The sequence below is a fragment of the Lygodium microphyllum genome, chromosome 14, assembly GCF_053477565.2.
Source record: "Lygodium microphyllum isolate KBCC chromosome 14, Lygodium_microphyllum_v1.1.10, whole genome shotgun sequence".
In the NCBI taxonomy this organism is placed as follows: domain Eukaryota; kingdom Viridiplantae; phylum Streptophyta; class Polypodiopsida; order Schizaeales; family Lygodiaceae; genus Lygodium; species Lygodium microphyllum.
In genome coordinates this window covers 14,770,935-14,915,113 of record NC_141148.1, presented here as the reverse complement: position 1 = coordinate 14,915,113, position 144,179 = coordinate 14,770,935, and the positions used below count along the sequence as shown (strand labels likewise).

Sequence of the window (144,179 nt, the reverse complement as noted above, 5' to 3'; positions counted from 1 at the left end):
TCTTTTTTGACAAGTGTTTGAGGATTCCTTGAAGTTCAAGTTTGTTTGCTAGGACTTGACAAGTGATTGATGTTGATTGGCCCATGGAACTTCCAGCCAATCATGCACACAAGTACTGTGTGTAGCTAGCTTAGAAGTGATGGCACTCTTAGAGTTGCTCACGAAATTTGTAGCCTGCTTGTACTTATCCTCTTCCTCCGAGAATGGGAGGTCAATGGTTGCCAACATGTGCTTCCACTCTTGCTCGTCCTTAGGGCAAGGGATGTACCTTGTTAAAACCCCACAATCGCTTCTTGCTTTTGAGTTTTCCTTCACCAAGTTAGAGATAGCCTCTAAATCCACGGGTGAGGTCTTCCAAGTATCCATTTCTACTCGGACTGCTTCAGATCTATTGCCCAAGAATATTAGACCATTACCCCAATCCTCTATCACTGTGGCATTTCTCATCCATGGTCTTCCCAATAGGATATCATAATCCCCTCCCTTCATGACCATGAAGTTTACGAAGATTTGGATTCTTGCTATCTTTAGTGGCCAATCCTTTAGGACTCCAAAGGGTCTAACCTTCATTCCGTTCGCAAGGGTGGCATTATACCTTGCACTTTCCAGTAGTGGATTTCCTCAGGTTTGCAAGATTTCATGACTAAGCACACTAAAACCTACTTCCATGTCCACTATCCCCTTTCATGAGGAGTCTCCTAAGGTAGCGACATGTAAGATTACATGCATCTCAGTGCCCTTCCAAAAGTCGTTTATTTGTGGGGACTTAGACATGTGATTCAGTGTTAGGATGGGTATGGGTGCCACAGAATCGTGGTTTGGAAAGTCTTGTGGCTTATGGTCATCATTGTGTTCTACCCATCGTTTTAGAGTGTGGGGTTTTGTTTAAGAAGTTTCCCTAATGACACTGTCATCACAGGAGTCGTCAGTGTTGCTAGCAAGCATCCATCCTTCTTTCACTCCTCGATTTTGCAGATTCCTTGTGAGCATTCTTAAACTATTTGTGTATTCCTGGTCCTCTCACTCTGCCCATGCAGTTGCTCACATGGTGGTGTTCTCTCTCCTGCCCTCAAGTATAAAGGTGAGGCTAGTGGACTCATGGTTGAGAATTCCTCATCCTCAACTATAGGCTCGATATCTTGAAAGTGTGCATGGGCTTCTTTTATGCACTCCTTGACCTTATCTGCAACTTACAACTGTTGTTGGTTGGGGTCAGGATACTCTCCAACCTTAGTGTTTCCCTTTTCTCTCGTCTTAAGAGTAGATGTTTTTGCTTCAGCATCCACAACAACTTGCTTACCTCTGGTCAATGTGGTCTCACTCTCAGTTTTGAGCATTATTTTTGCCTCAACTATTTTCTTTTTTCATCGTTGATTCTTCTTCCCTGTAGAGGATGCATCTAAGTCGATGGACATCGGTGGCATGCTTCTTGACACAAAAGAGCCCAAGTGGCACAAATGGTACAATTGCTGAGCTAGTGCAGGGCTTTTGCCTCAGGCAATCTGTGAATATATGAGTGACTCTACATTTGGGGCACCTCAATTTAGCCTTCTCTCTATTTTCTTATTTCTTTTCAGGGCAATGAGACGAGATATGCCCTGGATGAGCACACATCAACATGCTATGGGTCCCTAGTTCTAAGTTCCTCCTAGGCCTCTTCCTCTTCCTCTACCGAAGACCATAATTGGTATAGGTCTATAGTCCATCAATATTGGATTGCCTTATTCATCGAAAGAAACATAAGGATTCAAATCAGAGTCTTCCTCTAGGGATTCTTCCACCAAGTGCACTGGGGCTTCACTCAGTGGATGGGTAATGATGGGTATAGGATCCCTGTAGATTTTATATCTATCCTTGGTGGGGCTAGCTTTGAGTCATTGGATGTAGGGGGTGCTAAAGAAGATCCCCTTTCCAAATAGGGTTGTCTACATCCTGGATAGTAAGGTTGCATATAAGGTTGTTGTACGACAACCAACAACACATGGCGTCATGCCTAAATCTTCCACAATTGCCATAAGGCCTTGCTTAGGATCGAGATATTCAGATGGTAGTTGATTTTCTCCACAGTGCACACACCACACATGGGGTCACATAGGTCTTTCCATTGACTCTTGCAATTTAGCCACCTCCACTTTTAGATATGTTATAGCTTGGGTCTACTAAATATTCTTCCCTTTCTCATGTTCACTAGTGAGATTGATCATTCACTAGTTGATGTAACTCTCTTAGTGTTCCTAATTTCATTGCTAACTTTTTGTGCCGTTCGAGAGCTTCTCTCCCTAACCAAATCATCTACTTGTATAGCTTCCTCAAAGACTCTCACAAGCACATCCCTCTACATGTTCAAGTTTCTTGCCATGGCCTTATATAGCTCTTTGTTGCGGATCCCGTTAATGAACATTAGTTGAGACTACTCTCTCATTGGGTCGCTCGATTGCAAGTATCCTCTTATAGAGACTCCTCACATGGGTAACATAGTCTCGTATGTCCTCCTTATCCTTTTGTTATCTAAAATTCATTAGCTTAATGATCAAGTTATCCTAGTATCTGGCCTCCAAGCATCTCTTGATGAAGAGATTCTTTAGTTGGGTGAACTCACTATGCTCAGTGTTGTCCAAGCTAGTGAACCAAGTCCCACCCCTTGTCTCCTAGGCACAAGTCAAATTCTTGGGCTTGTTGAGTGGGATCTATGAGACTGTTTGCCTCACACACTTGCTCAAACTGCTCGACAAAGCTATAGGGGTCATTCCTTGCCCGGTATTTATCAAGTTGCTTCACAACTATGGGTATTGTCATCTGGCTTCTGGCGTTAGGGATAACTCCCAAGCACCTGGCTAGCAATGATGCCACCAAGGCTACCCCACTCTGCTCAATGCTAGTAGTATCTAGCAACCTCTTGGTGAGTAGCTCGCTCAGTGTGAGATCAGCTTCCAGAACTCTCTCCCTATCAGCATTACCTCTTGTTCTATTTCTAACTAATATGGCTAGGATCCTATGAACCTCGTTGACTTTCCTCTCATGGCATAGCCTCTGAGCCCTTTGCTCTTGACTATAATTTGCCATGCATTGCAATGCCATTCTTGCCAGTCTCCTCTCTTCCTCAAGGTCAACTATGTTTGTCATCGATCTTTCGTGGTGCGCTATCCTTGTTTGTTGTTCGTATTGGGCGACAAGTCATCACAGTGCTCAGCCATACTGAAGTCAAGGTCCAAGTCTAGGTTGTTCTCATTTGTGCCAATACTTGCCATGATAGTTGCCTCTTGATCCACTAGAGCATCTATGAAGTCAACTAAGTCAGCTAAGAATGTATTCCTAATCTTGGCAAGCCTTCTCTTTGTTTGGCGATGTGTAGTTCAGTCCCCTCTGTGTCTTTGACCTTGGTTTTTCTAGTTTTATTTTCATTCTTGGATTGTAATCCTATTGGTGAGTTCATTTTTAGGTTAGTTTCTCTTAGTGTGTTCCTTGTTCATCCATTTGTTCATAATTGTGCAACACTTATGCTCTAGCAATAATGCATCATGATGTGCACTATGAAAAATCAGGCTTTCTAGTTTCCATATATGCTTAGATTCCTACTCTATCAAGTGTGACTTTTAATGAAGTCAACTGCCTCGATTTGTCCTACTCTTGACTCAGTTAGAAGAAGGGGTTTGACTAGTCCTGACCAGTTGAGTGTGAGTCTTTTAGGGGCTACTACAGGTGGTCTTTTTTTCGGCGTCTATCTCTAAGAGCCAACTTGGGTCTCTACTCACTTTAGTCATGGCCAAAGGTTAAGTCTTTTGGTTCCCTATGGACAGCTAGGTCAAGGTTCATTCCTTTTCCTAGGTGCAACCACTTCTAAGGGCTCATTTATAGGTTTGGGTTCTTGAAAAGATTACTAGTCAATTGGAGCAGAGCCCTTGAAAGGTTGAAAAACTTAGTCAGACAGGGGGTTCTAGCTATCTAGTCTGAGTCCTAGAATCAGGCGCCCGAGCAACCAGGTTCAAACTCAGACGAGGGGTTCACGTGCGAGTGTCCGAGGGGTGGCCATCCGAGGTCGAGTTCTAGCAATTAGCCGTTCGATCAAGGCCCACAAACTCGACTGTTCGAGGTCGAGTCATTTTGTTCTAGTGGTTGTCCCCAAATCCGAGTTGTTTGAGTGGACACCTAGTGACTCGAACACCCGGGCCTGCTCAAGACTCGGCCAGCTAAGGCCTCCGGTTGCACCATCTTAGCGGTGCACGTAAAATGTTGAATGGCACAAAAATGATTCTATTGTGTTCAATGCATGCTAGTTAATGCTACAACAACTTTAGAATAACACAATAGATTGCAACAAGGGTCCTAAGTGTACCTGGTAAGGTCAAATGCGTCAAACCACGAATTGTAGGCAATGTAGCCTGCAACCTGCAACTCTCTATCTCTCTCTCTCAAACTCTCTGAATGCAAATGAGCTCACTATCTCTCTTTTGCCCCCTTTCATGGTTTCCCCTTCTCCCCTTACCTCTATTTTAATCCTTGGATATGCAAAAATATTCTTTCTTTCTTTCCATATTTCCCTTGGTTATCTAGAAAGTTATCTTTTTCCTCTTTTTCCTTATTTCTCCAACTATAGTACCTCAAATCTGATACAAAACACACAACTCCTATTCTAACCAATGCACAGAAAGCTTCTTCTACTTAAACTAATTCGCAAAAGAGATCAAATGGCCTTCAACTCCCTTACTTCCTACCTAAAACCAAGCACCATTTGGAGTTGAATTCCTACTTCCTTTCCCAATTTGAAGCACTCAAGCTTGAATCCGTTGGTCCATGCAATGGAATCAAAATGTGGGAGCTCTCACCACTCTACTACCAAGACCCACGAACTGCTTATTGCTTCAAGCATTTCAAGCCAAATGCTTTGGCTAGCTCTCACATAGCCATATGTGCTCTCAACCCTATGAGTGTAGTGAGCTTACCTTGATGCCTAATTGAATAGCCTCCTCCCTCAAGCACTCGATAGCTCCACAATCCGAGATGCAAGCTCAAGCAGCTCAATCCTCTACCTCCAAGCTCCATCCTCCATAGCCACGCATACACGAGAAACAAGAGAAGAGAAGAGAAGAAGAGAGGAGAAGATGGAGAGCTTCTCCACCACGGTCCCTCACCCTCACACTCTCACACTCCCTCTCTCAAACAAAAGCACAAGCACAAGAACAAGCAAGGAGAAGAGAAGAAGAGAGTCAATTTAGCCACACACCAAGAATGAGCTTCTCTATTCACTTTCCAACTTTTATACATGCCCTCATCCCTTTGGGCACCCATCCCCTTTTATTACATGATTAGTCGTTTTAGCAAAGTTCTTCTTTCATGTCTTTCTTCTTCTCACTATTCTTTTCCCCATGCCCTTCTACATTTACAATTTGCATAGGAGGGAGCATGGCGCTCTTTTTCAAAATGAATTACATTGCACCCTTTTGCGCTTTCTTTGCTAGAATATTCAGTGTACTCATTGTCATACAGTTCCTACATTTGTTCTAAGCTTGCCTTCTTTTCAGCCATTCTCGCCTGGGGCCATCTTCCATTTTCAACTTGAGCTTCCTTTGTCTTCCTTTTTGGGATATATGGGCTGCAACATCAAGCTTTGCCATTATACCTTTGCAATCTATCTCTTGCCATTAGCAATGTTATTCTTATCTATAAAAGGTTATAGACAACATTCTTGTTGGGTTTAGCCTACGACAAATGACTAGGGCCTACCACCATTACTTTCCCCTCCTTGCCCACATACTACCTTAGAGTTCTTACCGAATAAAACCTTGTGCCACTGACTCTTGATGCTTTGAAATGCTACCCTCAATTGTCTTGGAAATGGGCATGCTAATAAATGCTCCTTTTGATGTCTATCCATAGACTTAAGATCTATATCATTTTGATTTTGTTGTATGCTTTAGGCTTTACTTGCCCATATCAAAATGTTTCTGAGGTAGTGATGTCAAGATTTTTAAATTTAGAGACTTATGTGATGGACCTTTTTGTAATAAAGTATGGAACATTTTTGTGGTTGGTAATGAGATCAAAGTAAGTCAATGATGGTAAATTTGCAACATAAAAGTATCCAAATATAACCTCTAAGATGAAGGAGTTATTGCTTGATTAGTCATCACAATGGAGTACCATTTTTTTGGTTGAGATGATATTAAAGCAAGATTGCTAATGATAAACTTGTGAAGTTAAAGTATCAGTAGATCACCTCTCATGAAAAGTAGTAGTTACTTGATTAGCAAGAGTAGTGCAAACTTTCTATGTTTAATCTACTAATAGGGTAAGTATCCAAGACTCCACTAACAAGGTCCCTCCTAAAAGGAGATTGATAAATGCAAGTAGAAGACAACTTGTTCTCCAAATTTTTGACTTTCTTTAGTTAGCCAATAAAACTACATCATGTTAGCTCTATTGATTGGCCCATTATCATGACCATTTTGTCCATTGAGATGTTAAGCTTAACATATATGGATATTGATGACGAATTGCCTAGCTAGATGGATCTACATGTCTACACTTAGCACGTTTGTGGTCATCATGACCCTCACATGGTCACTAAGTCATTTTTTATTACATTTAGTTAGTTACATCTACTTATAGATGCCATAGTTATAGCATTAGATGGTTACTATAGTCATTTATGCATTGACTAACTTAGTACATACTTACCTTTATGGTATATCAATTTGCACTTATTGTACATTGTAGTGTGCGAGAAATGAGAAGAGAAAAACAACAAGATAATATTTTGGCCTCAATCTCTGTCCTTGTGTGTTGGAGTAAGACGTGTTCCTTCTATATGTGGTTTATCGATGGCAAGTCTAATGCAAAATGCAAAAAAAATGTAATATATCAAAAGTTGAAATTCACACATGAACCCCCTTTTAAGTAATAGGGATAATGAGGTAGTTTTTTTTTTTTTGAGGATAATGCAAATTTTTGTATTATTCCCCTCCCCAACCGACTATTGTGCTGGAAGGGGAGGGGAATAGAAAGGAGTCGAAAGCTCCTCGATGGGAGCTTGCTGGAGGAAGTGCCATGCAGGGCGACATGAGGGGAGGGAGGAATTCCTTCCCTCTCCCTATAAAAACCCCCTCCAACCAAGGGGGAGGGGAGAGGGAAGAAAGGAGGACGACGCTGCCAGAGATCGACGAGGAGGAGCTGAAGTGAGGAGGAAGAGGCAGACGAAGAGGAAAATCACTGAGGGAGCCGCCGCCTATAGCCGTTGATTTGCAGCGCTGCTAGCCTCGCCAATGAGGCGTCGAAACCCCCCCTGCCACATGAAGCATATAAGCTTCTTAATAGAAGCTTCTTAAGGGGGGGCTAATTAAGCCCCCTTTCACCCCCCTTGTATTCCCTTTTAACACTCCCCCCCCCCCCCCCCCCCCCCCCGGGGTTTTTAAATCCTCCTAAGCCCTTTTCATCCCCCTTGTGTTCCCTTCGCCCCATTGGGTTGCCCTTCATCCCCCCCCCCCCCCCCCCGGGTTTTAAAACCCCCAAGGCCTTTTCACCCCGTGTCCACACACCCCTCCCCCGTGTCCAAAAATCCCTTCAAGTTCCCCCTTCCTATACCTTTCACTCCCGTGTCCAAAGATCTCCCAAGGCCCCCTTCATATGCCTCTGGAAACACACACACAACCCCTGTGTTTTAAGGCCCTCATCCCATGGGTGTTGGAACCCCGTAATTTAAACCTTAATTCCCCCGTATTTAACCCTTAAGCCCCTTTCCTTTGGGCTTGTTACTTTTCCCCCCTCTGTGTAAAACCCTATAGGGCCTTTTCCTTGGGCCTTGTAAGCCTTTCCCTCCCAAAAGAATTAAGGCCTTAAAGGTCTTATTACCCCCTCCTCGTGGTTAAAACCTTAACGGTTACTTGCCTTTCCAAAATACCCTTGGAACTTGGTTTCTCCCCTGCTCGAAAAAGTGAATAAGAGTATTGATGACTAAGAATAGGATTAGCAATTCACCTCATCTTCTCTCCATCATCAATAGAATCCCCCTTTACCATTTACAACTCACCCATCTTCTCTCCACACTATTGCACACTAGAATCTCTATGAGGGCATGAGATTGGGATCTCCACAAATACCAAAGCATGATCTCTAGCTTGATGGTTGCATATATACTACTACTACTCATGGAATAAACCTTAAAATAGTTATTATGCTCAAATATATGCTTGTTAGAGCATAAATTCGTTCCTAAGACAATTCTAAGGAACAAAGAGGGTTAATGATAAAAGAGTGTCCTTCCTTGCAAGTGATTTTATATTATATTTATTAATTAAAATTGATAGTTGAATATGAGTTTGCTAAGAGATCTTGTGGTGATGTTGTTTTAGTTTTGCGAAGCGTATATGTGAATGATGCTGTTTTAGTTTTCTGTATTTGTCTTTTTAAGAAGAGATTGATTTTTATGGAATATCCAAAGTTATTTTTGGGATTACGTTATGAAAAATGAATGTTTTTCATAGTGATAGGTTGATTGCCTTCGTTGTATGTTTGCATGGTGGGGAGGCTAGGACAAGCCCCATGTATGAGAGCTCTCTTTGCAAGAAGAACATTATGCTAGGAGGCACAAGTATGCTAGGGCTCTCTAGCCATATATCCCTTAGGTTTGTTGAGGATCGGCCTAACCCCTATGAGCCTAGGATGAGCTTATTGTAAGGTCTTATTTATTTTTCTCTCTTTCTCTCGCTCTCTCATTTCCTCTTCCTCCCTCACCCTGACTCTCTCTTTCCCTATTAGGTTTAATGATTTTTCTCTCTTTTTCTCTCTCATATTTTTTTCTCTCTCCTCTCCATCTCTCATTTCCCTTTCTCTCTTTCTCTCCCTCTCTCATTTCCTCTCCCTCTCTCACCCTCACCCTCTCTTTCTCTATTAGGTTTAATGATTTTTTTTCTCTTTTTCTCTCTCCTCTTCCTCTCTCATTTTTTCTCTCTCCTCTCTCTCTCTCATTTCCCTTTCTCTCTTTCTCTCCCTCTCTCATTTCCTCTCCCTCCCTCACCCTAACCCTCTCTTTCTCTCTTTCCCCATTAGGTTTAATGATTTTTCTCTTTTTCTCTCTCCTCTCCCTCTCTCATTTCCTCTCCCTCCCTCACCCTGACCCTCTCTTTTTCTCTTTCCCTATTAGGTTTAATTATTTTTCTCTATTTTTCTCTCTCCTCTCCCTTTCTCGTTTCCATTTCTCTCTTTCTCTCCCTCTCTCATTTCCTCTCCCTCCCTCACCTTGACCATCTCTTTCTCTATTAGATTTAATGCTTTTTTTTTCTCTTTTTCTCTCTCCTCTCCCTCTCTCATTTCCCTTTCTCTCTTTCTCTCCCTCTCTCATTTCCTCTCCCTCCGTCACCCTGACCCTCTCTTTCTCTCTTTTCCCATTAGGTTTAATGATTTTTCTCTCTTTTTCTCTCTCCTCTCTCTCTCTCTCATTTCCTTTTCTCTCTTCCTCTCCCTCTCTCATTTCCTCTCCCTCCCTTGCCCTGACCCTCACCCTCACCCTCTCTTTCTCTCTTTTCCTATTATGTTTAACATCTTCTCTCTTTTTCTCTCTCCTCTCATTCTCTCATTTTTTCTCTCTCCTCTCCCTCTCTCATTTCCTTTTGCTCTCTTCCTCTCCTTCTCTCATTTCTTCTCCCTCCCTCTCCCTCCCCTTCTCTTTCTCTCTCCCTCCCTCTTCCTTTCCCATTTCCTCCTCCTCTCCCTCTCCCTCTCTTTCTCTCTCTCCCTCCCTCTCCCTCTCTCATTTCCTCCCCCTCCCTCTCCCTCTCTTTAATTTCCTCCCTCTCCCTCTCCCTCTCCCTCTCTCTCATTTCCTCTCTCTCAATATACACAAATTATACAAAAATAAATAAAAAAGAGAGAGAATACACTCTCCCTCCCTCTCATTCTCTCATTTCATCCCCCTCCCTCTTCCATTTTCTCCCTCTCCCTCTCCCTCTCTTTCTCTCTCTCTCCCTCCCTCCCCCTCCCTCTCCCTCTCCCATTTCCTCCCTCTCCCTCTCCCTCTCTTTCTCTCTCATTTCCTCTCCCTCTCTCAATATATATACACAAATTATATTTAAAAAAGTAAAAGAGAGAGAGAATGCACTCTCCCTCCCTCTCCCTCTCTCATTTCCTCCCCCTCCCTCTCCCTCTCCCTCTCTTTCTCTTTCTCTCCGTCCCTCTCCCTCTCTCATTTCCTCCCCTTCCCTCTCCCTTTCTTTCTTTTTCTCTCCCTCCCTCTCCCTCTCCCTCTCTTTCTCTCTCATTTCTTCTCCCTCTCTCAATATACACAAATTAAACCCTAAACAAGTAAGAGAGAGAGAGAGAATGGACTCACCGTAAAGATTTGCAGGAGGGTTTGGCAGCTCCTCTTCGCGACGGCGGCTCCTCCTCTCCTTCACGAGTGGCGGCGACGGCGGCGGCGGCAAGTCTTCTTCCTCTCCCTCGCTCACCCTCTATGCAAAACGGTCACTCTCTCTCTCTCACTCTCCCTCTTGAAATGTTTCACGAATGCGCGAAATGAAACGCGCTGGGGGTTTTGGCCCGCTTTCTTTTCTCTGTGGGGCATCACTATTTGCGACGCAAATAGCGACGCCGCTATTCCTACGTTTCCTTGTAGTGATGCTAGCTAATTAACACCAATCATGCCTAAAAAATCAATTATATACTAATTAACACCTGTACATACTGAACAATTACCTATACATTGCCATGCTAGTCAAACACACATGCATGATAATTAATAGTTAGATATGTGTACACTAGTATGTTAGTAAACGACCACATATATGCTAGTTAACAGTCAATTGTATGTTAGTTAACAGTCAATTGTATACTAGTTAACATTTGATTGTATGCTAGTTATCAATTACATGTATGCTAGTTAATGTCAACTCTATGCTAGTATACAATCACCTATATTCTAGCATGCTTGTCAACACTCACTTGTATATTAATTACTAGTCATGCATACTAGAATGTTAGTGAATTTCAAATGAAAGACCAAAACTATATGGTACTTAGCTTGGAAAATATGTTAATTAGTAGTCACATGTATCTTAGTTGACAATCAACTCTATGCTAGTTGATTATTATCTTTGGGTTAGCATGGTGTTCAACACTCACTTACATGCTACATAATAGACTATGTATATTAGAATGCTACTTTATAGAAATATGCAAGTTCATACAATCTCTACTTGCATGGGAACAAGCTTTAATAAAAAGGCTTAATAAGCTAAGGCCAAACAAATAATACATTTGGGATGATATCAGGTCATAGGAAATCACGTATGATGTGATGCCATATTCATGTGCAAGTCATTGCATTATGCATATGAATGAAAAGTGAAAAGTATCCCTACAATTATGGAGATAGTAGTGTAGAAATTTTAGGACTTGTCTTTTCAAGTGTCAATTTTATATAGTGCATTTCTCTCAATCTATAGACCGACTTGCCAAGCTTCAAAATGTGAAATATACATCTCATTATGGACTAGCACCAAAGGGCTCATAAATTTTTACTTTGTGCACAAAGTTATTAGTTGCCTAACATAGCCACTTGTCAAGACTGCACAACTATAGGACAACAACCATCTACTTGCAAGAATCAAGGAATTGCACCTCAAATCAAAGCTGGCATAAACAATCAATTGCATGCTAATAAATACTTATATCCTAGTTAACAATCACTTGTATGTTAGCATGCTAGTGAAGACTTACATGTATGCTAGTAAATAGACTCATGTATGCTACCATGCTGGGGACCAACCACTTGAATGCTATTTAGTAGTTGATGTATACGTATACTACTAGTGATATCTTGTATAATAGTTTATAATTGACTATGTGCTAGATAGCAATTAACTCTATGCTACTTATCTATTAGCATACTTTTCAATATGCACCTATGTGCTTGTTAAAAATCACATTTATGCTACAAGCACTCTATATGCTAGTTAGTAGTCATCTAGATACTAGCTAATGCATGTATACTAGTCAACACTAATATAAATGCTAAGTAGCACTTATATCCTAGCCAATTAACACATCTATGCTAGTTTATGGTAACCTACATGTTGGTTGATTAACACATGAATTCTAGGCAACATTAACCCATATGTTGGCTAGTTAATACTTATATGCTACTTAACACTAACCTATATGCTAGTTAACATTCACATATATGATCGCTAGTTCACACATGTATTCTAGTCACAACACTAACTTGTATGCTCACTAATAATCACATTTATGCAAGCATGCTAGTTAACATGAAAGATGTATGCTCACTAACATAAAAATTGTATATGTGGTAATCATCTATATGTTAGTAACATAAAACTGTATCCCAGTTAAGCAATCATACTATATGCTTGTCAAGACTACATGAATGCTAAGTAGCACTTATTAGCTAGCCAATTAACAATTGTATACAAGTCTATGCTAACCTACATGCTAACTACACCTAAATTCTAGTCACAACATTAACATATATGCTAGCTAGTTAACATTGATATGATGGTTATCACTAACCTATATGCTAGCTAGATCATATGTGTATGTTAGTCAGCACTAATGTGTATGTTAGTCAACACTAATTTATGTGCAAGCTAGTTAATACATGTAATATTTCCAAAATTTCAAAAAATTCAACAACAAAATATACTTAATTCAACTTTATTTATCATCCATTTTTCTAAAAAATATTAAAATAAGTTGACTAATGCATTTTATATAAAAATACATTTTAAATAAATTAATTAGGATTTTCCTTGATTAAATTACATTATTTTAGATTTTACAAGATTTATTTTAGAATTCTCATAAATGTAAAATTATTTATCAAAATATTTTATTAATTTGCAAGATTTTCTAATTACAATTATTTTTTGAAACTATTTTTACTTTTTAATAAATTTTATAATAATTATTGAGAGTAAATCCATTTTTAAACACTTTTTTATTTTTTGTAACCATATTTCTCTCAAAATATTTTACATTGAAAACACACACATAGAAGGAAAAAAAACTTTTAAAAAACTAAGGTTAATAACTTTGGAAATGGGGGTTAAATGGGAGGAAAGTGCATGACATACACACATATATATACAAAAAAAGAAGAAAAAACCAAGGTTAATAAACTTGGGAAAGGAGGTTAAACGGGATGAAAGAGAGCCATCTCTCTCTCTCTCTCTCTCTCTCTCTCTCTCTCTCTCTCTCTCTCTCTCTCTCTCTCTCTCTCTCTCTCTCTCTCTCTCTCTCTCTCTCTCTCTCTCTCTCTCTCTCTCTCTCTCTCTAAAAAACTCATGAAAAACAAAAGAATAAGTTAATGAAATTTCGATAAATATTTTTTTGGTAAAAATAAAAGAAATCCCTTTTGTAATAAATCGAAAATATTTCCCACTTGCCTAAACCTTTAGAGGAAGAATGATCCCCCCCTCCCCACCCCACCCTTGCCCCTCACCCTAAAACTATAAAAAGGAGGATTCCTCTTCTCACTTTCACGTGTTAACGCTTGTGAGTGAGGGAGGGGGCGATAATCACAAGTTAGAGTTGAGAAAACTCTACAAAGGAGCTAGAGATTGTTTGTGCTTGTCCCTCTCCTCCCTACATCAAGATTCTTTCTTTTTTAATCATTGTTAACCACAATGGCCCCTTGTGGATGCATTGACATAGCACAATCCTTGAGCAACCATGATGTGAAAATTTCAATCGTTAATACGATTAATGTATGATATTTTATTATTTATTGTTAATAAATAATTTTTTAAAAAACTTCTAAACTCCTTTAAAAATTATGTTAAAATTAAAAATACTCTTATTTTGTATTTAAAAACTAGATTTGTATTAACTAAAATCATAAAAGCTCCTTTAAAATTAATAAAATAACCCTCATTTTATTTTTTAATATTATTATATCTTTTAAAATTAAAAGCATAATAAAAATAATTTTTATCTTTTATAATAAAACTAAAATAAAATTGATTGATATTAAAATTTAAATTAATTTAAAATATTAAATCTTAAATTTTTAATTTAAAAAAATTAGTTGAAAACTAATGAAATTATTATAAAATTATTTAAAATATTTATTTGATATTTAAATAATTATTAATTTGTGAGTTTAATTTCTTTTCATAGTTATTAGAACACGTGTTTTTCTTAGAAATGGTTATTTTTATTATATTATTTAGTTGCTCACTTAATTTGGGATAAATACTCAAATGGTTGAAAATTATTATTTTATTCGTAACTAAAAATTAAGTCAATTTTGATATTTTCTTAAGATGTGTTTATACACACGCGCAAACTAAAATACATTCATATTTGGTTCATTTTTCATGAATTTTTTTTTTAAAAGAAACAAGATGTGTATAAAAAAGTTAAAATATACTCATTAGAGCGTGTTCACATGCAATAAAATACTTTATTTATTTTCATAAGCATAAGATAAAAATAAGACATGTTCACATGTCGAAGAAATAAATTACGTGTGAATGCATTCGATAAACTTCGTGATTGTGAAATCATGAGAACTTTTTTTTAAAAAAAACTATTTTGAAAAGATTCATTGGAAAAAAAAACTAGCAATGAAATGTGATTGGATTTAAGCATGATAGAATTATATTAATTATGTCCCTGGCTTGAGCAATCAAACGAGAATGATGCATGATGCCATCCCTAGGACCACCACTAGGTTTGTTTTAGTCTTATGTATAGAAAGATTCACCCTTATAGTGGGAAGAACCAATGGGGCTTTGGTTCTAGTTTGTAACCTCTATCCTAGACCTTAGATAGCATTGGAAACCTATATGAGCCTAGTGTGGTTTAGCATTGGAAGAAGGCCTGTTGATGAATAGGGCATGGGTGGTAACCAAGTTTTGGATTGGTTCACTTTTGAAGTGATTGTAAATATGAGAATAAAAGTCAAGCATAATTATTTTCAAATGGATTGTTTAGTGTTTGTAAATTAAGCTGTGTCAATGAACCAAGTGCAATTACTAATTAAGGAGATGCTTTTTATGTGTTATAAGATCAAGATAACATGCTTTCATTAGAACACTAAATTACACCTTGATATGATAAGAAGTAGGCAGATGACTTCCCGGCAAAATTTTCCTACAATTGGGTGGATTTGGTTAGCTAGGTGGCTTTTCCCAAGCTTAGAATAAGGATTGATAAGCAAGTTCCTCCTATGAGTTAGTCCTAAAACCGATAAGCACCATTTTAGGGGGCTGACGTGAGACTATGCCTTATGGGCAAAGGGGTTGATGCTTAGCTTTCCTCATTTCTCACTCTTGTTGAACCAAGTGTGGTGCTTGCCTATCTCGATCTTGGGTGATTTGTGAAATGCATTTATTTTGAGTTAAATGTTACATTATTGCTAAAGATCGTAGTTGCATCTTCAAGCACCTACAGGTTGATCCTCATGGGATGAGGTAGGATACTTCGCATGTGAGGTAGACCTAGGGAATGACTAGTCATCTAAGTCTGCATGCTCAAGGCATGGATAGTGGTGACTAGGATTGGTCCTTAGATTAGTACTAAAAACTACCCTCCTTATGATAAATTAGGGTTGGGCACTTAGACATGGTATCAGAGTGTTAAATTTTAATTACGCTTCATCACTATATTAAAGTTGTAAATAAATATATAAAGTTATTCAGCATTGTGATCAATGAACTAAAAGTGGAATTTATTCTTTAGGGACTTTTTGACCAACTTATGGGTCATAAGATATTTCAAGCTTTATACACTACAACTTGTGGATCTAGCAATTTCTAGGTTTAGATATGATGTTGTCTTGATTACTCTCAAAACCATCCTTGGATCTGATTGGCAATAAATCCAAGAGGAAAGTTGAGAATTGCATAATGGGTTCTCGTGGATGCCGAAAGAATCATGCACATTGAAAAGAATATTTTAAGAGCTTGAATTCTTGAAGAACTCAACTTGGTCAAAACTTTTTGGTTCTTTGAAACCAAATACTCAAAAGCTCATATTCTTGTAAATAAGCAATTGATCAATCAGAATAAGTATCCATACTTATTTTCTCTTGGCCATAAATTCCTTCATCCCTAATCTAAAAATATCAAGTCACCTCAATTGTTTTCTCTTGGCCATGAATGTACATAAAAATCCTCTTGAGAAATATGTAGTCAAGCCTAGTAACACCACTCTCAATTTACCAATAGAATATAAGTTTAGGCCGACCAATATCTTATAAATAAAAGGAATGAATAACTTGTGAAATCTATAACTTATACCTTTATAAGAGAATAATCTTAAGTAATTCATTCATAAGCATCATAAGTAACTAAAAGTCATAAGGAAAAAAGAAGTTAGGTCACTCTCTTACAGTTGTTATTTTGTGCAGGAGAACTTCCATATGATATTGTCCTTAGTATATCATGTTGGCTTGCAATGTAACCTACCCTTGAGAGATCACGTGTTTTATTTGATGGACTAGATTTTTACACCTCCATGATACAAGTTTTTTCATATGTGATAGTGGACGTAGTATATGGGTTGGTACCCAATGTCTACCAACTATTAGATGTGCATTGACCACATCGACAACCTTGAGTATGAGTTATGGAGGATTCGTTTGGCTGAGAGACCCAACTTTTTACTTTCTACCCACAGGTTCTCTAGGGCCTGTTGAGTTTCATGAGGGCGAGGTGATGACCTGAGCCTAGTGTGTATATCATAGGGTTATCCAGGTCATACGATCCAACCTTTTTGTATTTACACATAGATCGTGTTCTTTTGGTTATCATGTGGAGGGATTCGTTAGGGGAGATGGACTCTAGTTTGAGCCTTGTAAAAAATTCCACCTCAACATAAAGAGAGATAATTCAACATAATTGAATATAAAAACCTAAACATTTTAAACTCTTATTTTTTTGAAATATAAAAATTAGTAAGTATCCTTTAAGTTGTCAATTAGCTAATTTTAAACTCTTATTTTTTTTTATAAAAATTAGTAAGTATCCTTTAAGCTGTCAATTAGCTAATTTTAAACTCTTATTTTTTTTGAAATATAAAAATTAGTAAGTATCCTTTAAGTTGTCAATTAGCTTTAATTAAAAGTCTAGATGTCAAAACTTAGAATTAAGTGTCAAATCCTTAGAATTCGACAGCTCATATCTAGTTGATTGGGATTAATGGCGTAGGTTTTTTAATCAAAAAAAGAGCCAAAAGACTATGTGAAGCCTTGAGTTGTGCCTATCAAATTATGTTTTGAAACATTTCATATTCACACTCTCATTTTTCAAAAGCAACTTCACAAGCAACACAAATACGGATGGCTAAGACTGAAACATCACAATTAGAGATAGCTAGTGTGGAGTCAAGAGGGATAGCTGCAGTTGAATCAACATTAGAAATGGAGATGGCTAGGGTGGAATCAATAAGGATGCTATGACCAAATTAGCATTATAGATGGAGATAGCTGGGGTGGAATCAATATTAAATAGACAAGGCGGTGCTACACTCATCATAAAAGAGATATAGGAGAGATGTATATCACCTTCACTTTGAGCTTGAGCGTGACTATGATCCACTATCTAAGAAAAATAAACCCTATCTAATATCTTCTACATCCAAAGAACTGTGTAGGTCACAAGAAAACATAAATACAAATCTATGGACTAATGCAAACTTGTATCCAAAAGATCCTTTGATTAATTCTACACCTTTGTTCAAGGATATTACATCTTTCATGAGCTTTACTAGAGGTGGTTATAATGGCCTCTTAGGATACACACAACATTTGGATGCCATTAGCAACGCGCATAAGTTAGAGAGACATTTGTTAGAGAAGGAAAATATGTCAGGCTAACATTAGAGCAATGTAAGTATAAGCTATAGCAAATTAAAGAGACTGTTTTGGAGTTGGAGAAACAAGCAGATCAATTGAGGCTTAAAGAAACAGTATTAAGAGTTTGCAAACCATGTAGCAAACTTCAAAATATCCAAGATTACGAAGTGGTGGCATTAAGAAAAGAAAAGAATGCACAAAGTAAAGTAAGTAAGTTTCTTGTAACATCTTTTTCTAGTTCATAAAGTTTTTGCGAATTATTTTATGATAACTCAACATTTAAACTTTAAATGTAGAGATATCCTGTAGCATAATAAAAAAATAATTCAAGCATGGAGGCATCACTTGCACACCTTAAAATGCTTTTCAATAATAAATCTATCAAAGCAATTCTAAAGGAACCAAAGTATCAAAAGATAACAAAAGAAGAGATTGAGGCATCCTTGAAAGGAAACCAAGTTAGGTCAAGTGAAATGAATGCCTTGTTGGATGAGGCAAGTATATCCAACAAGGGATACATAGCTATTTACAGAATCCTTCAATTGAAGATAAAGGAATCCAAACTGTGCGGATCAATATTGCCAAACCCAACATCAGCCACATCAAAAGAATGTGAAATCGAGTGAAGGATGAAGTTTTAAAAGACTTAGAAGTTTCATTCTATATTGAGGATATATATTATGGAGCAAAAAGGGAGGCAATGGTTTATAACAAATACAACAATATGTTTTATAGTTTTGAGGCCTTACAATCATACTATGTTCAATTATTTAACATGACTCCAGATGAATGTGATGGTAATCTCAAATTTTTACTCAAGCTTGATGAGTGTCATATTGTGTGAAGGACACAAATATGGAACAAATTACCATCACCCTGATTAATAGGGCACTTGATCCAATACTTTCAAGGAAAAATCCAAAATCTTTTAGTGTCCAATTTGAGAATAATATATTCTCTCTAGGATCCTTTGAGATAAGCAATATACTGATATTGGAATCTTACTTATGCTAATGGTATGGTTGTGTCACATGCTTGTAATTATATGTGTATTCTAGGTTATATTTGAGAAATTCAAAACCTTGCATTGGATTTTCCATAAGACAAGTATATCCCAAATTATTAGTAAATCAAGGAATGGTGGGAGAATCTTAGACATGGAAGGATTCGGAAGATTCAATGTAGAGTGGTACCTATCTAGTGATTTGAAGACCTTGAAGTGCATGTATAATGTTTCAGAAGGATCCAATTCAAAGACACCATGCATATATTGCATGTGTGCTTCAAAGAAACTTGATAAAATTAATTGAAAAAGGCACCTCAAATATCCAAATTTCGGAGTAATTTTGGATATTCCCTTGTCTAGAGTCCATATTTGTACAATGCATGGCTTGTGCAAAATTGTTGAGAAATTAGTTTTCTTATATATATGTTTTGCATGGAGAATGCGATATAGGTCTATGCAAGTCAAGGTAATTGCAGAGCTTGAGAAGGCATCAGCAGACATTGGTCGGTATGGTGGAAACATGAAGATTGAAAACGATGAGAAAAGATCTAAAGATGATCAAGACATGCCAAAGAAATTTTCCATTGGAGGTATGAAAAGAAGAAGATTTTTAATTGCACCATCCTATAATCCTTGTCAAGCAACACCGTTCGCTTACATAATTCAATTTAATAGGTGGAAGTGTATCCTTAATGTGGTTATTGATAATGTTGATAGTGGTGAAACATGATCACATAATGTGAACATTTGGAAGTCTTTAAATACGATCTTTAAGTTTTCTGATATGTAGATATAGAACTCACATGACTATTAGGCCTTTGAAACATCATTAGAGTCTAAAAATTAAATGGTTAATGCATGGACAAATCAACACATTGCTCACTACATGGTACATTGTCTTCATAATGCTTGATAAAGTATAATCACTTAATTGAGAGTGCACTAGCTATTTCAACCATACAAGACATGGTGGCGGAGTGGGAAAAAGCCAATAGTTTGGAAGAATTACACCAATGGACATATAGAAAGCTTATCCATCAAGTAAACAAAAAAGAAGCACAGAGAACATATGAAATCAACAAAGCAATGAAATATTTGGAAAGACAAAGAAAGGAATCACAAGAGAATTTTAATGTAGCAATGAAACATACTATGTGGATACAAAGTGGGCAAAGACAAGAAAAGGCTTGGATGCCCATAAACAATAGTTCTTCATAATCCCATACATAATGGAATAAATACTTGAGGCATTGTGGAGTAATACTACCACAAAGGAACACTTATCAATCTTTGTAACGATCTTTTACATAATAGAATACATCTCATGTTTTTGAAAAAATGATGTTTCTTGATAAAGTAACAATAAAATGTTCAATTTCACTCTACTACCCATGGAATCTTTGAAGATGGCCCAACTCCATCATATAATTGTTGCTCTAATTCTTTGAAAGCTTGCTCATCAATTTGTAGAATTTATCTACATCTAAGTAAGCACTTTTTTCATATTCTATAAGCATATTTGGATTCTTGATACCGTTTGTCAAGCCAAATATTGCATACGTTAAGTTCATGTTTGGAAGCTTGATTGGCTAATCTACAAGGACTTGGGAGTCGAGTCCTTTTTTGATCTACCAAAGTGAGATACGGTCAATTCTTCATGTGTTGCTTCAAACTCTTCCTCTAAAGGAAGTGTCTCTACTGTAGAGTAGTGTTCTATCTTCTTGATATTTGAATCCACAAGCAAATACTTATCCTAGTCTAGAACAATAAAGTTAGAATCTGCTTCAAGATTCTATGCAATAATAGCTAGGTAGTAGTCCTCCCTGATGTTAAAAAGGGCTTGGATATTAGATAGGAGAACATACTACATGTTTCCAATAAGGGAGTTGGACAATAGAGCCGTAGGAATGTCGTTGTCCTCCTCAACCTCTTCTTTCTTCTTAAATTGAACCAACCTCATTGTTCTCCCTTCTCAAAGCTTTAATTCGAGTATAGGGGATGTACATCACAATGCGAGGGGGGGTCCAAAATCTTGATGACCCCCTCTCATGTTGTCCCTACCCCCCCCCCCCCCCCCCTCGAGGGGGTGTACCACATAACATGAGGGGGAGATCCAAAATCTCATGTTTGGGTTTGCGAGATGCACAACATAATGCAAGGGGAGGCAGGTCTAAAATCTCAATAATCCCCCCTCCCGTTGTTTGGGCTTCACCACCTATCCCCTTCTAGAGTGGGTTTGGCCTTTTTAATCCAATTTTTTCAGTTTTTTGCCCTTTTCAGCATATGGATTTATAACACTATACTTCTACTTTCTTGTATAGATGACTAGGACAAAGCAAACTACTATAATAATATTGTCGTAGGACCCTCACATTGCATGCCAGGGATGTAGCTCTAGGGAGAGTGTGCAGCAGCAACGAGTGGCCAATGGCTCTAGGAAGAGCATGCCAACCCTGCAAGCCAAAGCAACTCGATGAAAAATATATCATCAACATGGGTCCCTCTTAAGGAACTAAAGAGAATCATGTACATCCTTGAGGAGCCTAGATGAAGTTGCGAAAGACTTTATGGTGGAGTTCTTTCAAGATTTCTACATTCTTGCAACTCTTATACATAGAGTTAAAGTAATCCCAAGGGACTTCATATCCCCTCACCTATTAATATTTAGATACGACAAATTGATGAGCATGGATAGCATTTCCAATAGAATAATGAAGGGAATTTTGGAAATCCCTCCCCTCAAAAGGAGTAGGAAGGTGAAGGTGACCGAGGTCGCAAGAGAACCCTCACACTCCCACAGGATGAGGCTAAATGCTCACAAGAAGGTGATCAATCAAGATGGAAGGGAGATGCATGAGATAGAGGCAAAAGATACCAATGCTAGCAATGTTATCAATTAAATTCATGAGAGACACATTAGTTTGCACAAGCAAAATCATGAGGTGCTCGATATGCCTCTCTTTTTGCATCCTATTGTCTCGAAGGCTGCACCAATAGCAAGACTTAAGTGCCATCCCATGTTCAAAGAGGAGGACATTTTGGTGCTTGTTTTACAAACCTCAATAATGAGGTCAACGATCATGTAATGAATGCCGTCCTAAGGTATATTTGTTAAATCATAATACTTGAAATTTTTTTTCATAATTTTCTTAGTACAAATTGCTTGAAACTTATTGTTTATTTAATTGTGAAGCTTAATTCTTGTAAATCTACCATTCAACCAACAAGACAAGGTATTCATCCTAGACTTCTTACTACATGTTGTCTTGATTCAGGAGAGGATGTTGCTTGTGGATGTATTCCCTAGTACTAAGGTTACAACTTAAATCTTATGTACTACCTTATGATAACATCTCATGAAAGGTAAGGAACTATTTGGTATCTTTTTCTTTTTTTCTTTTTTTGGTAATTTTGTTATCCTCCTTGCCTTGTTGATCTCATTGGATCTTAAAAATGTTATTCTCCTTGCCTTGTTGATCTCATTGGAGCTTAACAATATTCGATATCATAACAAATAGATGCTTTCTAGTCAACTTGACTTATGGATATCATGATAACATGAATAAGTAAGTTTCTTAAGCCCATGAGAGGGAGGGGGGAAGAAAGGGAGAGAAGTATTAACATTCTCTTCCTTCATCAAAAAAGATATGTTGAGAAACTCATTAAAGATTTCGAGGGCATCACCCAAGACAATGATATGTTGGAGAATATACGTATAGTCAATTGTAGAGTGTCAGAGCAAAGTAACGGCTATAGATATGGATGGAATGTTTGTTATAATGCCAAATTGCTCTTAGAGCATATGCTTGACATCCAAACAAGCAATGTAAGTCTAATTTTTCTTAAGTTAGTTTAGTAGTGTTAATGACTTGACAGTTAGCCTCATTTTGTACAATTTAATGGCAAATTAAATAGATGATGACCTTCTTCTATTTAGAGCAGAGATGGTTGATAATCTAATTAACTGTACAACCATACAAATGTCTTGGTACCATTTGTGTATGCACATCCACCACCTCACCCACCTCCTTGAGAAGTAAGAAGGACTAAATCACATCTAGATACCATATGTTTGAATTATGTAAAGCTAAGACTTGATGAGGCAAGGAATAATAGTAATAGTTTTGAGAGTTCAAACATAGAAAGAATGTAAAGACTATAAATACACTACGAATTTATATACACATCAAAAGTTGTTTTATTGTATATAAATGCAGCCTTGTAATCAGATGTTATCATTGATAATAGAATTCAAATTGTTTTTGTATTAAACTTTGTTTGTGTTAGAACTATTGCATATTCTTATTAGATAGGTTGTGGCAAGGAGGAAAACTTATTTTATGATCATGGCCCCACATAAAGTATATCTTTATTTGCTTTGGGGTACCTACACATAAGGTTCACCATGATTAGCATTACTAGCAAAAAATGCATGTATCTTAGACAATGCCAATTTTGGATTATATATTCTATTTACTTTGTAACCATTGCACTTGAATGAATAAGCAATAGGGATACCTATGTCCTTATTTGCTAGGTCCATTCGCACTTGATATAAGGAGATGTTTTCCCTTACACGTAGCATAGTTAAGAGCTCATCCTCTAACCAAACCTCTAACATCATCATAGGATTATCAATGTCATTATATAAGTCTTGATCAATCGTTATAAGCTTTCCATCCACATAATGCCATCTCATATAATAGAAAGTTTTAAAAAAATTGTGATGCAATCATATATTTACAGACAATCGATTTTTGTTGCACTTTAGACATAATCCCACAAATTTCTTTTATATCCCGACTTTGACCTAAGAAGCCCATGCATTTCTCTGATTTATATATAAATGTTAATTATGTTTTTTGAACATCCTCATCATCATAAAAGAGGTCCACAAAACATGTAATGGTATGAATTCTATCATCTTCATCTATCAACCCACAACATGAGGTCACATATATCTTTGAATATATGTATAAATCTTTAACCTCAAAGATTCACATGATTCTAGATCTGAAATTGGCCACTCTATGCTATCTAGAGCTAGGAGTAAAAAAGGCCTAAGAGATCCATTTCCTATCGTGCTTGATGGTCCATTGTAAAATTTATCATTTAAAAAAACGCATTCCTTATCCAATGACCTATTTGAGGTCTTTTTATACAAATACTTGCCAAAAGAGCCATAAAATGATGCATCAAAGATTCCAACTATGCTTTCAATAGGTTACCAATCTACAAGGTTTAATGGTATATATATGCAAAAATAAACAAGCTTCAAAAAATTCCTAAAACATAAAATCGAGTTTGAAGCCTATTGAAATATTCTAGTAAACTTACAATTTGGTTGATGGCATGGCATGTCAATGGGCCAATGCTGCAAGCACAATTTCTAGTGTATATATGCATGTTGTATAAGCATCTCCTTGATTGTTTTTTCATGGTTCTTCAAGCTTGAAATCCTTACCTCACCTCTTGTAAGTATCAATGAATTCATTTCCACATTTTCTTCTCTTTTTTGTCTGTAACATAACCCAAGAACCAACAACGATGTCGATAGGAATCCACCTATTGTTGTCAAGGTTGAAATTATTGTATATTATGATTACTCTGATAGAATACGAGGGATGTTTAGGACATGAAGCTTCCATTAGAATAGAAGATGAGAGAGAAGAGGATGTCGAGTAAAAAGAGATAATAGCAAATCATGTGCAAAAGTGAAGGGAGGGCATACAGTTTCTTGAAATTTTTTGAATTTTTTGAAAAAAAGAGAGGAATACTATAATGGAAGGAATATGTTTAGGTGTGTTATTCAAAAATTTCAAAAAACGACTAGGAGACTCCAAGTTTAAATACATTTGATAATAAATATCTCCACTTATTAGCATCTTTAATTGTACCAATACCTATTGTAGTTTGTGTCTTTGCAAATTTTTTATCCCAAAATATATTTTAAAAATTATTTTAAAAATATTTAAGTATGAGATAAAAGAATTCAAAATTGAAAATTTTCTATTTTACTATAACGATAGCTCTTACCCTATTTGTTGAGAGGCTTTCTTCTCTAAAACTAAATGGCCTAAACTTGAGGCCAAATCTCCCCTAATACCTCGCTCTCCCCATTGATTATCTAGCCTTAAATATTCATAATGAGCTACCTAAATTTGAAACTATCTTTGTTCAATAGTACCATGATTGATTTGTACATCATACAACTTTTAAGTCAAACAAAGAATTATATATAAATAAATAAGTAAAATATATATATTTATTTTATTTTAATTTATTTTATCATTTATATTATATATATAATTATAATTATAATAAATTAATTTTCTTATCACCTATATAGATTCAAGGTGAATCTTGGCATGACTTCTTAATCTTTTACATAATGTATCAATCCATTACGCATTCATTGGATTATGCTTGGTGAGAAGATTTAATGAAAATCTTGGAAAGATTGTGTTATCCTCCTAGATACTCAAGAAAGGCGATGGACTTATCATGGCAACTATTGCTTTATTGATGCTAAAATATTAGCCTATCTTGAGACAAAACTTAAAAGAGTTCAATGGATGAAAGAACTCAAACTTGTCATGATAGTTCTGTTTCAAGAGCCACATGTAAAAACCATTATAACTGTGACTAATAAAAGTATTCATCAAAACTGGTATATCTATAATCAAGGTACTAATGTCTTACCTCCATATAGAAGAGCTCATCTAGGTAGACTAAAACAGAATGACAATATTGTCAAGGAATTTCCCGAACACCAAGCCAATTGACTTTTTATAGTCCATGAAAACCCACATGTATACAAAGAGATACATGTGTCCAAGTTTCATTACCAGAAGTGTTTTTCAATGTATGAAAAAGTTATCTTCAAAAAGCTACATATTGTATATATTGATGAAATAAAACTTGAGCTTTGGATTGTGTGGAAAATCTTATCATGAATGGTCTTGTTTAAGCTTATCGTACATCTTTCAAGTACCCCACCATAAATTTCTTAACTGATCAACATGAAAAGAAATTTCTATTAAAGCCAATTAAACCACCCCAATCTAGCGATGGATGCATAAAGATAGAAACAAATGTTGAGACATGGATTAAATAGATGGAAGACTATTTTTTTCTGGCTCAATCAAGCATAGCCAATCAAGCTATGATTCCCTAGTTATATCTTTTAGAGCAACCCCCGATTATGGTAGAAACAGTGCTGTCTTGACAAGGCTATCGCTAAGACATCCCAAACTTGGGAACGAATCAAGGTAGTTGTCCAAGGGAGATACATGTCTCTAGCCTATCAAATCCATTGAATGGATAAGTTTTAACATGGCCTAATGGTGGAAGGGTATTATTCTTATTATATTTCCCTTTTGAAGTATGCTCCCAAGATTACTATAATACAATCAGTAGCATGCTTTTGTCAAGGCTTAAATCCACACCCCTCAATGGGCAATTGAAGGCCATGAAACCTTCTGGCCTTCAAGATGAGTTGCTACAGACTCAACCTTTGATGGAATCTCTCCCGAGAAGAAAATTTTGGCTAGCCCTTTCTAAACAAATTGTGGATTTGCCTATCTAGAGAGAGCAAAGATCAATCTTCATATGGAAAATAGAAATTGGAATCGTCTCAACCTTGTCAATAATAGTGCTAAGTGTCAAACCAATAACAACAACAAAAACCAATCTAGGAGCCCAACCTTGTTGCTTTAGATGCAACCAATTAGGCCACTTCAGGGCTCAATGTACCATTTGTACAAATAATGTGAATCCTCCTTGAAACCCTCCAACAAGATGAAACTTTAACAATCGAGGGCAAGGACAAGGAGCAGGATGAGGAATAGGTGGCCTTGCTTGTTTTAGTGCTAGACAAGAAGAGGAAAATGATCTTGCTCTCTACAAAGAATTGAAGGGAGGAACTATCCATGTGGCTATCAATAATTAAAAGGCCGAATGCCAATTTCTCATCCTGCAAGTGCCTCTTGAGCACCAAGGTAAACCTTTTGAAATTCTTATTGATTGTCTACGCTTAGAAAATAAATACACTAGTGCAAATTTTAGGATTCTATCCTTGGGAGCTTATCATTATCTCTTAGGTATGGACTAGCTAGATCCTAATCAAGCAAGTATCCATTGTGGACTAGAGACAATCACCTTTAACAATATTAGTGAAACTTTAGTTTAAGCTTAGCAAAAGGAAGTCGATTGATAAAGGGTCTAAGGAAGGAACTACCCATTTATTTAATCAAATTAAATGAGACAGATCTACCTACAAACACCTTGAAGAACCATCATGGCTTAGTGAGTATACAGACATGTCTTTTAAAGATTTAATTGAGCTACCTCCTATCGAGATGCAGATCATGAAATCAAATTAACTCTAGTAGCCAAACTAGTAAAAAAAAAAGGCCTTACAAAATGTCCATCCCCAAGGCCTTTGAATTTAAGGAACAGCTCAACCAACTCCTAGAACAAGGATTTATGGGATCTAGCTTTCTTTTGCACTTTTCTAAGTGAAAAAGGATGGAACTTTAAGGCTTTTCATTAATTATCATGGGTTAAATCAGGTAACTATTAAAAATAAATATTTGATCCCATGGATCAATGAGTTACTTGATAGACTTTAAGGAGAAAAGTTATTCTCAAGCATTAATCTGAGATTATTGTACTACCAAATTCATATTAAGGATGAGGATATTCCAAAAATTGATTTTAATATAAGGTATAGCCATTTTGAGTTTTCAGTAATGTCATTTGGATTGACTAATGCATTGGCTACTTTCAACAAATTAGTCTAGGATGTTTCCAAACTATACCTTGAAAACTTTGTCACTGGATTCTTTGATGACATCTTGGCCTATTCCAAAGAAAAGAAAGATTATCCAAACCATCTCAAATTCATTCTTGATACCTAGGTGGCAAACAAGCTCTATGCAAAGCAGACTCCCCAAACTATTTGAGAAATCCGAGAATTCCTAGGACTCACAGGATGGTATCACATTTTTACCAATGACTATGCCCTTATTGCCACTCCCTTAGCTGAACTTCTTAAAAATTAGAAAAAGATAATATGGACTTCTATAGAGCAGAAGAGCTTTGATAAGCTGAAGGAATTCCTTACTATTGCTCCAACACTAAAGCTCCTCTACTTCTCTCAAGAATTCAAAGTCGTCTCACTGATGCTAGCATTATTACCGTGGGATGTGTGCTTTTCCAAGAACGCTAACCAATTGCCTACTCTTCTCAAAAGCTCAAATCCTATGAGAAGAATTACACTACACATGATCTAGAGCTTTTGGTAGTCATTCATGCTCTTAACCTATGGTGCCATTATCTACCTTGTTGAAGATTAATCGTCATCATTGATCACAAAGCCTATAATGGATCTTTACTCACTAGAACTCAATATGAGGCAAAGAAGGTGGATAGAAGTCTTACAAGAGTTTAACTTCGAGATTTGATATTGTCTTGATGGCAAGGAAATTGTGGTAGTCAATGCTCTCAATCGTAAGGCCTTCCTAAACTCTCTAATTATGAAAGACCCTACAAGGCAAGAGAGTCTTGCAAGCCTCATCTCAATGCATAGTAACCCTTTCTTCTGAAGGCAATGGCTACCAAAGGTCCTAAAGATCCAACTTGCTTACAAATGAAGAGGATTATCTCATTAGAAAAAAAAAACTAAAGAAGAAGGCCAAATTCAAGGATTACGTCCTCCAAGATGGGCTACTCTACTATCAACAAAGGCTTTATTTATTGAAAAGCTTGGAACTAAAAAAGAGGATTTTGTGGCAAGCTCATGACAACCCAATAGCTGTGGACATCTGGGGCATGCTAAAACCTTGAAGGAAGAGCTACTATTGGCCTGGATTGAAAGTAGACATCCTTAGATATGTAAGCTGTGAAAGGGTCAAGGCCAAGATAATTAAACTTCTTGGCAAACTGCATCCTCTTAATATTCCTCAAATGAAATGGGAGAAATCAACATGGATCTTATAGTTGGCTTACCTAGTATTTAGGGAGTTTATGATACCATCCTAGTGATAGTAGGTATGTTGTCACTTTAGTTGCTTAGGTCCTATTTCACTATATTTGAAATAACATGTGCATATGATACCAAAATTGCATGGGACTTTAATGACATTATAAGATAGTGGAGTAAAATATTTGAAACAAGTTTCAAGTGAAATTTCATTTTCTACAAAAATTGGATTTTCAAAAGTGCAAGAAAATATGAATAAATAAGAACTTATTGTATGCCATATTGCAAGAACATAAGGGCTATAAAATGTGAATCACATATATAAATGGACATGTAGACGCATTAGGTTTGTTTATAGCAAGATTCTACATCTAAGGCATTATATGTAAACTACTTGCATGTAAACAAAAGGAATTTTTCTAATATACAAGATAGTCTATGTCTTCACAATCCTTTAGCTATCTCAATGATTTATTGTGATGATTTTTCAACTCCCTAGGGAACAATGCAAAAACTCACTTTACTTTGCATATAACTCATTTCCTATGAGATTTTCATCACATACTATATAGAATTGGGTAGATCTCATGTTCACATAAAGGATCCAATAGACAAAACAAGCCCTCTTTTCTTGTATTTTTGGTGCACTAACTTCTACCTCTTGTAATGTTTTAAGAATCAAAACCACCTAGAGATGGAAAGAGATAAAGATAGAGAGGAAGGGAGAGGTAAAAAGTGATAGAGAGGGAGGGAGGGAGACATGGATATAGGGAGAGAGAGAAAGAGGGAGGGATAGATATTGAGAGAGGAGGGAGAATGAAGTAGAGAGAAGAGGAAAGAGCTAAAAACACACACACACACAGAGGGGGGGGGTTAGAAAGAGGGATAGGGAAAGGGATATAGATAATTTGCTTTTGAGGTTGAGATGAAATCAAAAGCTAAAGGCTCTTTGGAAAGGGAAAGGCTTTGATATACTATTTTTATGGATAAGAGACAATACTAGTGAGGATCATTCACTTGTACAAGCCCTCCCAAACCCCTCTACCATATATTTTGTGAAAGTATACTCCATAATTGGTTCTCACATTTTGAGTAATATAATAGGAATGATTGGAATCCATCAATGGATGACAGTCTAGGAAATATTACTAATGATTCCTTTCAAGTTCCAAGAAAGACTAAACTATTGCCCCAGTCTTCAATGAGACGTGCATTGTGCATCCAAGGTAGACTAAGGAATAGGTCATAATCTACGTCGTTCATGACTATGAAATTTACTTTGAATTATACTCTTGCAATTTTGACTGGCAAATCCCTTAAGACTCCCAAGGGTCTCACTTTGAATCCATCAGTCCCATGGTCAAATTAAAATGCATGGGTTCAATTGGTGGATTTTTCCAATCTTGGAGTACAAGGAAATATTCCGTCTACATGGGCTCATGAAAAGGATCATCAGTGATCGTGATGCTCTCTTTACCTCTAAATTCTAGACTAAACCCTTTCAAGGTATCAAAACTTGGTTATGTTTCAATACAATAGACCATCCACAAAACAATAGAAAAAATAAAAGAATAAGTCAAGTCTTGGAGAATATTTTGAGAGCGTATTGTAGCAAAGAGCCAAAGAAGTAGATTGAATACCTACTATTAGTAAAATATGCCTATAATGCTTCTTTCCAAACAAAGCATTAGGATGACCCCATTCCAAGCATTATATGGGCAAGAGTGCTTATCTCCTCTTAACTTCTCTCATCCAACCATAAAAGTGAAAGCCTCTAAGAGGATGTTAGATGACATGCAAGAGCAAGCCAAGACAATCCAATGCGACATAAAAGCAACACAAGATTGACACAAGGTCTACATTGATCCAAAAAGAACTGAACAAACCTTTAAAGAAGGCGATATGATTTTCCTAAGGATTTGATCGAAGAAAAGTTCTCTATCTCTTAGGGAATTCAAAAAGCCAAGTCATACAAACTCACCTTACCTCCTCATTTTAAGATCCACAAAGTAATCCAGATTAGCATACAAATCCTATGTTTCCAATCCAAAAGGGAAATCAAGGAAAAACCCTTAAGAAATCATACGTTATGGGAATATCTAATCTAATGGAAAGGCTTCTGAAAAGAAAATGCAACTTGGATTGAGGAATCCATCCTCCAAAATTAACATCTCGAGTTTCTCTCAAGATGAGGACATCTCCACTTCTCTAAGGATAAGAGGATTTAATACACCCAAATTTCTAAAAACTCGGAAGCAAAAATATACTTAAATCAATCTTATTTGTTTTTTTAATAGATTACAAAAATTTGATTCATGCTTTTTCAAACAAAAATAAAATTTTAAACAGATTAATTATGATTTTTCTTGATTAAAATAAATTATTTTAATTTTTATATTTATTTATAATTTTTATAAATCTACAACTAATTTTTTAAATTATTTTATTAACTAGAAAGTATTTTCTTAAATAGATTATTTCGAATTATTTCTAAATTTTAATAAATTTCATAATAACCTTTTAAACTTTTTCATAACCATATTTCTCTCAAAATAATCTCGATATATCTTTGATTTTTTAATAAATTCTCAAATTTTATTTTTAAATTTTTAACATTGAAAAATGACTATGAAAAAAAATAAAATGACTATGAACAAAAATGAAAAAAAAGAAGGCAAATAACATTAAGAAAGAGATTTAAAGGGGAGGAAAGAGGGTTGTCTGGCAAACCGATCTCACCCACGGAATGATGAGCCTCTCCTCTCCCAAAAAAAAAAAACATAAAAATAAAAATAAGTGAAATAATTAGTAATTAATTAATTAATTTTTTCTTTTCCTTATTAAAAATAAAAGAAATCCATTTTGTAATAAAATAGAAATAGTCTCATTTTGCTTAAACCTCATTAAAACATGAAATCCCTACCCCCGTTCCCGTAAAATATACAATGGCGGAACCCTCTCCTCATTTTCAAGACACAACCTTAGGAAAGGGGGCCGCCTCATAGCCACTCCCATCCATGCAAATGATGAGATGTCCCCATGCCCCCCTCCCCCCCAAGAACAAGAAAAAAAATCATAAAAATAAAAAAATAAGTAAAACAATTTGTAATAAATTAAAGAATTTGTTCTTATTAGAAACGAAAAATCCCTTTTATAATAAAATAGAAATAGTCCCCTCTTGCATAAACCTCATAAAAAGAAAAAACCCCGGCAAGAGAGAGGGAGATAACCATAATGTCGAAATTTGGATCATTAATGCAATCGATAAATAATATTTTATTCTCTCTTGCAAATAGCCAAAATAATACCTATATTTTTTTAAAAGCTATATTTAAGTTAATAGTACTCTTATTTTGCATTGAAAATTAGATTTATTAGCTTTAATAATTAAAAATTCTTTAAAATTAATAAATAATCCTTATATCATTTCTTAGTATTTTTATCTTTTTACAGTTAAAAGTATAGCTAAAATAATATCAAAATTTTAAGAAAAATATGATAAAATTAAAATAAATAATCAGCTAGATTATAAATTAAATTAATGAGAAATATTAATTTTATGTAATTTTAATTAAAATTAGTTAAATAATATTTAAAATATTATAAAGTATTTTTAAATATCTTATTTACTATATGAAATAATTATTAATTCATAATTTTAATTTATTCTCATAATTTAAAATATTAAATATCTTAAAATACATGTTTTCTTAGAAAATATTATTTATGTTATATTATTTTGTTGCTCACTTAAATTAGGACAAAAAGTTAGATTATTAAAATTTACTATTTCCTTCGTAATGAAAAATTAAGTTAGTTTTTGATATTTTCTTAAGGTGCATTTGCATGCATGAAAACTAAAGTGTGTTCATATTTGGTTTATTTTCATGAATGAAAAAAAAAAAGGAAATAAGGTGTGCTCATATGTAAGGAAATTACAGATATACTCTCATTAGAGTACATTCACATGCAATGAAATACTCAATTCATTTCAATGAGTGAAAGATAGGAAATAAGGTGCATTACATGTATGGAGAATAAATTGCGCACAGATGCACATAATCAACTTCGTGATTATGAAATCATGTATTTAAAAAATTAATGTCTTGAAATTGTTTTTGAAAAGATTGATTAGTAAAAAAATTAGCAATTGATTGTGATTATCATTAAGCGTAATGGAATTATACTAACTACATCTGTGGCTTGGGTAGCTGGATAGGAATGAGAAGTGATGTTATCCCTAGGGTCGTCTCCGTTACCCTCCACTCGAAGTATCTATACAATGCCTACTAATGTGGCTAACCACTGCTAGCTATGTTTTGATCTTCTGTATAGAAAGGTTCACCCTTATGGCAGGCCAGAACCAACGAGGCTCTAGTTTGAGTTTGTAATCTCTATCCCAGACCTAAGATAGAGTTAGAAACCTATACAAGATTAATGTGATTTAGCATTGAAAGGCCAGGGATAAAGATGGCAAGGTTGATAACCCAATTTTGGGTTGGTTCACTTTTGAAGCAACTGTATATATGAGAATAAAAATCAAGAATAGTTGTTTTCAAATGGATTGTTTAGTGTTCATAAATTAAGGGCGTGTCAATGAACCAAGTGCAATCACTAATTAAGAAAACTATTTTTATGTGTCATAACAACATGGTAGCATGTCTTGTTTAGAACACTAAAATACGCCTCAATACAACGGGAAGTGGGTGGATGATTTCCCAATGGAATCACCCTACGGTTGGGTGGACCCGATTAGCCACGTGGCTTTCCCAAGTTTGAAAACTTGTAGAACTCTTTCCACCTTATTAAAGGGCATTACTTTAGTTGAGTTCACCATCATGGTCAATGCACTATCCTTTGAGGGCAACTCTTCCTTATTTTGGATTGTTTCACAATGGCCAATGTATTGCACACATTGGCCACACTAGTATTGCTTGCATTTCTTGCTTGTCTTTAGCCAAATGGATGTTGAATCACATTGGACGTATTGCAATCACATCGTATACTCCAAGGGCTTACAACACTTTGGTGAGATTGTACCCTTACAAGTTCACTTTAAACTCAGATCACAAGTAGAATTGTTCTCTCCAATCAATCACATTGCATATTGGGATCACATTGTGGGTAACACACGGTCACATCTGCAAGTGGTGTGAAGAAGAGTTAATATGCAAGTGTACAGTGATCACATTGCAAAGACATAATGAAGGGTTGTTCCCTTTTCATTGAAAGCTATCCTACTTCTTCTTCTCTTAAACCTCACCTTTGATGACATCAAAGCTTAAGGACTTCCTTATTACAAGTTTCACTTAAGGGTGTTTCCATAATTTTTTCTTGCTTGAGCCTTCTTAAAGTTTTCAAATAGTGGAAAATTAAAAGAAATGGTGCAAATACCTTGTTTGCTCAAATTAGTATGTTTTCTTTCTTTCCTTTTTCAAACTAGACGTGTTGGATTTTGATGCCGATTAACAATTTTTTGACGCTCATTCCTACCAAAACAATTGTAATACATAAAGTGACATTTCAGCAAAATCCATATAATAGTAAGCTTGATCATTTATGAATATAAGTGGTTCTCGTAGTTAAGGAGCAACTCTATGGTAAAATATTTAGATCAAATATATGTTTTGTCAATGTATACACATATATTTAACTATTTTTATGTGTGTAGTCGGCTTGTTTCAAACATGGAAGTTTTGTCTATCTAGTCGAGACATGCCACTGTTGCTCATACGAGTGAATGGTAGTGCATGGAGATATATATTTTAACTCTTTAAAAGAAACCAATAAAACAATTTTATGAATAATTTTTCTATGTGTAAAGCAAAGTATTCTTCCACTAGTCAATTTCTTCTTTTAAGGGGTGTGAAACTAGTAGAAATCGTGGTGGGTTCCCAAAACCACCTATTTACTTTCAAATGAAAAGTACACACATGGGATGACATCGCTTCTCTTTTTTCTCAATTTGAGCCTAGCCTTATTGTCTTCTTGATAATCTAAATATTGGCCAAGACATTCTTCACATGCCTTGTTTTGTACAATGCTAGTCATGCTTGTTGAGCCTTATTCGAGGGCATCCTACCCCTTCATGTTCTTTAGGAGCAATGGAATGATAGGAAACCATAAACCCTAATATGTTTGGCCTCTACATTGGCATAGTTCTACTTTGTATGCCCAATTACAACATATTGAAATAGAACCCTATATAGCATGCAAGGGTAGAGTTGATCGTTATAACTGGCAGCTTATGCACAATTTATGATTACTAGACACTATGAATCTTGTGGAGGCTTGGTTTTCCATGCATTGTTCAATATTATGTGTGAATTTGATGCTAGATTGAGTTAATTGCTAAGGCTTGAACATGATCGAGAGGAAGCATAGGTAAACACTTGGGTGGATATGCAATTTGTAGTTGTTTAGGAGGGTATCATAAAGTGGAGAATGCATCAAGGGATGTTTATTCCATAGAGTTGGGCTTGAGATGTCCTCTTATATCATTATTTGTGTTGGAAGGGCAACATAATTAATCTTATGGGCGATCTTTTGAAATTGCTGAGGAGTTGGTGAGCATGCTTTGTTGAATTGGGTAATTTGTATAGTTCTCATATTGTACAAGCCCTTCTATATGTATAAACCTATCTAATAGGTCTTAGGCCTCAAGAGGAAGGTTCTTGATGCATAAAGAAGCTCACCTCTCTAGGTCTTTCATTGCAATCTCTTGTATGCAATAAAGACTGAACTCTTAGGCTAGTGTCATTGGTTCCTACCCAACTTTTGTGGGAGAAATAAAATTTCTACATGGAGTCATCCAATGCAAAAGTTTTAATGCAATGTGTTCAAATGCGACCTAATACTCAGATATTACATGTTTGTGATTTTGATGTTAGCATAATTGCAAACGTTTGACTACAAAGGGTTTAGTTTGCCACTTGGTCTAGGGAAAGTGGGTTGGTATAAAGTTCATTAAAAATTTTTATCTAAAGAAAGTAGGTGAATATACAATTTATTACCATAGAGTAGATTTTCCTCAATTTGTCTTTCTCTTACACTAGATTGTGGGATTTGCATTTCGTCTTCCTCCAAGCTTTTGTCTTAAACTACATTGTTTGATTTGCAATTTGGCTTCCTCCAATAAATTATTTTGTGGAGAACATTAGAGTCAAGAGGCATTGGGTATCTAGGGACTCAAAGCAACAAGTTGCAACTACTACGTAGCTTAAAGTATTGTTGACTCAACTAGTTCTCAAACCTAGAAAATATTCAGATTGATTATAGCGACTTCTTTGATTCTTGTTTTAACCATTGATGTGACTCACACTTGATTACCAATTTCACCTTTGTAAATGTCTACTTAAGCCATCACTGCATTCACTCGCTTGAGGCCCAAGTCAAGATAGTTTGTTTACCTTTGCCTTAGATATCCTTGGTGATTTTAATAATTTTGATGACACCTCCACAAATGAGAGAAGATTGGTGCTAATAATCTAAACACAATCTCTTTCTTGGGAATCATTAGTTGATTTCACATTTCTCCTCTAAGTGTGTAAGGTGGCCATTAGTGACCTCATCTACACTTCTCATTTTTAACTCTTCCTAAAATTCTATTCAAGAAATATGCATGTCCCCTTGAGAGGTGTAGTGAGTCCTCGTTTGTTTTGTTTTCTAATTGTTTTGCTTGAGGCTTGGGGGCTAGTCTATTTGGGTGCACTAGTAGATATTTTTGTCCATATCACATGGTTGACTAATCTAATGTGCCATGACAATATTTTTTCCAACTAGTTGCATTACAAAAGGTGATGAATTCAAAGGTGTCATGAATATTGTCTCCTTCAATTTGCATACAACTTTGGTAGACTTCCTTTCAAGTACCTAGATGGATGGGTTTCTTTCATTAAACAAATGAAATCATTTTGGTGACCCATGTAGGATAGATCCATTGTTGTTTGGCTCACCATTATTGAGTTTGGTGTTGGTTTTTATAGTTATATTATTTGGATTTCAAGTGTAGGTAGAATTGTGATAAGCCTTGGGTGGCCTAACCAATACTTGATAGTGACATTTTATCAAGGTAGATGCCCATTATTGTGAACTCTTTATTTGGCTCAAGTGATGGTAGAAATTTCATGAACAAAGTTGTGATTGATAGGTCCTAGTTATTCATGTCAATTTACGTGTTCATGTGATTGATTTGGTATTTTAAGAAGACTTTTCATAAGTGCCCCAAGATCATAAGTTGGCAACAACCCTTATCAAGCAGTTCGGTATGGGAATCAAAAAGTGGATTGGCTTTCATTTAGGTGATTCCACAAACAAATATACTTTAAATCTTTCATGGATTAAGATCAGGGCATTTGTGCTAGTCTCACAATGTCCCAAGATCAAGACTTGCACATAGGTTGGTGGGATTACTAACCCATCTTTGCTCTCTAAATCTAGAAGGATGGTCACAATAGCTCTTATTTACACTACTTATGGAGGATTTGTAGAGTGTTTTGGCTCCTCTACCATGGACAATTTGCATAGCACGTGATCAATCTAATTTCAGGTAAAGTGGATATGGCCCATGACACTATTAAAAATTATTTTGTAGCACACAAGTTGTGCTTCTAATACAAGCAAGAGGCTTCTATTTTTTTTGTACAAACTGAACCTCATTTCTTGATTGATCTTGACCATATCCTTGATGATGGTGCACTCGAGGCTTTCAAATGTTGCTAGTTAGCTAGAATGGTATGACAATGTAAGCAAATACACCCTTTGTTGCAATAACTATCTTATGCTAGTCTCATTGGTGGACTTGCCTTAAAAATCTATTTAAGAAGTTATAAACCTCTACTTCTCAAGAACACACTCTATGTACAAAAGAGGACAGTTATCTCTCTTCATTTCAACATTGACTCTCTTGTAGTTTGCACTTTTTTTTTTCCATTCTTTTTTAGCACTACAATGGTTGGGAACATATGTTCAATTTCATTGTCCCTTAAGTTTTGTTTTTTCCTTTACTTTTTAATTGTGCCATGTGTCCCAAATTCATAAGTATAGCCAATATTGCTTGATTGGCTTGGCATCCATTTCTATCAAGATAGAATGAACCACAAGATCATGAGGGATTCCATGCATATACAAATATTTCCGTGCAAATACATCCTAGAACTTCATTAAAAGACTCATTCATTCAACTTTCTCTTCTAGTTTCATGTCTACTAGTCCACATGGGCCTAAGTTTGTCTTCTTTTGAAGTCAAGTTGATTTCTTTGACCTTTACAGCTTTGCCATGAGTTTTTGGGTTGAATGAAAAGGGACAAAAAAGTAGAGTAGCATCATCAAGAGATTCCCTAGTATTAGATGCTAGCTAGCATTACTTGCAACTTGGTCCTACGTTTGCTTTCTTATTTTCTCTTTACCCAATTGATGTTATAGTGAGGTCAATCTTGAGAAAGGGAAAATGTAGCCATTTGGTGATGCATCCTCTTTTACATGTAATTTCCTCAATGCCCTTTAAACACATTTCATTGATGATCCTTGTCATTGCAGCAACATTTTGTTTTTTCTATTGTTACTATGTATCTCATAAAAAATGAAGTCAACTATGCTCTAGGCCATAATCATTGCCCCATTAATTTGACCAATGATGGAAGGTTCTTCTTGGAGCTCTCATATATCATACAATGAAGACAGTCAAGAACTTTGCTTAGCCCTTCCTTTTTTGCTAAGTTTGATTAATTTCTGATCCATTAGATGAGGTGTTCTATAACCTCTCTAAGGGGAATAATCCCATCTATTGTCTTCTCATTAGTGTGGGGAGGGACATTGTTTGTCTAAGAACATTTGAAACAAGCTTAAAACTTGGTTGTTATTACTTGATGTACCATTCATCCAAAGGGACCCATGTTGAAATCCCTTTATTTGAGAAGATTGATTATTGGGATGCAAGTTCATCATGGAAGGTCAAGCTTCCTTTGAGATGCTCCATGCTTGAAGTTGCCCAATTTAGGATCTAAGTCATATTTCAACTCAGAAATTTTCACGTCTAGGACTTATTTATCCTTGTTAAGTTGTATCAAATATTTTTGCCACCTAATTTTCCATGAAATTAGTTGATAAAATGATGAATCTCAAATTTATCATAAGGTCACTAGGTCAATGTTACTTAAGGTAGGATCTAAGCTATGCAATTTGGCATGTAAACTATCATGTCTTGGACCTACTCATCCTTATTAGGCTATATAGTGGGCTCATTCCACTTAGTTTCCATGAAGAAGTACAAAAGAAATTTTTGTGGCTAGTTGAGAGGTGGAGAGACATATCCTGTGTAGTCACAATCTTCCCATGGTCTCCTCTCATCTTCCCAAGGGAGAGATCTAGTATTGCTAAGAGTGGTATCTACTTATAATCTTCTTATTGATTGGAAACACTATATGCTCAATTTCTTAAATAAGTGTTCAAGCAATATATTATAGGACATCAACATCAAAATGTGAATATGGGGTTTACGCTAAAATTGCATTGCAAGCCATCATGCGCAAGATGAAGCCTTCAAATTGTTCAAGTTTATGACCTTATTCTTGTTATTGATATAGGTTTTTTTGAACTCATAATTATGCAAGAGATAGAGTGGTATCACATATAGTCATCTAAAGTCACATCACATGACTATTTCATCCCCTTAAGGACCATACAGATGTTAGATCAACCCTAGGGTTTTGACCTTAATTGACCATTCTCATAACACTTCTATGAGTTAAATCAACCCTAGGGTTCCAACCATTCTCATAACACTTCTATGAGTGTTAGATTCAAGAAGTCTCCCATGACTTTTATGGTGAATGTACAGCCAATCTTATAATGCTCCCATGAGTTGAACTCAAGAGTTGTTGATCAATTTAAGAAAAAAATGTGATTTCTCTAAAGATGGATTTCTTGACATCTTCAACATCTATCAGTCATGGAATTTTCACTTGCCCTAACTTCTATGATACTAACACTTATTTTCACTTTTCTTTCTTACACTCTATATGTCTTGTATCCCCACCATGATGCATTAAGTGGTACTATTCTACCTCATAATGGTCAACTTATCCATTTAATTTTTGAGTGACTCCTTGGGACCTCTACAATATTTCACTATATCTCATACCATTTATCAATATCTTAAAGCTTGGCACAGCTAGCAATTGTGTTTATAAAACACACCCTAATGGATGCCTTCAAGAATGGAAATGTTTGTGGATACTACTATACACAAGTTATAATTCTAAAAACTTCCTTTTACTCTAAATACATAGACATTTGGTTTCCCTTGCCATTCATTGTCAGGGGTATCAATAACTTAGTTTCTTAGCTCAATTTGCATATATCCTCAATTTTTTGTGGCATAAGGGTAGGATCAATGTCTCTTTTAGCTTTTTTTTAGTATGTTCTTAATATGATTGTATAGACTATTTTTCACTTCTAGTTTAGTCCACTATGTTCTTAAACTCGTTCTTTAGACTACAGAAGACCCAAAAATGTCAATAAAAACTTAAGAAGAAACTAATCATATATAGAAATGGAGGCTTGCATGCATGTGAGTACTCGAATTTATGGAAGGTTCAAATATGACTTTAGATTCCAAAACTTGAGAAGGAATTTAGTGGATCTACATCTCATACAGATGACATGCTTGTAATGTAGCTTCTACCAAAATTGGAAGAGAATTTATGAAAGAGACAATAATGATATTGAAAAAAGCAATGATAGAATGTTGTAAAGAAAGTCAAAAATGAAATAGAATGAAATAAAGATTGACAAAAGCAATGATTGAATATCACATTGGCGCTACATGTTTTAAAAGAGTACTAAATGAAAGAGTAAGAAAATGAGATTGGGAAAAGTAATACTAGAATGCTAGAAAAATAGTCAACGCTTTGGTTATATTTCTTTTAAATTATTTAGTATCATAGAAAGAGTGATGCATGACAAGGGACAATTGTGATAAATGAATACATTCACAGTGCATTTATCAAAGAGACTTTGGGCATAAATGTCTATAGTCAAGAAGAATCAATAATCCATCATGCTTAGTGGGAGCTAGTTATGCACTTATATGTTTGTCGATGATACAAAAACAATATCATTGTGAAGGAAGATAAGGGAAGCAATGCTCCATGCAACATGCGGGTGATAAACCTCTAGTGTTGCTAGAACATGGACCTTAAATGCCAATGGGATCATAGCCCAATTGATCTAAGTGTGGGTTGAGTATTGTGGGTGCATGAGTTCAAGCCCTAGGTTGCACTTCCCCAGTGGCACCAACTTATATGTGTCCAATATGGACCTTAGACACAATTTAAGATAAAGCTGGCTAGAATTAAGGTCTTCAAAAAAAAATTTGAAAATCATTTTGCTAGCATGATGCAATTCTGGAATACATTTGAAACACTATGCTCGAATCAAAATCGACAATTCAATTTTTCAAGAGCTATCAAACTAGGATACCCTCTTGTTGGACTTTTATTAGTGTCCACACGTCCTTTGTTTAATGTTCATCGGTGCACTTGTATTATGAGTAAAAAATCAAAGATTTATCATTGTTTCTTGGAAGATGTTGTGCACTCAAATGGTTATTGATGATAAAAGCATTGGTGAAGGAAGATGCACAAGTGGTGCTAAACACCTTGATGGATATCAACCATGCAACATTGAATAATAAACCTCAACTATTAATGAAACATGAACTTTAGATAAAATGAATGCAAATTTGGATGCAATTAAATTATAAAGGTTTTGGGGGGGGGGGGGGGGGGTGTAATATTTTGGAAATGGTTTTATTAGCATGATTGCATCCTTATTCGGCAATGTAGCAATAGATTTGAAAGGGTGGTCATACTGGGTGTCCTTCTCCACTCATGTGCGATGTTAACATGTCTGTTAGTAATGGTCATTATGAACACTTAAGAAGAATCAAAGATCTATCATTTCTTAGTGGAAGCTTGATGTGCACTCTCATCTTCATTAATGAAAAACATCATTGGTTATGAGCAAAAGAATGTAGAGGCCTTTCTTAATGTGAATCAAGTATTTGTTAGAATTTCCTATCGAGGCATATGCTATTATAATGGTGCAATGACAAGGTGGAGCCCACCCTAGAAAAATTTCCCACGAGTTAGATTAAGTGGCCCACTTCAAGGCTTCTATGTGTTGACCCTCATGCATATGTACTATTATTCGTAGAAGCTTTTGTGCATCTTCACATGGCAATATCAAGAGAAAATAGCATAAGCTTTTGTGCATCTTCACGTGGTGATATCAAGAGGAAATGACTTATTGGGATATTGGCTCATGTCATGAAGCACATGTACAGTGCCTTTAGAGGTGCCACCCTAGATGTCTACAATAATAAGGGTTAGTGTGCATGGCCTAATTTTTGGATTGGTAGCCTCGCATTCTAAATTTGGAAGGTGTGCCCCCTTATTGTTCACTTGATTTTAATCTCAATTGTTATGCTAGTTGTTTGGCTTCAAACTAAAAATGGTGGCAATTGTGGGACATTGGTAATAAGATCAATCACCATGGGGGAGATCATGATGATGATGGTGATGATGGAGGGTTTTTCACAGGGGAGCTTGCTTTATCAAAGACATGAAGCTTCCTATGATGCATCTTCTACATGGCTTCTAGTCATGCTATCAAAAATTCTGACAATTTTACTCTTTTGCATGTCTTTGACAAGAAAATTATGGAGGCAATCATACAAGAGTGGTTCAAAACAATCTTTCATTTTTCTACTTACTTGCAGCAAGTTGTACAACTAGTATGTTGCATTAAGCAAGATAAATTTTCATCATAGGAGCTTGGCCTAACTACAATTTTTAATTACAAGGATGGTGTCATGCAAGGATTCATAAGCTCTGCATAAATGGTACATTTTATTATGCATTTTGGGAGACTAGCATTTGTGTAGTTACTCCCAAGATCAAGTCATCCTGTCTCTATAGTATTCATTGGATGGTAATTGCTAGTGCCTTCTATCATGGGGTAGCAATTTCTATTGATTTGGTTGAGCAATTTTATATTTTCAAATTAGCTTTTTCCTTGTTAGAAACTTGACAATATGATTCGCTAATCAACAATAACATGCAACTACAAATTCCAATCCAAGGCACAAGTTAGGGAATGAGTATTCTTTCGATACTAATTACAAGCTCAAGCTCTCTCTCTCTCTCTCTCTCTCTCTCTCTCTCTCTCTCTCTCTCTCTCTCTCTCTCTCTCTCTCTCTCTCTCTCTCTCTCTCTCTCTCTCTCTCAACACAAGTTTGGTCAGAGCTACATCTTAGAATAAGAGAGAGATGAAGAGGGCATGGTAGACTCTTGAGATACATCTATTTCTATCATCTATGTGAGATTACAATTATGAAAAATGATTAGATATGAATAAGAAAGCATTGGAAAAGTGGAATCATTGGTATATTTGGAATGATTTTGCAATGTGTGCCATAAGGATGTGAAATTTTGATGCTTTGCTTAGCATTTGATTAAAAGTTAATCAAATATGTAAATGTGACTTGCACATCTGAAGTGTAGGTTAGTTATCTCACGATGTAGGACATGGGACCCGTGATATCAATTAATATCAAAGGAAAAAGTTGTAACGAGTTATATTGGATAGATAGTACTAAGAGGTACCTAGTGTCATAGTTTAGCCTATACCATTTAATTAGCCCTAAGTATTAGTGGGACACTATAGAATAATTAATTAATTCTAGTTTTGGATAATGAGTACTCATGATCACTTATGTGATAAATTAGCCTAGTCAATTTTAATTATTTGTTCATCGAATCATTTTTTAGATGTTAAAATTTATTAAATTAATTTTTAGAATTAATATTATAAATTTTAATTTAATAAAATTAGATAATACTAAAAATTATTTTTAGAGGGCTAATACTTGTTGGCAAAATTTGCCCATGCAAGTGGGAAAAACGTTTTTAAAAGAGGCTAAGAGAGGGAGAGAAAGGGTCATTCTATAGTGCACTAGCTAGGAGAGGATGTGTGACAAGGTCGCCTACTATTGAAAACCATTTGCAGCCATCTTATGGGAGGCTTATAGACCAAGCAATCACAGCCCAGTAATCATAGCCCAAGGCCCTATGGATGCTGGTGACACCATCTAGCTCTAGCTAACAAAAGTTTTGGGAGGCCTTAGTGGTCCAGGATGAGAGCTTCCATGGTTGTCTAAACAAGGTAGCAAAGCTTATGTTCTCAAGTTTCATGCAAATACGAATTTTCTCTCTCCTCAATATTCTCTCTCTTCCTCCAGCCCATTCCCATTCTTCCTTATCAATTTCCAGCAAAATCTGACATTGGAGGAAGAGATATTGACTAATCTCTACTGTAAATCCTAATTTACATTAAAGTTTGAAAATCACGGCAAGAAGTGTGCTCAAAATTAAGTCCTAGAGACTTGATTTTCAATCACTAAAATTGAGCTAATTTTAGGAGATTCTGAGCTAATTTCAGGAGATTCAAGTTATCATTCAGCCAACAAACCTTTGGGGTTGAATTTGTTTACCCAAGAAGTTTAGTTGAAGGCCAACCAAGCAAAACAAGGGGCAAATTGTTTTAAAGGCCTGCTAGTCATCCTTGACAGTAAGAGACAATAAGAGAGCAAAGGAGATTCAAGGAATCTCAGTGTATTCCATGCAAATTGCAATGAAAGATAGAGAAATCTGGTTTAGAGAAAATTAGTGTCATTGCCTTATTTAGATAACTATGAAAGCTATCATAGACTACCAAGATGTCCCAAAATTGCTATCACCTAGAGCTAGATGCTATCACTTGTATCCATAGGGCTTGGACAATAATCGCTTGGTCCAAAAGATTTCCCTGATGCCAGTAGATGGTCTCCAATAGCAAGTAACCTAATAAACAACCTCTCTCCACCCAATGCACTACAAAAAGACCCTCGCTCCCTCCATCTCCAAAAAAATGATTTTTCCACTTGCATGGACAGGTTTTGCCAAGTGATAACCTTTCAAAAATCATTTCTAGCATTGTCCAGATTTATTTAATTTTTAGAATATTCATGTTAACCATTAATTTAACAATTATTTGTAGCTCAAAAAATAATTTGACTCACCAACAATGAAGTTGACTAGGCCAAGTTATCGCCATGTGATGTGAGCACTCATTATCCTGAAACAAACATTAATTACATAATTAATGTCAATTCTCTAATGTCACTATTGACACAAGGCTAATTAAACAGTCTAGGTCAAAATCTAACACCAAGTACCACCTACTACCTGTCCACTATAACTTATTAAAACTTTTGCCTTTACTACGAATTGACATCTTGGGATCCCATGTCCCACATTGTGAAATAACTTATCTACAATTGACATGTGTAAGTCACATTTGTGTATTTGATTAAATTTTAATGAAATGTTAAAGCATAGTATTAAAGTTTCATGTCCTCGTAATGTGTGTGAATAAAAAGTTTCAATGAGCTGTAATGTGGTGACTTAACTTCTTTTTCAAGCTACTAGATCGAATTAAAAGAGCATACATGGATTGAGGAGTCAAGTACTTCATATATTTGGTCCTTCATATGTGTTATACATCATAAATAATATAGAGAAATCACATGGAGGCATTTGAGCATTATGTACACCTGCAATCCATCACAAAGTGAGCTATGTACTAAAGAACAACATGCTTCAATTTGTTATCATTGTAGATATATCCCTCAAATATGCCTGATTTTCTTGAGAGTATTGTCAAGCTTACAACAATCTTAAGCTTTAAAGTTCATGACTCTATTGAATTGTATGATGACATATCATATGAGATGCATCGCTTACTTGGATAAGTTGTCAAAGAAGAGCACACATCTTCCATTTTTAAGTCAATCTATGTTTATTATGATCACGTATAACAATGTACTCTCTCATGATGGGCCTTGCAAGTTTTGGCATGAAATTGCATGTAAACGTATGTCAATGAGCTTTTGTTGCCATTACATGACATTTTTAAGTTTGCTAAATTACTAGAGAATCATGAGGCTTGAAAATTTTGGCATGAACCTACATGGACTTATATCTAATGAGATTTTTGTTACCATTGAATGTATTTTTGAGATACCTAATTTCCATAAGGCTCGCATGCGCGCACACACACGCACTCTCTCTCTCTCTCTCTCAAAGCAACCAATATAGCTATGAATGTTTTAGTATGATTTTTTCATCTTCTGGGGCCACCATTCCAAACACACTTTCAACCCAAACAAAAGGGGGAAAAAAGGCAATGGTCTTGTGCATGATAGTGCACCCTTGTCTATATATCTTCTAAAATTAGTAATGGAGAGACTAAGGTTCTACCTTTGACCTCAGATGATAGTGCACCCTTTTTTATATAACATCTTCTAAAATTAATCATGGAGATACTACCGTTCTACCATTGACAACAAATGGGTAAGGAAAAATAGCCAAAATTTTCTTTACCAAGACTAATAAAGTACTACAAACTGTAAGATACACGAGTGATTCAAAATTTACAATACGAGTGTTTCAAAATGTGTGGGAAATTCCTTTTACATAAAGGACCCCATGACTTTTTATTGAAAATAGAATACTACAAGTTACAAAAAGAGGATTAATTCATAGGCAACTTTCAAACAAAGAATTACTATAATCAAATACACATTCAATCAATGGCAATGCATTTCATCACATTGTTCCATTTACTGAGCCATTATACAACATAACCAAAAGGAAATTGAGACATCATGATTGAATGGAAACAACATACAACCCATGAGAGTGAATTGATTAATAACAAGAAACATGTTGGAGTTGGGATTTTGGAATATTGCAAACCAATAAAAGACTATCAAAATGATTGTATATATTTGGTTTTTCTATAGAGAAGCTAGGGTGTCTATCATGTGTTCAATCGTTTCAAGAACCCATATGTAACAAGGCTCTAGAACATCTCTTGGACAATGGATTTTAAAAGCAAGGCTACATGATAAAATAATCTAGAGCCAAGATTAGATTTCATTGCTGCACATGACCATGCTTCAAACATTTTAGCAATATAGAGTGAGCACAACTAAGAACAATTTTACATGAGCTAAGAACAATATTGAGACATTTGACTCAGTAAAAAATGCTAGCTGATTGTTTATTTAAGCAAAAAGTCGTGAAGTTGAGTATTATTTGAGGTTTTCTATGCTACATTTTAAGAGCATGTATTTGTGAAAAATGAAACAAGTCAGTTACCAACTTTTGGCATGGAAAATAGAACCCTTGACAAAGATATTATTTTATCATTCTTAGATATTTGGATTCATAACCATGAGGAAGGAACCATGCATCATTAAATTGCATTGGATTAATTACTGAAAAAAGAGCAACATTTGGGACATCATCCAATTTTAAATTGGATAAGCCCCTAATGCAAGACATAAGATGAGGCGGCATCTACAACGGCTCTTCCAACTTTGCAGACATCTACATCCATTTCCTCAAAAACCATGGTTCTGCAATGCAAACTACATTCAATGCAGTATGAGAAGATTCAGCAGAGATAAACAAATCAAAGGCTCCCTTGAGTAGCATGTGGAGAGACACCCACATCCAGAATGGTATAGTAACATTAAAATTATAATGAAAACATTAACATTAAAATTAATGGTAGCATTCATATAAACATTAAATATTAGAATGACATGAATATTTAATACTATGCCAATATTAAAATTAATGATAGCATTAACATCAAATGTTAGTTTAGTGTCAATGAAAATTCTCTAATGCTCAATTGGGCCACAAAGTTTTCAGTTTTTAATGATGGTCTGCCATAGCCCTTGAGTGGCAGCCCCCCAGACAACAACCAAAAACTCTTCTGCGCTGCTATTGTGCAACAAAATTGAACCCAACAAGATTTCACACAGTAGGGATAAATAAGCCTCAGAGAACAACTTTCAGCAGTCATGCCATTCTCAAGAAAACAAACCCCCACTTTTATTTCCAGATATACATGGCAAATCTGATTCCTCCACAAAAAGTAACTATGTTAGATGAATTACAATCCAAAACTGGCTCTGAATGATCATAAGGAGTTGTGTTGAGACCAGCACAGACTTGCCTTACAGTTATCTTATTTAAGTAGCTTTCCTTTCAGCCTTTCACGCTAGATAAGTAGCATTAGCTTTCAAGACTGTTTAGAAAGCTCCCAAGGTTCGTAGCGTGTCCAGTCCCTTTGTTGAGGATTCAAAGCATGCCCTTTTGAATGATAGACATGCTCTGTCCCATGTCCAGACAAATTTGGTTTATGGTCAAGCCCGTACCTGACAGGCTTGAGCTCTTCTAGCTGAACGCAAGAAAACAAATTGAGCATCATAATAATGAAACAAACGCAAACTAAAAATAAATGTCATACAAGACTAGGAAAACTAACTTTTACATGGTCTCATGGACAGGTATGTCTTGGCATCACTGTATGCCATAACTAGAGAATTGGCCAGACATGCTTGTTGAAAAAATTGACTTCATGCTCATTTTAGAGACTACTTTTTATCTTTCGCCCTTCTTGTGACCCTACAGACCTTTGAGACACAGGAACTAAAAAGCTCTCAAATAAACACACATACAGACCCACACACAAAAAAAGTGTGTGGAGCTCTCCAGAATTAGTTGTGTACTACGTTTGAAATTCGATGTTGCAAACAGTAACAAAGTACATCAGGATGCAAATCGTGCTCTAGATGAGATTGAGAAAGTCTCGACATGACTACCATGCTTTGCCTCAGCTACATTGAGAAAATACCTCCATGTTTCACTCTGCATGTTCATTTAATCTCCCTCCCTCCATGCAAGAAGACATCATCCTGAACCAATATCATTGCAGGGCTGGTTGCATGACAGGAAACCTCATCATGTGACCTGATTGCATGGCAGGAGGAAAATGCAAGGTTTTTGGGCTGCAGTCGCTGCAGTCTATGCACATGGCAATTCATATAGCGCAGGTTGACATCCTCAACTCACCAAAAGTCAACACAATATTCCACAGGCAATTGACTTTTCTACAATTTGCAAATCTGAAATTTCTACAATTACTTGAATTTTCATTGTTGGTTGGTACTTGCTTCGTACCTTGGTCATTTGTTGACAGTTGGGCTCACATTTGTTGAGCTTCGAGTCACCTTTGAGCGTAAATCATGGCTAGCAACAGTGATAGCAGTAATCTTTTGCACATTAAGAAGCTTAAGGGTGCATACAACTTTGCTATATGGCAAAAGCAATGCTATAATGTCTCGGTGCAAAAGAAACAAGTGAAGCCTATAAAGACAAAAGGGGTAAAACCAACAACCATGGATCTAGATGAGTGGGAAGAGTTATATGAACTTGCATGCTCTACCATAGAGCTTTACTGTCAAACACTTTGCTTTTCAACATCGAGAAATTGAAATCTACCTATCAAATGTGGCAAAAACTTGAGGAGTTATAGCCTTAGAAAAGTGCAGCCAACAAGGTTTATTGGTTGAAAATTTTGATGGACCTTCATATGAAGGAAGGTACATCCATGTCTGTACATTTGAATAAGTTAAACTCTATTTTCAGCCAGCTGATTACTTTGGAATGTCACATTGATGAGGAGTTCAAGGAAAAAAATTTGCTATGCACTTTGCATGAAAGTTGGGACGCTTTTAGGACAACAATGAGTAATTCTAATGCTATGCTATTATATTTAAATGTGGAGAGCTCTTTACTTATGGAAAGCTCAATAGACAAAATATTACAACAAACAAGTCTTCCAATGCACTGCATACTAGAGGCACATCCCAGCAAAAGGGCGACTCTAACAATGAAGCACATAACAAGTCTCGTGGTAAAAATGTGGAGTACCATCATTGTGGCAAGAAAGGGCACTTCAAGCGGGATTGCTTTAAGTGGAAGAAAGAAAAGGGCAAAGGCAAAAACGATGATAATAACAAAGATGAGAAAAAAAACAGCCAGCATGCAAAGAAGAGCGGTGTGAAGATAGAGGAAGTCAATGTAGTTAGTCACGAGAGTGATAGTGATAGTGATATACTCTTTGCTTCTTCTTTCACTGCACAGTCATTGATTGTAAATTCTAATGATGACATGCACACCTGGATTCTTGATTTAGCTACCTCATTCCATGTAACACCACACCGTGAGTGGCTCTCTAACTAGAGTGGTGGTAGACATGGTATTGTCCATTTGGGGGACAAATATGCATGTGACATTGCAAGGATTGATAGTGCACAGTTAGCGTTTCAACATGGTTCAATGTTCACTTTGCATAATGTGAGGCATGTACCCTAGCTTAAGAAGAGCTTAATAAGCACAGGGCAACTAGATGATGAAGGCTATCATACCACTTTTGGAGATAGCAAATGGAAGATATATAAGGACTCTAGAATTATTGCTAAAGACTTTAAAAGTGATACTCTATATCCATTACATGTATCTAGTGTGTATGATCATGTTGTCGCCATAACCGAGCAATCAAGTGTGTCTTTATGACATAGCTGGTTAGGGCACATGAGTCAAATTGGAATGAAAGTGCTTTCTCGTTTGGGTCATTTGTCATATTTGAGGTATGCTGATTTTGACCCTTGTAACCATATTTTTTGCAAGAATACTCAAACATCACATATATAAAGTCTCTTTCACTAAAATCTTCACCCTTAGAGTTAGTACATTCAAAAGTATATGAGATGCCAGGGTTGTCTCCAAGAGCAAGAAATATTTTCTCACTTTTGTTGATAATGCCACACACAAAGTATGGGTTTATCCGATCTGTCATAAAAACGAGGCTTTTGATAAGATTAATAAATTCTTGGCACTTGCTGAAAATGTGACCAACAAGACATTTAAGTATCTTCGCTCTGACAATGGTGGGGAATATATGTGAAAAGCCTTTCAAGCCTTTTGTGACAGTAAAGGGATAAAGAGGGAGCTCAATGCCACTTATAATCTGCCCCAAAACAGTGTTGTAGAGTGTATGAATAGGACTATTTAGGAGAAGGTCCGCGTACCATACTGTCTCATGCTGCGTTACCCCATGGATTTTGGCCAGAGGTTTTTATGACAGTTGTACACTTGGAGAACAATTGGTCACCCAATAGGTCTTTGGAAGGGAGAGTCTCTCAAGAAGTGTGGTCAGGCAAGCCACCTTCGTATACACACTTGAGTGTATTTGGCTATGAGGCATTTGTGCACATACGCAAAGAACAATGCAACAAATTGGAGCCAAAGTCCTGTAAATGCATATTCCTAGGATATGGTGACAAGGGAGAAACAGGGTATAAGTTATGGGATCTTGAAAAAATGAAAATTGTACATAGTAATAATGTAATCTTTGGGGAAGATCGCATGCAAGCAAGACAGCATGTTGAACCTTTTGAACAGCAAATTATTAATGCAGATTTGCAGGCTGAACAGCCAGCAAACATTGACCATTGGTTCTGCATGTCCACCAGAAATACCAAACAGCCAAATAGGTTTATTCTTAGTGCAAATTATGCTGCTGATTATGTCATGTTGACAAATTGTAGTAAACCGTCATGCGTCAAGGAAGTAATGGACAGAGAGGACAGCAAGAAATGGCTTAAATCTATGCTACCAAAGATGGAATCTCTAAAGAAAAATGGTACTTGGGATTTAATGTATTTGCCTAAGGGGCAGAAAATCCTACCATGCAAATGGATTTACAAGATGAAGGTCACCTCTGGTTCCTTGCCAAAGTACAAAGCAAGGCCAGTTTGCCAAAGGATACAAGTAGAAACATGGGATTGACTTTAATGAGATCTTTTCTCCTGTAGTTAAAATGACTACTTTACAAACCATATTGGGCTTGGTTGTAGTGAGGATATGAAACTCATACAAATGGATATAAAGATTGCTTTCTTACATGGTGATCTACACGAAGACACACACATGCAACAACCAGAAGACTATGGCTAAGAGGCAAGAAAAAATGATATGTAAGCTCAACAAAAGCTTGTATGGGTTGAAACAGGCACCACGTGAATATATTCATGCAATTTCAAAAACTTAAGAGAAGTCATGTGAATCGCAACTTGTATATCAAGAAGGCGGCAGATACAACCTTATTATACTAATTTTGTATGTGGATGACATGTTGATTGGTGATACGGATGTTCATGCATTAGACAGATTGAAGCAAAACCTACATAGCAGCTTTGATATGAAGGATCTTGGTGAAGAAAATCATATTATTGGCATATGTATACTCAGGGACACATCGAAAGGTCTTCTTTATCTATCATAGCAAGAGTATGTATCCAAGATTTTGAAACGTTTCAATATGAAGAAGGAGAAAGCAATTGGTATACCATTGCCTCCATATGTAAAACTCACTGCAGAGGGCAGCCCTACATCTGATGATGAAAAGGCTGAAATGGCCAAGATCCCGTATGCTTCAGTTGTGGGTAGCTTGATGTATGCCATGGTTGCTATACATCCTGATATAGCATTTGCGGTAGGAGTGGTTAGAAAGTGCATGGCACATCCTGGTAGAAAGCATTGGAAAGCAGTGAAAGGTATCATGAGATATAGGGCACTTGCATCTTCTTTGGAAAGCAGAAAGGCATCTGTCATTGGCTTTCCGGATGCAAACTATGCTAGTCATTCTGACTGTAGGAAGTCTACTTAAAGGTACGTATTCACCTTCACAGGGGAGCAATTTCCTAGATCTCCGAGCTACAAAATTGTGTTGCATTGTCAACTACAGAGGCAGAGTATGTGGCTGCCACTGAGGCATGCAAGGAGGCTTTATGGCTTTCACGTTTGGTGGAAGAGCTTGGGATTACTGAGACTCCTGTCCTCCACTATGACGTTAGAGTGCTATCATGCTAATGCGGAATCCCGTCTTTCATGCAAAGATGAAGCACATACACATGAAGTATCACTTTATCAAGGATGTACTTGACAGCAAAAGCATTGAGCTTATCAAGGTACACACTTGATAATCCTACAGATCTTCTCACGAAGGGACTTCCAATAGAGCGGTTTACTCATTGCCAACAAATGATGGGAGTCGAATAGTATATGTATTTCAGCTTTTTTCAGCTTTGTACATACTTACACTTAGCTTATTCTTTTCTCAACCTTTAGGCACGCTGCCTTTAGGTGGGAGGCTATTGGGAATAAAGGGCCAACATGCCTTTTATGCGTGCTTGGATGTGAACACACCCTTAGCACTTGTACTTTAGAACTTTACATATAACTATCACAAGAACCTAAAAAGAGGTATACTCTTTGTACCCACACATCGTGCATCTCACTCTCTATTGCTACTACTCATTCCCCTCTCTCTCTCTCCGCCATTGCCATTGCCATTGTTGAACATCGAATCTTCACTGTGTGTAGGCCACCACAGATCCTTTGCAATTCTTGCCTACACACCAAAGTGGGATGTGGACTCATGGTATGGAACACTTTTCCTTGAGGTCAAAAGATAGGCCAACATAGATAGAGGCTACCTCGCTCATGGGAGAGCCCATCATTGGCTCTATGGCTAGGAGGTGAGATGACTGTTAGTCCTTATGTTTGCTTTTTGTGCTTGTATGACTTGTGTGTCATATCATGTGGAAAGAGCTCCTGACACCATGATAGTCTAGCCCAATAGGCTCACTCTACTCTTGAATAGGGTGGTATGGGATTCTACTAGGACGACAAGTAGGCATGGAGAGCACATGCAAACCAGTGGTGAAAAGCTATGGTTGAGTTTTCCAATTTTAAATTTTTTTATTTTGATTGGTTCTTAGGTGTGGAGGTTGATGTTGGCAAGACTCACCTAGAGCTTGGAACCCCAACCACAAGTTGCCATGGGGGTTGTCCTCAAGAGCTACAACTCTTGGGGCCGGTATTGCTCTAAGTGACTTCGTGGCTAGCTGGGAGATAGTGGTGGAATATGTTTGGTTGTGGTTGCAGGACATAAAAGTCGGAGTAGAGAGGAATCGGCTTGGTCTGGACATAAATTCAAGGAGCCAATGCTCAATAGGGTGCCTTAAGGTAACTAACTTTAGAGCATCACCCAAGGGCAAGTTCAGCAATGAAGATGGCTGGTATCAGCCTCAAGGGCAGCTCAGATTTGCTAGCTAGGGCATTTATTGTGCAAGCCCCTAGGGCAGTTTGTGACTTGCCACTTGAGTATAGGCACCTTTAGAGCGGTTTGAGCACTAGCCCCTAGGCTGCTTTTGCAAAAAGCCCCTGAGAAGATTACATAGCAAGGGTAGTTATCAACACGGGCAGCTGAGTATAAGCAGTGGGTTAGGGCAGCCTTTAGGGTGGTTTAGACAGCAAGAGAGAAGGTGGACCCAATAAGGCCTGGTATGTAATGGAGGGAGAGAGAGATGGTAAACTCCACCCTGACTCCCTCCCTCCTCCCCTCTCTCTTTGTAAAGGTTGCTGAAATTAAAGAATAATCAGATGTACAAGCCCCCCCCCCTCTCTCTCTCTCTCTCTCTCTCTCTCTCTCTCTCTCTCTCTCATGTTTCCTTGTGCCCCGAGGACACCAAAATGCGATCCTTGCCTAAAAAATGAGTGAAACGCATTTTGTCAAAAGGAGACATCCACTGAAGCATCTCTCAAAAGGGAGCATCTTGTGAAGTATCTTTCACAAGGAGACCAACCTCGTCGTCGAAGATGGACAGATGGGGACATTTTAATGATCTCATCAAACAACTCTTTTTCCACTTACCCACATGGGCCACACGGGTCGTCCTACAGCTCCTGGCCCATCTTGCCTACAACTCGTGCTCCTACTCGACACCCATCCAGTAGTATCTTCAAGCACTTCTAGCCAAGAAGGTCCGCCATTGTGGTCAAGGGAGATGGTCCAACTCATGGTCTTAGTGGCAAGAAGTCAATGCTCTGCGTACTTGGGGCGGCCAAGGTCTGTTCTTCATGATGCAAGCAGGCAGCCCCAGTTGGCGATATACCCCCCCCCCCCCCCACCCCCCGGCTTCTTGCCCCCATCTCCCCAGACCGCCTTGAGAGGCTTGTGTACATGATGTATTGGTGACTTAGCATCAGCTCCAACTAGTCTATTGAGCATGAGCACTCTCTTGTAATCAGTTTTTTGAGTAATATAATCAGCCACATTTTACTTGCAAAAAAGGAAAAAAAAAAAGTCAATGCTCACTGTCCTCCATCAAGAGGAGGTAGATCTCTCTTTGTTCTTCTTACTAAGAAAAGCAGGGTGTTTTTCCACTGCAAGATAAAAAGGAAACAGTTGTGAGTGCAATCTTAGAGACCTACTATTAAGCAATCATTATCATTAAGTGTATTAACATATAATTGAAGGCATTTAATATGCATGGTAGGACAAATGCCCCAACTTTCCCTATAAATATGAGTCACTTATTATAGTTCTAATATTTCTATCACACATCTTCCATTCCTCTTCTTCACTAGGCTGCAAGAGCCCTTTTCCTTACACACACAATCTCTATTTTAGAGCAAATGAAACGTCCCCCTAGGATCCAGCATGCACACAAGACACAACGCAAGTCAAACTCATCATAAAAGGGACTAGACATCAAACTCACCTCCCAATCGTAAAGCCAAAGGGGCTCACCCCCAGGCCTAGGAGCTAGCAACACTCCAAGTCACGACCGCATCCCAAGGGTTGGTGTCCCATACCAACAGCCCACACAATCCCAATGTATGGCCAAAGTTCAATGTATATCAAGGTGTCCAGCGCTCAGTGCATCGTGATACTCATACTCATCAGGTACGAAAGGTATGATATGGTATGGTACGATAAAATACGGTACTAAATGGTACCTTATGATTTTATAAAGATACGGTACAATATTAGTATGAAAAAAAATTAACATGATTTTTTTTAAACCATAAATCATTAAATAAATTGTAAATGCTAAAGTCTAAATTGTAAAGTATAAACTTTAAAGTTTAAAACAACAAATTTTAATCTTACGATTAAGTATTTACCTACTTTGAACTACCCATGCTCATTATATCCCTCATCATGTGTAAGTTAGTGCGGCAATAGACTAGCCACTCTAATTGACGTATGCTAAGCCGATTGTGAATATTCGCATGAACGAGAGAATAAGCACTTCAATTTCTCTCACATGCACCCGAAGAGTAATCCTGAGCAAGGACTCTCATGGCTAAGGATTGAAGGATCTCCAATGCGTATCCAAAATTTGGCCACCAAAATAAAGGCTTCACAAGTGACTCTCTCCTCCAACAAGTAGGAAAAGCAAAAGCCACATGCCCTCTCTGATCCGCATAGCATCCTAGCTCCTCCAACACTGCATTGTGGTCATCCACATGGACCACACAAGTCAAATAAGCAAGTTGGTCCAAAAGGAGCTCTCTATCATCCATGACCATTGGTAACTTGTAGGCCGGATGTATCAATGCGGCAAAACCATGAATGGGCTTATGCATCCATGCCCATCTCCTCTCTGCTATCTCTAAAACATGTGTACACGTTGTCTCTGTGATCACCGTGCAAGCATATGCCTCCACCAATACTGCTCTAAAAAAATAAACGAGAAGGCCCATGGTGGACCTCTCGCAATCACTCATACATAACACCCTATAAAAGGGAGTCTCAACAAGGACGACATGGACTTTCTGCCAAAACTGCTCATTAAGGCACAAGCGCTACATGGCTTTGGCCTCCTCTATCTCATGCTCATCCCATTCATTCCATAGAGTGGATACCATTGTCCGCCGGTACAAGGCGGACCGCACCTCATAAAAGCGCTTCAGCAATAATGACATACAAGCAAACTGAATTGATGAAGGCTTCTTCAACTCGAGTGTGCTATGCTCACGATACATTGTATACACCTTTACCTTTACCGTGAAGAAGGTGACAATTATGTAGCTTTGCAAAACCACCCTCTTCACCCACTTGAGCTTCCCTATGTCCTCCATGAGCAGTCCAAATAATGACTTGCATATGAAAATCCACATAATCGTGGAAAACTTGGCCTCAAGTAAATGGCCCATGCACCGACAATTCGATGCATTGTTAATAACAACTTGAACCACATTTAAGGGGGGCATCTACGATCATAAATTACAAGTAACAATACTTGGAGGTTAGAGAGAGAAAGAGAGAGTTGAGTCTTTCAAGTTTCAACTTTCAAGATTCAAGAATGAAGAGAGAGGGTTTTAGGGAAAGAGAGAATCGCTATAGATATTAGAGAAAATAGAGAGATAGATGGTTATACATAAATTATAATGAAAGAAAGTGAAACAAATTTAAAAGGCAAAGTATACCTCAACGATAGCTTGCCAAATGTGGCGGTAGATAAATGTGCCCGTCGTTTTCCTTTCCCTCTTGCCGGTATCTCAACCCACAAAAAGTGCATGCCAAGTGGATATGAGACGAGTATGTTGATGATCCTCCATTTCTTACGATCACTTCATCCATCGATGTGAATGGAGCAACCATATTTTATCCATGCGGCCCAAATAGGATCAAGGGCTCTATCAATCATCTCCTTCTCTTCATCAATCTTTTTTGTCCTCATGTCATTGTATGTGACATCAATTCATCCTTCACACGAACCCACATTGGCAATGGCTTTTACCATCTTCATCCATTGCTCTTGCTTTAGGACATTGAATGTAAGATTGCACTCAATCATTGTGCATGCAATTTTAATGTCCGTGAGTCATTCCTTTTCTCTAAGAAAGGCAACCAATCCACGCACATGACCGAAAGCTTGAGAGAGAGGATTGTCTCTCTGATGCCGCATGAGCCTCCACTCTTTGTCTTTTACTGGAGCAAGATGCAGATGTGGAGCCCCCACCACCAATGGTAAAGGCCTCTCCCGTATCAATTGAAGATATGCCCACATTTGATTCTTCCTCTTTAGTAGGCATAGGATTTGGTGCCAATACACCAGTTCCTCCTTCTCTTGTGGATCTCCCTTTCATCTTGGCAAGAATCTCATCCACGATGTTTTGAGGGATTTCCTTGCATGGAGCAACTTCCCCCTCCATCTTGGAAAGATGTTGGAGAAGCCGGGTTGCACCATTTGTATAGCACTTTGTACAATACTTGCACGTCCAATGGTGGGAGTTGGACTTCTTTGTGTCCCTCTCCACATGAATCATGTGCAAATTGAAGGCCTCATGCTTCTCACTAGTCATGGTGCCAATAACTGATGGAGAGGCCTAGGGGAGAGTAAGAGAGAGAGAGAGAGAGAGGGGGAGAGGAAGATGCTTGAGTCTTGACTCTTGAAACTTAAAAGAGAGGGAGAGTGAAAGGGTCGAGGCAAAGTCAAAAGAGCAAGAGTGAGAGAGGGGATGGGAGAGGCTTGAGCCTTGAGCCTCAATAGGGTGCGGAAAAGAGGAGAGAGTGAGAGGCTAGAGCTTCACGAATCACAAATCAATTCAAGATCCAAGAGAGATAGATGAGAATGACAAATGCTTGGTGAATTGGTGTGGAAGCATGGAGGAGAGGAGAACCTTCTATAGATAAGAGAAGGGTCAAACATTCAAAGAGGGGTCAACAATCGAACAAGGCTGCCAATTGAATGGAATCCAAAGGGGACTGGGAGAGAAGTGCATAGCTTGAAAAGGGGTAGGACTGAGGTATACAAGGCTTCTCACCCTCCCAAAAGTGCCACGTAGGAAAACACACACAGAGGAACGCGCAAGAACGCAAGGAGACGTAGCAAACACGGTGGCTAGGAAAGGCTTGTTTTTTTGTACAAAATCGTACGGATATGTATTGTACCATACGGTACAAATCGTATGGTACGGACAGTACCGTACAATGTACAAGTGTAACTATGGTGATACTCATATAAAATTTTCTTGTAGATATCCTGATCATCACATACACATACTTTGCCTTGTTTAGAAAGTAATCCATTGCGAATGAAATATTTTTCTACCTTCTTGTGACAAATTTCGAAGTCAAAATCTTACAGAAACTCTATGCTTCTTACCTTGCGGCCACAAAGATTGGGCTGATCACACAAGTATTTCAACGAGTAGTAGTCCATCCAAATAATAAATCGAGTCTCATACAAATAATGATGCTATACTTTAAGCACATGGATAACCGCCAACAAATACTTCTCTTGGGTAGTATAATGCATCAACGAGCTTAGGACTCTCAAAAGCGATAGATCAAGCATCCTAATAAAGGATATTACCTAAAGCATAATCGCTCGCATCTATATAGACCTTAAAAGGTTTATTCGAATCCATAAATTGCAATATTAATGCAATGGTAACAAGTCCTTTCAATGTTTAGAAACATTGATCAAGCTCACTACTCCAAACAATCAATGGATTAATGTGTTGTTTCTTGATTCAGACACCCTTAAACAAATGTATCAAGGATTCAATAATATGAGCATAGCCCTTAATGAAGTTCTGAAACAAACCATAAAACCTGAAACAGATTTTACTTGCCTTACAATCCCCGAAATAGGCCAATCAAGCACTATTCGTATCTTTTCAAGATCAATTCGAATGCTATCAATCAAGATGTCATGACCAAGGTATAACAACTCCATGCAAAAGAATTTGCACTTGGATAGTTTAGCACACAATTACTCTCGTATTAAAATATATAAGCCGCCTCCAACGACTTACTATAAATAAGAATGTTGTCAAGGAAAACAAATATCCATTTTCCAAGATATAAACAAAATAAGTTGTTCATCATCTATTGGAAAGTTGCGTAAGTAAGGGTCAATCCAAAAGATAGAACCAAAAAATGATAATGTCCATACCGTGTTCGAAACCCAGATTTCGAGACATTCTCTGATACTATCCATATCTAATGGTATCCGGATCTTAGATCAATTTTGGTAAAATAGCACACACTAGAAAGTCGATCAATAAGGTCATTCATCCTGGGCAACGAATATTTCTTGTTGATGGTCACCTTATTGAGCCGCACATCACAAAGTCGATCAATAAGGTCATTCATCTTGGGCAACGAATATTTATTATTGATGGTCACCTTATTGAGCCCTTTATAATCGACACTGAAGTGCATTGTATCATCCTTCTTTTTGGCGAGAAGGTAAAGTACATCCTATGGGGATTTACTTGGCTCAGTATAACCCTTAGCCAAGTAGTCTTGAAGTTGCCTGACAATCTCATTCTTCTCTTTCGAGCTAAACCTATAAGGTTGCCAAGAGACAAGATAGCTACCGGGCAAAGTTTCAATCCTATGGTCTAAGGCTCCACAAGGCAGCGAAAGTCTATCAAGTAACTCGAACGGAAAGACATCAGTATACTCATGTAATATCAAATCCAAATACTCATTTATATTTGAATTTTTATTAAGATTATTATTAAAAGAAATTAAATCACATTGATAATCAGTTGGTTGAACTTTTTCAACAAAACAAATATAAGTAGTAAAGAGCTTGATGCATAGGGGAGATGCAATGGTCAGCGATGGCAATAGCCGAGAGAGAGAGAAAAATATGAGCAGCAGCAGAGAGTAGAGAGTGAGAGTATGTGGGTACAAAATAGAGTGCACCTCTTTTAGGTTTTTGAGATAGATATATATAAAGTACAAGTACTAAGGGTGCATTCACACTCATGCACATATAAAAGGCACAATGGCTCTTTATTCCCAGCAACCTCCCATCTACATGCCCTAAGGATGAGGAAAAGAATCAACTAAGTCAAAGTATGTACAAAGCTAAAATACATATACTATCCAACTCCATCATTGGTCAACAATGAGCAAACGACTCTATTGGAAGACCCTTTGTGAGAAGATTTGCAGGATTATCATCTATATGTACCTTGACAAGTTCAATGCTTTAGTTGTCAAGTACATCCCTGATAAAGTAATACTTCACCTGTATGTGCTTCCTCTTTCCTTCCTCATCCCAGTAGGAGCACATGATGTTTGGTGGGACCCAGCTTTCCACAAGAGGAAGAGGTTGTTGGACTTCCCTTGGGAATACAGGTGAGTGGGCAGAGCTCTTTTGGAGTGGCTAGACTGGTTCTATATGGGAGAGTGGGGGTGCTCTCGCAGAGACCACGTAGGGCAATTGACTGGCACCACTTTCTCTAATCAATGCCTAGTTCTCCTAACTCTTGATGCTCCCGCTTCAGCCCATGACAAGCAATCCTGTCGAATCCCAAACTCGATCTACAAGAGCAAGGAGATGAGGCAGATTGAGCAGCTCTGGACTAGGGAGTGGGCCAGGGTGGATTGGATCGTAGAGAAGGTTGCAGAGGCCTTAGCTGAGTCGAGCAGGATCTGCCAAGAGGCAGCCCTACAAGCCAAGCAGCAAAGTTGGGAGGAGGAGAGAGCACTCCAACGAGACCTAGCAGCTACTCAGAGACTAATGCACCAGGGAACCCCACTCTCTACATGCAAGTGTGTGCACGGGCAGCCCTCGCCAGCCTTGAGGACAGGCGCTTTGAGTTATTCTTCCATGCCTCAGCAACCTTTTGGACGCGGAAGGGAGACAATGTGCAAGGAGCTTTTTCAAGTGCATCAGCCTCGCATCTCAAGAGATCAAATTCGCAGCCTTCATGATTAGTATGGGAGAATTTGCTCTAGCCCAGATGAGGTGATGGAGATTGCCACGGACTTCGACAAACAACTTTTTCAGCAAGAGGCAATCTTAGCCAGAGTACAACGATGTAGACAGCAGGTCTAGAATTGCATTCCGTCCCTTGTCACAGAGGAGATGGGACGCTCCCTCCTAGACCCCTTCACAGAGAAGGAGCTAGCTAAGGCCTTCAATGCACAGGATGGGCAGAAATACCCAAGAGAGGATGGTTTTTCTAAGGCCTTCTTCACTAGCTATTGGGAGGTGGTGAAGGACCCCCTACTATTGGCCTTTCAAGAGATTTTCAACTCAGGACGGATGCCAAGGAGTTTATCGGTAAGTCTTGTCAGTCTCCTCCCCAAGGGGAGAGATCAGTTGGAGTTGTCCCAGTGGAGACCGATCACCTTGTTCTCAATGGCCTATAAGGCCCTGAGCAAGATGATCGAGAGTCAACTCCGCCCCATGCTTCCAAACACCATTCATGACACCTAGACAGGTTTTGTCAAGGATAGGAGCATCCTAGACAATGTCTTCACTTTTCCCAAGGTGACCAAGTGGGCTCAACACAGTGGTCAGTGATTGGCAGTACTCCTGGATTCCGAGAAGGCATATGACAGGGTTGACTGGGACTTCTTAGAGGGCACCATGGCGAGACTGAGCTTCCCCCAAGCATGGATCTGTGGGGTTTCGGCACTTTACGAATCGGCCACTAGCAAGATTCTCATTGGTGGCAAGAGGGGGGAGAAATTTCAGCTAGAGAGATCTATCCGGCAAGGTTGCTCTCTTGCCCCATATCTGTTCCTACTCTTTGCGAAGGCGATATCCCACTTCCTCCACTCACGAGTCAGCGGGCTATGTGGCCTTCGACTTCCAATGAGGGAGGAGACTGAGCTGTTGGACTAAGAGTATGCAAATGATACCGCTCTTTATGTAGAGGATGATTAGCTGATGTTGGAGAGAGTGAGACTAGCTCTGGAGGTATTTTGCACTGCAGCTGGAGCGAAAATCAATTGGCAAAAGTCCGTTGGTTTTCTTACAAATCCGAACTCTAGCACCGAGTGGGGTGTCCACTTGGGGTTCAGATGGGTGAGACCCTCTAATATCTAGGGTTCCAGATGGGACTCGACATCACTCCTACCCAGGAATTTCTTCCAATTCTTGACTCTATTAGGTGGAAATTGACCTATTGGAGCACTGTCCGCCTTTCTTTAGCGGGCCGAGCCCTAATGGTCAACCAGGTCCTCCTAGCAATAGCTTAGTACATCGCCTCTTGTTGGTGTTTCTCCTCGTCTTGTGAGGTTCAGCTTCGCCGCCTAGTGCAGAATTTTCTCTAGGTTGGCTCAGACTGTTCCATGGATTTCTTGGCCAAGGTGGTGTGGGCGAACCATCATCCGGCATCAGTCTGAGGGAGGGCTTGGGATCATCAACCCAGAGTTCCAAGCCTGGCTCTTTTGGACAAGCTAGTGGTTTGTGGTTTCACACCAGGTGGGCAAACCTAGAAGGTCCTTTTCAAGGAGGGTCTCCAAGAGTATAGACCGAGGCTTGGCGGTGGTTGGAAACCATCCTTGAGATGGATCTTCACGAATGCCCAAATCATACCAAGATCTCCCTTCCTCTACAGCTTACTTCGAGTGTAGCAAGGCCTTCGCAAGGCCCTAGTCCAGAGGCCCCCAAGATGTCAGGTGGTCTGAAACCCCCAAGTCAAAGATCGGAATGGGATACAGATAGGTGACCACTCCCACATCCAGTGGGCTGGCTAGGAGACTGGCCCTGCTCATACTATCACGACGTGGCAAGGTGTATAGAATGGCGGATCAAGAGGTGTTGCAACGAGCATTAGGATGTCAGGAGGAGCCGAGGTGAGGAGGAGGGAGATTGACTCAACGATCCCTCATGAGCGGTTAGACCCCCCGATCCAAGGGCCGGTGGAGCCTAGGAAGGTGTGGGCTGCTAGATTCTCACCGGCAGGTATCCCCTTACATGTGGCAGGTAGAGTGGGCGGTGTCCCCTACGGGACTTTTTTCACCGTGCAGAATGGGGAGCGTCTGGTTCTTGGCAGAGAGCAGCAGGATAATAAGATTGTTGTCCTTTCCTAGAGGAGGATTCGTGTGGTCGCCCACTGCGGTCGCCAAGAAGCCTCTGAGGTTCTTGAAGTACATAGCCAGGATTGGTAGACATGTACCAATGTAGGAGGACATGGATTGGACGCCTTTGCGTAACAGATACTAGGCGAAGCATAGCATCACAAATGCCTTCCATCGAACCTTCTAGTGTCGCCTGTGGAACAGCTAGAGGCCAAGGAGGGTATCGTATTTCATTTGGCTTTTGGCACATGAGAGTCTACCTATTGGGAGTTGGTTGGGCCAGATGCAGCAGGATGGAGGTTGTAAGCACTGCCCACAGCAGCTCTTGGAAGCTCCAAAGCACTGTCTTTGGTCTTGCAAGGTGGCACAGCTCGTGTGGAGAGGAGCGTGCCATATTCTCCGTCATATGGCACCCAGCCTTGGCTGTATCTCATGGGGGGCTTTTTGCTGGCAGGTAGTCAGCCAAGGCCGTCTTTGTATGAGGCTGAGATGCAAGACACGATCTTTCTCAGCAAGGTTGGGTCTTGCGCAATGGTCAGCTTGGAGGCTCTACCCAGCCGCCAAGTATTGGAACCCACAACAAAGCGCTCAAAGATATGAAAGATCATAGGGAGTCTTACACGATGGCACATTTGGAAGGCACGTTGTCAGGTGGTTTTTGGTAGGGAGTACCTTTCAATATATGCGACTTTGACAGAGCTGTGGACCTACATAATCCACTCCCTCCGCGACCGTTGGGACTAGGTGCAAGGCAAGTCTCGTACTCGTCAGGAGCTTCGTTTTCACTTTCTACTCACTCGGGGCGACCATGACCTGTTCCTCACGATGCAAGTGAGCAGCCCCAGATGGCGATCCCCCCCCCCCCCCCCCCCCCCTCTCCATGGCTTCTTGCCCCCATCTCCCCCAAACCACCTTGAGAGGCTTGTATACATGGTGGACTTCTGATTTGCATCACCTCCACATAGTCTGTTGAGCACGCACACTTCGTTGTAATAGCCTTCTGAGTAATATAATTAGCCACATTTTACTTGCAAAATGTGCTTCCTCTTTGCATAAAAGATAGGGTTCCGTACTAGCATGACAGCACTCTGACTATCACAATGGAGGACAAGGGTCTCGGTAACACCAAGCTCTCCCACCACATGTGAAAGCCATAAAGCTTCCTTGCATGCCTCAATGGCAGCCACGTACTCTTCCTCTATAATAGAAATGCAACGCACTTCTATAGCCTCAAAATCCAAGAAACTGCTCCCCTTGTGAAGGTGAATACATACCCAAAAGTAGCCTTTCTACAGTCAATAAGACCAGCATAGTCTGCATCCATAAAGCCAATGATAGATACATTCTACTTTCCAAAGCAGATGCACAAATCCATTATGCCCTTAAGACATCTCATGATACCTTTCACTGCTTTCCAATGCTTTCTACTAGGATATACCATGTACCTACTAACCACTCCCACCGCAAATGCTATGTCAAGTCGTGTAGCAACCATGGTATACATCAAGCTACCCACAGCTGAAGCATACGAAATCTTAGTCATTTCAACCTTTTCATCATTAGATGTAGGACTGTCCTCTGCACTGAGTTTCACATATGCAGGCAATGGTATGCCAATTGCTTTTTCTCCCTCCATATTAAAATGCTACAAATTCTTGGATACATATTCCTATTGTGATAGATAAAGAAACCTTTCAATCTATCCTGGAGTGTACGCATGCCAAGAATGTGATTTGCCTCACCAAGATCCTTCATGTCAAAACTGCTATGTAAGTTCTGCTTCAATGTGTCCAAAGCATGAACATCTCTACCACTAATCAACATATCATCCATATACAAAACCAACATTATGAGGCTACCAACTGCTATCTTCTTGGTATATAAGCAATGATCCACTTGACTCCTTTTGAATCCTTGAGATTGCATGAATGTATCAAACTTATGATATCATTCATATAGTGTCTGTTTCATCTCATTCAAGCTCTTGTTGAGTTTGCATACCATTTTCTCCTACCCCTTGGCCACAAAACCTTTTGGCTATTGCATATATATCTCCTCATGCAAATCACCATGTAAGAAAGTAACCTTTTCATCCATCTGTATGAGTTCCATATCCTCACATGCAACCAAGCCCAATATGGTTCGCAAAGTAGTCATCTTGACTACAGGAGAAAACATCTCGTCAAAAACAATCCCATGTTCCTACTTGTACCCCTTTGCAACAAGTCATGCTTTCTACTTTAGCGAGGAACCAAAAGTGACCTTCATTTTGTAAACCCATTTGCATAGCACGACTTTCTGCCCCTTTGGCAAATGCACCAAATCCCAAGTACCATTCTTCTTTAGAGATTCCATCTTTGACAACATAGCTTTTCTTGCTGTCCTCTTTGTTCATTGCTTTCTTGAAGCAAGTCGGTTCACCACAATCTATCAATATGACATAATCAGCAACATAATTTGCATCAGGAATGAACCTATCTGGCTATTTGTATTTCTGGTTGAACTACAGACCCAATGATCAGTGTTTGTTGGCCGTTCAGCCTACAAATCTGCACTAACAGCTTGTTGTTCAAATGGTTCAACATGCTGTCCTACCTGTTCCGGCTGTTCTAATGGCACATTTTCTTACAAAAGCTATGGCATATCAAGGGCCACTTCTTGCTAATCAATTTCAGCATTATTCCCCGCATTTATGGGGTCATTTACAGCAGGTATTTGTTGCTGTACAGCAGGCACTCTTTACTGTCCTACAAGTATTTCTTCTCGCAACACGACCCTTCTAACTTCCTCAGTCTTTTTGGGTTGTTTATGCATGTGATCTTCCCAGAAGATAATGTCATTGTTACATACAATTTTCCTTTTCTCGAGATCCCATAACCTATACGCCATTTCACCCTCATCACCATATCCTAGGAAAATGCATTTATAGAACTTCGGCTCCAATTTACTACAATGTTCATTGCGTATGTGCACAAATACCTCGCAGCCAAACACTCTCAAGTGTGCATACAAAGGTGGCTTGCCCAAACACACTTCTTGAGGGACTCTCCCCCCCAAAGACCTTTTGGGTGACCGATTGTTCTGAAGTCTATAGCTGTCATGACAACCTCTAGCCAAAATCCATGGGGTAACGCAGCATGCGACAACATGGTACGGACCTCCTCCTAAATAGTCCTATTCATACACTCTACAACACCGTTTTGGGGTAGGGCAGATTATAAGTGGCAGTGCGTTCCCTCTTTATCTCTTTGTTGTCACAAAAGGCTTGAAAGGCTTTTCACATATATTGCCCACCATTGTTAGAGCGAAGACACTTTAATGTCTTACTGGTCATATTTTCAACAAAGTGCCAAGAATTTTTTAAACTTATCTAATGCCTCATCTTTACAATGGATTGGATAGACCCATATTTTGTGTGTGGCATCATCAACAAATGTAATAAAATATTTCTTTCTCCCTAGAGACAACTCTGGCATCTCAGATACATCTGAATGTACCAACTCTAAGAGTGAAGATTTTAGCGAAAGAGACTTTTTATATGATGTTGAGCATGCTTACCAAATATGCAATGATCAAAATCAGCATACCTCAAACACGGCAAATAACCCAAACAAGAAAGCATTTTCATTCTAGTTTGACTCATGTGCCCCAACCGGCTATCCCACAAAGATAGCTTGGTTGCTCAATTATGGCGACAACATAGTCACGCACACTAGATACATGTAATGGATATAGAGTGTCACTCCTAAAGCTAGTAGCAACAATCTTAAATCTCCTACATATCTTCCATTCGCCATCCCTAAAAGTGGTGTGATAGCCTTCATCATCTAGCTACCCTATCCTTATCAAGCTCTTCTTGAGCTAGGGTATATGCCTCACATTATACAAGGTGAACATTGAATCAAGCTAAAAGGTCAACTACACATTGTCAATCCCTACAATGTCACGTGCATAGTTGTTCCCCCAAGTAGACAACACTATGTCTACCATCACTGTAGTTAGAAAGCTACTCAAGGTCTAGTGTCACATGGAATGAAGCATCTGAATCAAGAAGCCAAGAGTGCATGTCATCATCAAAATCTGCAATCAATGACTATGTGCTAAAGGAAGAAGCAAAGAGTACATCACTAACACTGTCACTCTCATGACTCATTACATGGATTTCCTCTATGTTAACACTTTTCTTTGCATGTTGGCTCTCCTTTTTTTCATCGCTATCATTAGTGCTTTTGCCCTTGCCCTTCTCTTTCTTTCACTTAAAGCAATCTCACTTGAAGTGCCCTTTCTTGCCACAATGATGGCACTCTACATTTTTTCCACAAGACTTACTGAGTGCTTTGTTTTCAAAATTACCCTTCTGCAGAGATTTGCCTCTAGAATGCAGTGCATCGAAAAACTTGCATATGGAATTGTTTTGTCTATTTAGCTCCTCCATAAGTAAAGAGCTCTCCACATCTAAATATAACAACATGGCATTGGAGTTACTCATTGTTGTTTCTAAAGGTGTCCAAGCTTTCAAGCAACATGCATAGCAAAAATGTTGCCTTGAACTCCTCATCAATGTTGAACTCCAAAGCAATCAGCTCGCTGAAAATAGAGTTAAACTCATTCAAATGTACGAAGGTCCATCAATTTTTTCAACCAATAAACCTTGCTTGCTACACTTTTTTAAGCAAGTCCTCAAGTCTTTGCCACATATCATAAGCAGATTTAATTTCTCAATCTTAAATAGCAAAGTGTCTGACACAAAAAGCTCTATAGTAGAGTGTGCAAGCTCATCTAGCTCATCCCACTCATCTTGATCCACGGATGTTCGTTTTATACATTTTGCCTTTACGGGCTTTACATGTTTCTTCTGCACCAAGACATTATAGCACTGCTTCTGCCATATAGCAAAGTTGTGTGCATCCTCAATCTTCTTAATGTGCAAAAGATTGTTGCTACCACTGTTGCCAACCATGATTCACAGCCTAAAAAATGACTCAAAAGTCAACAAATGTAAGCCCAACTGTCTAACAAGTGACCAAGGTACAAAAAAAGTACCAACCAGCAATGAAAAACCAAGTAATTGCAGAAATTTCAGATCTGCAAATCAATTTTCAGATTCACAAAATATGTGCTACAGCACACCACAAGTAATTGCATCTTGCCATGGGCTAATACATCAAATTGCATGAGAAAGCCCCAAAATTTAGCTGCAATTTTCGCTCCAAATTCATCATGGACACAAATTTGACTCACACGGTCAAAAGCCCCAAAATTTCTCTGCTCAAACTACTCAGATTGCATCAAGCATAACTCCTAAGTAGATTCCACAATCCAATTTTACTAAAATTTCGCAAAAGCCCCAAATTTTTCCACGGTCCAATGTGCTCAATTTGCATAAAAATTGTACTACAAATGCATGTCAAAAACGAATTTGACACAAATTTTGCAAATTTTGCGAAAGCCCCAAATTGCGCAGGGTCCAATGTGTCAAAATTTCACGAAATTATACTTGTCACAATGCAATTTCCACAAATATATGAAAAGCCCCAATTTCTGAGACCCGAAAGTGTGCAAATTTTACTCAGTCAAGAATCTCCGGAGTCCAAGTATACGTCACACGTCCCAACTTTTAGGAGTAAATGCATGCGCAATCTCTAAGATTTGTCAATCTATGCTTACACGCACGTGACAACCCGAAAATTTGCTAAAGGGCGAACTTTTGAAATAAACGTGATTTTTTGTCAAGAAAAAAAAACATGGACCTGTCTACGGCTGCTGCACGGGACCAATGCTTGACCTGCATTGACTTGCGCCGACCTAGGAACTGCCGCCGAAACTATTGCATGACTATCGGTCATCTCCACATGACCTGCACTAAACCTGCATCTAACTGCAAACACTGACCTACAACTGATTGTGACCTGCAACTTGCCTGTGACCTACGCCTAGTCTACGTGACCTGCAAACCGATCAGAACTAAAGTCAACATGTTTCTCTCTTTATGTGGGATGAGCTGCTACAGCTCAAGCGAACGTTGGGAAGTGCGCTCTGATACTAGTTTAAAGAGCCCGATGTGCAATGGAGATGCCATGGTCAACGATGGCAATGGCAAAGAGAGAGAGAGAAACGTTAGCAACAGTAGAAAGTAGAGACTACAAAGTGAGAGATGCACGATGTGTGGGTACAAAATAGAGTGTACCTCTTTTAGGTTTTAGAGATAGATATATGTAAAGTGCAAGTACTAAGGGTGCATTCACACCGTATACATATAAAAGGCATGGTGGCCCTTTATTCCCACCAAGTAGTAGCAGTTGGATCAGAAAAACATTGAGTAAACTCCATTGCTGAAATCATATATGCATTATTTTTTGTGATCTCGAATGATAAAAAGCCCTCACACAGAAATGACCATCAAGCTCCAAAGAGAATACATGATTTTTATAAACAATATACAAGGAGAAGTATTTTTCAAAGAACCGTGGCATGCCTAGAATGACATTGATATGATCGAGGCTCATAAGTCAAAAATCCATGATCTACTAGTACCCTTAGATTGAAGAATCCAAGTTTAGCATCATTCGATTCCAGTAATCCATTGAAGGGCCCTCCACATATTGAACATGATAAACTCATTTAGCAAGTGTCATGTGGAGTTGCAGTCTTTGCATCAAGCGAGAAGAAATAAAATTATGAGTAGAACCATTCTCAAATAAAACTATAGTGTCTTGGCCATTTATATGCCTTGTGACCTTTAAAAGATCAAGCAAGCCAAAAACAGTTTTATTAATAGAACTACTGTTGCTATTGCTAGCATTAGCAAAACACTCTTCAAATAAAATTTCAAGAGAAATACTTGGAGCCTCAAAAGCATGTATCGAAATCCTGAGAGTAGACTTAGTCTTTTTGTTATTGGGACACTCACAATCACCGCAAAAATGACCCGTTTGATAGCAAGCGAAACAACGATCCTTCAAGCAATCCTTGTCGTTGCAAGTGATCTTATGCTTGCCATCTTTTTTCTTATGTAACTTCGAAGTAGGTTGACAAGTTGCCGCCGGGATAGATGACTTCTTCGACTTAAAGATTAAGGCAGCTCCATGGAAAACCCTAGTCAATTGGCTGCCCCTACTTGCAGCCAAAGTATTATGAAAGTTCTTTGCATATCTATAGACGTTCTCGAGTGAGTAAAGAGGATTGCAAAGCAACTCATTTTGGTAGTCCGACAGCAATGCAAAACGATAACGCATGTAGAGCAGTGGTTAAGGATGGTCCAAGGCCTTTGTTTTATGCAATAAATCTTTGAATTTCTGAGAGTATCTATCCACGCTCTTCTTTCCCATATCAAGCTCAAATAATTTTTGAAAATTTTCAATCCAATCATCGGTCACAAAACGTTTTCAAAAAACGGATTGAAATTTTGCCCCAAGTCACCGGCTTAGGGCATAAGCCCGTCCACCAAGCATACGCCTTCCCTTGTAACACGATTTGTATCTACCCAATGCGTTGGACGTCATCTAATTGATACAAATTAAAATACACCGTCCACTTGACCAACCATGAATCGATGTTCACCTCATCACATTCCTTCTTTTCTCCTTTAAAGGGATCACATTGGAATTAAAGACACAACGTCCTCATGGACTCGGGCATAAATAGAAAATGGGAAGTGCGCACTTCGACTAATTGCCACTGCATTTCCTTCACTTGAGCTTACAGAATCTCCACAATGGACAAATCTCCTTGAAACTTGAAAGAAGAAGAAGCTTCGCGATGCTGCCTATACATGTGTTTGAGTTCGGGGGAAACTAGACGAGCATCCTCCATGTGCTAAGGTTCAATGGAAACAGGTGCATCAAAGAGAAACATTCCAAGAAAAATCATAGTATCAATAAGAGAAAGGAGTAGAGAGAAGGTAAGAAGTTTTGGAAAAATAAGAGACGTTGAAGCTTGGAGACCAAAGAGCACGAGAGAGGAGAGCAAATCGTAACAAAGACAGTCTGCAAAACTCGAAAAATTGTTTTGTATTTAATGCAAAACACTCTCTTTTTTTTTGTGGTTGGGGTAGGGGGGACAATAAGTTGGGGGGCACCTTATGGGGTTAGCTTCGATCTTAAAGAAGATGCCTTAAAGTCATTTGACTTTCAATCGATGCTTGACTTTAAAAAAAGATCGAAGAGAATATGAAGTCAAAAAAAAGACATACCACTTAATGAGAAGAACGCATCCATGATACAGAAGGACACGCCAATAGCTAAGAGCCTCACGGCTACCACGCAAGCCCATCACTCAAGCAAATCGTCCCCTCCCACTACCACGCAATCCTTTTTCAAAAGCACCCACGGTCCACATGTCAATGGAAAGTCTGACAAGTAATGAACAGTTCGTCAATTTGATGGACATCTTGTCCACCATCATCTGCTTCATCTTATTCATCCCCCTCCCTCGAGCTTCCACGTGCCTCCGCTTGCCTCTAATTCACCTTCTCTGACACGGAGCAAAGACAAGGAGCCACCAACCAACGCACACTCAACAAATTCTACCAAATACCAGCTACCCTCCCCACCACCGAGCCCCCACCAGCCCAACCGGCCTCCCGACCCCGGGGGACCACCTTAGAAATAGCCACAGCAAGAGGCAAAGCCCGGCGCCCACACCCCGCCGGCCCCATCCCCGCAGAAGACACATGTCGAAGATACAAGGGATACTACGCCGCCATCGGAGGGCTCTGCCCTGCGCTTTAGTCTCTCCATGTTAGACCGACCCAGGGGACATCCTAGGATGAACACTCCAGGAGCAGTTCCACACCGCACTGGGAGTACCTCTAGATTGTATCTAGTCTAGGTATCATTTTGTACCTACTCAATTTAGTTCAACGTAGCATAAATGTTAGCTTCACTAGGACTTTTGAAATCTCCCAAACATTTTGTATGCAACATTTTGGTCTCATAGGCCAACTTGGCTTGTTGTAGACGTTAATATAACTTTCTTTCTTCTTTCTTTCTCTCTCCACACACACACAACCTCTACAAACATTGATAGTAAATTTTACTACAAGCATAAAGATATTGGTGGTACACAATTTTATTATAATACTAGCGTAAACATTAAATGTTAATTCCGAATTGGCATTTACTATTACATTAATATTAAAAGTAATGCTAGTATTAGCATTAAATAAATTTTGCTGGTAAAGAAAATTTTATGCTTATCCAAGCTACAAGGTTTCAGCATCTAGCATTGGTCTGCCATAGCCCTAGAGTCGCAACTCCCCGAACTTTGATGATCAACTATCAAAAAAATCCTTATGAAAGCATAGCCCCAACACAAAACCCAAGCACGAGTACAAAACAAGAAATATACCTTGTTTTCGTACCCACCACCCACAACACGTCTCCCATACACACCCCTCCCGCCAACAGTGTCCCATACCACCCTTAACGAGATAAAGATGCACCTATCAAGCATGAACCATCATTTTCGTACCCACCACCCACAACACATGCCCATCATGCACACCCCTTGCACTAGCAGTGTCTCATGCCACCCTTAACAAGATAAAGGCATACCTATCAGGTGTATACCATCACGGTTCCACAAACAAACGCGATTTTGTGCACGTCATTGGATCTCATGTCCAATTGCAGGCTAACACTCTAATACCAATGAAACGTCCCCCTAGGATCCAACATACACACGAGACATGACCCAAGCCAAACTCATCATAAAAGGAATTGGACATCAAACTCACCTCCCAGCATAGAGCCAAATGGCCTAATCTCCAATCCTCATAGCTAGCAGTACTCTGTGTTACGATCACATTCCAAGGGTTCGCGTCCCATACAACCAGCCCACGCTATCCTGGTGTATGGATGGGTTAGTAAATGGGCCAAGAGTCTAAGAGTGGCGATCACACAATGAATGTGCATAATTGGGCCTTGAGTCCTATTAAAAGGACTCAACTACCCTAACGCCGAAGTGCCCTAGTGCATTCGCACTAGGTAACTTCATAACCACCATGACAAATGCTACTAGAGCGTCCATCCGAATGTCCACGAGCATAGTAGCAGACCTAGCTACCCATCTATCATACCTCTTGCTACATGCTAGCAACCATCTTTCCCTTGTTGGAAACCTGATTATAAAGTCGTACAAACCTTTGTACCAACACACTTAAATTCTTCAATAACATAGATTTTACATGTAGCATTAGAAGAGATTTGACAGCATACATGATACTGCCAAACACTAAAATCACAACACATGAGTTTCAAAAACTTTTCAAGATCAAGTTTTAGAAATCAATATAAAAGAGTACACTATGCCATGAATGATGATGCCAACAATATAGACTCGTACTACGTAATATAGACTCAAAAAAAAAAGTTTCCTTCACCATGGTTGTAGCTTGCTAGAAATAGAGAGGAATAGCAGCAAAAGGGGGGAAAACCAGCTCTAATGATTGTCGGCAGTGAAGGACAAATAGAAAGAGGGATAACTTGCTAGAAAGAACGAAAAATAGCTGCAAATCTGAGGGAAAACAGCTACAAATAGTGTGGACAGGCAAGGAAAAAGATTATGAAACTGAAGAATGAGGGATTTAGGGTTTAGGGGCTACACACAACAGTAGATCTACAATAGGAGAAGCAAATAGCACCTAAAGAGAGTGAGCAGCAAGGGGCTGAGAAGAATAGGTACAAACTACACATGCACCTTGTGAAGTGAAAAAGAGGCCCGAATTGGAGTAGACCCTACGTATCCCAAAACTGTTGGCTTGAAACATTTCTGTCCATTTCATGTTTCCACTTCGGACCTCCGGAATGATGTTTCAAGCAACTATGGGTGGCATCTTCTTGCTTCATTGTAACCAGTTTGGAGTCCTCCTATAGCTGTGTTTCCTATGGACATGCCCCTTCCAATAGTGCACAACCTCCAACCCCCAAATGGAGAGGTGTTATCTCTACCGTTGCTGAGATCTACGTTTATGCTGCTGATCACTCTACATTGCTTCCATCTTCATCAAACCAGCTCGCCTACATCACCGACATCTCCGAAGGATTGTGTTTTGCTCCTTCTATTGCTAACCTTCATCACTAGTCTCTTCTCCAAAATCTTTGACTAAGCATGATAATTATCCAAAAAATTACAGCCATGAGCACTTACAAGAACTGGAGACAAATTGAGGATTGAAGATAGGCAAACAAAACCTCCCCCCGAGCCCCATGCCGAGGAAGGAATGTATTTCTACTCAACCTAAGTCCCTAGGGAAAAGCTCAATTACAATCAACCTAAGAGTGAGTAGTATTTCTCACTCTCACAAGTTAAAAGATCTTGTAATGCATCACTTACTATGCAAAAAAAACAACAGATTTTGTTACAAAATAAAAGTAGAAAGACGGGAAATCGGCATTTATTCATTATTGATCAGTAATACATTGGTATGGGTTGCTTCTTATTCTTGAAATTAAAAAAGAGCTCGAAAAAGAGATGTCACAATGAATTTGGAGATATTCGATAATGATGAGTAGAGAATGAGGATGGAGATGGATGGAGCCAACTTTAGGGTACCTTCAACTATTGTACAAGAGCTTACAACCAAGAAAACTAATGTAGAATGAGGAGAAACGAGCTCTCATTATAGAAAGAAGGGAGAGTTAGTGTGACAAAAGAAAAGGATAGATGTGACAAGTGGTGGAAAGCTTGGAAGCTTGTGTGACAAGTGCCCTAACACTTGTCTCTTCTCTATGGCCTTCCATTTTGGACTAAGGATTGTCAAGAATAGAAGCAAAAAGTTTTAGAAAGCATTGCCAAAACACAAAACTTTCTATTTTCAAAATTGTATCCCCACTTTTTAGGACTATCATTATTATGCCAATCCAAGGCTCCTAAAATTTAGGAACCCTCCCAATATGGATATCATGCGAAAGATCTTTTTTAGCACATTAACAGAACCGTGCTAAAATCCTCATACGAGTTTTCTATGCAAAAATATGCAAATTTGAAGCTTGCAACCTACACATATACATCGTAGAAATATTTCGTGATCATACCATCTTGTTGATTGTAACTATCTATTTTGGCACATCTAGTCCACACTTCAAGGCATTAATCATTTCTCTGTGCGAGCCTAACCCTAATATGCTTGAGTTCCAATCACAAGTGCCCAATCGGGTCATATAGGTAAAAGTGTGTACTATCTTTTTTCTAGCCCACTGCATGTGCCCACCATAACCTGTGACCACTCATCAATGGCCAGCTCTAATGTACTTTATATATCTCATTAGAGGTAAGAAAACAAGTTCAAATGATTAAATGTGAACATTAATAGAAAAAATACAAACTTTGTATATATAGTGTTGTGATATATATCTTAACAAGTGTTGTTGCCTAATCAACGAGGACAATGCAATCATCTTCAAGCTCTAATCAATGATACCCATTCAACTTTGATCATCACAATATCAGTCCTAAAGATACGGCCACCCCAAGGCTCTCTCTCACTCCACTATATTAGCATTCAACATGATGCATTGAGCATTATTCATTACTTCATTCTTCTTTTGTGTTTTTGAGTTCTTTGCCATAGCATTTGTCATATATACCATGTTTCTCCCTACAAACCCCACCATTTCTCGAATTGGTATTTGAGCAAAGCTGCATAGAGGGCTAAACATCCTTGTTAGTGAAGACAAATAAAAGTTGCGAATACCGGCAACACTCAAATTCTAGATTCTTCCTCATTCCACTTCATCATTTGGGAGATACCATGATCTTATTCTTCCTCCCATCCTTCCTTTAAAGATTTGACAATTTGTGCCAAGGCTTCTCCAAAGGCACAAACACATGCAAGTGCACCTATCATGACAAGAATGGTCACTCCACCAAAGACTGTTGTCATCAATCTTTGCTTCCTACACCACCGAAGTATATGCATCCACCCCTAGCCTTCCTTGTGTTATCTCCCCATTATGGGCAACAAAGATGGTTGTGCATCAGTATGCACAAGGCAATAAGACACAAATGATATGCACTAAGCCCTTACAAGCAAAAGGAGGCTCTAAGACTTTTAAGAGATAATAAGTTCCCCTTCTTGGAGACTACCATGATGAGCTACAAAGGCTTCTTCCACGTAGCTTCTACGATCTTGGACTCCCCAATCCACTCCACCAATAGATGGAGGCTATTGGCTACCATCTTTTCAGCAAACCAATCCACCAAGAGACAAAAGTTGTTTGACTCCTATATTGGCCTAAAATACCACAACAACATAAGAATAACAATCTATACAGAAACCTACCCTAAATACTCATAATTCAGCAATAAATTTCCTCACTTAGAAAATGATAGAAAATAGCAAAGAATCTTGAAGAAAATGGTACAAAAATTCGAGTGACATTGTAAACAATAGAGGGAAAACAATGTCCTAAAAATATTGTAGTCTACATTCTTCCTAAATGAGGAAATGATAGAAAAAGGTATTCAATTTTTACGAAAATGGTATAGGATTTCAAGTCGCATCATAGACAACCAATAATAGTCATCGTCCTGAATATTACTATCACATATTTCCTGAATGAAGAAACCATAGTAAATGACATCAAATTTTCGAGAGACTGAGATAGACATTTATTGATGACCTCAACAACCCCAATAGGGTACCATCTTGAAGGATTTCGATTACATATCAAAGATAGATACAAAAAGATGCATACAAGGAGTTACCACCAAGACAATCACCCTTCACGTGATATTTAAGAATCGATTCATACATAGAAAACAAGGCATCTACATGCATACTAAAGTTAAGAGTGTAATTCGAGGCTCAACACTTACCCCACAGCCCAATGGATGCTTGCATGGTAGCCATGACGTGATAGAAAACAAGGCATCTACATGCATACTAAAGTTAAGAGTGTAATTCGAGGCTCAACACCTGCCCCACAGCCCAATGGATGCTTGCATGGTAGCCATGACGTGAACCCACATATCCCTTCATCCAAATTGAAATATAATGCAACCAATTCAAAGCAATATGCCATGGCTAGAAACCCATTAAATATAATGACATCCATAGAGCATCATAGAGAATGAAGATATAGAACCATGACTGAACAAGTAGATCACCACTCCACTGACAAGTAGTAGTTACATCAATCAAGAAAATTTTCAATGACGCTCCAACATCTGCATCATAAGAGATGAATGGCAATGTACCACACAACTTGAATCTCGAACAAGAAATTGCATTACTAAAGAAATATGCAAGATAATCCACCAAAACCTACAAAAGAAAACAATACATAACTACATCTGCATCTACATCATAATCTTCCATAACTTCATTTTGAATCATGTCATCTACAAAGCATTGCTTGGTATTGATCCAAACTGATAGAACATGTATTTGCTGACTTTCCAACCTATTTTTAGATTCTTGAAACTTTTCATCTTCAAGTTGTTGCTGTAATCATTGTTTTTGAGATTGTTGCAAAACTTTCTACTTTATATCCTGCATTTTAAAATACTGCAACACTTTCCATTACTATTGTACGAGCTCGACTTGTAGTTTCAAGAATTCACATTGCAAAATATCAGGTTTCTACATTCCATCTTATAAATTTGATACTACCACTAGACTTAAGCACTCCTATATTATTAAAATTTGATGGAGCCCTAAAAATTCATCCAAGAAGCTGTACATCTCATATCCCACAATATCATTGAAAAGAAAATTCATGAATAGGATTGAAAAAATGTCAGAAATTATTGCTACATTTAATTTTCGTTTTTGTATGATCAATTTGGCATCCTTCTTCAAGTTGGTTTAATGCTAAAATACCGTGGGATCAAAGCCTTTCATGTCAATATAATTCCATGCAAAATATGTCTTGAAATTCCTTACACAACTTTATGAGATCTTTCCTAAAATGCTCCTCAATATAAATTCCTTCCACTACGTGGATCCTTGAACTGGGCACTACTTGGAACCTTGAACTGGGGTACTAGGTCCCTATCCATGCTCCGTCATTTGGTTGGTAAGCAGAGTCTTCCAAGGAACGTGTTCCTAAAGGAAGTAGCAAAAGCGAGATGAGTGATTGAAGAGGACATCACATATAAGCTAGTTGTACAATGTTCCACCTTTGAGCCTAATTAGGCACCCGAGTCAAAAAACAAAAATATATGCTTACTTTGATGGGTTTAGCCTCTCCTTCCTCATTCAAATTAACCTCCTGTACTTCGCCACCCACTCTTTCAAAGCTTCTCATAGTGTGTTCACATCTTTGCTTAGTTTGAATAATAGCCTTCTGTCCTTCTTCATCATGCACATTTGAGCTGTCCATACACCGAGCTTCCTCAGTTTCCTAATTTTGATATTTCCCTTGCTATTTTGATTCAAGATTATTAGTTCCAAAATTCTGAAATAATTTATCTAGTTCATTCCATGAACTTTCCTAAACTCCAAATTGTTCGACTTGCACAAGGATCTTCAAGATGCTATCCTGACCAGTTTTGATCTACAAATTTAATAGTTTGTTGTTCAGGAACCTTATTTTCAGCCATAGTGGACTGCTCTTGGTACCCTTTAATAATGATGTCCACCTCTATTTCAAACACTAATACTATGGATAATTTTTTCTAAAGAAACAACTCCTCCTCATCAGCCTCTACTTCATCCACCAAACTAATTGTTTGTGCATACACATCCTCAAAAAATAACATCTTGACTTGGAACATGAGAAAATACTAATTGAGTATGCAAATCAGCAATTTCATTATCCTTCTCAAAAACAACTTCCTCAAGAGCATTAATAACCTCAAAACAATGTAAAACTTGGAATTTCATTACATTCTTGGCATGAGAAACCTCTTGTTGAAGCAAAGCTTTCTCTTTTTAAAGTCAATTGATAACAAATAAAGCTTCAACTGCTGCAATTTCTAATGCATTCCTTTCCTTTTCCAACTCTGGAGAAAGCTATTGCACCATCGCATTTGAAGATCAATTCATGGAGCATATCCCTTGTAAATATTCATCAAAACCACACAAATGGAATGATTTCTGTAAATCAACCTGAAAGTTTACAGCAGCATAAACTTGCTGAATTTTTTCATGCTGAACCGTATAATGACCTGAAATAATATTCAGCATGCTGAAAATGATGAATTTGGCACTACAGGTAATGGCATTTCAAGTAGTTGCAAAGCCTCTTCATTGAAATCTAGCTTCCTTGCTGATTATCCTTCTCAAAACCAATTAGAGAACCAAGAAAATCATCCATAATAGCAACTTCATTGAGAAAACCATTATCCTCATTATTTTCATCCATGACAACATCATCTTCTTGAACATATAACTGATCTTCTTGATCACCAAACTGATCCATTTCCTTAATGATAACTTCATTACTTCTTTCATCTTCAGTAAAACTGATTGAAGATTGATTATGACAATTTACAAGAAACCAAAATATGAAAAATACCTTTAAGTTGTTGATGCAAGGTATATGATGCTCCACTCTCCCATTGGTAAGCTCCTTTGTTGGGTTTGGGGCACTCAAGGATCCTTGGCTACTTTAGCTCTTGTCCTCTCTTACTCCCTCAACCTCAATCTTTGGCAAAACAATTGGTAAAGGATCACAATCATCATTATCACTTGAACTTGAGTCCAAATCTAAAACCAAAACATCTTCATATTTCTCCTTAATCTTCTCAACTGCTCTAAGCAATCTCTGAACATGCTTCAAACTTGAACAAGACTTAACTCTGGCCTTCATGGTCATCATGCCATTCATACGCATTATCAAGTACATTCTCAAAAGAACTCAGTGTTTTCCATGCTCTATCCATCCTTGAGCCTAAACCCTCCTTGCAAAAAAAAGCTTCTTGTGGATACCATTGAACCGCATACATAAATCAACCATACAAAAATACTTGCAAGCTTCTCTTCAACCACTGCCCTGAGTCTTCAGGTTGTAGGTCTTTCTCACAGCTTCATGCCTTCAAGAGCCCATCAATGATGAAGTACAAAGTTTTCAATCTATGATATTCAGGTTATTCCTGCAATTTCTCTAGTTCAAGTTACCTAAAAAACTCTTTTGCAAGTATTGCCTAAAAACTCCTATATTTACCAAATTTCTCTATCTGATCAGGTTGCACATTATTCCTATCATTTTTGCATGTCCTTAGACATTTCAGCACTTCAAGTTATTCCTAAAACTGTAGCTATTTAGGCTATTCTTGAAATTTTTGCATTTCAAGATACTTCTAAAAATCCTTTATTCTTTTCCCCAAAGCAAAGTGGACAACCCTCTGCTTCATCTTCTCCCTTTTCTTCTTCCTTTTTTGTAATCTTATCTTCTACATCTTCATATTCTTCATCATTAGCCTAAGGACTATTTCCTGTCAATCTATCCCCATCATTCCATTCTCTTGGAATTGCTCTTGATCTCCTCCTTCATTGGTGGGAATCCTTTTTGTTAGTCATCCTCTTCTTTTCCACAACATCTTGAATATCTTAATTGAAGAAAACTCCCAAAACTGCTTGAATTGTAGAAATCTGTCTACATGCATGTCTGCCTTGAAATACCCTAAATGTTTATCTACCTTGAAATGGCCTCAATGTCTATCCACCTTCAAACAACCCAAATGGGGCATTTTAATGTAGAGATGACCTAACAACCTCCACTTGTAGAACTGCACGAAAATGGCTGAAGATTCAAAAATAACTGAAATTCAAGAAACATCATAAAGCTTTGTTATGAAAAAAGAAACCATATCTCCTATGCCTTCATGGAAAAGAAGACCTTTCTCTCATCAGCAATTACATAACTACCATGAGTCTCTTGCAAGTTTCCTTCTTCTAGGCTTGATACCTAAATCATGAGTGTAATGTAACATGAACCAAGCAAGATCACCAAAGTGTATTAGCCTATCTTTCATGGAAAAGAAGACCTTTCTCTCATCAGCAATTACATAACTACCATGAGTCTCTTGCAAGTTTCCTTCTTCTAGGCTTGATACCTAAATCATGAGTGTAATGTAACATGAACCAAGCAAGATCACCAAAGTGTATTAGCCTATCTACCACAGCAACATAAGAATAATAGCCAATGCAAAAATATGCCCCAAATACTGATAATTCAGCAATAAATTTCCTAACTCAGAAAATGATAGAAAACAGCAAACAATCTTCAAGAAAATGGTACAAAAATTTAGGTTACATTGTAGATAATATAAAGAAAACGATGTTCTAAAAATATTGCAGTCTACATTTTTCCTAAATGAGAAAACGATGGAAAACAACATTCAATTTTCAAGAAACTGGTATAGGATTCTAGGTCACATCATAGAGACTCAAGAACAGTCAATACTGTCCTGGATATTATTGATCACATATTTCCTAAATGAAGAAACCATAGTAAACGACATCAAATTTTTAAGAGATAGAGATAGACATTTAGGTTGTAACACCAACAACCCCAATAGAGCACCCTAAAGGATTTTGATTACATATCAAAGATAAATCCGAAAAGATGCATACAAGGAGTTATAACCAAGACAATCACCCTTCACATGACATTCAAGGGCTATTTCATACATAGTAAATAAGGCATCTATATGCATACTAAGGTTAAGAGTGTAATTCGAGCCTCAACAACTCCTTCAACTTTACAGGCTGTTCCATTGCAAGACCATGGCTCTTTACCACCACCTTCAACTCTACAATCCACTCCACTAAGAGATAGCCTGTCATCCACTAGTAGCTCTACAAGGGCCCCACATTCCCACTCCTTTGTATGACTCCATAAGCATCAACTCCAATGAGGACATCAAGGAGATCATCTGTGATAACTCTCTCACACTTTTGGGCTCTCTTTCATCACACTCAAATACCTTCTTTGGCACTTTTGGAGCTCATTTGTTAGTCATCTGACACATCAAAGGTCATTATTGATGAGTTTTTAGATTCCCTATCTTCTTCAATGGGGAGTCTTCCTACACTGCAAGCTGCCCATTTGTCACAGATCTTGTCATCAGAAAGTTGTGTTTGTTATTGCCAAACATTCTCAAAAGCTGCCAACTACATTTCAAGATCCATCCAAGCATGATACTCTTTAGCTCATACTCTCTACCCCCATCCTTGAGACACAAGAGTTCAAGGTTTAGTATTCACCTTGTATAGTGTGCTTACTACATTAATCGTTGTATTTATCATTCTTCAGATTTATTCATCTTCTATGTTCATTATCTCTAAGTTACCCTAACCCTGACTATGCTTCTTTATGAGTCTGTGCATTTGTCGTACGATTGCGTTTATATTTTGTAGTCAAGCATTTCTTTATAGTGTACAGCATCTTCATTGAGCATTCATTAGATTTTGTTTATCATTAGTTGTACATTTGCATTTCTCTTTGTTTGCTCTAGCATTTCATTGCATTGTATAGTGGCGCTTTGAGGTAATAATTCATGAGTCATGAACTCACTTCTTCAGCCTTAACTTCTACACCTATAAGTCAAAAATGAAAGGCAGATGCTGAAAATTTGGGATTTTGGGAGGAGAATAACCATACAAAAGCTATGATTTAGCCAGTTATGCATTTGCTTAGGTCTATTGATGATATGTGGTCATGCATTGGAAAGATTTATGAGGTTATGCAATGCATGATTTAGCGATTGGAGGAGCTAGAGCCTAATACAAACAGATTGGAAGCTCTTAATTACCTATGCATTGAGAGATGAAATGCCTACTACTCCCCCAATTATATTTGTTTTAGATCCACAGTAGCAAGGAAGCATTTAAGTAAATGAAAAAGAGGTGCCATTTTGTTGAGGTGTATCTTGGAAACATTGGTTCTTAATCCAAGTTTTAACCTCGTTATAGATTGCATGTGAGAGACAATACAACTAGGTTTGCTCTTGATGTGCCCTTGCTGATAAAATTTTTTCCTGTGCATAACCTTGGAGATAAGGTTCAAAGCTAGGATTGGTTCCTAGTTCAGCTAAGCCTTAACAGTTCCTGGAACCCAAGTTTGCAGGGCAGGTTCAAACTTGTTGCCAGTCCTTGACATCTTAAACTGTAATTTAATTTCATACTCTCTTCCAAATCATTCTGCTGGCAGCAGCATAGCAAGATGATAAAGATTGGTACCTGTTCAGGCAAATGATCTGTCATATAGTGCAGCCACCCATGCCAGTCAGATGGTACAGTTGATGCATTGTAATTCTTTTTGTCAGCATAATCTACCCATCTATGTCTACCTACAAAAGCAACATAGGTAACCTCGACATAAGTCTACTCTAAATGGCAGTTCTACTTTTGGAAGGACCCAAGAAAAGCCTACATGTAGAGCATTACCAAATTGTGCAGTCAACTTTTCATAGTACTTGTTACCAAATTGGTCGACTCCTACCAGTCTTGATCCTTGGCTATGCAGCTTAGCCTCCCTGTCAGCAAAACTCATTAACAATCAACATTCTTCTTCAAAAGATTTATCATTCAGGCCCAGCTAAATGTAACTATCAACAGGGTGCAATCTACTCACATCAAGTTTCCGTCTCGAAGAATGTCCCTGCATAGCATAGATGGAATTAGCCCACTGAATGAGTAACTTGGTATAGTGGAAATTAAACTTTACACGGGTGAATGACCAGCAGATAATCATGTTTTGAACTTTTCAGCATGTGTAGAAGGTCAGTATGCAGATGGCCAGCTTTCAGGCCACTTAATTGAAGTTTTTTGGCAATTTAACAGATGAGCCTCTAGTTTATATACACGCGCACACACACACACAATCCATGAATTCAACATATTGCCTTCTCTCTCTCTCTCTCTCTCTCTCTCTCTCTCTCTCTCTCTCTCTCTTATTTCATGAAGATAATTAAGTAGTAAATATTTACATCAGACCATCAGGTCAGCAAAGAAAAAACAGACACAAATGAAAGTCTACCAAGACTCTGACACAGAAATATCACACAGAAAGGACAGCTAGTGTGGAGCAAACAATATCCAGCTAGGGAGCAGCAATGTCAAGAAGAACTAGATCAGCTGACACCATAGAGGAGATTTGCCATAACACTAAACCACGAACATGGGCCACATGACCATGGATGCCCGATACTGAATCAAAAATAAAGGCATTCCGAGTACGCCAAATATGCCACAGGGTTATCCATCTAAGGAAATGGAAGAGGCAGGAATAATCTGAATGCAAAGTAGACATAGTGTCAAAAGATGACGTACCAGTGAGACGCGAATGTGATACAAGGGAACAAGGGTGCCATAGCACAAGGAAGATGATGAAGAACCACAATGTCCTCTTGAAGGGGTGCGAGGGCAGTGGAGAAGCTGGAGAGAAGAGGTGACGGACTGAATGAATCAACCGTGAAGAATGAGTGACAAAGGCAACCTATAAATAGGCAAGAGACTATCTAGGGTGGTGCCTGAAGGGAGGGTGTAGCTATCTAGGGTGGCACCACACTGTGGGCGCCCAGTCCCTTTTTGGGGTTGTCCACTGTGAAACACAAAAACTCAAACACAAATAGAAGAAGGGAGAGAAGAACACAACTCTGAAGTGAATGAATACCGCAAATGAATGTAAGTGTGTACAGATACTCAAGGGCAGAGCAGTGTGTCAGAGAGTGAAGTCCACCGAAGATGGATCCAAAGTCTATGACAACCAGTCGAACTGTGAAGAGAGAGCAATCTGCAAAATGCTGACACCAGAGGTTGTTGGAGACAAAGATGACAGCTGCAGAAGGGTGTGGTGATGTCAGGCTGCTCCTGATGAGTGCAAACGCAAGCAAGAAGATGCCGCCAAATGGAGGAGGAGCAGCTACACTGTCGCCAGGCTAATGGAGACCCAAACATAGGCAACTAGAGGGTGTGGAGACTGACGCCTGGCTTATGAAGATCAAACGCAAGCACCAGCTGATGGTGGAGAGGCTGGTGATAGCAACTGGAGGCCAAACGCAGCCTGGAAGGAGATGCCAAACAGTGGACGATAGCTGGAAGAAGGTGCCACGGCACTGCAAGGCTAGAGGGGCTACCACGTGTGAGTTGACTAATGGCTGCAATCTGCAAAAACGAGATGAACTCAATGGAGAGTAGCATTACTACTAATAGAATGTTTGGGTCCTCCAAGTAGGGTTGTGTCTATGGCACACAGACATTGTCATAAGAATATGTATTTTTTGAAACCTCACTTAACATGTGGATTAATTTTTAATCACATGATTAAGTAAATGATGCACATGTGAGGTGCAACTGGGGTTAAAGTAAATTTACGAGCTCGGGACCCGAAGAAATCATGGGATGTCAAAGGTAAAAGTTACTATAAGTTATGCCGCACAGATACTTGGTGGTATCTGATGCCACTTGTTGGCCTAGGTCATCCATTTGACCATAAGTGTCAATTGGTGACACTAGAGAAGTGGCGTATAATGGTACCTAACGCCAATCTGATGGTCAAAGATGGCGCAGAGACACTCAAGAATGGAAGTTGCCTAGCCAATTTAATTATTGGCCAGCCAGATTGTTTTTTAGGGCACCAAAATAATTATTAGATTAATTTTCAGTATTTAAAGACTGAAAATTAATATTTAATTATGAAAAATGCTGAAAAATCATTTGGGAAGATTGCCACTTGTGAAAAATGCCCACGCAAGACTGAAAAACGTCTTTAGAGGCTCAAGAGAGGCATTTCTATAAATTCAGCTTGCAAGAGAGAGAGAGGAGAGGCTGTTGGCCTGATTTGCAGCCATTGGAGGACCTTCTCAGGTAGCCAGGGGCAAAAGAAGACCAATCAACAACAAGAGAGCATCTACAGGCTGTTGAGGCAGGGCAGCAACAATAAATGACTGATTTTCTTCAGTTCTTTGCATCTACATGCTGTTGTGGCAGGGCAGCAGTTGCACTTGACTGATTTTCAGTCATTCTTCGCGACAAAACTCTAAATTTTCTCTCTCTACATCTTTCCCTCTCATCTCCCAGCCATGTCAGCTATTTCTCTACTGTAAACCCTAATTTACAACAGAAATTATGGTTTAACAGTAGCCTTGGGAAGCGTGCCAGAAATTGAAAGCTCCAAGACTTAGATTCAACAAAACTAAAGGTGAATTTCAGCTGAATTCAGGTGGAGGACTAGCCAACCATTGAATTTGGGGCATTTCCATTGTCCATGAAGTGGGTGAAGGCCAATTGAGTGCCCGAATCAAAGGGCAAAATAGATTGAAGACTTGCGAGTCACTTTGGGACAGCAAGGGGAGTTGAAATACCAAAAGGGATTGGGAGAATCCTATTGTAAATCAACTTTTTCTTCAATAAAGCTAAAGAAATACCGAAAGGGGCGACAATTTTGGGGCCAATCGGGTGTACATTATCCAAGAACAGTAGGTAAATTTGTATTTTCAGATTTGCATTTATTGTAGGCTACTATAATTAAGTTGTAATTAGGGATTTACCACCCCATCCATGGAAGGAAGATTGGTTACATGGTTCCATCGCCAGGATACCATCAAATCCTTTGAATTGGTGGGCCCATGGTACTTGATTGCAACTTGGGACTATTGCATTATTGCTGAAATTGTTCTCAGCAGTGGATTACAGCAAGCATGTCTTCACATGGTGATAGGGGATCAAGTGGAGAGGATGCATCACTCCTTGGTCAATCACATGGTGAAGGGGGAAATGCAATGACTGATGTTGGGTATGGTTCTCAGCATGGACAGCATGCTGAAAATGTGGGAAATGACCCAAATGTTGGCACTTCAATGCATTAAGAGGCTGATGACTAGCAAGGGGCTAAAGAATTTGATGATAGCTTCAAGGATCAAATGCGTACAGCAGCAAATCTTTTTGCTGAATTGGCAAAGGATCCCTAGTTTACTCGATTCTTGAATGCCCCAAAGAAGAACAACAAAGGCAAAGAGAAGAAGACACCTTCTACAACTTCGGGACAGTGACAAGAACAGAAGGAAATGCCTAGGCCTTCTTTAGAAGAGCCCAAAATGCCTGATGAGCACAAACAGTTGGTATCCGTGGGGCAGCAAGTGCAAATGCATGGCCAAATTGGTAGTATCAATCCATAGGAACATGGGCAGCAAGGCAATTATGCGCATGCAAGCATGAGACAACAAGGATACTTTGGTGGTGGTATCATTTTTATGCTATGATTGGACAGGCACCGCATACGGCAATGTATGGCACAAATCCCTATAGTATACAGCAGCCAATGCATGGCTCACAATACCCAATGTATCTAGGTAATGCAAATGGAATGCTTAAACCCATGTATGGTAGCATAAGTATGATGCTTGGGGCACAAAGCGGGCCATGTGGATATGTATCGGCACCCCCAGGGACTGTTGAAGCATAAGGATTTGGTGTTGGTCATGTAGGTGCTTCAAATAGTGTTGGTTTTCATACAAATACAGCCAATGCACCCTTTTTGCAGCAGCCCATTTATGATAACTTGACTCCCATAGGTCTGTCGAAGGACTATGATGAAGGTGGCAAAAGTGTGAAGTTTGAGCCTTTCAGTGGTGCACAAGATAGGCTGAAAGCACTTGTTTTTATTCAGTAGTTTGATGCAACCTATTCTAGAGGCAACTTCACAGAGGCATCTAAGATACGCAAGGCAGCCACATTTTTTATAGGAAATGCATTGCAATGGTGGTCTACACTCCTTATTCATGGGAAGTCACCTACCACTTGGGTCCAGTTCAAGCAAATGTTTGCTTCAAATTGGTTAACAAGTACCTTTGAAGTAGACATTATGACAGCTTGGAATCACTTGAATTCCAAAGACTGCAAGAACTTGGATCAGTATAATAAGAACTTTTGGGATGCATTGTTGCCAGTTACTTCTTATCGCACAGTATCCCTCCATGAGCAAGTGGAGAAGTATATTTGTGGTTTGCCAAAGGAATCAAGGATTTTTGTATTAAGTCCATTGTTTCCAACATGTCTCAGCTTATAGAAAATGCTGCTACAGCCGACACATTGCTGCGTGTAAGGATGCAGGATTCCACGATGATGATGCCAAGTCACATGTCAAAGAGGCAAAGGTTGAGAAAAATGGTAAATCTAAAAATAAAGCTGAAAATCGGGGCAGATCTGAAAAATAGGGTTGAAAAGAGGAACACATCGCAGAGAAAGAGTGGGAAAAGTGATGCATTGTCACGTAAACCTCAGTTGTCGACTGTCAATATGGTTTATCACACTGAGTTGGATGCCATGAAAGAGCAATACATTGCTGATTCAAACTTTGCTAACGTTTATGATCAACTTTGCAATGGCCGAAGGCATGGACACTTTGTATAAGAGAGATTTCAGATGATGCATGGGCGACTGTGTGCCACAAAGCAATTAAGGCCTAGAGTTATCATTGAAAGTCATGCTCCTCCGTATGCAGGACATAGAGGTATTGATGCCACGCTCAAGGCAGTGGAGCATTTTTTATTGGCCAGCTTTGAGGTATGATGTAGAACAGTTTGTTAATACATACATCATATGCCAGAAGGTAAAGCATGATAGGCAAAAGATGCCGGGTTTGTTGCAGCCCTTGCCTATTCCAAATAGACCTTGGCAGAGCATTGCAATGGACTTTATTTTTGAGCTTCCTAAGATACCTACAAGGAATGATGGGATATGGACTATCATTTGCAGGTTTAGCAAACAAGCCCATTTCATTCCAGTGAGGAAGAAAATAAAGGTTGATCATATGGCACGATTGTTTTTACAGCACATCTTTAAGTATCATGGTATGCCAGATTCGATCATTAGTGATCAAGACCCCCGGATGACCAGTTTCTTTGAGAATATGGGTACCACGCTAAAATTATTATCATCCTTCCATCCATAGACAGATGGTCAATCTGAGGAAGCAAATTGCACAGATCTTTTGAGATGCTATGTTTTAAACCACAGGACACAATGGGAGCAGTACTTGCCCTTGGTTGAGTTTTATCACAACAACACAATGCATAGTTCTTCAGGCAAAGCTCCATTTGAGGTGGTAGAGGGTGGTAAGAAAGTACCCCCTATTTTGCACACAAAAGATACGATCTTTGAGTTTGATCGCTTTGTAGAAAGCATGGATGTAGCTTATCAAAATGTTAAGTATGCACTTCAAAGATCATAGGATAAGCAAAAGAGGGCAGCTGATCGCCACAGACGTGCTTTGCAATTTGCAGAGGGTGATTTTGTATTGTTGTGTTTAGAAAAGGCACAGCTAAAAAGTTGAAGGGCAAAGAGCGATTGTATCCAAAGCTGTCTATGAGATACTCTGGGCCATTTCAAGTGTTGGAGAGAATTGGTGATGCATGCTATAGGCTGAAATTGCCTCCACACTGGTGGATACACAATGCCTTTCATGTGAGCTTGCTTAGACCTTTTCATGGAAATGTGCCACATGATATATTTGCTGAAATTCAGCCAGAGGTTCAAGAGCTCGATGAAATACTGATACCAAAGCAGATTTTGAGACACAAACTGAGGAAGATCAAGAGTAAGGTTTCCAGAAGGTACTTGGTGAAGTTTCAGAATTATTCACCAATGGATGCCAAATGGATGGAGGAGGATGACTTGGCAAACCATCCTCACTTGTTGCAGCTTTACCTTGATACTTTCCAGTTAGAGCCGGACTTTAGTTTGGGCTCCGTTAGGTTCAACAGAGCAAAGATCCAGAGTATTACCTGATGCTTGTGAGGGAGCTAGCACCTCCGCTCCTCAGTTATGGACAGCTCTAGTATGTAGTGGATCTCGAATGTATTCAGCATGCATCCAAGGTACCGCATTGACAGTATGTTTGCCATGAGGTCACTACTTAGTAAACTAGTCACTATGTTTGGTATGCAGATCGGTATGGTTTTCACAACAGCTCTGAAACTGTACATTTGCATCCGTTATGCTTGGTGTGTAATCAGTTATGCTTGGAATGGCATTGGTTATGCTTGGTGTAGCATCATTTAATGATCATCAAGGGCTGATTATCGAATGTTGGTTTTCAGCGTATGATCATTAATATTCGGTGGTATTCAGCTCAGTTTTTAATCAACTTGAGAACCGTTTATGGTCATTTTTTGGATCAGCTTTGCATCAGTTTTTGCATTGATTGTTGGTCAGTTTTTCCGATGAGTTTGTGATCAGATTGGGGTCACATTTGCAACAGTTTCTGATCAGTTCTCAAATCAGAAAGTGATCAATTTATGATTAGATTATGCTCAGTTTTCAATGGTTTATATCTAGTTCCATGGACAATACCATATGTTATGATGCCATTGATGTTTTAACCATGGTTTATGCTTGGTTTTCGCTATACTATGGTTTGATTTTCCCGCATGAGTTGAGCTCATGAGAAATGGACATGTCACATGATAATCTGGCAATGTTTTTGAGATTCCTTGTGAGTCTTATGTTATGATATGTTAGTTGGTAATTTTCAGCATATGTTGGGCATATGGAATGGTTGAAAAACAGTGCGCAATGTTGTGTTGACTATAATGCCCTATGGAAAATTCCAGTGTAGTACTTTGCTTTTGATGCATTTGGTAATGCAATCAAGGACGATTGCAAGGATTTCAAAGGGGAGGGTTGTCATGAGAACATATATTTTTTGAAAACCTCACTTAACATGTGGATTAATTTTTAATCACATGATTAAGTAAATGATGCACATGTGAGGTGCAACTGGGGTTAAAGTAAATTTACGAGCCTGGGATCCGAAGAAATCATGAGATGTCAAAGACAAAAGTTACTATAAGTTATGCAGCATAGGTACTTGGTGATATCTCGTATCAGTTGTTGGCCTAGGTCATCCATTTGGCCATAAGTGTCAGTTGGTGACACTAGAGAAGTGGCGCTTAATGGTACCTAACACCAATCTGATGGTCAAAGATGGCACAGAGACACTCGGGAATGAAAGTTGCCTAGCCAACTTAATTATTGGCTAGTCACATTATTTTTCAGGGCACCAAAATAATTGTTAGATTAATTTTCAGTATTTAAAGTCTGAAAATTAATATTTAATTATAAAAAATGCTGAAAAAACCATTTGGGAAGGCTGTCACTTGTGAAAAATGCCCATGCAAGATTGAAAAACGTCTTTAGAGGCTGGAGAGAGGCATTTCTATAAATTCAACCTGCAAGAGAAAGGCAGGGGAGGCTGCTGGTCTGATTTGCAGCCATTGGAGGACCTTCTAAGGTAGCCAAGGGTAAAAGAAGACTAATTGACAACAAGAGACAGTATCTACAAGCTATTGAGGCAAGGCAGCAATAGTAAATGACTGATTTTCTTCAGTTCTTTGCATCTATATGCTGTTGTGGCAGGGCAACAGCTGCACTTAACTGATTTTCAGTCATTCTTCGCGACAAAACTCTAAATTTTCTCTCTCTACAGCTTTCCCTCTCATCTCCCAGCCATTTCACAGCCTTGCTCCGAAGATCTCAGCATTTGAACCCTTGGAGGTTGAGAAATTGCAAATTTCTCTGCTGTAAACCCTAATTTAGGGTAGAAATTAGGATTTAGCAACAGCCTTGGAAAGCATGCCAAAAATTGGAAGCTCCAAGACTTGGATTCAACAAGACTGAAGGCGAATTTCATCTGAATTCAGGTGGAGGACTAGACAGCCATTGAATTTGGGGCATTTCTATTGTCCATAAAGTGGGTGAAGGCCAATTGAGTGCCCGAATTAAGGGGCAAAATAGATTGAAGACTTGCGAGTCACTTTGGGACAACAAGGGGAGTTGAAATACCGAAAGGGATTGGGAGAATCCCATTGTAAATCAACTTTTTCTTCAATAAAGCTAAAGAAATACCGAAAGGAACGCCAATTTTGAGACCAATCGGGTGTGCATTGTCCAAGATCAGTAGGTAAATTTGTATTTTCAGATTTGCATTTATTGTTTGCTGCTATAATTAAGTTGTAATTAGGGGTTTACCACCCCATCCACGAAAGAAAGATTGGTTTCAAACACTCTCTAGGAATGCATTTCTATTTAAAGAACAAGTTTGATTCATTAATTAAGTACGTTTTGGGACTGTTTAAGTAAAGTTAATGCATTTTTAGCTCAAAAGATGATGTACCAGCGAGACAATAGGGTTTGCGGAGAGGAACACAAAGTCAACTCAGCAAACATGGAGAAGAGAAGAGAAGAGAGAAGAAACTCTGATAAATGGAATGATGAAGTTCTAAATCATGAAGTGAATGTGATACAAGGGAACAAGGGTGCCTAAGCACAACGAAGATGATGAAGACAGCCATGAACCACGAACTCCAATGTCTTCCTGAAGGGGTGTGAGAGCAGTGGAGAGGGTGGACAGAAGAGGTGACGGACTGAATGAATCAGCCGTGAAGAATGAGTGACAGAGACAACCTATAAATAGACAAGAGACTATCTAGGGTGGTGCCCAGAGGGAGGGCGCCGATTGTCTAGGATGCTGCCCCACTATGGGCGCCCAGCCCCTTTTTGGGACTGTCCATTGTGAAACCCTAAACCCAAAACACAACCCTAAACACAAAACTACGGGTGAAGGTTTTCTCAACACCCCCTCTTAGGCCCAAAAAAGAAAAACAAGAGAAGAGTGAGGTGGAGATATAAATACTACATGCTGAAGAATGCTCATACAGTAGGTGCCACTTGGACAATGTCCCTCGTGGGGAAATTGTTCACTTGCCCAAGTGCCCTATACAAAGATGATGAAAACATGCAATGCATAGGACGAATATTGGACTTTGTGCGGTGCCGAGAACCATAAGGATATGCCCGTACTCGATCTTGGGAGTTGGCTCCATGCTGACCAAGGGACGAACAAGATCCACCCTGTAATGTGCGAATACCACTTGAAAGGAGACCTTTGAAGATAGTCCGGAGACGGAATGAGCTATAGAACCCGAAACTCAACCTCGCAAGAGAAGCCACTACCTCCATGACTCCATGCTGGAAGGAATACGAAGGCCTAGCCGCCATTCAGAGTGTGAAGAACTTCATGGCATATAGGGTCTCTCTCTAAATCGGAAGGAGTAGAAGTAGCAGTCCCCCTCTCAAGCCAAAGAAGAATGAAGCCCCCTCTAAAGATCAAGTAAGAAAATCCCACTCTGAATCCTAGTCTGAGAGAGAAAGGGAATACAACCACTCATGGCTCATGGAATGCAAAGCATCTGATGATGAAGAAAGTACCGCCGGTCGTGCCATAGAAGGTATCTGGGGCTCGGAAGAAGAAGCCGGAAAGCACCCAAAAGTGGTCCCTTGAACTAGACTGGAAGAGGGTGAGAAAGAAGGAGGCGGAGGAGATGTGGGCTGTGGAAGCCACCGTACCCGAAAGTAGATGGGGGAAACCTCCACGCAGTGGAGTGGTCTCTAGGCAAACTTACCACCTTGTAAGGTCTTAGAGCCTCCGTGTGCTCGAAAGGACTTAGTGTGCGCCGGGTGCGGCTTATTGCCTTGAGCATAATACTCTGATAGCCAATGCAAAATGATCTTCGTGACTCAAGGCACAAGGAGTGCCTGGTGGAAGACACATATACTTCATAGGGGTGGGGAGCAAAGGTTGACGTCGATAGTCATCGGTAGAATGACCATTCTTGCCGCAATAGGAACACCCAGTAGAATGGTCATCTGTTGGGAAAGAAGCCATGGGTACCAGTGTGCCTTGCACAATGTGTGCCAAAAGGGGTATGAGGGCAATGGGGAAGGACTAATAGTGAGCTGCCCACTATAGGAGGGTGCTGCCAACACTATGAGGGTGTTGCCAACAGTATGAGTTCAGCCGCCAACAAGTGCATAAAGTGCCGCCAACTGTCAGATGAGCCACTAGCTGGCAGGGAGAAGCCGCCAGCTGCCAAGGAGGAGCTGCCAGCTGCAAATGCAGCATGCAGCAATGATGGAGGAGCCGCCGATTGCAAAATATCACCGCCAACGGTCAGGGAGGAGCCGCTAGCTGCCGCCAAGGGTGGGGAGAGCCAAAATGCACGGCAGACTCATGGACTAAGGGGGGAAGGTTGCTACCAGCTATCGCCTGGCTGAAACGCAGGCTGAGAAGGCAGGTAGAGGTGCTGACGGTGGCAGGGAAAGCTAAACGTAGCAAGGGGTAGGTGCTCGAATGCTGCCAGGTGCAGCAGAAGAGCTGCCAACAGTAAACATAGCAAAGGGGAGGTGGAGACAGCGGCAACAACCCTGAATGCAAGCTAGAAAACAACAAACGCAAGAGAGATCAGCCGCCAATTAGGATATTGATGCAGCGGAAGAAGAAGAGAAGTGGATGCCAAACCCACCACCGGTCTTTGCCTTCACTAGAGTGGAGAATCTTTGCCACTGTTTGAGCAGATCCAACTCTGATACCATGTCAAAAGATGGTGTACCAGCGAGACAATAGGGTTTGCAAGGAGGAACACATAGTGAACTCAGCAAACATGGAGAAGAGAAGAGAAGAGAGAAGAAACTCTCATGAATGGAATGATAAAGTTCTGAATCATGGAGTGAATGTGATACAAGGGAACAAGGGTGTCGTAGCACAAGGAAGATGATGAAGACAACCACAAACCACGAACCGCAATGTCCGCCTAAATGGGTGTAAGGGCAGTGGAGAGGCTGGAGAGAAGAGGTGACGGACTAAATGAATCAGCCATATTTAATGAGTGACAGAGGCAACCTATAAATAGGCAAGAGACTGTCTAGGGTGGCGCTCGAAGGGAGGGCGTCAGGTGTCTAGGGTGGCGTCACACTGTGGGAGCCCAGTCCCTTTTTGGGGCTATCCACTGTGAAACCCTAAACACAAAACTATGGGTGAAGGGATTCTCAACACATAAAGGTCATCTTTCCCATAATCCACAAATGAGCTGATATCCGATGTTGAGCCGCCAAGGACCACATACGGGAAACAAAACTCCAAATCTGTCAAGCAAGAGGGCAAGAGACAAAGAGATGAAGCAATGTCTCACCACATGTAGTGCAGAATACACAATGACGAGCAGAGATCTTGCGAGCACGCAACACACCCCCAGTTGGAAGACCCCCAAAATAAGCAACCTCCACATGAACACTGTACCCTAATACAAAACATTAGACTTCCAAAGTTGGATGAATCTTTCCTACCACTTCTTTTTGCTATCCCGAATACGCCATAATTTATTAGCCTTTCCATCTCTTGCCCTCCACCATTTGATGATATATCTGGTTAGCTAACCTTTCTCTCAAAATCATCAGGAAGCACAAACATCCAATCACACCAAGGAGACAATGGCTATAATGGAGGCAAAGAAGAGAACCTCAGAAGCCTATCTTGTATGGACGACCAAATGTCGTGATATCCTCGAGGCACCCGAAAGTGCTGACGAATACACCGGAAAGAATAAAGACGGGGCTGCCCAGGAATAACACCATCAAGGACTGTCTGCAACCCCAAACGAGCCATCCGATTAAACTTGTCTCATTGCAAATCTTTATCACGCCAATCCAACAACTTGGAGGTAGCCAGTACTTCTCCTTGCAATGAATTCTCCTCCTTACGAAAATCACGAGGGCGCCAAACTGCAAAACATAACATCTCCTGCCAAGATGCAATCAAATGAGAAAGGAAAAAAGAATAGGAGATCTTATTAGGCCTCGTGAAATTAAGCACATGCCACCAAGAAGCATGAATAACCATGGTACCATGAGAGATGCCAGTCCTTTCTATGAAAAAATTTTGCAATATCTGACCAGGGATAATTCTCTACACATAGTGACTGCAAAAGAGCTAGCCTCAAAGCAACCATATGCAAATTAACATCCAATAAAGCTGCTCCCCCCATCGTTTTAGGAGTAGTCACATGCTGCCAAGAAATCCACACCTGGCTCGAACGATTCCCTTTCTTTTTCCACAACATGAATCGGACAGGCTGAACCAATTCCAAAAGAGACTTGTTATTCCAAGAAAGCAATGGTAATAAAAACGAAATCATATTGATCATGATGCATTGAGCAACTTTAAGTCTCACATAAAGAGGCCAGCCTTCAGATTTCTAGTACATGCACCAATCATGAATACGGGATGACATCCAATCAAGCAAGGTACGGGGAGCTACATCCACACCAATAGGATAACCCAAGTGTTTAGTTATATTTCCCTTAGAAATCACAATTCCATGCCAGCCCAAGGCTTGCAAATCATTCTCCGTACAAGAGAGCAGTGTAGATTTCTAAGCATTGATATGAAGTCCCAATGCCATAGCAAAAAGATTCCACGCAGCCATTGCCTAGTTAACATAAGTGCAATCAGCCTTAAGAAACATTAAAAAATCATCTGCCAAAGATTACCAAGATAAGGCAATTTCATCTATGATACCTCCATTAAGTGCAATATGGGCCACAGCACCCTGACTAATGGTATCAACAAGAGAAATCATGCGAGGACCAAATCTCATGGTGGACATTAGCTACCGCAAAAAAGACCAGCTAACATTATCAAATGCCTTTTCAATATCAAGCTGAAGCATAACAACCTGCTGGCTTGAAGCTTTGGCATAATCCAACCCCAGTTGAACATTCAAAATATTGTGCATTATATCCCGACCCTTAATGAAACCGTATTGACATGGATGAACCAAGTACGGAAATACTTTCAGCAATCTATTGGGAATATTTTAGAGAAGATTTTATATAAAGAACCTATATAAAGATGTTGGAGAGGGAACCTTTGGCAATAATCGAATGACAGCAATCTTCGAATCTGAGGGCATCATACCAGAATTCCACACTTGCTGACACAGGCGAGTTAACGGGCCCTTAAGCTGCTCAACATTGGACTGAAAACAGCTCATAAGGAAGCCCATCCCAGCCAGGGCTTTTCTTTGGAGGCAAATGGGACAGCACATCTTCCACTTCATCCTCTGAAATGTCAACCTCCATCAAATCAACCCATTCTGGCTTAACTTGGTTACTAACCAAATCGCAAATGTATCCACGAGCAAAGTGAACAGCATCAGAAAGAATCTTCTGTGAACCCAACAATGATTTATAAAAGTCAACACACATCTGAATGATGGAAGTAGGATCAGTCACCATCACACCTTGCTCATTCATCAAACGCACAAAATTTTCCCGAGCGTATTTTTGGTGTAAACAAGCAAAGAATTGATGAGATTGAGAGTTATTATCATGTAAGGCTTCCGCTCTAGCCAGCAATTTGTATTTAGCATATTCCTCTTCTTGAAGAGATTGAACTCTGCATTTCAACCATTCAATCCATGTGAGCAAGTCATAAGTGGTATCCCCTGACCGACATTGAGACAACAAGTGGGCCAACAAAGATTGCACATGCTGCAATTCAGCTCATAAAGAAGAAGCATGCCGAATACCATACTGTCGGGATAATGCTCGTGCATTATCCCTAAAAACAGCCCATGCTTCCATTCCTCCAGCTAGAACCCTCGAGCTAAAAGAAGCAATCAATTACTAAATACATTCCAAAAACTGATTTTGTAGCAGAAAAGATTGGTTGAAACGAAGGGGCAAACGGGTAAGGAGGGCCTTAAAGGCATGAACACGTCTATGGGTCAATTCCAAAACCAAAGGATAGTGGTCTGACAAGACATATTGTCACTCCACCCACATATAAATGACTGTAAGAAGAAAAGAATCACTCTGACAAATGTAGATCCTATCAAGTCTAGCCTAGGTGTTTGGATGTTGAAGAGAACAATAAGTATATCCAAACTGTGAAGGATACATCCAGGACCACATGTTCTATTTCAAAGACACAACTGCCAAAGCATCCCAAGCTTGTCACTCTCAGGACCATCCATGACCAAGTGTGGTGAAGTCACCTAATCCACAGATACACAAGCATTAAAATCACCCATAACAAAGCCTTGAGAAGCCATGGCAAGGCAGTGCAAGTCATCCCAAAGCTAACGATGTTCCCGAGCAGTAGAAGGAGCATACACACCCACCAGCCACAAAACCTCTCCCTCATATAGGATTTCCAATATCAAAAATCTACCACAAGGTCCTAAGAAACCAAAGATGGTTGCAAGGAAGATCTAACGGCCAACATAACTCTAGATTTATGTGGAGCGTGACCACTAAAAAAGACTATATAATCCTTATACACATAAGAAGATCCTGCCAAAGCATGTTGTTTATGCTCCACAGCACAAAAAACGTCTCAATTTCCAGCTAACACGACTTTCCACAACCGATTCTGCTTACTGCCCAAAGAAATACCTTTAACATTCCATAAAGCAAGTCTCATGATAAATCACAAAAAAGAAAACTATTAAACCACCACTTTCCCTTTCCCTTTAACATCAATAGCTTTAGCTACCTAAAATCTCTCCATCTCACTTCGGATCACATCCACAAGATTTGCCCTCTGCAAACTAGCAATCGAAGCACAAGAAGGAAACTGTTGTTGCTAAGATCGAAAAACATCCCAAAAGGGGGCACAAGCCTCGCACGCGCATCAAAGCACAAAGCAAAATCAGAACCCCTTTTATCATCCATACCAACTGCAAGAACACATGAAGATTGAGGTTTCATATAAAACCCCTCTTTTTTTTTTCCGATAAAATGTTACTGATTATATTACTCAAAAAAACTGATTACAACGGGTTGCTCATGCTCAACAGACTAGCTGGAGCTGATTCAAAGTCACAAATACATCATGAATACAAGCCTCTCAAGGTGGTCTAGGGGGGATGGGGGCAAGAAGCCATGGAGGGGGGGTGTATTGCCATCTGCGGCTGCCTGGCTGCATCACGAAAAATAGGTCCTGGCCACCCCAAGTATGCATGAAATGACTACGGAGTTCATGACGAGTCCTAGACTCGCCCTGCACCTGATCCCAACGGCCGCGGCGGGAGTGGATGATGGAGGTTCAGAGCTTTGCTAAGGTCGCATGTGCTGAAAGTCTCTCTCCGCCGAAAGTCTCCTGACATCGCGTCTTCCAGATATGCCATCCAGTAAGACTCCCTATGATCTCCCATACCTCGAAGCGGTCTGTTGTGGGCTCCAGTACCTAGCGGATGGGTAGAGCCTCCAAACCGACCACTGTGCATGACCCTGCCTCAATAATGAATATCGTGTCCTGCATCCCGGCCTCATACAGAAGGTGATGGCCCTGGCTGACTGCCTGCTAGCAGAAAGCTCCCCATGAGATATATCCAAGGTTGGGTGCTATACGTCGAAGGATGCAACATGCTCCTCTCCACACGAGTTACGCCTCCTCACATGACCAAAGGCAGTGCTTTGGGGTTTCCAAAGGCTGTTGTGTGTAGCGCTTACAACCTCCCTCCTCCGTCTGGGCAAGCCAACTTCCCACCGCCAAGCCTCCATGTGCCACCAGCGATAAGAAATACGATACCCTCCTGGGCCTCCAGCTATCACATAGGTAGCGCCAAAAAGTCCGTCGAAACGGCTCCGTGATGCTCTACTCTACCCAGTGCTTGCTACATGACGGCGCCCTATCCATGTCCTGCATCAATAGGTGTCTGCCAATCCTACCATTGTACTCCAGGAACCTCGGTGGCTTCCTGGCGACTGCAATGGCCGGCCATAGCCACTCTCCTGGATCCCACTCCAGCTCATTAAGTAGTCTGCCCTCCCAAATCCAAAGGCACCACTCCTTGAGCTCCTTCCAGAAAACATAGGGGTCCAGTCGCCATGTCTTCCCCTGAAGATCCACCACCCAAATCCTCCTCCACGAAAGGGCAACTATCCCCTCATCTTGCTACCCTCTGTCAAGGGCCAAACGCCCCCCCCCCCCTGAACGGTGAAGAAAGTCCCCTCTGTGGAGCACCACCCACTCTACCTGCCACCTGTAGGGGGATGCCTACTGGTGAGAACCTAGCGGCCCATACCTCCCCAGGCTCTATCGGCACTCATATCGGAGGAGCAAGCCACTCCAGAGGTATTGCTACGTCTATCTTCCTTCGCCTCAACTCCACTCCTCTCTGGCAGTCCGATACTCGTTGCAGCACCTCCTCATCCACCATCCTGTACACCTCCTGCCATGTCCTAATGGTATGAGTCGGCCCAGCCTCCCAACCAACCCACTGGATGTGGAGGCGCTCACCAATCTGTGCCCCTTCCCGATCTTTGACCTGGGGGTTCCAAATCACCGGCTAACGGTCCATCTCCTCCTGGCAGCCTAGGGGGCTCTGGATTAGGGCCTTACGAAGGCCTTGCCACACACGGAGTAAGCTGCATAGGAAAGGTGATCTGGGCTGACGTGAAGATCCATCTTAGGGATGGCCTCCACTCACCGCCAAGCCTCGATCTACAATCCTGAAGACCCTCCTGCAATAGGACCTTCCAAGTCTACCCTCCCAGTGTGAGGCCGCGGACAACTAGCTTGCCCAAGAGGGCCATACTCTGAAACTCTAGGTCTATGATCCCGAGCCCTCCCTCTGACCAATGCCGTATGATGGTTGCCCATGCCACCTTGGCCCAAGAATCCCTAGAGCCGTCAAACCCAGACCAAAGGAAGTTCTACACTAGGTGGCGAAGCTACACTACGCAAGACAAGAAGCCTATGCACGAGGCGATGTACCAGGCCGTCGCTAGGAGGACCTGGTTAACCACCAAGGCTCGGCCAGCTAGTGAGAGGCGAGCCATGCTCCAGTAGGTCAACTTCCTCCGAATAGAATCAAGGACTCGAAGAAACTGCTCGGCGGGAGTGATGTCAAGTCCCACCTGGAATCCTAGGTACCGGACGGTCTGCCCTCTGCTCACCCATCTAAATCCAAGGTGGACACCCCACTCTGTGCTAGAGTCCCGGTCTGTGAGGAAACCAACCGACTTTCGCCAGTTGATTTTTGCTCCTGCTACTGAAAAGAACACCTCAAGAGTCAACCTCACTCTCTCCAACATCAAATCATCGTCCTCTATGTAGAGTATTGTATCGTCTGCATACTCTGAGTCTAGCAACTCAGTCTCCTCTTTCACTGGAAGTCGGAGGCCGTGTAATCCGCACACGAGACCTGAGAAAGTGAGCCATCGCCTCTACAAATAGTAGGAACAGGTACGGGACTAGGGGGCAGCCCTGCCAGACCGATCTCTCTAGCCGAAACTCCTCCCCGTGCCTACCACCTATGAGAACCCTACTGGTGGCCGATCTGTAAAGTGCGGAGACCCCGCGAATCCAAGCCTGGGGGAAACCCAAACTCGCCATGGTGTCCTCTAGGAAATCCCAGTCCACCCTATCATAAGCTTTCTCGAAATCCAAGAGAAGTACGGCTAGTCTCTACCCACTGTGTTGAGCCCACTCTGTCGCCTCAAAGAAGGTAAATACATTGTCCAGGATACTCCTATCCTGGACAAAGCCTATCTATGTGTCATGGATGATGTATGGCAGCACAAGGCATAGTCGCCTACCAATCATCTTTGCCAATGCCTTATAGGCCACTGACAATAAGGTGATCGGTCTCCACTAGGAAAGCTCCAATTGATCTCCCCCTTTGAGAAGAAGACTGATAAGGCCTGCCGAGAGGCTCCTTGGCATCTATCCTGAAGTGAAAATCTCCTGGAAGGCCATCAGTAGGGGGGCCTTCACCACTTCCCAGAAGGTAGTAAAGAAGGCCTTAGAGAGGCCATCCTCTCCTGTGCATTTCTGCCCGTCCTATGCATAGAAAGCCTCTTCTAGTTCCTTCTCTGTGAAGGGGGCTAGGAGGGAACGTCCTATCTCCTCTGTGACGAGGGACGGGATGTGATCCCAGACTTGTTGCCTACATCGCTGTCCTCTAGCTAAGGCTGTCTCCTGCTAGAAAAGGCAACCGTAGTAGTCAGTGGCAATCTCCATCACCTCGTCTAGGCTAGAACGAGTCTTCCCATACTGATCTCGAAGACTGTGTATCTGCTCTCCCGAGGTGCGAGACTGGTGCACTTGGAAAAACTCCCTGAACATCGTATCCCCCTTCCGCGTCCAAAAAGCTGCTGAGGTGAGGAAAGAGAACTCTAAGTGCCTATCCTCTAGGCCCGCAATGGCTGCTCACGCTCGCACCTCCTATGCGTGGAGCGTGGGATCCCTTAGTGCCTTCTACAGTAATCTCTGCGTGGCTGCAAAGTCCCGCCAGAGTGCTCTCTCCTCCTCCCAGCTCTACCGCCTGGCCTGTATGGCTGCCTCTTGGCAGATTCCGTTCGATTCGGCTAAGACCTCTGCAACCTCCTTTGTGATCTGGTCCCTCTTGCCCCACTCCCTAGTCTAAAGCTGCTCTATCTGTCTCGTCACCTCCTCCCTCCTATAGATCGAGTCAGGGATCCGACAGGATTGTGTATCTAGGGCAGATGTTGGGGAATCTAGTGTCAGGAGAACCGGGCAGACAACGTGGTGCCTGCAAACTACCCAATCTGGCCTCCACGAGAGCCTCCCCACTCTCCCACATAAAACCTGTCCAACCACTCCAACAAGACTCCACCTAGCCATCTATATCCCCAAGAGAAGTCCAGTGACCTCTCCCTCCTGTAGAAGGCAGGGTCTCTCCAAGCATCGCGTGCACCTCCTGCCAGTAGAAATACCTCCCATGCCTCCTGCTCCTCCCCAGCCATGCCCTTGTAGTTTCTGCCTCTGCTCTGTTGGTCCCCCAACACCTCCAGGTTGTTGAAGTCTCCTCCAACGATCCAAGAGTCCATCTCTGGGAGTCCATCCGCGATCTCCACCCAGAACCTGCTGCGTGCCCTAACCTCCGTAGGGGCATAGACATTGAAGACTCCCAGGCACGAGTCCCCAATGTCTAGTCTAATCCATAGAACCCTCCCTGCCGCTATCGTCCCGTGGTCTCATACACAGGCGGTGAGACTAGGGCCGATAGAGGTACATACGCCTTCACTCCTGCCGTGGGCACCTATGGTGTGCTCCCAGTAAGTGCGAGAGTTGCCCGGAAGAACCTTTCCTACCCGCTGGGTCTGGGTGGGCGTGAGCTTGTGCTCCTGTAGAAGTAGGATGTCAATCCGTTCGGCAAGGGCAGGCTACAGCTCCTGCTGAACAATCAACTTTCTAGAACCACGTGCCCCACTGTAGTGGAGACTTTTCACATTCCATGATGCAAGGCATAAGCTCATGGGGAAACATGTGATTGACCGAATAGGCATCTATTTGGTCTGGAAGCTGCTGATAAGAAGGAGAAACTATGAAGTATACAAGTGCGCTTTGCCGCAAGTCTGGATGGTGAACTCCAATCCCCCATGGTGGCCGTCGACCGGACCATAGGGGTAATAGATGCTCCAAGTGGTACTATCAATGCATCTATCAGCCATGTTGAGAGTCGTGACTCTGTACACTAGTAGAAACGTGCCGCCTATGCCAGGGGCCACTCGATCACATCCCGTAGAGCTCTCCATTGTGAAGGGACTCGAAAGATGATGCTCAAGTGCGGGACCTCAGCACTAGCCCACCAATTAATGTCCATCATGCAACCAGGCCACTGGTGTGCGAACAGTGCTAGTCCTTCATCTTCCATCCACTGGGAGATGTGGTCCTCCACCTGACTCTTTAACTCCTCCTCTATTTGTGTTGTCGTCCAAACCCCTGAGTGAGAGGACTGAAAGAAAAAGGCGTAGTTTGGTCCATCCGGTGGTGCTAGTAGATGGACCTTACCCCTCCTTGACTTACAAACCATAAAGATCCCCACCTCTAGAGGTAGTGGGAACTCTCCGCGCTCTACAACTCTCAGGTAGGACCATGGGCCACTGCGGAAGAACTCCTATAGCAACAGCTGTGCCTATCTCGGGAAAGTGTGACGGGTGGCAAGGGCAGATGAGCTGGTGGCTATGTGGAAGGGGAAGAATTGCTAGTGCGAGGAGCATGTAGGCGTGTGTGGCTCATCACCTCTTGTGGGAGAAGGTGGGGTGGTTCTGGGGGGGAATCACCAAAATCGGGGGCAGATCGGGGGGAATGCTCGACAGGGGAGGTGTTGAGGGGGAAGAAGATCGAGGGATGGTGGGATGGTTCGAGGTACATGGTAGGTGTTCGGGGGGGGAGGGGGGCCGCAGGGCGAGGCGGGGGAAAGAAAAAACATGGAAGGTGGGGGAGTGGGTGTGGGGGGTGTGGGGTCTCATGTGAGGTAGTCTGTGGCGTGGATGGTGGATGTGGAGGGTTGCGGCCCTGCTGGGTGGGGGGGGAGGGGCGCTGCGGAGTGCTCTATTGAGGGGGTGTCGCTCACCCTCCTACTCCCTGGTGTCGAGGTTGTGTCTGCAAAGTTGGCTACGGCCCCCCCTGCCGTCTCCCTCTCTGTTGTCTCTAGACCCGTGTGAAGCTGTCAGCATCCACCTGTGGACCTGTCGACATAGCCGCCTTGGCTCTGAAGCGCATACAGTTTGCCGCCTGATGCCCAAAGTCATGGCAACGCAGGCACTGCCCTAGTTGCCCGGTCACAGTGACTTGCTGCCTAAAGAAGTGACCTCATGCCTCTATCTCCAGAAACTTGGGTATACTATTTGTGTCTTTCACGACCACTCGTAACTTGGGGACTCCTGCAGCTATCGCAGCATCCACGAAGGAGACAGGAAGAACTGTGCCGAAGAGCCGACCAAAGTCCTCCACTAACTAGCGGTACTCAACCACCAGTCCAGGAAAAAGTAAAGTGACTGGGTGCCTGAGAAATCTGTTGTGGAGCTCAAATGACTCCACTGTGAAGCCGCTGTACCATGGAACCATGTGAATAACCCCCTTCGTGGAGGCATAGGGCGAGCACTCCACTAACTCCCAAGCTGCGTCCGCAGAGGTGAGATGAACCATGAAGATCCCACAACCCATGAGGACCGCCTCCACAATCTGCGCTGTGCCAATGCGCAACGTGGAGTGGAGCCAATCCCAAAGCTAGGCCCTGGCTGGAGAGTATCCTGCTATCTGACTGAAAATCGTTGTTTCTTTAAGCTCCAGCTATGTGGCGCAGACGGCCAAGAGTTGTTCCTCAGAGAAGACAATGCGCAGGGTATTTAACTGGGGGCACTCGCAGAATGCACCAGTGTCTAACCAGAGGTTTCCATTGTGCTTTCCTACTCAAAACCTACCAAACACACTGTTGTACTGCCGGAGAGAGGGGAGTTGCTGCAAATGGAGGGAGCAACCGGGGGGGGGGGGGGGGGGACGGGGGAGGCACGATGGCCAGTCAGCGGGGGGCAATTCGACAGGGCAAGGGAGCGAGGGCAGCGACGCGTTGGTAGGGAGCTGTTGTCTATGGCTAGACTACCTAAGGTGAGCTCCTTGATATTGAAGGTGACTTCTCCTATAAAACCCCTTACCTCTCTGCATTGAAAAGTCTAAGTGACAAGGTGCGGAGGTGGGTGGACACGAGTCGAATGAGAATCCTATCTAGCATTACGTCTAACCACAGTGACCCAAGAATCATCCTAAGGAGGCAAATTCCGACCAACCGAAAGTGATGCATGCTTAATACCAGCTTGGGAAACATTCTTCTTTCCATCCATGTTCATGCTGGACGAGAGGCAAAGGATCAGCTTCTGGCTACTGGGGATGATGGTCTTGCATATGCATGTCAGGATCCATAGAACACTGCAATACCTCAAGGCTTCTATCACCTTTTGAAATGAAATGGCCCAATTGGCCACATCTAAAACAGTGTCCAGCAAACGTGCCCCATTTCAGCTCATAAACCAACGTTTGCAACCCTGGAACCTCAAAACAAATTTTGGTCGGGCGAGGTTTCCCTATATCCCAAAGTATATAGGCCCTGTTTCTATTGCGGGAGGCCAACAAAGGCTCCACCAACACCTCACCAAGGGTTCTCAAAACGAAAGGAAGAAGTCGCCAAAGATGTGCAGGAAAATCAACCACCTCCACCCAAATTGGGCATGCCTGCCTAAGTACCTCCTGAAACTCAACCATAGGCGTCCATGGCACCATATGTACTAGCTAACCATCCATGAACAAAGGAATACGTTGCATAATATGAGCATGCACTTCCAAGGAACAAAAAAGGACCTCAAAGAACCCGCTCGGTCCATCATAAATCTCTTCAACGAGAGGGGCCTGCACTTGCCCTGAAGCAACATCTTGACACACCTCAACACTGACAAGCATAAACTGCAGCCAAGCACCAATCCTAGTAATCAAAGGAGTCCTTCCTGTAAAGTAAAAGATGGCTGCCCTCTCATGGAAAGCAGCAATCTGCTGTAAGACCAAGTCAGTTCCCATGTCAACAACCACATGATCCCCTTCCAGTAAAGAGCTTGCTTTACCCTCATTGGCGTGAACATAATCTGACATAAGATTGTTGGCAGTGGCTAGCATAAACTGAAGAGACCCATCAATTTGTGAGCATGAAGCATGAACATCTTGCTAAGGCAAATTCGGGGCACATAAAACCAGTTCATCAACCGACGATGTACGACGTTTACCCATCTCATCCCCATCCATCAATTGGCCAGAATCTTCAGCTGACAAGTCACCATCTAATTCTGCCAAATCTGTCATCCCCGTGCCCTATATGCTGGTCGAGAAAGGCCATATCAGTACCATTTGACACCTGCAGATCCACCATAACAGAACTTTATGCTGATTACAAGCTTTGTTCTCAACCCTGACTGGCTGTCTCAAATCTGAACGGAATCTATCTCCTTCTTCAGGCCCTGCATGTATACTGCACCTGTTATGCAATCAGACTGTGAAGGACTGCACTTGTGAAACTTGTGCAACAAGGCCCTCATGATGTGCTTTCAAGCCCTCTGCACAGGTTGTGATTCTGCAAACAGTCAGTTCTACAATCAAACAGGCTGTCACCTGTAGCAGGTCGACAGTCTACCCTCTCTCTCTCTCTCTCTCTCTCTCTCTCTCTCTCTCTCTCTCTCTCTCAGAGTCGCAGAGCAGGGTCATGCAGGAAGGAAGGTCGCACGACAGTTCGCACAGCAGGTCGATCGATCGTATGTTGACAGGTAGGCAAGGGCAGGGCTCAATGTCAAAAGCAGTGTAGAACGGACCCTGCGCTGGTCTGAGGGGAGAGACCATTGTTTTTCAAATGCCCTCCATCTCCTTCCCCAACAATGCTAAATTTTTAAAAATTATTTTCTTAAATTAATCTTAGCCCCCATCCCCCTCTAATTGCCATTGCTATCCCATCCCACCTTCCATTTACAAATTCTACACATTGCTGCAGGTGTAACCTTCCCACACTCACGACCCACACACAGAGCCTCCACCGGGGTGACACCTCGGAACAGCTGGTATGATGATGAGTGCCGTGAGACCAGAGCACGGCTACAGAGAGAGAGAGAGAGAGCACTAGGGTCCACTACCCATAGACAAGGACATATACTCTTTAGACGCCTCACACAGTGGAAGAAAAGAACATTCTTGGCCCAGCTAGAGCGAGACCTATATCAGTTATTCTTGAGCCAGGACTTTAGAGAGGCTTGGAGGCTTTTCAGAGAGTATTACCCGACCACACCTATTACGTCCACCGCTATATGGGAGGAGTATGCAGCTAGTCTTTATATTGTGGAGGGTCAGCCACCTCTTCCTGATCCACTTGAGCCTTGTCTAGAGATCACCACTTTCTTTACAGAAAGTAGGGTCTGAGAGGCCATTGACAGACTTGGCAGAGGAAAGGCACAAAATCATGATGGATTAGTAGCCCAACACTTGATCCATGCTAGAGATTTGGTGGCAAGATTCCTAGCTTACATGTTTAGCAAAGCCATGTGTGAAGGCCTACCAGAAAGCTAGAGCACGAACACTATTGTGCCTATCCTCAAGTCAGGGGACCCTACTCTACCCAAACTATCATGGTTGGCCATACATTGGCTAAGTTATACGCTTCCATCCTTGAGCATGAGTTAAGCAAGTGGGCCCATGGCCGACGGACCTACTGCTACTTTGTGGAGGGAAGGGCCCATGGCCGACGGACCTACTGCTACTTTGTGGACTTCCACAAAGCCTTTGACACAATATCGAGAGACATGCTAATAAATAGATTGCATGCCATGGGAGTACTGAAAGAGCTCAGTTGGGGTATTTTGGTACTGTATGAGAGAGTTGTGGGCAAAGTCCGGACACCTGAGGGCCTTTCAGCACCTATTTACTCCACCATTGGGGTGAAGCAGGGATGCCCCCTCTCTCCGACATTATGTGGCATGTACATTGATGGGATTGCTGAATACATTTCATAGGAAGGAGGTCGAAAAGCTCCACTAGCTGGCACTTGGATACCTCTCCTATTGTATGCAGATGACATTGTATTGATAGTTGACTCTCCAGAGAGTCTACAGAGACACTTGGATGCATTACAATCCTATACTTTGGACAATGGGCTTTCAATGAACCTCGGTAAAACCAAGGTGATGGTATTTAATACTACACCACAGTGGGTCAAGAGATCAACACCTTAATTCACATTTGGATTTGAGGAGCTGGAGTATGTGGATTCTTATACATACCTGGGAGTCTTCTCCACAAGGCCCACCTTTTCTATGCGAGAGGCAACGAACACTAGATTGACTCGCGGATACACAGCACTAGGTGGTTTGGAAAGGATATGCTCATAGGTGCGATTCCAAGAACCCCGCACCAAGCTATGGCTCTTCGATACACTGGTCACATCCACACTACTTTATGGAGTACAGATATGGGGGCCCAATCTTGACCACCGTAGCAGATCAAGGCACACTTATGACGAATGGAGGTCGATGGAGAAACCCCTAATGTCCATGATATCCAAGATGATCAGATGTAAGGCCTAAGTGCCACATGAGATCATTAGAGCCGAGCTAGCAGCTACACTGATTGTGGTAGAGGCCCTCACCTGATCAGTCACATACATACATAGCTTAGGGGACTTACCCAAACACAGATATGCACGGTTGGCCCTTGAATCCTCCAAGCAGCTTGCCAAAGAGAGTGATACTTCATGTTGGTATGCACAAATGTCGGCCTGGTTTGAGCTACATGGCTTTAGCATGGACAAGTTACCCCTCTTCCAGTACTCCCTTGATGCACCATCTCTTGATCTGAGTAAGTTAGAGATCCGCAAGATCATCGGGATGGATCTTACCCAGTTGGATATCAAGCGAACATGGTTGATCCCAGGTAGGCCTAAGCTAGGGACAAAGATGGCTTTCTACCGCGAGCATTTCCTTTGTCCTACAGATGATGGATTTATTGTTCGCCCGAGATACATGGACACCCACCTTTCCGATGGGATCAGATGTACTATTGGCCAGTTGCGTACCTCCTCACATCAACTAGAGATTGAGACTGGCAGATATAGATCCATCCCACCAGAGGAGCGCATATGCCAGATATGCCAATTAAAGCCAGAGACAGAGGAGTATTATATCTGCCGCTGCCCAACGGTATTATGAGATCCGTGGTTGTTTCCACTCTCTCTTTAGAGACGGATTTGGACCACTATCTAGAGTCATGGATTTTACCGATCAACGATGCCTTGGCCTCTTTCTGACATGTGCCTCAGGAGTACAGCTGCTCCAAGACATCGAGGCCCTTCACAGAGGCAGCTCACAAACTTCTTTGCAAAGGAGACTCAAAAGATTTCAAGACAGTTACAGCCACAGTCCACACGAGAGCCTCTCTCACCGTCACAGTCCACACACAGACAAGGAGTACTGATTGATCGAGCCATTCATCTTAGCTAATCCAAACGTCCTAGGCCTCAACATAGACACCAACGACACTTGCATAGGTATTTACAGGGGATTATTGCTCGGGCTAGAGCTAGGCCTCCATACCCACATGAGATTGTACCATTTGGAGCTCATTGTTACTAGATAGAGCTCTATGTTTTACACATAGCCCTAGTTAGTTTCCTTTCTTATTTTGCTTTGTGCTACATATTTTGCCCAGACAATTGTACCATCATACACATGATTGTAACTCATGGTCTCATAGGTCATTTTGGCCTTTTGTAGACGTTAATTTATCATTTCATCTCTCTCTCTCTCTCTCTCTCTCTCTCTCTCTCTCTCAAAAGAGTGAATAGATTACAATATCAATTCTCTTTCTCTCTTGCCTCCCTGATGTGTCCATACATATATTAAGACCCTTCCAAACACTTACTATGTGGGGTACTTTGCCTGGATTCTTATCCAAAGTATTTGTACTTTCATTTTATGATTATATTAGGAGCTATATTTAGGGGGGGTTGTAACCACTTACGCATGACCTCTTAAGTTAATCCTGAAAGCTATACCTATATATTTGGCCTCTGGTCATATGCCCAATGCCTTTGAGCCATGTTGCCTTTTGATTGGCCCCCGAGCCATGCACACATACCTATGAGCCATGCCTTACTTCAAGTCCCTCTGCTTTTCGGTAGACCATGTCATGATCTTCCTCACGATGCATCTCTCACTTTTGTATCTCCTTTCCAGAATCATTATGTAGGATTAGACACTACCTCTTCCAGGTAAGACATTCCCTTTTTTCTTTCTTGTATGTTTCGTGTCACAAGTTCAACCACCCACAATCCGAAGGAGGGAATAATTAGATTAATTTATCCTCATTTACAAGATTATTGTGTAAAAGTATGTATTTAAGTGTGAACACCTTTTATACCACTTAGCATTTAATAAGGGTCAAATGTGTAGGCGAATATCTCAGCCTGTATATTCAAGTCCTATCACTTGTACTTTTATCACAAACTATCATATCAATCTATTCAGCTTCTTGTGTACTTGCAAGGGCTCTCTCTCTCTCTCTCTCTCTCTCTCTCTCTCTCTCTCTCTCTCTCTCTCTCTCTCTCTCTCCCCCCATGGAGTTCTATCTGCCATAGCCTGCAAGTCACACACAACATTTAAGTACGTGTTGCACATGTGAAGTGCGACTGAGATTATTTCATATTTACAAGCCAAAGACCCAAGAAAATCAATGGATCTCAAAGGAAAAAGTTGTCTTAAGTAATGTTGCACAAATACTAGGTAGTGTCAGGTGCCAAAAATTGACCTAAGACATTTTATTAGCGATAAGTGATAGTTGGTGACACTAGGGATTTGGCATTTAAGGATACTTAATGCCAATCCTGAGGCTAAAGAAGACTCAAGAAAACTTGGGAGATGAATTGGCCTAGCCAATTTAATTGTCTCGTTGGTCAAACTAGTTTTTTGGCCACTAAAATAATCATTACATTAATTTTCAGAATTTTAAAGCTGAAAATTAATTTAATTGTGCAAATAATGCTGGAAAATGAGATTAGAAGATTGTCACTTACCAAAACATGCCCATGAGAGTGGGAAAGACATTTTTGAGGCTAGGGAAGAGAGAGAGAGAGAGTCATTCTAGCCTTGTGCAAGCTAAGAGAAACAAGCAACAGGCTGCCATAGCTGCTACAACAGTTGAGCTGCTACAACAGTTGACAGCCAGCTGAAGACCCTCCAAGAGCTAGTGACATGACCTGAAGAGAGTATAGCAATAGGTGACAGGAATTTGAGGGTTGTTTCAACCAAGCAAACATCATATTTGGTGTGTCCTATCAATGGAGACACCTTTCATGGCTATCTAGACAAGGCAGCAGTTGATTCTTTCCATTTTCTCGCAATGAAAGTTTAAATTCTCTCTCTATTCAACATTCTGTCTCATTCTCTAGTCATTTTCCAGTCTTGCTCCAAAGATCTCAGCATTCTAATCCCTAGAGGCTAAGAAATTTTATTTTTCTTTGCTGTAAACCCTAATTTATAGCAAAAATTAGGGTTTGACAGCAACCTTGAGAAGCGTGCCAAGAGATTGATACCTCAAGACTTTAATTTTCAGGGCTGAAAATTAATTTTTAGCAAGATTTAAGTGAGGGACCAACCAACATTCGAATTTGGGGCAAATTTCATTTCAAGTGGCTTTTGGATTATGAAGGAATCTAAAGGAATCTTATTTTCAAATTCAATTGCAATTAAAGATAAAGAAATACTAAAAGGAGCGCCAATTTTGGGCCAACAGGATATCCAATGTCCAAGATTGATTGGCAAATGTTTGTGATTCAGCATGTTATTAATTATTCCTTGATGTAATTGAGTTATAATCAGGTTATTACCACCCCTCTAGAGAAGGAAGACTCAATTCACCCCCAACAAATCAAGGGGTAATTTGATTTCGAAGCTTGTTGGTCATTTATGACAGCAAGCATAGCAGCCAAAAATGTTAGAAACGTTTAGAAACGAAACGTCAGAAACGTGTTTCATAAGTTTCTTTCAAGAAGGGGTAAAATAAGAAACGCGGGTTTTTTATATAGGGATTTTTAATAGTTTTGACTAGGGAAAGAGGTTCTAAACCTCTATGGAACTCTCTCTTAAACAAAGAATGGCTGATTGAGCTTGAGTGATAATAGAGTCAATTGAGAATAATAAATTATACGTTACATATCCATGATCCATTATTGACTTGTCACTTATGTCAAAGTTAGTCTTTGGACAAGCTATACTATGGTTAAGAACTCAAACATTATGATTCATAAATATCATACAAAGAAAATTGAAATTAACATGTAAATAGCCTATCTAGTATGGATTGAGTCAAGTTGCAACATTATGATTCTCATTTCAAAACAAAGTGACAAAATGTCAAAATCAAGAATGAGTCATAATATATCATAAATAACACATAAATGAGACTAAAGTCGTATAATATTCAAATCTCAATACAAGAATAGATACTAGATTGACAAAGTCCAATAACTAAACAAAATCACAAAAAAATCAGCCTTTCATCCAAAATCTTCAGTCCCTCACGAGTCATTACATATCATCATCATCATGTTTAACATTGCCCAATAGTTTTTGTCAAAAAAACCATGTTTTGGGTCCCAACTCACCAAAAAAATATAAAAAAATAAAACGCCCACGTTTTTTACTCTTAGAAACATTTCGTATTTTAAGAAACATTTCATAAGTTTCAAATTTAAAGAAACGCATTTCTTAGCTACTATGACAGCAAGAGACGCTTGGATTAGTGCAAGAGATTAAAGATATTATAAGCACGGCAAGTGCTCTTCGACAATGAGAAGATTACTCTCACAACTTACAAGAGAACTTGAAAGAGAAATGAAACTAGAACTTCATTGCGAGATAACTCAACTACAAGAGAACTTGATTACAATAGAATCCTCGCGAGAGCATGGCTTGATTACAAGACAAGATTCGATACTAGACTAGACTAGAACAAGACAAGAACTGAAAGAGGACTTACCTCGCAAGAGCCTCACAACTGGTGTTGGCAAGACTGAAGGGCTTGTAGCCCATGACTCCTATTTATACTATAGCCTAGGGAGATTAAGGGGAACACGTGTCATTACAGGAGGATGGCACATGGCATGGCATGGCATACATACAGATACATGGCATGCTGACATCAACGATGACATGACGATGATGAGTCTTCTAGAATGTTCTAGAACATTTTGGAATCTTCTAGAAACTCCATGGTTTTACCATCTTGCATACAAACCAAGGATTGTCGTTGTTGGAGTGTTCGCTACATTACCCCCCCTTCTAACACTAAGTTCCACAAGGAGCAATGGTGTGCTTTTGAATAGGCCTTGTCTTGGTTGGGTATTGAAGATGAAATTTGTTAACCTTAACAGAAGCTCTTTGAAGCTATACAACTAGTTGGCATGTTCATTCACTTGCATCATAGCCCTTCCCATGGACAAGATACTCTAATTTGCCTCTTGAAATTCTCGAATCCAAGATTTTGTCTATTTCATATTCTTGGTGATCTTCAATTATGATTGTAGGTGATGGCTTTGGTATTCTTCCAGGGATATTGGATGTATGACATGGCTCCAAGACTCAAACAAAGAATACAAGATGGATTTTCATGGACTAGGGAAGTTGAAGACTAGATGATTGGATTTACTTCAACAAGAATCTTGAAGGGCCCAAGTCATTGATAATCCAGTTTGTGAGAGAGGCGAGAAAAACATAGATCACATTAAAGAAACCAAATTTAATCTTCAATTTCGTATGATGGATGTTGTATGTGAAGCTTATCTACATTTCTCTTATATTTCTCTTGAGCTTGTTTGATTTGTGCTTGCAACTCTTTATGAATATCAAAGAGGTGTTGAGCTAAATTTGTAGCAATTGGATTCTTCTCCTATGATTTTACATGATTGTCTATCCTTTGGTGTTGACCATAATTAGCAAAGAATGGTGTAAATTGAGTGGAGGCATGGAAGAAATTATCATACGCAAACTCAACAAAGGGTAATAAATCACCCAATTTTTTCAATGTTAGTTGATTGTGCATCTAAGGTATTGCTCCAAGACTTGATTTACTATTTCTATTTGTACATCACTCTATGGGTGATTGGTTGAAGAAAGATTCGTTTGTACTCCCATAAGTTCAAAGAGGCTTCTCGAAAACCCAGATATAAACTAGGGACCATGATCATAGACAATATCATCAGGTAACCCATGGTGCCAATATAATTGTTCCACCAAAAGCCTTGTCTAATAAAGGTAAGCATTTGGCTAATATGCATAGCCCATTTATGCCAATGTTTAGTTCAAAGCTAAACCATCGATTACTCTCGAGCACAAGGGAGTCAAAATGCACTCTATGTCAAAATAACAAGTATGCTCTAATACCATGTCAAGATATGCGACGGTGCAGAGAGACAATAAGGTTTGCGGGGAGAAATAGTGTGTACGGCAAACACTAAGAGAGGAGAGAAACTCAAAAACACAAGGATATGGTGATGATGCACTAATCGAAGTAATTATTTACTACAAAGGGAAGGACAACTATCAAGGGAGTGAAGCAAAATCCTTTGATGCCATCACAGATGAAGAAGATGACTACCAATTGTCGAGGGAGCGAAGCACGGTTGTCAAACGCTAGGAAGAGAACCAAGCTGCAAAATGCAGCAATAGAACACCACAGTAGAACGCAGCAGTAGAACGCCACAATAGAACGTTGCAATAGAACACCGTAGTAGAACGTTGCAGTAAAGCGCGGAAGTAGGATGCCACAGTAGAATGTGGCAGCAGAATAATGCAATAGAACGCCAAGTAGAAATGGATGGAACCTGGAAGGTGGCCACGAACTGCAATGTCCTCCAATAGGGAGGTGAGCAATAGTGGCAAGGAGAGAGAAGGATGTTGGAATGACAAAAGAAAAGTGGTGAATGAATGAAAAGAGAGGTGAGAGTATGGAACGAATGAAGAGGAGGCCTATTTATTGGCCTAAACTGTCTAGAGTGGCGCACCACTATGTGGGCGCCCACTAATAAAAGTACCCAAAATGAGGGTACAAGTCCTGCTTGGGGCTATCAGTGCGACAACCCTAATTGAAGTGTAAAAACTAAAAGGTGGTTTCTTAGCACCCCCTCTCAAGCCCAAAAAGGGATAAAGAAAGAGAAGCAAAGAGAGGTATGAAGAAGATATAGAGAATCTCGGAGATCCAAGATTTCCACCTCAAAGGTAACCTGAAGTGAGGAATAGTAGACAGAATGAACTATAGAATCTAGCTCAACCTCAGAAGAGAAGCCACTTGCTCCATAACTCCATAAGATCAAGGTCATCAATAGGAGAAATGATTGAAGACAGCCATCCCCAAAGGGTAAATGGGGGGAAGAAACTTCATGACAACTAGGTACCCCCTCTGAAGATGGAGATGCAAGGGCCCCCTCTAAAGCCGAAGAAGAAGTAAGAGCCCTCTCTGAGAGCAAAAAGAGTATGCCTGCCTCTGAATCCCCCTCTGCAAGAGAGAGGGAATTTAAAAACTCATGAATCACAAACTCTGAATCATCTGATGACGAAGTGCCACCAGTCGTGCCTAAGAAGGTATCTAGGGTGGCAAAGATGTCGAAGAACTCCTAGAGATAGCCTCTCAAACCTGAGTAATCAAGGGCCGATAAAGGTAGGGCCAACACTGAGCCAAGGGAGGGCAACAGTTTATGTCTCTCAATGGAGTGGACTACAGAGCCGAAGTAATGGAAGAAGTTAGATAGCCACTATCTCTCGAAGGAGCGGATTGACAAGTAGACAATATCCAACAATCATTCTCTCTCGACAAAGTGGATTGCAGAACCATGGGTTGTCGAGGTGGCATTCTTAAAACCCTAGAAGAAGTAGAAACAACCTCCATAGCACAATCTGGCAGTCGTAAGGAGTTTGTGGTACCTGACAATCCTCATTTTGCTCGAGAGGACTTAGTACACATCACATGCATCTTATTGCCTTGAGCATAAAAATCTAAAAATCGGGGCAAAATAGACTCTATGGCCTAGAAGGGAGAGGTGGCACAACGAGTGCCTGGGGGTACACATTACTCCGACGGTGTAGGGAGCAAAGGTCCATGTCAACAAGCATCGGTGGGGGGGTCAGATGATGCCAAAAGAGAAGCACCCAGTGGTTTGTCCATCTGCCTATGGAGAAGACATAGCACTAGAGTGTCAACTTGTAAAAGGGTGGGAGGGAGAGGAAGAGAAGGTAATCTCTATCTCCTGGTGATGCAACAAAAATGAAGGGAGAAATCACTAGATGATGCCAGACCCACAACCTATCTTTGCTTTCTCTTATGAATGGGATCTCTAGCTCTCTAAGCTCCTACAATTTGATACTAGGTAAGAATAACATGTATGCTCTAATATCATGTCAAGATAATAGGTATACCTTGATATGCAACAATGCAAAGAGACAATCTGATACCACGTCAAAATAACAAGAATGCTCTAATACCATGTCAAGATAATAGGTATATTGTGATACCATGTCAAGATATGCAACAGTACAAAGAGACAATAGGGTTTGCGAGGAGAAACATAGAGTGTGTACAGCAAGCACAAAGAGAAGAGAAACTTAAAAACACAAAAGAACATGGTGATGATGTACTAAATCATGCTATGAGAATAAAAGTTGATATAGTGAAGCCAAAGCTCAAAAGATCATTGCACTGTCCTATCTAACACAGGCAACGGCACCTATGGGAAACCTGAACAATGAAGAGAGTAAAATGGAGTCCTCCAAACAATAGGCTATCAAAGTAATCATTGGAAGATGAAGGATAATTATCGAGGGAGAGATGTGCAATCCTCTAATACCGTCAAGGATGAAGGAGATGATAATAAGTTATCGAGGGAGCGAAGCACAGTACTCAAATGCCAAGAAGAGGTCCACGCTACAAAGCGCAACAGTAGAATGCCACAATAGAACACAGCATAGAACACGGTAGTAGAATGCCAAAATAAAAGGTAGTAGTAGAATACGGCAATAGAATGTGGCACTACAGCTGAAACCTGTCTACGACTCACATAAAGCAATAGTTCCTTCAATTAACAACTGGTCTTTTCACACGTACACACAAACAAAGACCTCACTCCCTCGCTCAACACTAGATTGGCCCCGAAGACTGGCGCCCCTCTCGATATTTCTTTATTAATTAAAAGATGGAAAGTTATAAAAAATGAAATGTTCCAAAATACATAACCTGTGAACAGTTGGTTTTCATCTTTTCTAAGTAAATCCCAGTTGCATAACGATAGTATAGCATAACCAGAACATCCCTTTCAAGAAAGCATTTTCTGTGACCATAACTCAATAGTTCATGTGCAGAATTGCAATCTGTATAACTTTGTATTTACTGTTCTTACTGTCCAGCATATCCAGAACAACATCCCTTTTGCCCTAGTATTATTCCAGCAGTAAAACTGTCCCACAAACAGCACTAAATCAGAGCTGAAAAACCATGTTCCTGTGTGGCATGGTTATCACTTTCTTTAGTTCCTTCAATGGAATCAACCCATCATACAGAGCATTTCCTTTGAGAATAGAGAGAGAGTTGACCAGAGGGAGCAAGCTCTACCTCCGTACATGAGTCAAAGACAAAGAAGTACTCTCCATAGCTGATGAACTTGCAGCAATCTGCCCTCAGCTCCTCAAAGCTACATTCTCAAATTTGCCCCTCATGCCTATTACGTTTTTTTTTAATGTTCTCTCTCTTTTTTGGGAATTTGTGCCACATGGCATACATGTAACAATTTTCCCGTTTAAACCTTCCAGTCTAAAATTCTCCATGATTAGTGCAAAATTTCACCACGGCATAGACCAGAGAATTAATCCTCTGCAAAAACAAAGATATTGATACGAACACATTCCGGGATCCAAAAATAGTAACTCCCTAAATTTTAGGGATGGTGACCCCTGCATTCCTCAAGTTGTTCTGAGCAACTTTTATCATTGCAACCACATCAAAAAGTGTAATGTGGCTCAATTAAGGTGACTTTTATTGCATAAGTATTCTTACATGTGCATCTTCTCTCTTGGCCAGACTCATTGTCCTGCACCATCTTCAGTGGCTAAGCACACAGTCCCAAACCACTAGCATTCTATTCTTCAGTGCCCATTCAATATGAAACTCGTCCTAAGGCTTAGACAAACCATTAGTCCAAATTGTCCCAATGGCTGCCTCTTCTGGCCATGCAAAGATCTCGGCTTAATCCAAGAGAGCTCTGGGGGTAAAAAGCAACAACAACTAAAGAAAAGAAAAATAAAAAATATTTATATAAGTAAATAAGGAAAGCAACTGCAAAAACTATCACCACCTAGTGACGAGCACTGCAATAAAACGCTACAGTGGAATGCGGTAGTAGAATACCACAGTAACACGCCAAGTAGAGATGGATGGAAGGTGGAAGGTGGCCACTAACTCCAATATTCTTTACTAGGGGTGTGAGCAACAATATAGCAAGGAGAGAGAAGGATGTCAGAATGGCGAAAGAATAGTGGTGAATAAATAAAAAGAGAGGTGAGAGTATGGAATAAATAAAAAGGTTGCCTATTTAGAGACGTCAGCTATCTAGGATGACTCACTGATAAAAGTGCCCTAAATGAGGACGCAAGCCCTTTTGGGGACTATTAGTGCAAAACCCTAACTTAAGTGTGAAAACTGAAAAAGTCGTTTCAAAACACTATCTAGTCGACTTCTTGCTTGATATTCAAGAAATGTTACAAATTGCCAAGAAAAGTATTAAAATAGTCCACGATTATACTATGTTTTATGCTAGCCACAGTCATACTTCTCGAGAGCTCCAAGAGGATATATAGATTTATCTTAAAGTTCTAAAAGACTCCTATTCAACAACTACCAATAAGTGCTACAAGTTACCTTCAAGGTATTCTAGACCTTTTCAAATTCCTAAGAATATTAGTAACATGTATGTCCTGAGGACATGTATTTTTGAAACCTCACTTAACATGTGGATCAATTTTTAATCACATGATTAAGTAAATGTTGCACATATGAGGTGCAACTGGGGTTAGAGAAAATTTATGAGCCCGAGACCCGAGAAAATCACAGGATGTCAAAGGCAAAAGTTGCTATAAGTTATGTTGCATAGGTACTTGGTGATACCTGGTATCAATTGTTGGCCTAGGTTATTCATTTGGCCATAAGTGTCAGTTGGTGACACTAGAGATGTGGTGTTTAATGGTACCTAACGCCGATCTAATGGTCAAAGATGGCACAAAGAGACTCGAGAGTGGAAGATGCCTAGCCAATTTAATTATTGGCCAGTCAAATTATTTTTCTGGGCACCGAAATAATTATTAGATTAATTTTCAGTAAAAATTTAAAGGCTAAAAATTAATATTTAATTATGGATAATATTAAAAAACCAATTTGAAAAGGCTACCACTTGGCAAACTTGCCTATACATGCTAGTAAAAGGGTAAAGAAGAGGAAAAATGAGATCATTCTTGCTGTAGCAAATGTGGGAGAGCTATGAGCAGCCATGGCCAGCCTATTTTCAGCCATTGGAACTAGCCATGAGTGAGTGAGCTTTGAGGAGGCAATTGCAGACTCGAACCCTCCATAGCTAGGCAAGTGCATCCAGGTACAAGGTGACAACTAATTTGGGATGTCTCAACTATAGGCGACAGCATTTAATGTTGTTGTGGCAGGGCAACAATTGCATTTGACTGATTTTCAGTCATTCTTCGCGACAAAACTCTAAATTTTCTCTCTCTACAGCTTTCTCTCTCATCTACAAGGTGACCCCACATAACTTCCTAAGGAACCTGCCACATAATGGGTTCTCCCTTTTGAATCATATTCTTGGCGGCTCTTAGGTTATGAGCAATATGCCATCCAATCACTTTACAGATTGCAAATGCTTGAAAAAGCTCTATCGACAATTGTTGAGGTAATCTGCAATGGTGCAACAAAGGGGATGGACCCACCACAATAACAGAATGACGTCAAATAATCGACCCACTTTCCTAGCAAATTCTCGCAGATCGACCCTCTTTACCTTCAATTAATTTGAAAAATGATTTATAAGGCCTATTATTTACATCTTTCATGGGCTGCCTGCATATACCATTATTAATGAGGGCATCCACAGCCTCTCCACAGCTGACCAGGAAATGGGAATAGGGAACAGGAACAGAGAGGACCATGAATTGCCATTCCATGTAACTATGTAGTCACATGCAATAGGCATGAAAAGGAACTGGGAACAGGGAACGGGGACAGGGGACCCAAAAATGGCCATTCCTCCTCACCCTCTTTTGCTGCCAGCAGGCTGTTGGTGGCACCACTCAGCCGTCCAAGACCTTCAGGCCGCTGCATTTTCACTGCAGGCTGCCACCAGGCCTCTCCTACACCTGTTACTGCTGTCGCCTGCTCTCCTGCTCTTCTGGTGGTTGCATTTTCATCTCCAGTACTCTTCTAGGGCTGCATTTTAGTTTCCAGCTACCATCCCACCTGTCAGAGATTGTCACCAGGCAGTGCATTGCTGTTTCAGTCAATCTCAGCCCCAACATAACAGTGATTTGACATCCAGCTCATGTCATTTCAACTGACCCTTTGCATCAGACTTCTTCATCGACATTGTTGGTTGCTGCACTCACTATCAATTCTCAGAGGATGACATTCTCTACCTCCCCCTCAGCCCATTCCCATGAGAGAGGCTGCTGGGCAGCCTCCACTCCTTGAACTCCCTCAGTTGTATCTCTTCCCTACATCATTAGTTCATAGCAACATTCATCCTTGGGCATCCAGAGAAGTGTTAATACACTCTCAGTGTTTTCTCTGCAAACCTTAGCCTATCTTCACAAATTGGTATATCCAGGTCTCTTCTTGTTAAGACTTGAGAGTTGACTCCATATTCACAACTCTGAGATACAATTTTGCATAGGCTTTAGAACTAGCAAGAGTCCTTGCTGGTTGTAGTCATGTAGCACATAACCAGGATTCGATGACATGATTCTGATGCAGAGGCAAGCTGTAGTCTTCTTTTTCCAGAATCAGACTGCAGAGATGTGTGATGTGACCAATCAGAATGCTGCTCAGTGCTGCATCTGGTTGTGAATGATTCAATTTTAACCCTTTTCATTGACAGATGCAAGGTCCCACAAATCTTGAGCAATGCCCCACTCCAACTTGTGTGACAGTTGTGCTCATGCAGTTGCCTCTGCCCCAGCTTGCATGGCCTTGATATGTTTGATTTCCTTACACAACTTTGGCAACTGTTGTCAGTGACCCACTATAGTAGGGTGGCTAGTTCCTAGCTGCATTCAAGCATCAATCAGATTAGCTCAACCTTGCTTCAATTCAGGCAGGAGCTTCCAGCCCTTAATCTGCAATTCCACTGTATTCCTTTGTCGCTGTGCTCACCTCAGCTAAAGTCCCTTTTTCCCTGAGCAGACTAGCACCACCACTTCTGTTGGTGGCCAACTATAGTGGTGAGTATACTCTCCCATTGGAGCAGGTGCCCAAGCCACTGGTCAGGTATGTTCCAAGTACATAGCCAATGGACTGTATTGCAGCAAGTCCCAGTGTTAACTGTTTTTTTCTTTTTGAATTGGACCCGCATATCCTATATGACAAATTCCTTGAAGATTATATCTTGAAGAACCTAATTTTGCTGCACCATCACAATGTTGATTCCGACGTTCAGAGCGATTATTGCTTACGCAAAGCCCTGCAATGCCCAGGATATTTGAACCTAGCAATGCAAATGGCCATAACCAACACGGAATGTCCCTTAGATGACGCCATACTTATAACTTCCCACTCTGATTTCGACGCCCCATAATGCGCACATGAGCTGTCATGTAGGCATTCTCCTGAGGCAGAATGATATGACTTCATTTGACCGAGACAGATCCAAAGTTTAACCATCTCGCTGTGCGGGCTCTCGCACTATTGGCCTTTTTTCTTTTTTTAAGTAATAACGTGTAGACATCATTCATACGAGGAGATCGCTGGTCGATCCATCGAAATCTTAAATGTGGAGCAAGATCCTCTCGATAACAGGGTGCTTGAATTCACAGAAAAAATGAGTGCCAAGGATTGAGAAGGAACGATGAACACTTACAGCATTCCTTTGGGGGAGATTTCGCGCAGGGCACACAACTTGCTCTTCACTGTGTTGAAGGCGGTGCGCACAAACTCCATTAGCGTTACACCACCAACAGCGAGGAAAGTCTCAATCCATCCAGTTCCTACAGTTTATAATAAGAAGCGCGCGTCACAATTATTGCCCTTCCGAGTCTTTTTCCCCATTGGTTTTTCTCTCTTCTCCGAACTTCCAAGGTTTGCATACATGTGCTGAAAATTTGCATTAAAAAAGCTAGCATAAGGGTCCGCCACATCTATGTGAATAGGCCAGTCCCACTTTGTGATGACCATGTGGACAAGCTATGACGCATAAGCGTGTGCCAATATCAATACGAATATTCCCAACATTGTCGTGACCACATGGACAAGCCATGAACTTTGTGCATACATAACTTTGTTTTAACATGATCAAATGATAGATTAAAGTTCAACATATGCAAAGGGGCAATAATGTGGTTTATCCTTTAGTCAAAAACTCAATGTTGAGTTATCAATTAGAGCCCTTAATTAAGCATAACTACCACAAAAGAGAATGGTACACATTGCTAAAAGATTATGGATTGACAAGGAATTCTTGTATCCGTGAGGGAGATGAATACCTAGATTTGATCACTCTGTTATGGTATGTAGAAAGTGCAGGTGTTGAGATTTTCTGGAACTCATATTACATGATAATCACATATTTCATGTGCATCTCACTCCCTTATGTTTTGTCCATATCCATATCCAAATGTGTTTTAAGACCAAACAATCATTGATTTGTTAAAGTATGTTGTGAATAACTCCAAAGGTGTTTTAGGACTAAGCAACGATGAGTTCCTTGAAGTAATTTACTGCATTGAAGCATGTTGCGCATAATTTGTTAGCTCTTTTAACAATCCTAAATCTATTTAGTGCCATGTTTTTTTTAAACATGATACCCATAAATGTGCACAAACAATCTTCATTTAGCTTTAATTTGCTAGAGATCCTATCCTCGTATAGGATTTCCTCCCAAACCCACTTTGTTTTGTGTCTATATCAACTCAATATATCCATGTTCTATTTGTAGATCTCTATATAAGAGGTAAGAGGGATACCTTTTTGTCAATTAGTTATGTTTAAGACCCTATAGGGCTTTTGATCGAAAGCAAGAGATGGTAGTATGATAGTTGACATACTTTGCTTAGGTAAGGAAACTCTTTTTGTGATCTTTATATATATTTGGAAAGGAAGACGCAATGGACTTTCTTTAAGGCAAAGCTAGAGTTAAGGAATATTTTGATCTAAGCTAACTAAAATATGATGGTGATGCTCACATGACTGGACTACATGCTTCATAAACAAAGATGGCCTTGGGATGCTCTTATACTTTGGCATGATCTTAAGTATGTTCCTTTACCTTGCAATGGTCCTTCAAAGCAAGTTTATAAATGGAAGGATAAACATAAGGGCTCTATTTGAACAGGACACGCCTTGAGAGAATGTATGTGAATCATGATGGTTGATGGCTTAGTGCAAGGTACAAATTTAGTATATTTACTAATGTGTTGGCTTTATATCATAGGTCTAGATGTTGTACTTTAAGAGTTACTATGGCTAAAAGGTCTTCAAATGGTCTGCCTCCTTTTAGATTTAACTCATCCACCTAAAGGACATTGGTTTATGAACCAACTGAAAGTCAAGTTTTGTCTTTTTCTCTCATGCTTTGACGAAAAAAACTTGAGAGAATGCTATGATTATTGAAATGCTATGTTCATGGGTCATAAAGAGATCCTAGGTAGGAGCACATATCTTAATTTGCTAGTTCATTCAACCCCTAGTCACATGGAGCATTTTCAAGGGAAGGTCGGTCCTTATTCTCTTCGATGGAGTATGGTAGTTTGATTATCGTCTCTTCTAATGGATGCGCCCTTTTTTGAGAAGGAACCAAATATGTTATATTTCATATGAAATCTAGGAAGTCCATGTGTTTAAAAGGCATTCTTGTGGAGATACCCAAGATTTATGGTATGTATCTACATCTGATATTGTAAGATTTTTCAATTAACGACAAGAACATTAGGGTCAAACGAAGTTGATTCTAGAGCAGTTGATAAGTTGAAAATATTCTAATGGATAACAATTTATGTTGTGTCCCATAAAGTGTTGGCAAATTCATTTATATTAAGTATTAAGTTCCTCTTATCAAAGATCTTCATCCAAGGCAGTATGGGTCTATGCATGATAGGAGAATTCGTGATGTAATTCTCAACTTTAATGCATTCTATAGCTTATGCCTTAGCACATGACTCTAATTTTGATTTGATAAACATGGACTTTAACGAGGAACTTCATAAGTCAACTAGAAGTGTATTTTAACCTTTTGAAATCCTTGGGATTTGGTTTCGAATTTGTGATAATGATTAATGTATTGTTCTCTAATGCTTTTGCTCATTGTATACCAATGGCTTGATTTCTAAACCATTTTAGCTAAAGAAACCAACCGGGCAAGGTTTTCCTATGTTTCAATTATCTTTTGCGATTGTGATAGATTCTTTTTTTTTTGGAGATTTGATTTAAAAAAGTGAAAAAAGGGGCTATAAGAGGAATCATTTAGTCCAACAAATATCCCATTTGTGGCCCAGTTCTTCTATGTTGACAATTTGAGTATTGTGGAAAAAGTTGGACTCTTTATTAGAGGTATTGGAGATATTGGCAATTTGTTGATCTTTTGACCACTTGGATTAGCCCTGACAAAATCCAAATTGCATTTTTAGGGCTGTGATGAAGAGGCTAGCATGGGTTTAAAGTCATTAAGAAGGGTGAAGTCTTTTGAATGCCTTGGGTGCCCTTTCAATATTGTCCTTCTTTGAAGCAATGCTTTGAGTGGCTCAAAAGTAAGGTCTTACATAAAATTGATGGAGGTCAATGCTTGTAAGCTCTATCAAGAAGTCAATAGTGCTAAAAAGTATGCTGACTTTAGTATTTACCTTTCAGGCCACTATATTTAATTTCAACAAGACTTTTTGCCAATCTATTCAAAAAGCTTTTGGGGATTTTTGGTAGCAGTTTGGAGATCCATGCCATTTCTTGGGATCTTATTGAGGATAAGAAAAAGGATGGGGGTTTGGGATTGAGAGACTTGATAAGAAGATGTGATTTTGGCTTGCTCTTTGAAAAAGAAGCTTGTACTACATAAGCCTTTGGACTCGTCTTATGAGGCATTGGATACCAATGCTCTAATTTACATAAATCCATAGAATAATGTTGCTTTGGATGATGATTTACTTTCTAGAGGCCTATCAATAGGGATTTCTAATTTAGATGTGGTATATATGTTAAATGAAATAAAATAACATAATAGAAATCTTGAGTGTATTTGCTTACTTTGGATGCATGAAACACTGAAAGTTGCACATAGTATTCCATGTAACATTGGTGAAGGATTGCCTTGTGGCTTGATCCAATACATCATGTTGACTCATCTCGAATCATTGACATTTCTAGAAAGCTACTTTGCTTCATGCTTTTGTTTTGGGCACCCTAGAACATAGTTATAAATGTTACCTCGCTATGCTTGTGAGTTTGGACTTCAAAATTGGCCCCAAGTCCATATTTGTTGCAAACTCAAGGTATTGGGTTGATGAATACTCAAGTTGATCAAACTCACATGCTCAATGCCTATAGAAGACACTTAATCACTTGGTTTTAACTACGATTAGACCCACCTAGTCACAAGCACCTCAAAGCGTATGCACATGCTTTCCATGGTGGGTTGAATCAAACTACCTTCGAAGAGCTTCAAGTTATAAAAACTCAAAGTATTCCTACATTAGTACCTCAAGCTAACATTGTTTGCATAAGAAGATCCCTTTTTAGAGCACACCTGGCTATCTCAAAATAGTCATAATGTGGAACTTCAAACATCGCAATGATAGGCTAAAGAAGGACAATCTTAATTAAAGTGACATCATCAATCAAACAATCGAGGAATAGAGCACAAAACCACCATTTGGAACTCATTTCCATCAACTCCAAGTATTCATCCATAGCTCAAGGTAGTAAACCCTAATTCAACATCTTGATTGGCACTTTGAGTTGAAGCTCCATTCCTTTGCACATCTTTGCTACATCACTTTCAACTACTTGGAGTACTCTAGACCTTTCTCACTTGAGCAAGAGCCTAAAAGACATAAACTTGTACTCATTCTAGCAATCAAGATACTAACACCTTATGGATACTCAAGGTATTTCCAAATATCCACAAGCTCTTTCTCAAGACACTCAGTTAAGTTTGATACTTGGCTTGTGCCTTAAAGATATTGCCTTGTCTAATTAGGAGTTGCATCCTTTTGCTTGACTTACAAAACCACACCTACCTTGGAAATCCGTAAACTCTAGGTATTGAGAGGTGAATGTCTCGAGCATATATAGACATAAGGACTTGTGATAATTCAAAATAGTCATCATACATATATATGTGTAAGTCATTGTATTTTGATACATATTGTTTTTATTGCCTAGTGTAACTATTTGAAACCTTGAACTTGACTTGAGGAAATCATTATTGCAAAGCACCTAACCTTGGTGTTTTCCAAAATCTCAAGCTTGCATATCCCATGGTGAATGCCTAAAGCCAATTGATTGACTTATCATTCATCCTCCAAAACCATAAAAGCCACCCCAAGACCTAGACAATCACCACCAAGTACCAACGACAATCTCTAAGCTACATAGAGTAATGCATGATGCTTAAAGTTAAAGCTACTAACATTCCAAAGCCACATCTCCCAAACTAAAGGTATCAAACCTCACAACCGGTTGTTTTTTCTTTTGACACCACCCTAGATCCCCTAGCTTATAGAAGAACTTGTAACATCAAAGGGACCTTGGACTCAAATAAAGAATTGTCTTGAACTTAACCTTGTTGAGGAAGAAGAGCATTTGAGCCACAATTAAACTCAAGATATTACTCCTAGAATCCATCAAGTCTACATCCTCAAGAATCAAAATGGCATCACACCCTAGAATTGGAGCCCCAAGTGCTGGGAAGCACATACTAAGAACCTACATTGACCATTTATCATATTAGAGGCATCTAGATTTGAGCTTGCTTGAAAAGGAACTAACTTTTCTTAGATTCTAGTGATTTGGGGTACCACATCTTGGAATGCCTTGAGGCAACACAACCTTGACTCGTAATAGCCTTTGGAAGCTTCCATACAAGCAAAGCATAGTGTTGGGGCATGAAAAACAATTATGTCGACTACAATGTCTTGGCTAAATCCTAACTTCAATATCTCGAGCACCACCAAGCATACCTCTCATAACTTGAGGTACTAGCTTTTGAGAACTTAGAGTTTATGAGTCCAAAACTTGTATCTGTAGAGATGGAAGGCCTCTAATTGCAGTACTCACTTGCATTTTAAAGATATCACCAGAAGCCTAACACTTAAACCTGAAAAGAGAGAAGCTCGTCATAGCAACCATTCGATACCTCTCAAGCTTATCCTCAGCTTACACAAGAAAACTCGACTCAAAGTGAGCTTCTAGCCTTACATTACCACTTGAACAAAATTTGCCTAGTAAGAGGCTTAACACTTCCTAGAAGCCTAACATATAAACTTGAAGAGAAAGAATCTCATCATAGCAACTATTCCATACCTCTCCACCTAGTCTTGAGCTTACAGAAGAGTACTCAACTCAAAGTGAACTTCTAGAATTACACTGCCACTTAAAGCTAGCTTGCGTAGTAAGAGGCTTAATGCTTCTTATCACTTAAGAAACACACTCTCACAAGTTTCCCATGACTCAAGGTATTGCCTTGAGTTTGTTTAAGATACATTCACAAAATTAGACCTTGTGGCATTCGCTTAAGCTTTAAGACCAAGAACACCTTGCTTATAAGAACTTGTAATGGTCATGTATCCTATTGAGAGGTTTATGAATTAAGAATGGAGCTAACAAGGACATCAATGCCAACATTTGCATTCTCTAGGTATTGATTCTTGAGTAGCTTCAATCATTTATCTCCATCTAGAAACATCAAATCAAGACCTTGAATCAAGCTCAACAACTCCCTTGCATTAGAAAGAAACCAACTTGCCTAACAAGAGGAAACAACAACTAGAATTGACCAAACAACACCTCTCCTTGAAGAACTTCAACCACTCAAAGTATTAGAAAGTGAATATCTCAGCCTTTGTAACATCCCAAATGATCCAACCTACATAGTTCCAATTGAAGCACTTGAGTGTTAGCACACATCTTGCTTGGCTTAATAAATTCAATAGTGAACCATACCTTGCATTAGGAATCTCTATCCTTACCCATTTCCAACAAATCAAGGCATTCAACCCTTAGTACCTTAAGTTTGCAACTCAAAGCCTACAATCATAGAATTAGAACCTTGGATCAAGAAGGCATATCTATCATAGCCAAATGTGGCCTAATCCTCTTGGCAAAACCATCCAATAGAGGGAAGTAACTTCTTGGGCATCATTGGAATACCTTGAGCCTTTGGAATCAGACATCCATCATCTTTGTGCATCACGGCTACATCTACTTGGAAGGGCTCCTTCAAGGACACATCATAGGCAAGAAAAAGAACTATGAACCCAAGTCCAGAGAAAACCAATCCCATTGAAGCCACCATTCCCTACACTTTGAGGTATTGAGGAATACCTTGAGCCCTATGAGTATGGGTCTTAGACCTAATAGACTCCAACCTCAGGTGTATTACTTGTCTTACAAACCCAAAGAGAGCAGATCCTCATAATTTTGAAAAGAGAATATATCCTCATGGCTTTGAAAAGAGAGTAAATCCTTATGGCTTTGAAAAGAGAATATATACTCATAGCTTTAAATACCTAATAGTAGAACCAAAACATGGAATTTGAAATTATCTTGAGCCAAGAAACCTTTAGCAACATCACTACTTTGCAAGAAACAAGAAAAAACTAAAACAAAACTTGACTTGCAAGCAAAACAAAAAGAGTATATCAAGTCATTAAGGGCTAAGAACTATACACCATATGACCTAGAAGTGAACCTCAATTCCTAGATCCCAAAGACCAAAATCTCAAAGGTATCTTCACAAGTAGATCACTTCTTCAAGGAGACCCCCATCTCCTGTAATTAGACTTATAGAAAGCTTTTTCAATCAAGAAGAGCACATCACAATGGTGGAACAAAGCATAGCCAAGCTGCTTGTGACCATATCTGCTCAACTTAGGGAATACTTGAACTCCACAAGGGTGTATCTTGAATGAAGGGCCATGAATGAAGAATCAACTAATGTGGAAACCTTGAGAGAGATAGGAAGGGAACTAATACAAAAGCATGATCCAATGGACCCTTGAATAGTAAGAGGCTAAGAATAAGACATATAAGGAACAAGAAGATGCTAAAAATATGATCAACATGGCCAGATTACTAGGAGCCTCTTAGGACACCACATCAAACCTCTTACTTTTAAGAAGGTGCTGGGCACCACAACTATAGCAAGCAATGCAACATTTGCAACGAATTTGATAACAAGCTTATTGGCATCGAAGAACAATTGAAGATCCCAATGTTGCCAAGTATTAAAAAGTACATGACCCAGATGATGCATAGAATTCAAAGAGCAATTAGAATAGGTCTATGAGGTCAATAACATTAAGACAAGTGACAAAAAAGCATGAACTTTTGGGCTATGCTCAGGTGAAAAAGGAAGGACTTGGTACATAGGCTCGGAGTTGCCAAAAAGAATGACCTTAACATCCCAAAAAACTTGTTCATAGACTCCTGGAAGTTGGATATGCAAACAACCTCGTGGCAAATCTAATGAATTTTAGATAGAAAGATGATGAGGTTATTAGGAACTATGTGATTAGCATCATTGGTATCTACAAGAGAAACCTTGTTTTTGAGAGACCAAATTAGAAGACAATGAATGAGTCTTCATAAATGGAATTAGGGGTGAGGAGTTACACAAGGCTTTGGCCAACAATCCAAGACTAGATAGAGTCCACTTAACAAGAGTGTTTAAGAGGCCACTATAGTAGATGAGCTATTGAAAGAGAGGCACAAAGGAAATACTCAAACCTCACGTATCATAACTTTATAGATAGAGGTAAGGAAAGGGAGACTACCTTGTCATAAGAAGTGCTAGACCTTAGACAAGAGTTAATGATGATTCATGAGAGCATGAAAAGTAGGATGTATAGGGCTAACATGTAGTGTGTCCATTGTGGTGCTAGCGAAATGCCCCAAGCTTAAGGCAAGGGTCTATAGTAACTATGGATGGCATGGCCATGATGCAACCAATGCTAAGAAGACTCCCATATCCAAAACCTTACACGACCAACCCATACTTAGTAAACAAAGGCTTCCATATGGAAGAGGAGCACCTTTAGCCCTATTGCTTTGAACGACCAAATACTTGCAATACCTAGGGCTAATGCTAACCTAACTAAAATTTTGAGACCGCTCTATTCATATGGAAGAGAAGCACCTTTAGCCCTACTTGCATTGATCTACCAAAGACTTGCAACACCACTAACAAGATTTTTGAGGCCACTATGTCCAATCATCACACACCCACCAAGCAATGTTTTTGCCCACTATATGGAGGAATTGTTGGATGGGGAAGCTTTGCGTGTGCCCTTACATTATGTATGGCAAAGGCAATACAGCTTTGATGGGTTGTAGATTCATTCCAATTATGGTATCTAGAAGAGATAGGGTCATGGCATGATCCAACCCCAAGAGGATATTTTCTATTGGCCTTGCCACCTGACTATTTAGCATCTCGTTGCCGTGAGAAATAGGAACAAAACAAATACAAAAAGGCAAAGCAAAAATCCCATAAATGTAGTGTCACGTATTTATATATCAATGGATTGAAAAGAAAAGCTTCCACAAGTAAGACAATCGAGCCTTTGGTGCCTTTAAGTCTTTTTGAATAGAAACCTTAGACAAGGACTCTAGATGGATCCCATTGAATGTCATGAACAAAGCTCAAACAAAGAAGGATAGAAGGACCCTCCATGAAAAGAAAGGACTACAAGAAGAGAGTTAAAAGAGAGTTGCCAAAATTAGTCTTCATGTAATGTGCATTACATTCAAAGACATGATAAGGGACTTTCTATGTGCATTTGTCAATGACTTTTGTGTCATTTCCAATAGGAAGGAACACTTAGACCCATCCAATATTGACTCTATTTAGACCCCTCAAAATTTTAGTTGTTGTGTCAAGGCATGTACTCACAATGGTTCTTTCCAAAGTAAGGGCTATTACAATGTTCCACCTCTAAACAACCCCAAGGGTGTTCAATGCCTTTTTGGCCTTACTAGCTACTATAGGCAACTTGTCCTAAGCTATGTTGTTATGGCAAGATCTTTATACAATTTACTTCTAATTTGTGAATGGATTAAGGAGTGCCAGTAACCATATGAACCCCAAACTAGGTAAGTACATTTCATATTCATATTGATGATTTGAAAATCACCATGATAGAAGTTTTGTGCCAACACAGTGAACATAATGTGGACTTTTATGTGAGCTTTGAAAGCATCTAGCTCATTGATGCTAAAACAAAGTATTCAAAGATAGAAAAGGAACTCCAAAAGACTAGGAATGGTTTGTGTTGTTAAGAAGTTTATGCATTGTCTTTGGAAACTCCATTCACTTTCTTTGTATATCATCAAGCATTGCTTTATTTAGTGAGCAAGACATGCACAATAGGACATAGAGAGTTATGGCTTCTACTAGTGCTTGATTTTTATTTCTCTATGATTTTATGTAAATAAAAATATTATCACATGGTAGTCCACACGTCGAGATTTGCAAGTGGGGAACTAGTAAAAGGAATCATGGTAGTCCACACGTCGAGAATTGCAAGTGGGGAACTAGTAAAAGGAATCATGGATGGCCTTTCAGATGCCAACTTGTTTCATATTACTCAAATGACAATATATTTGAGTAGATCTTATCCACTTTGGGTTGATAATGTTGGCATATTTTAACTAGGATTGTTTGACCCAATAGATAAGACAAGGCTCCAACCCTACTAGATGATTATTAATTTTGTAATAAGCTCCACCATTTGAGTGCATTTCCTCTTGATCCATCATTGCTCCCTTCTTTGATACCATCTTATATTAGACCACTATCTCTTCAAGATATGTTTGTGCATTGCATTGTTGTGGTACCACATGTGGCATGGAGGGAGAGGGTGCATGTCTAGTTGTGGTGGGTGTTTATGGTCTATGCAATTTGTGGGGAGGAGGAAGTGGTGTAGAAAAGAGAGTTTGGGTGGTGGCATGGTGGGCAAGAGAAGTAGATAGGAGCCATGAGGGGAGGGGAGTGGGGTTAAAGGGTTGGTTGTGGTGGGGTGCATGATAAAAGATGCTGCTTGGTGGTGAGGAGAGGGTTGGAGAGGAGGGGATTAGTTTGGTAGCATTAGTGGGGATACTGAAGGTAAAGAAGGTGGGCGTGGGAGAGGTGGGGCATCTAGCAAGAGAGGCAGAGGAGGTTAGCAACAGTAAGTGTGGCCTTGGGGATGATGAGCAGATGGTGATGGCAAGGTTGGTAATAAATGCTAGTGAATAAGGATGCTCTTGGTGGTGGCGAGGGAGATGATGGTGATAGATGTTTTGGGGAAAGGAGGTTGATGCTTGTGGGGTTGGTTGATAGCAATGCAGATGGAGGGAAGAGATAATGGAAGAGCATGGTGGGGGGAGGATAGATATGGATGATGACAATACAACAGGGGAAAGACAATGATGTAGAGGAGTAATTGTTTAGTGAGCCCTTAATTTGGAGCTTTTGTAAACCTATTTAGAGTTTTTGGAAATTTTGTTTGCACCTTTAGAGTCTTTTTGCAACACATGTTCGATTAAAATTCTAATTCAAATAGAACATGTGGTGAATTGATGAGGCTAATGATTTGCTTCATCATGCTATCATTTTTAAGTACAAATCACTTACCATATTACCATAAAAGATATGTAAACCTTGTAGTATTGGCAGATACTCAATATAAAATATTTAAGTATGGGAACGACGTGTAGCTATTCGTCCCATTATATGTGCACACATTGATATCTTCAAAACCTATGTGTTGTGATAAAAACTTTTATGTGCTTGAATGTTGGACAATCATGGATCAAATATTTATGTAATTAGTCAAAATTTCCTATAAATAGGGTGAGTAATATACTCATTCCTATTTGCGAGTCATAGGTGACTTGATAGGGCTGACAAAAAGCCTAGCAAAATCAAAACCCTAGCATGCCCCAAATCTATAAAAAGAGCCCCCAAAGTTTGTTGGGGTTTCATTGTTAGCTTCGTTAGATATTCACGCACACATGTGGTGTGTGTGGCAAGGGGGCCATTGGCATGCACCATGCATTTTTCATATGCATGTCACAAGGTAGTCCTCTCTTGCCATAGTGCAGGTGCATATGTGTGTGCGTGTGTGCGTGTGTGCGTGCGTGCGTGCGTGTGCATGTGGTGCGTGCATGCATGTGTGCAACAAAAGGGCCCTCCAATTGGCATGAATCATGAACTTCCCATATGCATGTCATGAGGATTGATGAGATATTCCCTTCTTGTCACTCACTATGTGTGTGCATGCACAATCCACATGCACATGCATGGTAGGGGAAAGCTTGTTGATTGGCATGTGCTATACATATGCCACAAGGCAATTCTCCCTCGTCACTCATTATTTGCATGTTGGAATTTTTGTATGTGTATATGTTTATGTGGGTCATGTGGATTACCATGTGTTGTGTATTCAATATATACATGCCATGACACCTCTGTCTTGTGATGGGTGTGTGGTAAGATGGGGGGTGTCTTACATTGCAAAAGTAGATTGTTTGAGGGGGTTAGGGATATTAGTGAGTGTGTTTATTTTTTAAAAAAATATAAAAGAAATATGACAAATTTGGTGATTATATTTTAGGGGGTTACATTAATGAGACATAATAAGGAAGCAAGAGAGCATATTTACGTGATAAAAAAGCAATTCATGTAATAGTTAGAATCCTAAAAAAATAATGGTTATCAATAGGGGCAAGGTAAATGAAATTGAAGATGGAAGTGAATGAGTGTATATATAAAGATTAGTGAGAGTCACCAGGAAATTAAATTATAAAGAGTATGGACATGATTAAATACACATAAAGGGAATATGAATACAATGATGTGTGTGTGTGAAAGAGAGAGAGAGAGAGAGACAGAGGTTGGGGAAGTATAGAGATACAACAATCTTATGTTTTATTACTACCAGTAGATAGTATATATAATTCCTTCATTAATAAGATTTGAGTTATAAATAATATGCACATAATTAATATACATAAACGGGATAGTGCTCCACAACCTTTGTTGCTGGGTCCAAGGATGGAATGATTGTTTTGCAATGCAAATGTATGCACAAGGTCTTTCACATACTTCCTCAAATGTTGCAATGAAAACATACACATGTGTTCTTTCACATGCTTCCTCTTTCTCATGCTTTCTCTCATTATACCAAACTTTTACAAATCGATAGAAGATTTAAGATGTGAATATAGTAAACGTGAAGAAGAGGAGTGAGTGAAGTGAATTGGAAGATGGAAAGACATTAGCTTGAGAAGTAATCTAAATGGGTTGGTCAAAGTAATCTAAATGGGCCGTCTAAGTTGCACCAACAATGGAGGACATAATTATGAGTGATATATAAAGAGGACAACAAAGATATCCATGCAAAGAAGATGAACTCAATGTTTTATTATACAATCATTAGTTAATGGATTTGTGTTACAACTCTACACTAGAAACATGTGGGAATTGTGATAATGGACTACTATACCCTGGAAACAATCTTGAAATTCGGGGTCGAGTGAATTGGATTAGTTAGTAGTAATTAATAGCATTGACTTAGTTTATAAGTAAGTAATGCACAATAGAGGAAAGAGGGAGCATCATTGTTATGTTCATAAACAAAAATCAGTTGAGCACTTATATGAGTACTTATTATAATGGTCGATATTTCACTAGTGTTCTAATGACCTTATAACACAAATGGTAACAATGTTGCCTTAATATCTGGTTCTCAAGCCCCTAGAAAAGCATATGGACTTGCATGACATCAATTTCTTAGCACACAACTACCATCTCAACCAAGTCCCTCTATATTGAGTGCATTCACCTCATCTCAAGGCTTCACAATATAGGTGAGGCACAAGCTTTAATTGACCTATTTAAATTACTTAGACAAACTTAAATAGCAATCAACTACAAAGAATGTATACCCAATTCTCATTGTGTAAGAGACATTGCAGACAAATTTAAAATAATGATCAACTCCTAAGTTTAAGTTCAAGCCTTGAATGTATACCCAATTCTCATTGTGTAATAGACATTGAAGATAAATTTGAATTTATTTTCTTTATGCTTAGTTTTGAGTCATTAATAATTTTTGCAAGGCATAGGGTTGCATAGGGCCTCCCTAACTTTTCTTCATGGGAATTTGTTCATACCAATGGCAAGGCAATTGCTGCCATGTGATGCATGGAGTATGGGAGGTCATCAAGCATTGGATGGCAATAGAAGATAGTAAAGCAATTGTGTTGAATGTGATGGGAACAAACTCTTTGGATGAGAAAACTTTACTAGACCAAGAGAATGATTGCATGGACAATTCTTTCCACTAGAGGATCTACTACTTGCAAAGAAGATTGTGACTTCCCAAAAATGCTTGGGTGGAATCTTGTTTATGTCTTGATATCACAACACTTTTGTCCATCTCTTGGGTGGTTGTATGACTGCACAAGATTAAAGTGTTTCATAGTAGTAGTAGTATGTCCTGAGGGATTAGAGAGCATACCTTGCACCTACCATCGTGCCACCTCTCCACACTCTTCCTCCTCATGCCACTAGCTCAATTAGGTTGTCTTGCATTAATCCAGTGCCTTATCCAGTTATTGTTGGGCTATGACATCCTCAACATTAACACACCTTGAATAGTCTACCTTGAAGCATGCTAATCCATCTCGATGCCCTCATCCACCCTTCTACTACTTTTTGTGATGGTTGATGACCTTAAAGGTCCTAAAGGGTACTGCAGTTGTGATGATGTTCCTAGCTTAAGTGAAAGGGATTTTGCTCAAATGGACGATAGCCTATGAGAGAGAGAGACACACACACACACAAAGAGAGAGAGAGAGAGAGAGAGAGAGAGAGAGAGAGAGAGAGAGAGAGAGAGAGAGAGAGAGAGAGAGAGAGAGAGAGAGAGAGAGAGAGAGAGAGAGAGAGAGAGAGAGAGAGAGAGCACCATGAGTGTGGGCCTCTCGTGAACCATAGGGAAAGTGCAAATGATGGAAGTTGGAAGAAAGAATAAATCGAATCACTAGAGAATCCATCGCATATGCATGTCATAAATGAAAGAGAGAATGTGTGTTCGATGTGTGCTTGCCACTATCCATTTAACCACCTTCAAAGAAGCTTGTGTGGGCAACATTAGTTTTGTGTATATGCCACCATCGTACTCTCTTTCCCAAGATAGCATAGATCATATAGGAGCTTCCTCAATTTATTTATTCAAAAATGAGAATTATCATGAAGGAAGGGCTTTAATTATTGTGGATATTAAGAAAACCTTGAATATAGTAGCAATCTTACTCTATGTTCCTTTAAGGATGAGATATCAATGAAGATATCCACCACAATAAGAAACTTGTCCAACATGTATATGTCTATCCATGTGCATGTCTATCCTCCCTATAATGCTAGGGGTGTTGTTCGTGTATGTGTGCATGCATAAATGCATGTATATGTTTGTATGTATATCTATATTCCTTATGAGTATGGTATAGTAGGATAAATTAGATTTGGGTGGGGTCAAGTTTGGGGAGGGGAAGCAAGATTAGGGTAGTTGGGGTGACACATGTGACATTACGAATAGTTTTGGGCATGAGGATCAGATAGGTGGATTAGGATTAGGATTAGGATCACTCACTCACTCACTCTCTCTCTCTCTCTCTCTCTCTCTACACATGTAAATTGTGTGTGTGTAACACATTAATGAATTGATAACTATTTTGTCTATCTCTCACACTAATGAATTGATACCTACTTTGTGTGTGTGTGTGTGTGGCATTGGTACATGGATGCAACACATAGGAAAGATTCACCATACTATTTGTCTCTACCTACTATGATTGCTCCCTATTCCACCCTATTGCATCTCTTTGCCTATTGAATTGTTACCGATGTTGCCCTGCACCTACCTAATTCCTCACCAATAGCTCTCTTACTCTCTCTACTTGCATGCTTGTCCATCCTCACTTGCGTCCCTTGCCTATGGACGCTCACCACTCATGTGCCCACATTGCACGTGGGTGCCATTAGCCCTCTTGCTTAGGCTTCCCACTCAAGCACTCTAGTATCACAGTCCACCTGTAACTGCATCATTTGCATACTATCTAATGTTGAGAGAGAGAGAGATATATATATATATATATATTTGTTACAAAGGGAAAAACTAAAGTTTTATAATTCAAATTATGAAGGCCTAGAAGTGGTTGTAGGTTTGGGAGGCCCTTTGGAGAATTTTGACCTTTTTATCCTACAATTAAAATAATATAATATAGATGAAGTTACAAAAGGTTGATATGTGATAGTCAGATAGAAACCTTTATTGGACAAGGATATTATCCCAAAGCTCTATTCAAAAGTTTGCACTTTCACTCACCCAAAAAAAAAACCATCTCTAGCATGAAACAAGGCTGTTGATTAAGGCTTCATTGGAAAAGGTTTTTAATCCAAAGCTTCCTTTAAAACATGCATTTTGATAAACAACGAAACCAATCCATCCTTATAGTTAAGAGGCAATAGATTTTGAACTTAAAGACTAGCATGCACTGCAATGTGATTGCAATGCATTAGAAATGTTTACTCCTCAAATAAATTTTGTTAATTGCAAAAAATTTGGTTCACAATTTTTAAAGATCAATTCTATGGAGTTTTTTGAATCCAACATTGGGTAAAATACCAAAGTGATATGGTGAGACAGTAGGCTAGCATCTAAAAGATCTCTTCTTGTTATTTACTCCATATGGTTCAATACCTGCAGTATATTTTTTCACAAGTTGAGCATTTGAGGATTTTTTTGGAAATTTAGACATGTCAACTTTCCAAATGAATGTGTTTTTTAGCATGCCATTCTAATCTTACAAATCTTATTTGTGGTAAAATGAACTATATGATTTTTCTTGTATGAGTTCTTTCTCTCTCTTGACACTATGATATTGTGGTTTAAAAAAGAGTCACAAATAAATGCACACTATGTTGTAAGTGTATCTATGATTGTCTTTAGATACAACCATGTCTTCAGATACTTGGTTGTCAATCCTTCCTTTGAGGCTAACTTTATTATAAGCGGGGGTGCTTGCAAAAAAGCTCTAAACTAAGGACTAGGTCAAATTTATGCATGTTATATCAATGTGCTTGTTTAGCAAAAGAGAGGAGGAAATAATTAAATGTGTTTCGTATTTGATAGAAACAAAGAAGTGGTGGAACCATATTGTGTGATTAATGGACAAAGCCACTCTACATAGAAGGAGCTAGAAACAAGCTCTCTTGGGGATAAAGGTAACCTTAATGGACCTTGTATCAATTATGGGTTGTTACCAAGGCCATTACCATGAGGTCCATTTGGTTAAAAGTCTATCTTTTTTGGCAGAACAAACATTCAATTTGGTATCTTAAACTTTGCAAAGTATCATCTACATCCAAAAATATTTGTTGTTTTGGGTCAATCACTTGCATTTAATGTGGCAAATGATATAATTATTAAGTTGATTACATATTTTTAAAAATGTTGTAAATACTTTGCATAATTTAGGCACATTAACATTAAAAAAAGTAATGCATATAAGATATGAGTCTCCAGTGCTCTCAACTTCATCCTTACTTGGTCTCAATCAATGGCATTCAAACTAAAGAACCTTACATGACTCCTTCACAACAATGATCTCTTAAGCAATTTTACATTCTTTATATTTAATGTCTTCCAAAGTGATAGGTTCATTATTATGTACGATTATTTCTCGAGATATTTCTTAGAAATATAATGTGTGCCATTGTCATCATGTAATACAAGCATTCCTTGGCCTTGAACCAAATGATTTTATTGTGTGTAGTTGAGGCAACTAGTTAATTTTACTTGTATCTAAATAGGAAAGTTTAGTTTAGAGTTACAAGAACTGCAACATAATTGAGTGATTAGTAACCCTGCAACATCAACATTCTCCTATAAATTTAGCCATTTAGAGATTAGAGCATTTCAATTCAATAGCCCATGTTGTCCTTTTGCCAAGCCTAGCTATGCATTTCAACTCTAGAGTTTGTAGTAGTATTTTCTTAAGGCAACTCCTTTTCATAAAGAGATGTAATTATGTTGGTTATTATATCAATAACTCTTAAGTCAAAGTATCCTATCATTTTATTAGGTGTGTCAAAATACAAACTAGTTAAAGTATTTCATTCACTATAGTATATACTTACTCCTTAGGCCAATTTTGTTTGGTTGTAATTGTATTATAGCAACTTATCTTGGTGAGAGGACAACTATGGTAGTGTACCTAGAAAGGAAGTAGCATTTTCAACCAATCGTTAAATCAACATAACACTTTAGTAACTTATCCTAATGCATTGTTGGTTGTAAGTGTATTAAAGCCACTTAACTTGGTTAGAGGGTAATTGTGGTAGTGTAATCAACAAGAAAGTATTATTTTCAACCACTCATTACATCAACATAGTCATTTAGTAATTTATCATTGTGCCTTATTAAATGCATATCATACATTTTCCTTGAGGGATTCACTATATGTATACCCTCTATATCACATGTATACCCTCTATAAATTTTATCTAAATAAACCCATCCCCGCCCCTCCCTTTTTCTATTCAATCTATAAATAACCCCTTTATATGGCATCCTTCTATATGTAAAAAATTGTGTAAAAATGGAATTTTAAAAAATCCCTTATATTGAACCTTTGTGATATGCATATCTATTATGAGTGACCCTCCTCAAGAATTTTCCCAATTAGTAACCCTTCGTAGGTAGAATGTGCTTGCAATAATTAATCATCAAAAAGTTAGACATCCTTAAGTATACATTAGTATCCTACTACTAGCAAAAGTCTTAGCACCAACAAAGACAATAGCATTAGTAGGCCCAAGATCCTCCTATTATTTAGAAGGTGGTTTTAAGCTTTAATAGGAATAACATACTTACAGTATAAACATATAGAAACAACCAACATAATGAAGAAGACACTAGCATACAACATATTAACCAAAAGAAATGATCATTATAGTCTTATAGTAAGAGAGCAATATAATAAACAACATTAAACTCACCAATATAACCAATAGGTATAAGCATTAAGAAGGCAACAATGTATGATTAGAAATGTATTTGAATAATGTACTAGCATCACAACTATGTAATGCAACTATGTGACCTAGAATTGTTGAACTCATAAATTGACCATTAAGAGCACAATAAGTAGTACCTCCATTAGTAATGGTATCAGTAGTTCAAAATTAAGCATTAATATAATAACCATTAGGAGCAATAGTACAACAAATAGTGCTATAAATATAGTATAATTGGTATAATTAGCAACATAACCAGAAATACAATCAATGAGAAGGCATTAATATGACTAACAATGTAAATAGTCAAAGGGCATCAACATAACTAGTAGTATAGCCATTAAGAAAGAAACATAATAAAAGCATTAGTAATGCACGAGTAGAAATATATTTACAATCTAGGAGGGCAAAAACATTAGACCCACCAACATAGCCATTAGTTATAATCATTAGTAAAGGCAATAGTGTACTATTAAAAAGAAATCAGAATGTAGCAACATCACAATCATAAAGTGCAATTATACTTACATGGTGGCTTATAACAGGGTAGTGAATAGAATACCCATCAGTATTTAGAAGGCAAGAAGAAGAAGATTAAAAACATTGAAAAAGTGGGAAACTTAGAAAAAAAGAAAAAACTTGTTTGCCTACTCTAGATTACTCAAGAACCAACACAAAAAAGTCTAAAAATTAACATTCCATTGGAAAATAAATCTAAAATAGGATTTTTTTTATTTTCTTGAAATATTTCCTAAGGCAATCTTTCTAGGCCTAAGCAATCAAATGTCTAGTCACCATTACTTGCATTCATACAAAAATACGTAGTTAAAAACATTTGTGCTAATGCCTATTGTGGGTATTGACAATGGGATTCTAGTTACACCAGCTATGACATAAGAAAAACCTAACCTAAATGAAGGGAGTGAGCCCTAAAATGGAAGCACGGAGTGGAAGCAAGATCTATGGTGGAGAGAGAGAGAGAGAGAGAGAGAGAGAGAGAGAGAGAAGGAATGTGGAAGCTTGTAATAAAGCATAAATCATCTTAGTCTAGACTAGGCTAGGGTTAAGTATAAAAGGTGGGGATGTAACATGTGAGGGATCTTTTTTGCCATTTTAAAGCAATACATGCTTTGAGGTTCCTTCCTCCCACCATCTAAGAGGGTGCATCCTCTTAGCCACTAAGATATGGGGTGCATACCATGTCCGACCTTGACATGAGGTGAGTACTCATGTTGCAACTTACATCTATGATTCTCATCCTTCCATGGCAATACTATTTCATGCTTAGCTACCTTGCTATGGCTTCCTTGCAAACATGGTGTATTTCTTGTATTTCTTTGCATGATGTATTTCATAAATTTCCAGTTATATGTTTTGCTGTGAGAACTAGTATATTACATTGGTATCAGAGCATGGACTTTGATCCATGGGAAGAGTCATTTTCATGGAGAATCTAGTCACAACATGGTTACAGGGTGATTGGGAGCAAAAAATTTAGTCACAGGGGTCTACACACTTCAAACCGTGACGAGTGGAGTCTTCTACAGCAAGTCGGGACCAAATTGGTGGATCTTGAAGAAGGTAGGAGGGAGAAATGGCAGCTTCAAGGTCATTTTAGCAACTCATGGTCCATTTGAGGGTCATTTTGGGAAATTCTTGATCCTAACTGTGGTCTAACCATGGATTACTTTTTGGAACAAGCCTCTTTTCTCTTTCTCAAGCTTTCTTCTTCAAGCTGCCATGGAGGAAATTACTCATCTCTCTCTCCCATTGTTTCTATCATCTATGCAACCTATATAGGATCAAAGTAGGCATCCTAAGCTTGAGATTAAACACCTATATGCTTGGATTTAGTGAAGTATCCATCACATGGTTGAAAAAGCATGCTGGCAGCATTTTGCACCAATTTTCCAGCACTTGAAACTGCCATTTCATGAAACATTTGAAGATTGGAGGCTACAAGCTCTTCCACAAGGTTATTTGGATCACAAAGGTGATGTACAAGGCATCAATGTCATTCTTCCTTCTCTTCCCTTCAAGATTGAAGCTCTCTTCAAACCCTAGACATGGCTGAAAATGTATAGCATGAGGAATTCTTCAATTTCTTGAAGATTTGGCCTCTTCTTGACTTCTTTTAACTTTCTAATAGCAAGGGCAAGCATCTACATCAAGCATTGGGCCGACATTGAAGATTTCTTGCAAGATTAAAGCATTCTTTTCTCTTGAATTGGGGCAAAACAGGGCAGCCACTTGAATTTTCAAAATTTTTGGACTTTGAAGGATAGTATCATGGGGCTTTTGGTTCTTGATATATCCTATCTATGCATAGGATTATGTCAAGAATTCATGGTCTTACTTCAATATCGCAAGATTAGGGCTTCTTCTTGGCATTGCAAGTGTATGTGCAGCATATGAAAGCTTATGTGCTTCAATGGAAGAGTTCTCTATCAAGGATTGAAGTCTTCTATCCTTTTGGATGCTTATCATTGATTCCCTTTCAAATTTCCAGCCACATTTGGGTTACAAGGATCACTCCTATCAAAGTTTTTGGATATTGGAGCTTTCTTGAAGGAAAATCGAAGTCTATGAGCGACATATTCATCATGGGGATTGCAATTTGAGGGTATTCTTGGCTACATCAAGCGGGAGATCAAGAATTTCAGATATCAAATGGTAATTGGAGAGTCCATAATCATCTTCCAATAATGAAAGAGGTATTTCTAAATTTCACTCTTAATCCCTTTAATATCCAATTGCTTAAGCCATCCAATTGTTGAAAATTGAGAATTAAGAGTAGTCCCATTTAAGAATTACCATTTGATTGCATTTAGACCCAACTTAGGGTTGGATGATGTTGTGTTGAATTATTTTCATCTTTCTCAATTAAAAATCAGAAGCCAATTGTTAATAATCTTCTCCATTTGTTGGAAACTTTATGCCTAATCCTAACCTCGATTACTTGATGGATTGAATGCAATTTGGCTGAGAGTAGAATCAAGTGGTAAGTGGAATAAAATTGTAAAGCAGTGAGTCACTGCTGTAAGTATTCCTTTACCTATCCCCATTTCAATTCCAGC

At 39.6% G+C, this 144,179-nt stretch overlaps 1 protein-coding gene across 2 annotated transcripts; it reads right to left on the bottom strand.

The window, feature by feature from the left end:
* Positions 1 to 47,782: 47,782 nt before the first annotated feature.
* Positions 47,783 to 122,905, bottom strand: LOC148025346 (NADH:ubiquinone oxidoreductase, 17.2kDa subunit). Of its 2 annotated transcripts, XM_087692387.1 has the most exons (6): positions 122,695 to 122,905; positions 83,985 to 84,011; positions 83,798 to 83,886; positions 83,591 to 83,700; positions 54,985 to 55,052; positions 48,031 to 48,156 (listed from the first exon to the last, which is right to left on the bottom strand). In XM_087692387.1, the coding sequence occupies exons 1-6, from the start codon at positions 122,772 to 122,774 to the stop codon at positions 48,153 to 48,155; spliced, it is 378 nt and encodes a 125-aa protein (XP_087548513.1). In that variant the 5' UTR covers positions 122,775 to 122,905; the 3' UTR covers positions 48,031 to 48,152. The 2 variants fall into 2 exon arrangements, with proteins under 2 accessions (XP_087548512.1, XP_087548513.1); XM_087692386.1 differs by lacking the exon at positions 54,985 to 55,052 and having other exon boundaries at positions 47,783 to 48,156; positions 122,695 to 122,895.
* Between the last annotated feature and the right edge of the window lie 21,274 nt (positions 122,906 to 144,179).

What these genes read in the sequence shown, in the direction of transcription:
- LOC148025346 (XM_087692386.1), bottom strand. Translation starts at nt 122,774, where the DNA reads ATGGAGTTTGTGCGCACCGCCTTCAACACAGTGAAGAGCAAGTTGTGT. An exon ending in CTTCGAGACGGAAACTTGAT is followed by an intron (nt 83,887 to 83,984) that starts GTGAGTAGATTG and finishes TTTTGCTGACAG; the next exon opens with GGAGGCTAAGCTGCATAGCC. An exon ending in AAAGTTGACTGCACAATTTG is followed by an intron (nt 83,701 to 83,797) that starts GTAATGCTCTAC and finishes TTGCTTTTGTAG; the next exon opens with GTAGACATAGATGGGTAGAT.